The sequence below is a fragment of the Camelina sativa genome, chromosome 3, assembly GCF_030686135.1.
Source record: "Camelina sativa cultivar CO46 ecotype springtype chromosome 3, ASM3068613v1".
Taxonomy (NCBI): domain Eukaryota; kingdom Viridiplantae; phylum Streptophyta; class Magnoliopsida; order Brassicales; family Brassicaceae; genus Camelina; species Camelina sativa.
Window position 1 is genome coordinate 14,205,903 of NC_141882.1, and position 128,226 is coordinate 14,334,128.

The 128,226-nt window shown below is 36.0% G+C and overlaps 12 protein-coding genes, 2 long non-coding RNA genes, 1 other non-coding gene and 6 pseudogenes across 29 annotated transcripts; 13 read left to right on the plus strand and 8 right to left on the minus strand.

The window, feature by feature from the left end:
* The window catches only part of LOC147946921 (uncharacterized), a 6,116-nt pseudogene extending 94 nt beyond the window's left edge, over positions 1–6,022 (plus strand).
* Positions 6,023–9,215: 3,193 nt separating this feature from the next.
* On the plus strand, positions 9,216–11,021 carry LOC147946922 (uncharacterized). The gene is made up of 4 exons (XM_087507297.1): positions 9,216–9,336; positions 9,432–9,565; positions 9,872–10,192; positions 10,281–11,021. The coding sequence occupies exons 1-4, from the start codon at positions 9,216–9,218 to the stop codon at positions 11,019–11,021; spliced, it is 1,317 nt and encodes a 438-aa protein (XP_087363423.1).
* A 21,083-nt stretch (positions 11,022–32,104) lies between these two features.
* LOC147946923 (amine oxidase [copper-containing] alpha 2, peroxisomal-like) lies at positions 32,105–36,510 on the plus strand. The gene is made up of 5 exons (XM_087504446.1): positions 32,105–33,569; positions 34,125–34,509; positions 34,619–34,732; positions 35,183–35,727; positions 36,131–36,510. The coding sequence occupies exons 1-5, from the start codon at positions 33,157–33,159 to the stop codon at positions 36,336–36,338; spliced, it is 1,665 nt and encodes a 554-aa protein (XP_087360572.1). The 5' UTR covers positions 32,105–33,156; the 3' UTR covers positions 36,339–36,510.
* LOC147946924 (amine oxidase [copper-containing] alpha 2, peroxisomal pseudogene) lies at positions 32,789–33,142 on the plus strand (annotated as a pseudogene).
* A 1,177-nt stretch (positions 36,511–37,687) lies between the features above and the next one.
* On the minus strand, positions 37,688–38,463 carry LOC147946925 (uncharacterized). Its single transcript, XM_087496510.1, has 2 exons — positions 37,750–38,463; positions 37,688–37,705 (listed from the first exon to the last, which is right to left on the minus strand). Exons 1-2 carry the CDS (start codon positions 38,461–38,463, stop codon positions 37,688–37,690), a joined length of 732 nt encoding a protein of 243 aa, XP_087352636.1.
* Positions 38,464–39,877: 1,414 nt separating this feature from the next.
* LOC104698961 (uncharacterized) lies at positions 39,878–42,776 on the plus strand. 3 transcript variants are annotated; one of them, XR_015587000.1, is made up of 3 exons: positions 39,878–40,121; positions 40,231–40,309; positions 42,375–42,776. It is a non-coding gene; the product is annotated as an uncharacterized LOC104698961 (long non-coding RNA). The 3 variants fall into 3 exon arrangements; XR_015586999.1 differs by lacking the exon at positions 42,375–42,776 and adding an exon at positions 40,861–41,092; XR_753353.2 differs by lacking the exon at positions 42,375–42,776 and adding an exon at positions 40,638–40,837.
* Positions 42,777–45,772: 2,996 nt separating this feature from the next.
* On the minus strand, positions 45,773–46,534 carry LOC147946926 (uncharacterized). The gene has a single exon (XM_087507298.1). It carries the CDS (start codon positions 46,532–46,534, stop codon positions 45,773–45,775), a length of 762 nt encoding a protein of 253 aa, XP_087363424.1.
* Positions 46,535–52,527: 5,993 nt separating this feature from the next.
* Positions 52,528–58,643, plus strand: LOC147946927 (uncharacterized; annotated as a pseudogene).
* A 1,560-nt stretch (positions 58,644–60,203) lies between these two features.
* Positions 60,204–68,949, minus strand: LOC104779014 (uncharacterized). Its single transcript, XM_087507299.1, has 2 exons — positions 67,842–68,949; positions 60,204–60,220 (listed from the first exon to the last, which is right to left on the minus strand). The coding sequence occupies exons 1-2, from the start codon at positions 68,947–68,949 to the stop codon at positions 60,204–60,206; spliced, it is 1,125 nt and encodes a 374-aa protein (XP_087363425.1).
* A 3,090-nt stretch (positions 68,950–72,039) lies between these two features.
* On the minus strand, positions 72,040–72,705 carry LOC104779015 (uncharacterized). The gene has a single exon (XM_010503416.1). It carries the CDS (start codon positions 72,703–72,705, stop codon positions 72,040–72,042), a length of 666 nt encoding a protein of 221 aa, XP_010501718.1.
* A 3,774-nt stretch (positions 72,706–76,479) lies between these two features.
* LOC104779016 (amine oxidase [copper-containing] alpha 3, peroxisomal-like) lies at positions 76,480–82,563 on the plus strand (annotated as a pseudogene). The gene is made up of 5 exons (XR_015592569.1): positions 76,480–77,285; positions 78,465–78,852; positions 78,946–79,059; positions 79,539–80,089; positions 82,199–82,563. The product of XR_015592569.1 is annotated as an amine oxidase [copper-containing] alpha 3, peroxisomal-like (transcript).
* Positions 82,564–83,698: 1,135 nt separating this feature from the next.
* On the plus strand, positions 83,699–84,888 carry LOC147946928 (uncharacterized; annotated as a pseudogene).
* A 4,755-nt stretch (positions 84,889–89,643) lies between these two features.
* On the plus strand, positions 89,644–90,908 carry LOC104777198 (protein MODIFYING WALL LIGNIN-1). 2 transcript variants are annotated; one of them, XM_010501410.2, is made up of 3 exons: positions 89,644–90,036; positions 90,142–90,332; positions 90,493–90,908. In XM_010501410.2, exons 1-3 carry the CDS (start codon positions 89,911–89,913, stop codon positions 90,728–90,730), a joined length of 555 nt encoding a protein of 184 aa, XP_010499712.1. In that variant the 5' UTR covers positions 89,644–89,910; the 3' UTR covers positions 90,731–90,908. The 2 variants fall into 2 exon arrangements, with proteins under 2 accessions (XP_010499712.1, XP_019097364.1); XM_019241819.2 differs by having other exon boundaries at positions 89,793–90,036; positions 90,123–90,332.
* A 2,702-nt stretch (positions 90,909–93,610) lies between these two features.
* LOC104777200 (AP-4 complex subunit epsilon) lies at positions 93,611–98,394 on the plus strand. The gene is made up of 10 exons (XM_010501411.2): positions 93,611–94,824; positions 94,913–95,128; positions 95,213–95,323; positions 95,426–95,623; positions 95,719–95,850; positions 96,079–96,135; positions 96,221–96,337; positions 96,700–96,777; positions 96,860–97,003; positions 97,074–98,394. Exons 1-10 carry the CDS (start codon positions 94,036–94,038, stop codon positions 98,040–98,042), a joined length of 2,811 nt encoding a protein of 936 aa, XP_010499713.2. The 5' UTR covers positions 93,611–94,035; the 3' UTR covers positions 98,043–98,394.
* A 600-nt stretch (positions 98,395–98,994) lies between these two features.
* LOC104777201 (beta-galactosidase 15-like) lies at positions 98,995–103,508 on the minus strand (annotated as a pseudogene). The gene is made up of 15 exons (XR_015592588.1): positions 103,321–103,508; positions 103,022–103,230; positions 102,509–102,575; positions 102,329–102,421; positions 101,972–102,115; positions 101,797–101,885; positions 101,494–101,599; positions 101,304–101,391; positions 101,086–101,204; positions 100,831–100,992; positions 100,449–100,749; positions 100,252–100,361; positions 99,929–100,150; positions 99,635–99,846; positions 98,995–99,534 (listed from the first exon to the last, which is right to left on the minus strand). The product of XR_015592588.1 is annotated as a beta-galactosidase 15-like (transcript).
* A 790-nt stretch (positions 103,509–104,298) lies between these two features.
* LOC104777202 (uncharacterized) lies at positions 104,299–105,685 on the minus strand. The gene is made up of 2 exons (XM_010501413.3): positions 105,300–105,685; positions 104,299–104,705 (listed from the first exon to the last, which is right to left on the minus strand). Exons 1-2 carry the CDS (start codon positions 105,535–105,537, stop codon positions 104,443–104,445), a joined length of 501 nt encoding a protein of 166 aa, XP_010499715.1. The 5' UTR covers positions 105,538–105,685; the 3' UTR covers positions 104,299–104,442.
* Positions 105,686–105,970: 285 nt separating this feature from the next.
* Positions 105,971–107,704, minus strand: LOC104777203 (upstream activation factor subunit UAF30-like). Its single transcript, XM_010501415.3, has 2 exons — positions 107,395–107,704; positions 105,971–106,325 (listed from the first exon to the last, which is right to left on the minus strand). The coding sequence occupies exons 1-2, from the start codon at positions 107,617–107,619 to the stop codon at positions 106,200–106,202; spliced, it is 351 nt and encodes a 116-aa protein (XP_010499717.1). The 5' UTR covers positions 107,620–107,704; the 3' UTR covers positions 105,971–106,199.
* A 160-nt stretch (positions 107,705–107,864) lies between these two features.
* Positions 107,865–114,043, plus strand: LOC109132268 (uncharacterized). 6 transcript variants are annotated; one of them, XR_015592596.1, is made up of 9 exons: positions 107,932–107,981; positions 108,990–109,063; positions 109,170–109,252; positions 109,516–111,772; positions 111,843–112,351; positions 112,650–112,747; positions 113,287–113,340; positions 113,440–113,525; positions 113,816–114,043. It is a non-coding gene; the product is annotated as an uncharacterized LOC109132268 (long non-coding RNA). The 6 variants fall into 6 exon arrangements; XR_002037517.2 differs by lacking the exon at positions 108,990–109,063 and having other exon boundaries at positions 107,915–107,981; XR_002037518.2 differs by lacking the exons at positions 113,287–113,340; positions 113,440–113,525.
* On the minus strand, positions 109,294–112,187 carry LOC104777204 (ABC transporter G family member 14). The gene is made up of 5 exons (XM_087504514.1): positions 111,856–112,187; positions 110,864–111,656; positions 110,620–110,775; positions 110,338–110,525; positions 109,294–110,198 (listed from the first exon to the last, which is right to left on the minus strand). The coding sequence occupies exons 1-5, from the start codon at positions 112,015–112,017 to the stop codon at positions 109,548–109,550; spliced, it is 1,950 nt and encodes a 649-aa protein (XP_087360640.1). The 5' UTR covers positions 112,018–112,187; the 3' UTR covers positions 109,294–109,547.
* Positions 114,044–115,186: 1,143 nt separating the features above from the next.
* LOC104777205 (uncharacterized) lies at positions 115,187–119,116 on the plus strand. 5 transcript variants are annotated; one of them, XM_087504491.1, is made up of 11 exons: positions 115,187–115,600; positions 115,704–115,799; positions 115,898–115,944; positions 116,022–116,145; positions 116,233–116,295; positions 116,556–116,655; positions 116,757–116,809; positions 116,910–117,064; positions 117,452–117,691; positions 117,764–118,056; positions 118,155–119,116. In XM_087504491.1, exons 1-6 carry the CDS (start codon positions 115,514–115,516, stop codon positions 116,583–116,585), a joined length of 447 nt encoding a protein of 148 aa, XP_087360617.1. In that variant the 5' UTR covers positions 115,187–115,513; the 3' UTR covers positions 116,586–116,655; positions 116,757–116,809; positions 116,910–117,064; positions 117,452–117,691; positions 117,764–118,056; positions 118,155–119,116. The 5 variants fall into 5 exon arrangements, with proteins under 5 accessions (XP_087360617.1, XP_010499719.1, XP_087360623.1 ...); XM_010501417.3 differs by lacking the exons at positions 117,452–117,691; positions 117,764–118,056; positions 118,155–119,116 and having other exon boundaries at positions 116,910–117,188; XM_087504497.1 differs by lacking the exons at positions 117,452–117,691; positions 117,764–118,056; positions 118,155–119,116 and having other exon boundaries at positions 115,187–115,396; positions 116,910–117,188.
* Positions 118,015–120,819, plus strand: LOC109132269 (uncharacterized). The gene is made up of 5 exons (XR_015592571.1): positions 118,015–119,233; positions 119,466–119,932; positions 120,022–120,195; positions 120,442–120,572; positions 120,653–120,819. It is a non-coding gene; the product is annotated as an uncharacterized LOC109132269 (transcript).
* The last annotated feature ends 7,407 nt before the right edge of the window (positions 120,820–128,226 follow it).

Genomic DNA, 128,226 nt, shown 5'->3' on the forward strand with positions numbered 1-128,226 from the left:
ATGATATTCTTAAGTATGTGACAAGAACTAAACCTCCACAAACTGATGAGACGGCTAGAAGTGAGATAAACAAGGAAGTTGATGAGCATGTTACTATTGAAGAAGCTGCAGATGAAAAGATTGTAGAAGAACTTGTAAGAGAAAGAGATGATGAAGAGAACTTTGAGAATGAACACGCTGAAGAACATAATAAAGGTAATAAGATTAAGGGTCTGTATAAGAATGTGGATATGGATGATCCTGGAAACTGGGAGAAAATTGATAGGAGAATGAGAATTTTTTTGGTTGAGAAGGGTCCACCCGCAAGACCACCCGCTTGTTATCTTTTCCCAAGAGATGGTGGTAATAGATGTTTCACTTATGCCACTTATACAAGAAAAATGAGCAACGGAGAGAAGCAAGACAAAAATGGTTAGTTTACTCAAAAACTAAAGACAAGGTCTTTTGTTTTTGCTGTAAATTATTCACTCAAGAAGCAAATCCTACTGTTTTGGCAAGTACCGGTTTCAATGATTGGAGAAATATTTCACATAGGCTGAAAAGTCATGAAACTACTCATCATCATATCATTTGCATGACTCGTTGGACAGAGTTAGAAGTGAGATTGAAGAAAACTGAAACTATTGATAAGCATTTGCAGGAGGCAATTAACAAGGAGAGGAAGCATTGGAGAGATGTATTATTGAGAATAATTGTTGTAGTAAAAACTCTAGCGGAAAGAAATCTAGCATTTCGTGGTGGAAAGGAAAAGGTAATTGATCCAAACAGTAGGCATTTTCTAGATTTTATTAAGATGATTGGAGGCTTTGATGCAGTAATGAAGGAACACATTCGACGGATTGAAAAAGGTGAAACTCATTACCATTATCTCAGTCATAAGATTTAGAATGAGTTGATAGAACTGCTTGCTAATGAGGTAAAGATGATTATTGTAAAGAAGATTCAAGATGCAAAGTATTTTTCAGTCATTTTGGATTCACCTCCTGATGTTAGTCGTAAAGAGCAGCTGACATTTCTAATCCGATGTGTGGATGTTTCATTTTTTGGCATTGTTCAGCGTATATACACCCTATTTGCATCTTCAACCAACAATTGGGAAGTGTACCAAGAGATGGTGAATGGTACTTCACTTAAGCCATTGTCACAAACTCGTTGGGAAAGCCGCATTGATAGTGTTAAACCAATAAGGTTTCAAGCTTCAAAGATAAGAGATGCTTTGTTTTACTTAGCAGAGTTGAGTGATAATCCAGGACATCGTAGTGAAGCTGAGTCTCTTGCAGTGAGTGAAACACATGGAATCGGAAGATTTGAATTCTTGTTTGGAATGGTAATATGGTATGATTTGCTTTCTGCTTTCAAAATTATAAGCAAAACCTTACAGTCAGAGGACATGGACCTTGAAGTTTCTATTGCTCAGTTAGGAGGGCTTGTTGGTTATCTGAAAGATTATAGAGAAACTGGTTTTCAGAAAGCAAAAGGAGAAGCTACAGAAATTGCCATTCAAATGGATATTGAACCAGTTTTTTATAAAAAACCAAAACGCTTGATAAAAAAAAGAAAGGAGTTTAGTGAAGCCGCAGAACATGTTGATCAAAGTAACACGTTAAGTGCAGAGGAGAGTTTTAGGATCGAGTACTTCATCAACGTAGTGGATCAAGCTATAATGTCTCTTGAGGTCAGATTCGAACAATTTCAATATTATGAAGAAACTTTTGGATTTTTGTTTGGTTTAAAGAAACTAAAGTCAGCAGGAGATGATGAGTTAATGGTATCTTGTATGAAGCTTGAAGCTTCCCTCAAGCATGACGGGAATTCAGATATAGAAGGAAAGGATCTGTTTGTGGAACTTAAACTTTTAAGAGGAGTCTTGCCAAAGGAGATTACAAAAGCGGTTGATGTGTTAGAGTTTTTAAAAAGAATGGATGGTTGTTATCCAAACACATGGATTGCTTATCGTATTTTGCTCACTATTCCGATTTCAGTTGTTTGTGCAGAAAGAAGTTTCTCGAAGTTGAAGCTTATCAAAAATTATATACGTTCGATTATGTCTCAAGAGCGATTAAATGGATTGGCGTTGATATCAATAGAACAAGATTTGGTGGAAACGCTTGACAACTCAAAGTTGATCGATGATTTTGCAAGCACGAAAGCGAGGATTATTTTTGGTGACTCATGTACCGATGATGCTTTTTCTTTTGACAACATGTGATTTATGTTGATGGTTTATGTACGTTTTTAAAACAACTGAAATTTTTGGTGATCTTTTACATAGTTACTAGGTAACAACCCGCACGTAGTATGGGATAAATATAGGCAGATAAAATTAGAATTATGTTTAAATTTATTTTTTTTGGTATCTAATTATGTAAGAAAAATATATATAACCTGTGAAAATATATTTAAATCAAATTATTATATATCAATTAAATATATGTATAACCTCTTTCTTAATCTATGCAGTATTTTTTTATTTTTTAAAAAATTTCTTCTATTTTATGTAAGAATATGTTTCACCCGTGAAATATTATACCAAATGGTATTAAATAAGTCAATTCCCTATAATAATGATTATTGTGATAATTTTATTTTTGAAACTTTAAATATGTGAACAGTAATCATTTTTTTTAATAGGTGAATAAATTCCGGTTTTGAAAATATTTTAGATCTAATGATTTTATATTTTAATAATTAATTATGTTATAAAAATGATTAAAATTAATTTTAAATTGAATTTTTTTAATTAATTGTAAAATAATATTCCTTAATCATTCAATAGCAATTATGTGTAAATATCCATAAAAATGAAGATAATAAATTTATTGGTGTTCCGAGCTCTCTAACGACGACACATCAGCATTTTCTTGAGAATGTTTCTCTATTAATATATAGGAGATATATAAATATCCATAAAAATGAAGACAATAAATTCATTGGTGTTCCGAGCTCTCTAACGACGACACATCAGCATTTTCTTGAGAATGATTCTCTATTAATATACAGGGGATATCTTTTTGATAGAAGAAATTTTTTTTGGGGTTAAGGGGCATCATTTTCATATGTGCTTTAGGCGTCATACACCTCACGTATCTTAGACCTATTGAAGGAATGACAATAATAGTAAACCTTGAAAAAATGAAGGTAACGACGTTTAAGGACAGATTCACCAGTCCTCTGCCAAAGGCTAACGGGACGGAGTTCCGTTTCTCAAAGCTCAAGCCGCCGTTTGGCCTGGCGCTTCAGAACGCTGTCCTAATTTTCAACCCAACGGTCCAGGGTTCAAGATTGAAGGTCACATCGTGAGGTACTAGGATCTCTCTCTTTCTGTCTCTTTGGCCGCACACAGAATTATATATAAGATTTTGCTAACAATAACTATTCAGCGTGAATAATAGCAGATTTTTAGCCTTTTTCTCCCAAAATTTTATAAGTTGTTGTTCTCACTTACATCTACCGAGAGATATTTATAACTGAATTATTAAAAGTCGGTAAACTCTTATAATTTCTTTCTCTTAAATCAGCCAAGCAACTGAGAAAATATAAGAACTCCAAACTCTTAAGCCAACAACGTTTTAATGTTAGTGGTAAAGCTACGAACACTGATTACTTAGATGATTAGATTTATGGAAAGCCTTTAAAACAAAATAAGTAACTTATAGTACATATTAGAAAATATACATATTTATATATACCCGTGAGAAAAAGTTTTCTCTAAGTCGAACATTTTTTCGTACGTTTTCAAACTATTTTAAGATATAATTTTAGTGGCTTATATATACAGATTAAACTGTGTGATAATCACACATTGAATATTCTTGAAATAAATTTGAATTTGAATGGCAATAGAAGATGATTATTAAGAAAAACACAATGATTTGATATACTGTCATTGAATATTTAATTTTCTCTCTTTTTAGAACGTGAGAGAGAATTATAGTAAATAAGAAATTCTGGAAAGAATATGCGTAAACGCTTTCCAGAAAATTTGACAATGAAAACTTAATTATCAGTTCGTTTTATATGGTTGTGAAATAGATGGGCAAATTGGGAGTTTCACATGTCATTCGACGTTCGAGCTGGCCTCGTCATCTCCCTCGCGTCCATTTTCGACATGGACATGAACAAGTACCGGCAAGTCCTATACAAAGGCCATGTGTCGGAAATTTTACATTATCATGCAGATCACAGAGGTTAGATCGGACGTAAGTCTTGTAGCCCGTATGGTGACAGCCGTGGGAAACTACGACTACATTATTGATTACGAGTTCAAACCTAGTGCTTCCATCAAAATGGAGGTAATGTCAACGTCTTTCAAAAACGTAATTCTGATATACAACTCCTTTTCTACATTAAAACATTAAAAGAAACATAATATTTACAAGTATTCAATCAAACATATCAGTCAAAAGTTTAAATGCGAATCCGAGACACACACACACACACAGAAAATACCGGTTGTGACAATGATTTACAAAAACGATTTTGCATTAAATATATTTTAATAAAATAATTGATATTCTCAAATCGACCTGTTATAATATTACCGCTTTCATATGCCTAGGTTGGTTTAACCGGTGTTTTAGAAGTTAAACCGGTGGAATATGTTCACACATCAGAGATTAAAGAAGACGATATCCATGGGACACTTGTTGCTGACAACACTGTCGGAGTCAATCACGACCATTTTGTGACATTCCGTCTTGATCTTGACATCGATGGTACAAACAATTCTTTTGTACGTACCGAACTTGTGACCAAGGCTCCGAAATCTGTTAACACACCAAGAAAAAGCTACTGGGCTACTAAACGAAAGACGGCGAAAACCGAGGCAGAGGCTCGGGTGAAACTAGGGCTTAAAGTAGAAGAGTTTGTGGTAGTTAACGCTGATCGGAGAACGAAGCACGGTAATGAGGTTGGATACCGTTTATTTCCGGGGCCGGTTTCAGGCACACTTCTAACTCAAGATGATTACCCACAGATTCGAGCAGCATTCACCAACTATAATATGTGGAACACCCCTTATAACAAATCAGAGATTTGGACTAGCGGTTTGTATGCAGATCGGAGCCAAGGCGACGACACGTTAGCCGTATGGTCCCAAAGGTAATCTAAAATCTCTACTAAAATTTTATTCTTTTACGTCCGTCGCATGGTTTGAATAATAGTATAATCAAATTTAATTTAAGATTTCATTACAAAAAAAAAAAATTTAAGATTTTAGAGAATCAATCTTTAAATTAACTATATATTCCAAATTTCCACCCCTCGCTTAAAACATGAGCTGGTTAAAAAAAATTAAAATTGAAGTTGAATGTTTACGGAAATTGGGTATGTATCATATTATAATAATTAAATAACAAAAAAAAGTTACTGTTTTGATCTTCTATATATCCGTATAAAATAGTATTTTTGCTTTACGAAATGAATTTGACATAAGAATTATATTACTTTATGTAAAGGATATTATAGATTAATGAACAAAAACACTATACATCAAATTTTCTAAAACATACTATGCCAAATAATTCTCATTTCTTCTATTATGATTTTATTACTTATGTAATCACAAACGAGTTACATCGATAATTCTCTCCCTATTTAATATAATGATCAAGTTTGATGAAAAAAATAAAGTTTTCTAAAGCATTACAAACATATTAACACCTGAAATGTTTCTTAAAACAATTAAAATAATTTAAAAAAAATTAACAGCATTTATATCTTAAAATTTGATATTATATTGTCCTAATTACGATACATATTAAAGAAGATTCTTTTTGTGGGACTTAAACTATATGTATAAATTGTATACTACAGGAATAGAGAAATAGAGAAGAAAGATATAGTGATGTGGTATACCGTCGGATTCCACCACGTCCCATGCCAGGAAGATTTTCCGACTATGCCTACTCTATCCAGTAGCTTTGAACTTCGGCCGGCCAACTTTTGCGAGCAAAACCCTGTCCTCAAAGTCAAACCTATCAAACTCACCACCACTCCAAGTTGCACTTGTACGAATGGTTAATGACTCGCTTATCACTCATGATTTGATTTGTATGAGGAAATTTATAGATTTCCAAAGAGATAATCATGCATTCATGTGTATCCAAACAAATTGGATAATATGAATAGGATTATAAACCCGAATTGCATGATTTTAGTTTAACGAGAGTCAATAAGGGTAAATTTATATATATATTTCCCTTATTTGGGAGTCAACAAAATGAATTATAGTAAATTCGACCCACGAAGACATATATTATCTTACTCCAAGGCCCAATATCCATTGATGCATACGTATATCCCAAGTTTTGTCAACATAAACCATAGAATAATTAGTTCTATATAATTGCAATCAACACCAAGACTTCAGTGATTTCTATATATAGGAATAAAAAAAGGAAATTTATATATGTATTCAAAAACATTTAAAAAATATATATCTACCTAATACCAATAGATCTATACTAATATTTTGGCTGCAGTTTTTGTCATTTAAATCTGATTTGGAAAGTCTGAGCATTAAATGCAATTGTATTAAATCGATCTCTACTCATTTTTATGGGCCTCTGACAACTCATCATGTGGACCCCACTAGCCCCCGCTAGCTTGCCCCCATAGGTCTCACGCTGTCACCATGGAAATGCAGTTCAATTGGTGACAGCTTGTCCTGTGGGAAGGTTGTTAAAGGGTGGGGACCAGAGTTCGAGGAACGTGTGGCGCACCAACAACGTACTAGTGGATTTGGATGATTAGTTCCATTTCCACGATGAAGGGTTAGGGGTCACAATAAATAAACCATTTTATACGTACACTCATAGAACATTTTTTATATAATTAGACAACAAACTTAGACACAAATTATACTTTAATAGTCTATAGATTATATTTATAAAAAAATAAAATAAAAATTTATGGGCTGCAAGTCTAATTGTTGTTATAGCTACTTTTTTAAAAAAAATAAAATGGTTGAAAAACTAGGGAATAGGGGGCTGGGAATCGAACTAGGGTGCAGACCACTAAAAACCTACTACTTTAACCAGCGGACCAAGACAACTTTTCAAAAAAGGCCGGTTAATTACTATATTATCTTACTGCCGCAAGCACCTGCTTGTCCTGCTTGTACTCATTGCCGGCTCTGCTCGCGGTATACCGCGGGTCCTGATCTAGTGTCTATATTAGAAAGATATCCCATCAAAAATTAGTATCTTATAGTAAGCATATGTAAAGTTACAAATAGTTTTAAAACAATGGTACTACAAAAAGAGACGTTCCAAATATGTTTTTTTTAACAACATATGATTAGATTGTTCCAAATAAGTTGTTTTGAATATTTTGCTGAATTCATTTTTCTTTTCTTCGCTAATTTTTTTATTTATCAAGGTAAGTCTAGATTTAAAGATTTATTTTAGATAGTTATGAGAGCAAAGTAAATAAACAAAAAGGAAACCAAAATGCCTTGACAATAGAAAACCTGCTAGAATATATATATATATAGATTTGACAATATCTTCGCAAAATGATGGCAAAGTGAAAAATAAAAATCATCCTTATAATAATAGTAAACTGTAAGTTTTATTTGTTCAAACTAGGAGATATCCTGTGTAGTAAAGCACGAGTTAACAATTTTTCAAAAATTATAATATTTTTAAAAATATATTTTAATATTTCTTTTAAAAAGTTATTTTGTTTGAGACAATATTTATTCTTAATATTACGACTGTTTGGTAAATATATATATATGTTTTTAAATACTAATTAATTACCAAAAAATATTATAGTACTTTAATTTGTTTGATGTATATTACAGTTTTATATTCTTTCTTTATTGTATTTGCATCATTATTTTGTCAAATATCTTACAGTACGTAATAATATTGTAATTGTGATTAAATAAAATTAATTAATTTATCAACCGCATAAATATAGTTTTACTAACCTGCCAATGTAGAACATTGAAACATATTTTTTTTTCGTAAATTTATTAATATACCATATTTTTAAATATTCAAATCACAACATATGCAGTAAAAATTCTACATATTTATTAACCATATATATTTATTTTATTATAGAATAATTCAAAATAATTAGTAAATGAAATAAAAGAAAGATGATAGGATAATCAGAATTTAAAATCTTAATAAAATCTTCCGAATATTGTTATTAAAAATAATCATATTGTAAAGTTAAAAAATAAAATCTTAGTTTTTAAAATTCTGATTGGTTTACAATTTTTAAAAATTAATTAGTAATTTTCATCCATAATTAATTGTAGAGAAAAAAAAGATTGTGTTTTAGAAACTAATAATTATTTAAAAGATTTGATTAGTCTAATATTAAAATAACAGTTTTATCCTTACTGAAAACTTAAACATTTAATTTAAGATCAATGACATGAAAATGTAATTTTTTACACTTTATAAGTTTAGTTTGATATTTTTAGCTCTCAATTAATATAGGAAGATATATATAATATAATATATATTGTAACACATCTTAGCCAAAAAGGGATTTTGGGGGTGGGTGTCGAGTGACACCAATGGGATGCCGGTCAACACCAACAATTTTCTGAGTTCAGCGGTTAAGTTTTAATCGTCAGTTTGAAGCGGTATGGTTTAAGAAATCCTAGGGGCTTAAATATATAAGTGGTATCTTGACGCCATGGTAAGGGCAACCGTCTCCTGCCGTAAAAGGGAGAAGAGAGTTGTGGGTTCTCTCTTTGAAGGGAAGAGAAAGGAGATGGTTTAACGAAGGATGGAAAAATGAAGGAGGTCCTGGTGTAAGGGAGAAGAGGAGATCAAGCAGTGGGGTTGAGGGGAGCTTTTTCTCCGTCATGCATCGACGATGCTAGAGGAAGAGACCTTGTGTTTGGGGCATAAGAGGAGGAGAAGGGAGTTTCATCTTCAACATGTGTGAGGGGAAGGATAGGAGCTTGGTGGTGGATTGGGAAAGAAAAGGAGGCTCTCTCATGGTTGTTATCCAGGTAAGTCGTGTTGTTTGATGTTTAATTGATTAGGGAATAGATGGTTGTGAATGATTAGGGTTTTGCGGCGAGAAGGAGCTTAAAGGGTGGCTTTGTAACGCCCCCAAACCGTCCTATGGCAGAACTAACCATAGACCGGTCCGGTGGTCGTCACAATCAGACATTTGCCTGCGATCCGGCCGAGGTTCCACCAACGAATTAGGCTTTGCAACCCTCGGACCGTACGCGGCCAATGGTCGAGAGTGCGGGGAAAGTTACGGATCCTAGCTCTGTTACATCTTCTGTTCCATTGGCTACTGAACAGGTGGTTTTGGGAATTGCAGAGGAGTGGACAGAAGTTACTACTTTGGGTGGTAAAAACACGCAAGCAATGCAAAAAAAACTAGTTTATGGTGCTGTTCAAATTGCTTCTCCTCCCGGTTTGATGCTTTGCGGGATGCTGAGGAAGGGGAGATTGAACCTGATGCCGATCTTGCTACGGTTGAGAAGTTTGGAGCTCCTCCTGTCTCTGTAACAGGAACTGAGTCTGTCTTGGCGTCAGCTCATCAGCCATCAGCGCCTAAAGATCATGTTGCTCTTCGTGTGAAATAGCCGAGGAATTCGAAGGATGCTCATAAGTTTTTGTCTAGCTCATCTCAGAAAAATAAGGACGTTGGTCCTAGAAAGTTTTACAAAAAGAACTCCTCTCGCAACCGTTAATGTCGTGTTTTTTTGGGAATATTCGGGGTTTTAACAAGTCAAATAAACAGGATGTTGTTAGAAGTGGGTCAGGAAACATGGTTTTCAGTTTGGTTGTCTTTTGGAAACGAAGGTTCAAGAAAAAAATGTGGATCGTGTAATGAAAAAGGTTTTTGGTGATTGGCACCTTGTGTCTAACTATGCTTTCAGTCGGTTGGGACGAATCTGTTTTGTGTCAAGCCCGCAAACAAAGGTTCAGTTGTTTTCAAGAGTGGGGAGATGATTACTTGTTCTGTTCAGATGAGTGGTGGTGTGGATGAGATTTGGTGCTCTTTTATCTATGCTTATAATACTGCAGAGGAGAGGAAATCGCTTTGGGCTGATATTAAGAGGCAGCATGATTTAGCTTCATTTCGAGGTAAGCCGTGGGCTCTGTTTGGAGATTTCAACGAGACTCTGGACATTGAGGAGCATTCAAATGCTGGCTCCACTCCGTTGTTAACCTCTGGGATGCGTGATTTTCAAGACGTGGTACGTTACTGCTCTATTGGAATTGCGAGCTTTGGGTCCGTTGTTTACCTGGAGCAATAATCAAGAAAATGGTCTTATTTGTAAGAAGTTGGACAGAGTTCTTCATAATGTAGACTGGTCCCAATCTTTTCCACAATCATACTATTTGGTGGAGGCTGGGGGATGTTCTGATCATCTTCGTGGCAAGATTTACTTTGATTCTGAAGTACAACAGAAGAAGGGACCGGTTAAGTTTACGAATCTTATGGCTTCGCAACCAGAGTTCTTACGGAGTGTTGTAGACTATTGGCAGGATACTCCAGCTCTCTATCTTTCTACTTCTTCTTTGTTCTTTTTAAGCAAGAAACTCAAGCAGTTAAAACCTGTTTTACGGGAGCAAAGTCTCAACACGCTGGCTGATATTTCTCGACGAGCAACGGTTGCTTATGAGGATCTTTGTGCAAAACAGCTAGCGTCCCACTTGCATCCTACCCCTCAAGATGTGGTGGAGGAAGCAGCGACTCATGCTCGTTGGGAGCGGGTTGCAGGTTTGGAGGAGAGATTTCTCAAGCAACGCTCTAAACTTCACTGGTTGAATGTGGGGGACAAGAATAACCGAGTTTTTTACAATGCCATTACGGAAAGACAGTCTCAGAACTCGATTCATGAGATTGTTGATCCTAGTGGTAATTGTCTTACTGCTATGGATGATATTAAGGCTGAAGGGATTCAGTTCTTTTCACACTTGCTAACGCACAAAACGGCTGAGTTCACTGGTATCTCTGTTGAAGATTTAAGGGTTCTGTTGCCTTTTCGGTGTTCTGTGGACCAGCAACGTCGACTTCTTTAAGAGGTTTCAGCAATGGAGGTGAAACGAGTTCTCTTCTTTATGCCTTTAAACAAGTCTCCGGGTCCAGATGGTTTCACGGTGGAGTTTTTCAAAAGTACTTGGTCTATCCTTTGTTCGGATCTCACTAAGGCTGTCCAATCCTTTTTTGCGTTTGGTTTTTTGCCAAAAGGTGTTAATGCTACAATCCTGGCTCTTATACCAAAAACCACTTCGGCTAGTGCAATGAAGGACTACAGACCCATCTCTTGCTGTAATATCTTATATAAGATTATCTCGAAGCTTTTGGCGAACCGTCTCAAGACTATCTTGCCTGCTTTCATTGCACCAAACCAATCTGCATTCATAAAGGATCGGTTACTCATGGAGAACCTATTGCTTGCTACAGAACTTGTAAAGGACTATCATAAGGAGGGAGTGTCCTCCAGATGTGCGATGAAGATAGATATCTCAAAGGCTTTTGACTCGGTGTAGTGGCCATTTCTCTTAAATATATTTTCTGCTCTTGGTTTGCCGGAGGAGTTCATTCATTGGATTCATCTCTGTGTGTCTACAGCCACTTTCTCGGTTCAAGTGAATGGGGAGTTGGCGGGTTTTTTAAAAGTGAGCGAGGTCTGCGTCAAGGCTGTTCGTTGTCTCCCTATCTTTTTGCCATTTGTATGAACGTGTTGTCTGCTATGCTTGACCGTGATGCGGCTGCGCGCAAGTTTGGCTATCACCCTCGTTGTCGTAGCTTAAGCCTTACCCACCTCTGTTTTGCGGACGATATTATGGTGTTCTCTGATGGGAAAGCTTCTTCAATGGAAGGAATTTTAGAGGTCTTTAGGGACTTTGCTGCAATATTGGGCTTGTCAATCAGTTTGGAGAAATCAACTCTGTTTTTTGCAGGAGTTACTAGTCGCACTAGGGAGGACATCCTTCTTGTGGGTTCTGCAGTGCCCCGCTCGAGACTGTTCCTCATCTGTTTTTGATTGTGGATATACTTCATGTGTTTGGCAGGCTATGGCTCGATCCCTCTGCCCTCAATTTTACTCCACTCAACTCTCTCAACTCCTGATCCTCCTCTCGGGTACGAATGTCAAAGGCACAACTTGTTTTCTATTACGTCTTGCTCTTCAGGCCATAGTCCATACCATTTGGCTGGAGCGTAACCGTCGACGACATGGAGGCAATCCTAGTACAACAGCTCAACTCATTAAGTTTCTCGACTGATTGCTCCGAAACAAACTTCTTGCCTTGCAGCAGCATACCACAAAGTTTGCAGATGGACTTCAGCTCTGGCTCGCTTCTGATCCCTAATCTGAAATTTCTAAATACATTTACACTCTTTGAATAACGTTTAGAACAAGACTGCATCTTTTGTAATTACAAAAAGACTTTTTTTGGTTTGAATATATTTTTACATTCATTATAAAAAAAATAAAAAAAAAACAGTGGAAAAATAGTAAACCAGATTTTTTTGGCATAAAAAAATCGTATAGTAGATAAATTCCATCAAGTTTAAGGTAATCATGATCATTCAGAAGCATATTAAGGGATACCACTCGTGTAGTCGTGTTATATATGATGATATCTCACACACACAAGGCTTCTCGGAATATATTTGCTCCACACAAAACATTTTGAAAATGGGTTCAAAATTTACTTGCTATGTTAGTGACATATATCCCTGTTTTAAAAATCTCCGCCTAGCACCGATTACGCCCTGCAAAATCGCTAAGCCCACCCTCTCCACCTCGATTAATGACTAATCCCCGCCTAGCATTAATTATCTAACTATACCTGTCTAATTTGATTATAACCGTCTAATCTGATTAGTTTCCGCTTAATTTTGTATATAATGATTATTTTTAGAGTCAAATATAAATCAAATATGTATTTTTTTGTTATTTAGACATTTAAATTAAGAGTTTAGGATGTTTTACAATAAACAGAATTATACATATATTTAATACTATATATTTTTATTTTATTAATAATTTAATAAAATAATTCTAAAACTAGTCCTCGATTAATTTCCGTTTAATCTCCGATTTTCTCGCTAGGCGCTAGGTCCACCTCGACCGCCCGACTAGCGCCTAGCGATTTCTAAAACAGGGCATATATCTATGTAAGTTATACATGCACCCTATTACATGGATACAAAAGTACAAATTAAATGTACAATCTCATTAACCATTGTATTGTACTATTGTACAATCTTCTCTTCTTCTTTTTTTACAATCTTATTTGCTTACTTTCTCGGATTACGTATTCAAGTTGGGATTATTCAAGTCGGGAATAATTAGTGGGAGACAAAAAGGAAATAGGCGTGACCAAGAGTTGGATCAATGATATGATTAATTAGGTTATCACTTTAATCAAATTAATGAAAACAATGTCAGGTTTTATTTATATGAAATTAGGAACTTACATGAGGAAAATCGTCAAAATCTTAGTATTTGATTTTTCTGTGTATATTTTTCAAAGTCTTGACGAAATAAAAACAGTTGACTCATGTTCCCAATTATTTCGCATGCATAGTCATTAACATCACTATCAGTAAAGACACTACCTTGATGGTCTTATAATAGAAAAACAAAATAGTTTTCAGTTATACAAACTAATATGGAACCTTTTTTTTTGTTAACTAAGTAATGTAAAAAAAAAATGATCGGGTTGCTCTATTGCAATAAATGTTTTTGGTTATTGTTATCATTTCATTTTAGTGCGTCTAATCTTTTTTAAAAAAAAAAATCTTTGGAACATACTTTTATTATTTGATGAGAAGGTTATTATATTTTTATGCTTTTAACAATAATATTCTCTTTTTAATTATTATTAAGTATTTACTACTCGTCATTTCATAAATTAATTATAATATAAATTAAATTATGATTTTTTAAATAAAAACTACTAAGTCACTAGATTATTTTGGTCTTTATTTATATATTTATTTGTGTGAAAAATCATTTCTATAGCTATATATCATGAATTATCTTGACTATAGATACCAAAGTAAAAAAACTATTTGGAGATATTTTTGTAAATTTTAAAATATTTTGATTCTAATTGATGGCTATGAGTGAAATTTAAATATATACATTAATATTATTTAGTATATTTTGTTAATATGAAGGTTCTAATCTAGTTTTGTATATACAAGTAAAACTACGAAAGTTTGATACAGAGTAACGACAGAAAATACAAATATGCATTTAGTAAATTTTTTAATAAGTCGATCATATATCAGTAGTGATCGTTGGACTCCATCTTAATTAATATTGAATTATTGATTGATATACGATTCGATGGGTTCTAATCATAGATGGGGTCGAAGTCCACTATTGACAAAATTGAATCATAAATTAATCATGATTGTGATTTGAATACTAATAATATCCTCAAACTCACTTTTTCTATTAAGTGTGAACTAATAAAGAAATACTAGGAAAAACAAAGTAATGCATGTTATTCAAAATTTCAATCACCCTATTTGTTCCACCACTATTTGTATATCAGATCTCTGTACTAATCACTATGTAATAAATGATTATGGATGTTTTTGTACAACATTACGGACTTGTAAACTATTAGATCGAGGATATAAATTCTTACTTACTATAGTCAGGTCTTACTTTACTATATTCATATGACTAGTTTCATACGCAGCATGAAATATATACACTTTTATTACTTACAAGTTAATTCCAACTTCCTGACATAAAATATAGTGTGGACGGATTAAATTAAAGTAACTTGTAAGTAATAAAAGTGTATATTTATTTCAGGAAGTTGGAATTAATCCTCACTTTGTTGCGCACAAAGGCAATGTTAATGTGTGTGTTTAACGTTAGGCTACTTTTTTCATCATTTAATTTAATGTTAAGCTTCGTGACCCTTTTCGTTATTGAATTACATTCTTTTAGCTTAATTTCATTGTTATTTGATTAGATCAAAAACTATTAATCTTAATATTAGATCAAAAACTATTTGGCCTTTGTAGCTCGTCTGGTCTGCGAAGGCGTACGTGCCTGACGTGTTTGAAGAGAAAAACGTTGATGTGCATGTAATTTATTCAATATTCTAACTGTAAACTGTAGAACATCATATGTGGAATATGGGTTGTAACTTGTAAGAAATAGTTCATTGTGTATATCTAACTTAAGCAATTGGTGCGTTTTATATCTACATGACCAAGACCTTATAAACCAACAAGGAATAATTTCATATATACCCTCTTGTTATTTGGTAATTGTTATTACCTGATTAAATAACTTGTTCTTTTCCTATTTGAAAATCAACCATTCATTTCTCTTACTATTTTACTACTTTGAAATGCATCACTTGTGTTTGAATGGTGGCTTTAATATACGAGTAGCTGTTGGAATTTGTTCTCATCTTTATGTGAGGATTCCTCGAATAGGCCAGTTTAAGGTGGACGTTTCCTTTAATGAAAAAGAATATGTAACTGATAGTGACTTGGTGCGTTTTTATTAATCCATTGTTTAATGTTCCCGCTTCATCTTCATATTTTAATTTAGATATGTGAACATGCCCCTAAAGTTTTGGCCAATAGCTAGGGAGAAGTACACATATAAAGGGGAGCGTAACAAAAATATCTGGCAGGTTAAGTGGGCAAAGCATTTTTCGATTAAAGATTAATATACATATAACTCATGACTTCCTAAAAGAAGAAATCATTAGTGTTATCATATCGAGACCGATACCATTTTTGGCAAGTATTAGTGGGAACATGCTCTTTTCTTATACTATCAGAATATCATCAAATTGACAAGGCCATGTTCGCACAGCTACTACTTTTAATGGAATCATAGTTTTAAACGAAACAAGAGGAAATATAAAAATAAAACATAGGACTTGCGGGATCCACCCATGGAGCCTTATTAAGTAGCATCCTCTCGGTAGTGTTGAAGAAAAGAAACTCAACTATTTACTTTAACATTCTATAAGTATTTTGTTATAAGTTTTAAGATTTAAATTGTTTCTACGTTCTAAGTTATTGATTATTATGGTGAGCCGTGATAGTTCTATTGCGTCTTTCTCCTTATTTGTGCTCTTTCTGCTTGTGTTACATCTGCATTTTGAAACTACAACAGCTGCGTGAAAACCAATTAGAGTGTATAGTCCGCCAAGTTCGATCAAGTACTGGTCACCACTAGCACCCCCAAAGGATGATTTTGAAAGGTGCAAGATCAATATATACAAGAACATTGAACAAACCGCCTTCCGACCCACTGGTCAGGGTCCTAGCCAAGGCATCGGACACAAGGATCCACCTGGTGCTCCATGAAAAAAAAAGACTCGTTGCCATTTATGGTCTGAGAATATGCTGTTCTTGGTACTGATCCTTCTTATGTTTTTCTCTTTATGGAAACAGTTTTTTTTATGGAGTGGATGTGAATACGAATAAATTAAAGGAAGGATGGTTCTATTTTTGTTCATAAATAAATACCAACCATATATTGTTTGGGACGCTTATATTTATTGTTAGTAAATAATACAAAAACAGTATATATGATCACAGAACTGTTAACTACATGGAAGAGTATATATGTAGATAGTTTAATTTTTACAAGTTTTTAGGAGGGACTTCCGTTAGTTTGCGAATAGCAGTGATGGTGAGATGACTATTGTAACCTAAACTACTACAACGCCAGTCTAAACTATAAATTGAGAATTTGTACGAGATTCTAATAAATCAAAAGGTTTCCTTAGTATTTGTCTCAATGTCATCATTAACCAGTTCTCTGCAAACACCACATAATTCAAACTTGAAACTAAACATCCATGCATCACATTCATGCCTCTTTAGATGCGTGTAATATAGTTATATAGAAAAATTCATCTTAAAGCTCGAGTGAGAGTTGGTAAAGCTTGAAAGAGAAAATGGATGGACACTTGTTATATGGTCGCAATAGGGAAGTCAAGCTTGATCGCATCCATGGCCAATCATCTCTCAGCTTCGATATCTATGTCTTAGATTTTATTGTGTTTTGCGATCATTCCAAGCTCCGCCATTTGCTGATTCACATTGCTAATCGTTCAATTCTTTTTAAGGATTGAATGTCAAGACGATGAAGAACGAATATTTTGCCCTTCCCTTTTTATCCAAACGTCCAACCTCTTCTATCACCATTGCATAATGCACCCCAGCCAACCCCTATGAAGTCTAGATAATAGCAAAGCATAGTATCTATTGGAACTGAATTTAAGAAATAAAGTTCTGAAAATTGCAGGTTATGGGATAATGACTTTCCGGCGACTTTCGGGCCAAATGGATGAACATAATTTCGGGTTGATAGTGCAATGGAAATCTGGTAATGAGAACTACAAGATGGTTTACTCATACGTCCAAAACGGAGTTGATTTGAATGAGAAATAAGAGTGTGAAGTGAGGTAATTGGGGTGTTTGGGAAAAAGTCCCACATCAGAAATGAGAGTGTTTTTCACACATTTATATATGTTTTCACATCAGAAGGAAGAGGGAAGGTTCCCAAACGCGCGCCGAACCGGGCCAGGCTTGGAGCGGGTCTTTGGGCCTTGGGCTCTTGGGCTCTCCGAGTAATTTTTGGAAAGACTTGGCGTGAACTCCAAGCAACTTGGGAAATACTCCAAGGAACTTGCGGAATACTCTAAGAATATTCTCTCGAGACCCTACCTCTTTCCACTATATATACAGCTGCAACCTCTTATTATTTCTCACGCTAAAAACACACAAAAACTCCTAGTTATAAAATCACCGCCGCTCCCTCTCTCTCTCTCTCTCTCTCTTGCTTCGTCCAAAGTAAGTTCGTAGTTGGTAGTAGTCTCAGGAGTAGAACGTAGATCTATTCGCTTGAGTTCTATTACTCTTGTACTAGAGTAATAGTTCGTGATCAATTGTATCTTCGGATTCATAAATTGTGATTGTCTGAAAGCACTTACGGCTGATCTATTGAATTAAGGAAAAATATATCATATCTCACCTCTGTGATTTATATTATGTTAATTGTAATTCGTTTTTGATTTCGTTATCTCAATATAATTCGCATATTTTCTCATAGGCTTGGACATTCAGGTATCCGATCGGGTTCGGGTTCAGATTTTTGGATGTTCGGATGTACACATATAAAACCTGATCGGGTATTTTATAGAATCAGGTCGGGTTTGGGTCGGATGTTTTCGGATTCAGATATTTTCGGATTTACCCAAAATCCGAACTTGGCGTTGGATATCCGATACGTTTCGGGTTTTTTGTATCCGAAATTGATAAAAATACCCGAAATTCACTGAAACTGATCGAAATTAAGTAAAAAACCCGAAATCAAAAGTCTTATCTGAATTGAAATACTGAACTGAGAGTTGAAGTTTTAAAGAGATAGAAGAGTAAAACCAAATGTAAGTTCAAAGTCTTAAAGAGATGAGTAAGTACAGAAGTAAAAAAACAATCATAACATATCATCTTCTTCATTCAAACAAATGATGCGGACCTACTTCTGCTCCAAAACATCGAACCCCTCTTCTTCTTTCAAACACGTCGGGACCAAAACCACTTAGAGAGTTAGAGTTTCAAACTCTAAAAAGAAAATGACAAATAAAAAAAGTCTTAGAGATTGTACCTTAAAAATCAACATCAAATAGATAGACAAAAAAAAAAAAAAACAATACCTCTTTCAAGCTCATCTTGAAACTCAACTTCTGCAAGAATCCGTGCATTTGTAAGCACCTTTTCTTCAAAATGAGTATATTGTTTTAACCACTGTTTAGTACACATAAAAACCTCCACCATGTAGTGTGTAAGACAACTTCTATATGGTTCTATTATTCTTCCACTAGTGCTAAAAGCACTTTCAGAAGCAACAGAAGACACCTGCGTAGCAAATAAATCTCTAGCCATCTTAGATTAATGGGATACCCTGCACTGTTGAATTTCCACCAAGAGAGAATATCATACTCAATGCCCACAATCAATTCAGGATTCTCAACTTCTTCTCTCAAATAAATTTCCAATTCATTAGTATCTCTAACAACAATATTTCTAAGCAATGTATCATACTTCTGCTCCATTGGGTTATAACCATCAAATTCATCATCCATTGAGTCAAATAACCCATCTGTTTGCCTCACTTCAGTATACTGAGATGATGATTGAGACTGATCGGATGCATGAGATGTTGATTCAGCATATCTTTCACTATACTCCTAATAAATGTCACGTATGACAATCAAAACTGAATCATTCAACCCCTTAGCAGTTGTACTACCTTACCCATACAGCTCCGCAAAACACAAATTAGCAAACTCAATCTTCTTTCTCGGATCAAAAACACTAGCAATTACCAACATAACGTTTATGTTCTTAATGCCATCCCAATATTTATCAAATTTCTTATACATTTTCTCGGCATTAACCTTCACATCGACATTGCTATTAAGACAGAGTAACTGAAGCTTCACTATAATGATAACTATCTCACTATAGCACTTATGTGCATTCAAAGTAGTGGAGGCAGAAACTACCAATGTAGCTTGATAGAAAACATTAAAAAACTTCATAAACCTTTCTATTTTACGCCAATCATTCATCAATGGAGGTCCTATCCTTTTTTCTCCATTCTCATACTCTAAGAAATAATCATTGTAAAGCTTATCTTCGAACTCCATCCTATCAAAAGCTCCTTTGAACTTAATTGTTTTGTCAACATCAAATATGTCGAATTCCATCTAGTGGTTACATCTACAGGAAAACTACCCTTTTTTAATCTACCAGTTTCCACTCGCATCTCAAAAGCCTTTTTCCTATTTGGTTCTGATCTGACATAAGATATGGCATTGCGGACTGAAGTAACACTACTATCCATTTCAGCCATACCGTCCTTAACTATCAAGTTTATAATATTCCCAACACATATCATATGCATGTAATCTTCATTCAACACTAGAGAATCTTTCCTAATTAGAGAGAAGGTAGACTGAAAATCACTCAGAGCATTGCTATTAGCAGTTGCATTATCCACAGTCACAGTAAACACCTTCTCTATCCCCCAGTCAGCAAGACATTGTAGAAGAGTATTGGCGATTGTATTACCTTTGTGATCCGACACATACTTGAATCCAATGATTAACTTCTTCAATCGTTAGTGTTTATCAACGCAGTGTGCTGTTATAACCATATAACTTGAACCTGTGGATGGAAAAAAAGAAGAAGCTCAGATTAGAGAAGATAACATGATCGAGAATAAGAATGTAATGATCAGAATATGGTGGAAAAAAACATACATGTTACCAAGGATATCCAAATATCAGTGATGAGTGATACTCTTTGCTTACTCTCAATAAACCATTTTATAAGTGTGGCCTTCCTCTCATGATACATTTTAACTATCTCTCTTGTTGCTGTCCTTCTTGAGTGAGGCTTATAATAGTTTACCTAAACAGATTATACAAGATAAATTTTGATTAGTAAAAACATATCGAATAAAAAAAGTTGCTAAGACAATGTTAACCATGTTAAGAGAAGACTAACCTTGTTGTAAAAGAATCTTAATGCCATGGATTCTACAAACGACAACGGTAGCTCTCCTATCACCACCATTTGATTAAGTGCCTATCTGAAAACATGCTCAGGCACTTTTGCACTCTGTAGGTTTCCTTCTTGATTAATAACTTGCTGTCCTTGTGTAGCATCTTGACCTTCTTCCCACGCCTTGAATGCCTTACATATATCTTTATGATTCCACAAGTTTACTGTCCCTGACTTTGTTGCACATCCTAACCCCTTTCCACAATAGTTGTAGGTTACATCTGTCACGGCTTCCAGGTACTCTTGTGAAATGGCACCATACACCGGATCTTGGCGGAAGTATCCTTGGGCTCTTATTTTGCTCAGAAGCAGTTCCTCCACCACCTATCCTATCATTAAGAGAACTAAACCCAATTGGGTATTATACACCATCTGTATCCGAACCGAACTGCCTACTTCGGGTTTCAGAACCGGTTAATTTGCTCAGGGCTATTTTCTCACTTCAATTTTTGCGCTCCTAACAGTCTTAATTCAATAAATCCGCTTTCTGCTTATCGTTCTTAACAGATTGAGAATTTTTCGAATTTTTAATTTTTAAAAACGATTTCAAAATCTTCTTAAAACTGTTTTTGTTCTCAACTTTTGGTGCTTACGCGGAAAGGTTTAGAAAAAAGCTTTTACTTCTTTTTTCCCTACTCTCTCTGGTTTCCACAAACGCTCTTAATTGAGTGAGTTTGTGAAACGTGAAACGAATTTCTGCGAACGCTTCTTAAGCGAGTTTGCAAAATTAATTCAGTGTAATTTAGTTACTTGAATTATTTGATTGATATACTAATCAGATCTATTTATTGTTAAACATAATGTCTGGAAACAATACCAACAACGTTGACGGTGATAGAGTTCCTGAGACCCATGCTGAGACTCTTGAAGAGTTGGCTTTTCGTCTTGCAAATGAACTTGAAAACATGAAGCTTACCGATTATGGTATGGAAAATGTGCGCTGAAATCTGTTCGATAATAGATCAACCCACATGGAGATACCACTTTCGGCTTCCTAAGCGATGATGCCAGATAAGTTTGATGGCAAAGTTGAGTTCATAACGTGGCAAAACAAGATGCGCTACTACTTGGTCAGCATGAAAATGGAAAGATACCTCATTGACGATCCACCAACGCTTCCGCAAGATGCCACAGATGTGTTTGTGGTTAGAAGTATGGATAACTGGTAGGGATGTTATAAAGGGCTAGTCCGACTCGTTTTAATATGTTGGACCTGTAGCCCTGTATTTTTACTATACAAATTTTCAAGCTTATTTAGGGTCGAGTATACAGATTTTGAAGCCCTGTTTTTTTTTTTTTTTTCTAAACAGCCACAAATATTTTTTTCTTTTTCTTCTTCCATTCATCTGAAACCGCAAAGACGATTCTTCGCCGTCGTAAAATCAATTCACTAACTCACATATTCATATTTCACAATATCTTCAAGCTCTATTTGGATTAAAGTAGTAAGGTTCAATCGAAGTAAAAACCCAATGATTTAAACTCGATGTAAAACCCAATGATTTAATGAATCAACCAAAATTCAAAAACCCAATTCGTAGAAGCTTAGATTGAAAAGCGATTAAAGCTCTAGTTTTTACGAGTTCAAATCCAAAAGTCAAAAGGCTTTCAGCGAAAAGATTGACTTCTTCTTCTTCTTCAGCGAAAGGATTTGGATCAAAACAATTATCCATGGTTAAGGAAAATTAAAGCTTCATAAGATTCAACGAGTTAGATATCTGAAGAAGAAGACGACTTTAGAAATCGATCTAAGATCTTGAGCACGGACCAAGGGATAGCTAAACAACGTTAAAAAAAAGGCCCACGAGGGCTAGGGCTGAAGAGGGTTCGGCTCTTTAATATTAAGTTTACATGGTCCTTTTCATATCCAAGGTTTTAAAGGGCTGAGTTTATACACGGTCAGGGCTGGACATGACTTAAAAACCCTTTTTAACATCCCTAATAACTGGGCCCAAGAGAACTATTGTTGCAAATGTCAGATTTTGAACCGTTTGGTCAATGATCTATACGACCTCTACAGCATGTACAAGACTTCAAAAAGCATTGTGGTTGGCTTTGGAGAATAAGTACAAGATTGATGAGTCTTGGATGCATAAATTTTCAACTACGAAGTTTCTGAACTTCAAGATGGTGGATTCCAAACCAATTATGGAACAAGTGGAGGCTCTTCAACCCATCTTTTAGGAGATAGAGTTGGAAGTGATGTCGATCTACAATGTCTTTAAAATGAATTGCTTGATCGAAAAGCTACCACTAGGCTAGTTGGATTTCAAGAATTACTGTAATTTCAAATGTAAGGCAATACCTCTTAATGATCTCATCCGAAGGTTGAGGGTTGAGGACAACAATCGTGGAGCTCATTTAGATGCTTAAAACCAGGGGCATGATGTCCATGTAGTTGAGCATAAGGCCAAGCTGGTAAGAACGTAAGGCTTTGAAGGTGTCATCTGCAACAACCTTCAAGAAAAATAACCTTGAGAGGAAGTTCGAAGGGAAGTGTCATCATTGTGGCAAGATTGAGAACAAGGCTGAAGTTTTGCAAAAGCAAAGCCAAAGATCTCAAGAGCCAGACAAACCTAACTGAAGAAGACATGGTTGCGGTGGTTACTGAATGTAACATGGTGAAAGACAATCCAGTGGAGTGGTACTACGACACTGGAGCTACCACACACATATACTCTGATAGGACCATGTTCACCACCTATATGAAGAACAAGTCAAATGAGCAGATTGTCATGGGCAACACGGCAGTGTCCATGATTGAAGGTCAGGGCAAAAAAAATCTAAAGCTAACTTCTGATCGTGGGCTCACCTTGTAAAACGTGAAGCACATACCGGACATGCGAAAGAATCTCATCTCCAGAACAGTGTTAAGCAAGCATGGTTTTTCCTTTAATTTTGATTATGATCAGTTAGTTTTTAAGAAAAATGGGATTAACTTCTTCTTCTGTTGCTGAAATCAAAGAAAACCCTATTGCTTACTTGGTTGAGTCGTTTACTACTTAACATGAACATTTAGGTTATAAAACAATGCGAAAAATGCAAAACTTGAATTTAATTCCAAAATTCAAAACTAACCATGAAAAATGTGGAGTGTGCGTACAAGCGAAACTCACTAAAACTCCATCACCACGCGTTAAAAGAACAACTGAACCTCTAGGTTTAAATCACACAGAATTATGTCATTTTTAAATATGTGCAAACTAGAGGCAGTAAGAAATACTTTGATACCTTCATTGATGATTTAAAGAGTTCACACTCGAAGTAGAAAACCAGCTTTAGAGAACTATAAAAGTTGTTCGAAGTGATAGAGGAGGAAAATATAATGAGTCGTTCAATGCATTTTGAAGAGAAAAAAGCATTATTCATTAGAAAACCGCTCCCTAATCACCAGAATCTAACGGAGTAGCGGAACGAAAGAATCGAACTCTAAAAGAGATGATGAATGCGTTGTTGCAGGAATATGGGTTCGCCCAGAAAATGTGGGGGAAGCGTTGCTTACCACTAATTACATCCTCAACAGGAAACTGCATTCTACTAGCAAGTCACCACATGAACTTTGGAAAGATACAGTACCTTCGTATAAATACGTCAAAGTGTGGGGGTGCCTAGCAAAAATGGCTGTACACCTCCTAAAAAGGTCACAATTGGGTCTAAGACAGTAGGCTGTATTTTAATCGAATATGCCAATAACAGTAGTGCGTATCGATTTCTGTTTCATAAATCAGATTTTCCAGATATCCATGTGAATACAGTTATAAAATCAAAAAATGCTTCATTTTTTGAAGACATTTTTCCCTGCAGGAAAAATCATAAACGGACTCGTGAACAACGAGGTGCAACGACCTCGGACGCTGGCAATACTTTGAGTACTATAGATGTGGAAACAGAGCTGGAACCTAAAGAAGAACCTAGACGAATCAAAAGAGCTCGCAAAAGTAAATAGTTTGGTGAAGACTTTCTGATGATGGCATTTCTAGCTGAAAATCTACCTAGAACATATGCAGAAGCCATGTCTACACCTGATGCACCTTATTGGAAGGAAGCAGTCAAAACCGAAATAGACTCTATCTTGCAACATCATTCTTACGAGATAGCAGATCTACCACAAGGATTTAAACCTTTGGGGTTTAAATGGATTTTCATGATAAAGCGAAAAACCAATTGCGATATTGAGCGGTACAAGGCTAGGCTTGTAGTGCAAGGATTTCGGCAAAAAGAAGGATTAGACTTCTTTGATGCCTATTCACCGGTATCAAGACTATCTTCAATCAGGATGATTATAGGCATTGCAGCCTTGAGAAATCTTGAAATCCATTTCTCCATGTAGATTTGGAAGAGGAAATTTACATGAAACAACCTGAAGGGTTTGTTATCCCAATACAAGAACACAAAGTTTGTAAACTTGTGAAGTCATTATATGGACTCAAACAGGCTCCTAAGCAGTGACATGAGAAGTTTGATAGTATGATGTTGTCTAATGGTTTTAGCATTACTGAATGCGACAAATGCATATACTACAAAACTATTCCAACATGGTACATTTTGTTATGCTTATATGTATACGATATGCACATCATTGGAATCAACAAAGACATCATAAATCAAACGAAAAACATGCTCAAAAGAAATTTTGACATGAAAGATTTTGGTTTAGTAGATGTAGTTTTTGAGATAAAAATCATTAGAACTGATGAGGGTCTTATCTTGTCTCAAACCCACAATGCTGAAAAGATACTTGATTGATTCAAGCATTACTCAAATGGGACTCCAAAAACTCCAGAGGATCCTCAACTTCACTTTACCAAAAATTCTGGTGAACCTGTGCAACAGGTGGAGTATGCAAGGGTATTTGGCAGTCTAATGTACTTGACAAACTGTATAAGACCAGATTTACCGCACTCTGTATATATACTTAATCGCTACACAAGTAATCCAGGATATAAGTATTGGATGGCTATAACTAGGGTTTTGGACTATCTATGTTATACCAAAGATCATGGCTTGCATTATGGTAGAGAATCCACAGTTTTGGAAGGTTACAGTGAAACCAACTGGATCTCAAACTTGAGGAACTCAAAATCCACGAGTGGATACGTTTTTACACTTGGAGGTGTAGCAGTGTCCTGGTAGTCTTCCAAACAAACCTTGGCGGCTAAATCAATCATGGAATCTTAATTCATAGCTTTGGAGATAGCTATATCGGAAGGTGAATCACTTCATAATTTCTTGGAAGACATCCCAATGTGGAGGAAACCTGTGCCTGCAATACGTGTACACTGTGATAGCCAATCTACTATATGCAGGGCAAGGAGTACTCATTATAATGGTAAATCTCGTCACATCAGACAAAGACATAAAACTATTAGACAACTTATCTCAACTGGTGTAGTTACGATTGATTACATCTCGACGCAAGACAACATAGTGGATCCATTGACAAAAAGTTTGGCGCGAGATCAAGTTACATAGTCATAAAGAGGAATAGGTTTAAAGCCTACAACTTAAGAGGAGGTTTGATGGTAACCCCACCTACTAAGATTGGAGACCCCATGACCTAGGTTCAAAGGGACAACTAAATTAAGCTGAATCTGCTACAAGCACTAAGAGAGTGTTGTCTTTTCCCCGTTCTTAAAGTGATGTAAACTGCATCATGTATGTGTAGAGGTTAAGCATATGCTCTTAATGATTTGAAGTCTAGCTTCGTAAAATATTTGAAATACTTACAGGATATTTTTTTAAATACAAGGAGCTATTAAAATCACTTGAGTGTGGAATGGGGCTGTTTCTAGGAGAATATTTGAGGTTAGACTCTCCAAATTTACTCATGATTAACCAGGCATGTTCAAGGCCATAATGAGCACAATATAGAACCTCGTTCTACGAGTAAACGAAGCTGTGTTATCCATGCTGTCTAAGCCTATCTACAGCTCCATATTGGTCAAGACATCATGTTCACCATCTGGCGGAGTAAACTCTACAGATATTAACAATGAGTAGGTTCAACTATTTCTATTCATGTGGGGGATTGTTGGTACTGAATTAAAGAAATAAAGTTTCTGAAAATTGCATGTTTTGGAACAATGACTTTCCGGCAACTTTCCGGCCAAATTCTAGCCAAATGGATGAACGGAATTTTTGGTTCGATAGTGCAATGGAAAGCTGGTAACGAGTACTACAAGATTTTCTACTCATACGTACAAAACGGAGTTGATTTGAATGAGAAATAAGAGTGTGAAGTGAAATACTTGTGGGGTTTGGGAAAATGTCCCACATCAGAAATGGGAGTGTTTCATCACTCTTTATATATATTTTAATACTTTTATAGTTTCAAAATTGTGTAGAAGGAATAGGGAAGGTTCCCACAAGCGCGCCAAACTGAACCAGGCTGGGCCGGACACGGACGCGGGGCCATGGGCCTTGGGCCTTGGGCTCTTGGGAATTCTTGCCTCGCTGAGTATTTATTGGACCGCATTTAGGTCCATTTAATTTTTTGGAAAGACTTGGCGAGAACTCCAAGGAACTTTGGAAATACTCCAAGAATCTTGCGGAATACTTTGAGAATATTCTCTCGAGACCCTACCTCTTTCCACTATATATAGAGCCATGGCCTCTTATTATTTCTCACGCTCAAAAACACAAAAACTCCTAATTCTAAAATTGCTATTGCTCTCTCTTTCTTAAGTAAGTTCTTAGGTTAGTAGTAGTCTCGGGAGTATAATGTATATATGTTCCCTTGAGTTATATTACTCGTGTGCTAGAGTAATAGTTCGTAATCGGTTGTATCTTGAAATTCATACATCGTGATTGTCCGAATGCACTTACGGCCGATTTATTGAATTAAGGAAAAAAATATCATATATTGCCTACGTGATTTATGTTATGTTTTATTATGTTATTGTAATTTGTTCGACTTCGTTACTTCAATATAATTCACATTTTTTCTCAATTCAATTTTTGCGCTCCTAAAAGTATCATCTAGGCTTAGACTTAAAACACGAGTACCGAATCGAAAAATCCAAGCAAACCAAATTGATTCTAAATGTTTTTACCCGATGGAACTGAACCGAATAATCATAAGACCCAGATAGATTTTAATTATAAATGTTTCAGGCAGCATTCACCGACTATAATGTGTGGATAACGATAGCCTAGTGGTCCCAAATGTAGTTTAAATCTCTATTAAATTTGATTCTTTTTCATCTGTTGCATTGCATAATTTGAGTAATCGCGTAAAATCCATAAAACTGTAACCAGAGTAAAACCCACATGAAATGACTTGGTCAAAAATTGACGGGAGGGATATAGTATCGTGTTTATTGTATATCTCCCTTCTATACGGAGCAGTAAAAATAGTAAATTTTCTTACCACGTCTTTCGTTGTGGCAGAATCATTTCATTAACACAATGCTATGAATTTCCTAAAATGATAATTTGAATAACTTTTCCTCTGGTTGGATGTTCAGCGTCTTTTTACATCAAAGATATGAAAATCGCCAAATACATTAACCAAAATGTCTAATATATTATTTACAGTTTTAACGTATGAGTAAGAGGTAACGATAGACTGCTCCAAAGAACTCTAATTAAATAGAACATGCATGAACAAATTTATTGATACCTCTTGAGAGCTAGCAATGTGCTCCCACATGGCCACAATTATTAGGTAGAGCAGTAGTGCAGTACTTGTGGTTCTTTTTTTTTTTTGAATGAAAGTAAAATTTTATTCATCAAAAAAACCTGTTCTTTACAACAAGTGTAACATGTTTGATTCTATTTTTGTTAAGAACAAGACGACAGCTTTACGTTCTGGTAGAAAACCAGATTGCGAGGATGTCTTCATTACGGTGGTGACCAGAGTTCAAAAGGAGGAGTAGCTTATTATGAATGGTCTTATCAATCCAATTCCCAAGTCGAGATGCATAGGTCGGGTCTTCACCATGCCTACGATTGTTGCGCTCTCGCCACAGTGAATATACCGTGGTCTGAAACGTGTATCGCAAGTACAATAAAGTGTGCTTACCAAGTGTAGTATCAATAATGAGTGTCTGAATTGTGTCCCAGTCCGATGTGGAGTAGGTTTCAAGGAACCCAGTTGTGAGTTTGCTCCAAATCTGATGTGAGAAGGGACACTGGAAGAAGAGATGATTTCTTGTTTCCAGTGAAGATTTGCAGAAAGAGCATAAAGAATCAGCATTCCTGTTCTACTGCAACATGCGGTCACCTGTGGAGAGTCTGTTCAGCATACCAAGCCATGTTATAAAAGCAAATTTTGGGGTAGCCTAGGGAAACCATACACCCGTTACACAAGCACATTTTGGTGTCTCTATACGTATATGTTTCCAAGTATCTCAGGTCGAGAACCGAGGTTTGAAACGAGTTCTCCTCTTCCAAAGATGCAAATCCTCTGTTTCCTCTTTGCTCTGACTATTGCAATTTCTGACTCAACATTGTTTTAAACTGTCGTGCTCTATGGTTTGACATTACAGTTGCCACAGTCGTATGCTTAGGGATCCCCAAATCAATACAACCCCTGTCACCTAACAGGTCATATAACGTGCCCAATGAAGACCATCTATCATACCAGAAGGAGGTGGACTCACCGTTTTGTATGTCCTTGCGGTGGAAGTCCGTTGCCAATCCTCGAAGTTTGAGCAGTTTACACCACATCCAGGATCCCTGAGAAGGCGTTTCTCGTATGTCCTAGAAGGAACTTTGACGAATGAGATAGGTGTGGATCCACTTACCCCACAATGATTCTTTAGATAGCAGCCTCCAAATCAGCTTTAGTCCACAAACGATGTTTGTCTCTTTTAAAGATCGTAGTCCTAACCCACCCTCACAATGCGGTGAGCAAACATCTTGCCAAGCAACCTTTGCCTTATGAGTCTTAAGTTCTGGACCACTCCAGAGGAAAGTAGAGCAAAGCTTTTCGATCTCTTTCATGCATTTTCCAGGTAGTCGAAATGCAGAGGACCAAAAATTTGTAATGCTCATAAGAACTGACTTGATAAGCTGTAACCTTCCCCCGTAGGACAAGAATCTGCATGTACAAGTACGGATTTGATGTCGAATTTTAGCGAGCAGCGGTGCGTAGTCATGACTGGTCATAGACTGGGTTAGGAGTGGGAGACCAACCAAGGTAACAGACTGGTAGTGTTCCAACTTCAAACAGGAATGTGGATTTGATCGCCTCTTGAGTATTTTGAGATATCCCAGCCATATAGAGGGTCGATTTCTCAAGACTAATCTTCAGACCCGAGATTGTCGCAAACTCATCAAAAATTTGGATCACACCCTCTACTGATCGCGTAGTGCCCACTACGAAATCCATAAGATCATCCGCAAAGCATAGATGCGTGAGGAATAGGTTGTGACATCGAGGATGATAGCCAAACCTATTCTCTGCAGCTGCTTTATTTATCAAATGTGAGAGTACATTCATATAGATGAAGAACAAGTACGAAGAGAGGGAGCAGCCCTGTCGCAGTCCGCAGGCACTACCAAAGAAGAAACCTGCGAGCTTGCCGTTGACCTGCACTGAGAAGGTAGCTGTGGAAATGCATAACCGGATCCAATGAATGAATTGTTCAAGGAAGCGTAAGGCGTGTAGCGTATTGAGCAGGAAAGACCACTGAACATAGTCAAAAGCTTTAGATATATCGATCTTCATAGCACAACGAGGGGAGATGTCTTCTTTATGGTAGTCTTTGACCAGTTATGATGCTAAGAGGACATTCTCCATGAGTTGCCTGTCCTTTACAAACCGATTGGTTAGGAGAGATAAGCTCAGGGAGTAGACCTTTAAGACGATTAGCAAGGATTTTTGAAATCACTTTGTAAATAACATTACAACATGATATTGGCTTGTACTCTTTCATAACTCTAGCAACATGATATTGGTTCTTTACCACAAGAAATACTGTTTGCCCCTTGAAAACAACCGGTCGAATTATCTGTTTTTGTTTTTTCCACTTCAAAATCTAAAGAGACATGGAGAAGATTTATGGATTTGAAAATTTCGATGGACTACCTACTCTAATACCACATAAGAGTATGAGATAAATAAAAAAATTGAAGAAAGATTGATGCCAAGTATCGTTTGTTTTCATTTTTAAAAAGATTTACCTTCAAAACTACAGCAGTATATTTATATACAAATCGATCATTGGCATGTATGCGATATTCTATATTAAATTGATCGTATAAGGGACCCAAAAAAATTCACTGCATTGGTTGGAAGAGACCTACCAGAGAGGACCATTTTGGATTTGCGCATTTCTTCGTAGCCCCCTTGAGTCTTGACATAACATTACATTGGGATTTTTGTTATTATGATGTAAAGGACCACATTACAAATGATGAAATAAACAAAAATGTTACTGTAATAGATACTTAATTTATGTAACATCCTAATTACGTTAAAACAATAACTCAAAATATGATTGAATTGTTCTTCTTAAAATTTAGGTTAGAAATAAATACTAATAACTAAGTGAAAATTAAACTGATATTCAAAATATTAGTTTCATAGTAACAATAGAAATGGACTGGAAAGAAGACGAATTTTATTTTCTCTATTTTCGATTGAAATTGAAAACATGGTTTTAGATGGATTACAAAAGAGAATTTGTTACAAGTAACCTTTTTGATATAACCTTTTTTTAAAAATGCCCTCTTTTTTTGCTAATTTCATTTTTTCCCTCATTTAATTTTTAACGACCATTTTATACTTACATTAAAAATATTTTAATCAATAAAATGAAAAAGAAAAATTTTCCGCTAAAAAAATTTCCAACACATTTTTCCTCCACAAAACTTTCGAAAAAAGTTTACCACCAAAAATTTTTTGTCAAAAAATTTCGACAAGAAAAAATTTCCCGTCAAAAGAAATTTACAAGGCTTTTGTAAGATTTTAAACGATTTAAATTTTTTATAAAAGTCTTATAAAACCTTGTAAAAATCTTTTAAAATCTTTTTAAACACCTTTTAAAAACCTTGTAAACGCTTTTACAAGGTTTTTAAAAAGTTTAATTCAAAGCGTTTATATAAGTTTTTATAAGGTTTTTTAAAAGTGTAAATTTCAAAAAATTTGGCGCAAACATACGGCAGCTGGTCCTCTATTAGATCATGTTTACCGAAGGTAAAAAATATATATACTGATCTTTTTAAACAAATGTAAAACAAGTTTTTTAACTTTAAAAGAAAACTGTGGTGTTTGAAAAGATCAATTGGTAAGCAATTGGTCACAAACATAGAATAAGAAGAGAAGAAGAAGAATACAAGAAGAAGAAGACAAGAGGAATGAAAAGCCAGCCACAAGTTTTGTGAGTTATCACATGGTCACAGAGGTAGAAGAAGAAGACAAGATGAAGAAAAATCCAGCGACAAGTTTTTGTACCATATGTACTTTGTATGCTAGGAACCACATGTGTAGCAAGCAATGTACACCATAAAATTCTTATAGATTTGTATCACCACAAGCTCTTCTATATAACTCACATGAATTGTGAAACAATATACGTTCTCCTTTAACCAAAATTTTTCTCTTCTTAAACCAAAAAATTCAAGATCCAACATTTAACTAAAGCATCTTCTTCTCCTTTCTTTAACCACACAAACACGTTCAAAATAAATTATGCTCCTTACTTTAGAACCCTCTTGATAAGTAACGAGAAAATTTATGACTAGGACCAAAAACGTTTACAATGTGTCTTTCAAAGGTTCAAAAGAAGAAGAATAATTTGAAGTTTTATGAATAAAAGAGAAAGTTACATTTGTTAAACTGAAGTATGAAAAGTACATTTTCCCCCTTAGGGATCAGCCAACCACCTGAGAAACTCCGAACTTTAATTAAGACTACACTTTCTTTCTGTTTGTACTGTCAAGAAAAAAAAATGACATTGTAAATTTTGTGTATATAATCCCTATTAATTTGTGTGCATAACAAATTTCTACTAATTGGAAATATATATTAACTGTAATATTCCTTTCATGTGTGGTTCTAAATCTAGGGTTCAAGATCCATGGACACAGGGTCAAAATAAAATACTTATCCATATATTTTGTGAAACAACTTAATGTTGAGGACCACAAAACCCTAACTTACATGTTTTCCTTATGTGTTCAAGTGCAAAAGAGAAGGAAAATTTTGGCTATATATAGTATACACTATACATAACCAAGACAATCAAATTACAAAGCAATGGCTCAACTTCACTTCACCATCTTGATATTTTCTTCCATTTTCGTAATCTCATCCTCGAGCTTCATTCCGCCGCCTCACCCCTTCGACCCCTTGTCCGAGACTGAACTCAACCTTGTGCGTACTATCGTCAACAAGTCGTACCCTATTGGTCATAACCATAAGTTCACTTTCCAATACGTGGGTCTCAACGAGCCAGACAAGTCCCTAGTATTGTCATGGCACTCATCACCAGACCACAACGTCAAACTACCACCACGTCAAGCGTTTGTCATCGCCCGAGATAAGGGCAAGAACCGAGAGATGGTTGTTGACTTTCCACTCGAGCCATTGTCTCGGACAAGATCCACGTAGGAAATGGTAACCCTATGCTCACTCTTGACGAGCAGCATGCAGCCACCGCGCTTGTTCTCAAGTTTAAGCCGTTTTGTGACTCGATAATGAAACGCGGCTTGAACTTGTCGGAAGTAGTGGTCACATCCTCGACGATGGGATGGTTTGGTGAGGCGCAGACGAAGAGGTTTATAAGAACGATTCCATTTTATCTAAACGGATCGGTGAACACGTATCTTAGACCAATTGAAGGAATGACGATAATCGTTGACCTTGACAAGATGAAAGTAGCGGAGTTCAAGGACAGGTTCACAGGTCCTATGCCGAAGCCTAACGGGAGAGAGTACCGTATCTCCAATCTCAAGCCGCCGTTTGGCCCTTCACTTCGAGACGCCGTCGTTTTTCAGCCGGACGGTCCCGGGTTTAAGATCGATGGACATGTCGTGAGGTAAAAAATGGTACCAGTTGTGAGTTAAAATAACAAAATAAGAGCAACTATGCCACATACATCTTATAAATCAATTTTGCCAAACAATAATTAATTAAACTAAATATGAAAAGAAACTTTTTATGTCGGTAACTGTAAAAATAGGACAGTTCTTTTTTTTTTTCTGCTCAAATTTTCTGATTTCGAAATAATTGCAATTAGTTGTTGTTGGTCATATTTAGATTTGAAGAATTTCTTTTTTGAATTTAAAATGAAATATCAGACGACAGAATACATTTGTTAAATACATTTTATGCAGATTTAAGTTCAAGTTAGATATAAAAGTAAAGAATTTATACTATTATGGAGTATGTGGTCATGTACAATACCGTAAAACCCAATGTTTTCAGATCTAACATGCATTTGCAGTCGATAGGGTAAATCCGGTGACCTCAATCACTAATCTGGTTCAAGTTTATTGCTAAAATCTGCTAATTGTAAATCTGGTAAAAATTCTGAATTTAAAAATTGCACATAATTTTTTTTAAACTGATATTATGATTTGATTGTGTATAGATGGGCAAATTGGGAGTTTCACATGTCCTTCAACGTTCGAGCTGGTCTTGTCATCTCTCTTGCATCCATTTTCGACATGGACGTGAACAAGTACCGGCAAGTCCTATACAAAGGCCATTTATCAGAGATGTTTGTCCCTTACATGGACCCACATGATGACTGGTACTTCATCAGTTACCTAGACTGTGGTGAATTTGGTTGCGGCCAATCTGCCGTGTCCCTTGAGCCATATACCGATTGTCCCCCAAATGCTGCCTTCATGGATGGCATCTTTGCGGGGCAAGATGGAACTCCTACAAAAGTATCAAATGTTATGTGCATTTTCGAAAAATATGCCGGAGATATTATGTGGCGACATACCGAATCTGAAGTACCCGGCATGAAAGTAATAAATTATAATATCTTATCATGAAATCTATCTTCGTATATAACATATTTATAGGGGTTTTTTTGTTGATAAACAATATATGTATCTACACAAACTTTTGTTGCAGATCACAGAGGTTAGACCAGATGTAAGTCTTGTGGCCCGGATGGTGACGACAGTGGGAAACTACGACTACATCATTGAGTACGAGTTCAAACCTAGCGGTTCCATCAAAATGGGGGTAATGTCTATCCAAAACTTTTCCTAGCTTTATGCATGCATTTTAATTTATATATTGATTTTAGGAGCTTAGTTGTTTATAACTTCCATATTCGGCTACAGCTAGCTCTCTTTGTACATTAAATATGCTTACATAGTTACATTTAAAAGAAACACTATATTTTGGTCTATTTATGATACAATAGTTGAAAATTCTAAATGTAAATACAAAGACCGCAACACTTTTATCATAAATAAAAAAGACTGCAAACCGAAAAGTAACAGATATATATATAATAAATATTTAGCCGTAAACAGCAAATAAATGTAAGAAAAAAAAACATTTCAACTCTAGCATGAATAAACAATAAGATTTGACCATGTATGTAAAAAGATCGATATTCCCAAATTTGTTTTTTAATGTTAATTACCACTCTAATTTGTTTTAGTGTTACCACTTAAATGTGCATAGGTTGGTTTAACCGGTGTTTTAGAAGTTAAACCCGTGGAATATGTTCACACATCAGAGATCAAAGAAGACGACATTTACGGGACAATTGTTGCTGACAACACCGTTGGAGTAATCCACGATCACTACGTAACATTCCGTCTTGATCTTGATATCGATGGTACGGATAATTCATTTGTTCGTACTGAACTTGTGACCAAGAGGACTCCAAAATCTGTTAACACACCGAGAAAAAGCTATTGGACAACAAAACGAAACACAGCAAAAACCGAGACAGAGGCTCGGGTGAAGCTAGGGCTGAAACCGGAGGAGTTGGTGGTGGTTAACCCTACTAAAACAACTAAGCATGGCAATGAGATTGGATACCGTCTGATTCCTGGGCCGGCTACAAGCTCACTTCTTGCCCAAGATGACTACCCACAGATTCGAGCAGCATTCACCAACTATAACGTGTGGATCACGCCGTATAACAGATCGGAAGTTTGGACTAGTGGTTCGTATGCTGATCGGAGCCAAGGTGACGACGCGTTAGCTGTATGGTGTAAAAGGTACTTTACCTCGCTATTACTATTTCATTCTTTTTACATACGTAGCCATTAGTTTGCTTCCTTCTTCGTGAGAATTTTGTATAGGTACGTTTCTTTGAATAATTGAATTACTTGACGTAAGATTATATAAACCTTTTTCACAAAGAATTTTAGGGGATTACTGCAAGTAAACGTATATATACATATAGACTTATCTCAAATTTATGGTGCCAAAGGTACTCTACCTCTATTAAAAATGTAAACAGCTATACTACAAGTACATTCAATCCAGAAAAAAATGTAAACACCTGAAATGCTTTGAACAATAATTCTTTTATGAATATAACAGTTTTATGTAAAAAAATTGTACTTTATGTTTATTTTTTGTTGGATTAATTAAAAATTATGCAAATGAATGTAACAGGAATAGGAAAATAGAGAAGAAAGATATAGTGATGTGGTACACCGTTGGATTCCACCATGTCCCATGCCAAGAAGATTTTCCGACAATGCCTACTATGTCTGGCGGCTTTGAACTTCGGCCAACAAACTTTTTCGAGCAAAATCCTGTCCTCAAGGCTAAACCTATGAACCTCACCACCGTTCCAAAGTGTATTCCAAAGAACAATTAATAACCAGCTCATCATATAATGAAACCAGCTCATCACATAATAAATGCAATTCATGATTTTATATGTATGAGGAATTGTTAAGAGATTCCAAAAGATAATTATGTATTCGGGTGTATCCATATACATATGATAATATGAATAAATAATATAAAGAAATTGATTTTTATACCAAGTTGGTGTAGTATTTATGTGTGTTTAAAAATGTTGTTGCTGGTCTTGGCATTTTTGTGCCTAGAGTAAACTGATAGCTATGTGATCCCATATATTTCAATTCCATTTTTTTTATAGTACATGAAAAGGAGAGTACATTAAGATTTGCTCCCACCTACATGTGTTTCACTTTAAGAAAAATACATTTAAGATTTTTTGAAAAGTAACAATAAAATGGTAAATATATACTCTGTTGATTTAGCTCTTATGATTTACCGTCTTATGCCAACTTTGAAAATTTAAACCTACGTCGAGTTTTAACATTAAGACAATAAACTGTTAAAAAACAACTAGGTAGCTAGATAACGGGCCGACGGCCGATTTCCCTATGAGAACTATCGTATCGAGCCAGATAGAGTCCGTTCTTTACCCTCGGTCTATATGTCCCTGAGAAAAAAGTTTAAAACCAATTTTCCCCCAAATACAAAGTTCGAAAGCTATATCTCCCCGATTCGGGATTATAGCGGTATAATGTCTAAACCCGAGACCAAACCATATATCTTCCAAAATTAATCCAATTGTTGAACCAAATTCTTCCACCAACCCGACCCGTTTACATAAAACCCAGAATCCCCAATTAAAACCTAAAATCAATTTTCACTTCTTACATTATCGAATCTTCTTCTTGAGTTTGCTTCTTCTTCTCTCTTTGGCTTCTTCTTTCACGAGTTCGAGTATCACAATGAGTGGCTTCATCCGGGTTTTATTTCCATGATGCTTCTTTAAGTTACCGTAGATGTGTTGTACACACATCCGATGCTCCATCTTCGGTAATTCCAGCTGAACAGCTTTGATCAATCCCTACAAAATAAGACTAATCATTTAAAGGTACCATAAACAACTGAACAATCAAAATCAGTTACAAACCATGAACAATACAAGTTACCTTTTGCCTATCAGAGATCATGATGAAGCTGTCACCATCATTTAGTCCAAGGTCAATCTTCAAATTCTTCATAAACCAAATCCAATTGTCGGTATTCTCAACTTTTACAACCTCCCATGCTATTGGATAAATACCATTGTTAGCATCCCTACCTAAAGCTACCAAAAGCTGTCCCTTGACCTTATTCTTTAGGAAGCAACCATCCATTCCTATTAGAGGCCTACAAGTCTCTTTCCATGTTCTTCCTATGTTGTCAAAACAAACATAGAACCTATTGAACATGTCTTTTCCATCATCAGTCGTCACACATTCAACCTCTACATGTGAATCCTTGTTTGATTCTAATATCTCAGCAGCATAATCTCTTAATCTAGCAAACTGTTCATCATATTCCTTCTCAATCCAGATAAGTGCCTTCTTTCTAGCCGCCTGACACTGATGCCTAGTGACACTGATCTTCCATCGTTCCTTTATGATTTCTTCCATTTTCATTGGCATGAAGTACTCAGGATTATCTCTAATCTTATCAAGAAACAACCTAGCTATATGATTCACCTTAAACATCTCGCATTCTCCATTAGGGATACAACTATGCTTATCATTAAATTTCCTAATCCTCCACATGTTATCCTTTGGCAGAATCGCGGCATAAACATTCCACTCACACTTTGATCCATCTTCTCCATTACAACCAACACATATAAAGCCAATTTTATCTTTATCATACCTGTATTGCTTCAAGTTGTTTCCGGTTCGAAGAACATAGTCAGTCACTGCTTCTTTGAAAGTGACTCCACTGAAGAAGGTCTGCTTGTCGTACATATACCCATCACCGCGCCTGATATGTGTATGAATTGGCTCTGGACCGTCACCGTTTTCCTCTGTATCACTCTCCGGATACACATCATGGTGGACTGGTGGTTCATCCACGAACTCATTTACCAATTGCTCGATGTGAAATTCATCTCTATCATTGGCTTCTTCATCGAAATCTCCTCCAAACTCTCCATCTCGTATGACAATCGCCATTAAAGCTGTCTTCCCTCAAGAATTTTAACTTCGACTTTGGGTTTCACTCTAGGGTTCTTCACAATATGGGTTTTTTTAGTTTTAGGGATTTTGAGGTTAATGGATACTAAAATCAAAGTTTATCGGGTCAAAATCGGGTTTGCTTTGGTATAATTTGGGTTTATTAATCTCTTAATCTGTTAAGAAAATAGTAAACCGATATAATCCACGAGTATGGGTTAACTGATGTAGAAGAATATAATCAGGGAGATATAGCTTTCGAACTTTGTATTCGGGGGGAAATTGGTTTTAAACTTTTTTCTCAGGGACATATAGACCGAGGGTAAAGAACGGGCTCTATCTGGCTTGATACGATAGTTCTCGTGGGGAAATCGGCCGTCGGCCCGCTAAATAACAATAGCGATTAGAGATACTTTAGTAAATGATGGTTTTGGATATGAGAAAGAACCGTAGTACCGTCAATGTAAAATGCATAGTTTATCAAGGATGGGGAATATTTCACTCAATCATATTCTTCTCTGCCTCAATTCCTGAAGTGAAGGAAAAGCCAACTCAACTGCTCTTCTAGCGCTGGTGGTTAATGTAGTTGTTCATGACGTGTTGCGGCTAATCCTTGAGTCCCTCGCCTTATTGTAAGGACAAATCAGTGGAGGTTCTAGAACAAGACCCAAGGAATGGGAGACCCAATTTTTCTCTCTTTTTCATGTTCATCTTTTTTTTGGTCTTGCCGCGTTCGTCCTGTGCCTTTCGGCTGAGTTTCAGAAGGCTAAGGTATATGAATTCTCAAATGACTTGTTTCTCAAGTCATCCTTTTTCTGTTCTAAGAACATGACTTCGGGTTAAAAACTTTCCTAAAAGGGTGACGTATTTTTTTAAGGGGACGGAGAATCTTGTTATTTACCCAAAAATCATGCTTTCGGGTTAGAATCGCTGCTTTGGTCTGTCTTTCCGTTGCTCAGATCGTTGGAAACGTTGTGGTCTGTAGAGGTTTCTTGAAAACGGACAAAACCGGAACTACACCACTTTGTATAATTCTTCTATTGTTTTCTTGGTAGGACGATACTTATTACATCATAGTTTACCAACAAGAAACAAATATGTTGAAATATCTAGCATTTTAGTGATCTAGTTTAGTAGCCGTGTCATAATCATGATTAAATTCGCAATTACGTAATTGTGTAATACATAGATTACTTGCAGGGTCAATTTTGCGGTTGCGGTTACGTTGATAAGCGTTGGTGCAAGCATGAATGCCCATTAATAGGCATCACACATTCAAGTGAAATGATGAAAATATGGGGGCATATTAATTTTTCTTTTTATGTTGTTATCGCCAAAAAATTATATATATATATATATATATATATATATATATATATATATATTCTTTATACTATAAAACACAAGTCACCGGTCCAATAGAATTAAGGCACATGATCTTAATTAACAGAAAAAATACAAAAGATCGTGTAAAAAATAGGTTTACGCTTCAACTGATTCTTTCCCATGATCTCAAATGCTCCACTCCGCTTCTTTCTTTAACAATAGAACAGCAACATGATTTTCTACAAGAAGCCTCTGCTTCTCTTCCTTCTATCAAGTAAAAAAAAATTGAAGTTGTCGTTTCATGTTCTACTTTTAGATTCACATCATTACATGTACTTACCTTCTTCTTTGCAATTCACAATTTGTTTCATATTTCTCATCGTCGTTTTTAAATGATCATCAAATTCTTTATTTCTCAATTTTTTCCTTTTGGATTTGCAGGTTTCAGATTCCAGTTTCTAATTAGCCGTCGTCTCTTCATTCGAAATCTCTGACCCCAAACAGATGTTCTTATCTGCAGGTACCTAATCTCAATTAGTAGCAAATAATGTGAAGCTTATTTATGATCCAAAGGGAATTGCTTTGCTCTAACCAGACATCAGTTCTTATAGATAGCAGATCGTCTTTTTGATTTATGATCTATTTAGTTTCATCCAATTATATTTCCTTTTATTTGTCAAACCAATCGTTAGTTGGTTCAACTCCATAAGGATATATTTACTGTTACCATCCCATCTATTAGTCTGATGCTATATATATGATGCAAAGCTTTTAAGACTTGAGAAACTTCGCAAAGTAACAAACAACATAAATATTTATTCTCGACGTTTTTTTTTGGTTGTGTTCAGATAAATTGCAAGTTTTAATTGTGGTGTTTCAAGTAGTAATATGAAGGTTGAAAAACGTTAATAGGAACGTATTTCTTGTAAGACTTTGTTTAAAACATAACTTTTGTCTTTATTTTTATATCTTGCTTTGTTTTGCTTACAAGTGATGTTCTCTTGGAAAAAACTGATTTATAATAACTCATCCATCTTTATTTTCATTGCTATTTTGTTTCACGATCACAAGAGACACGACTCAAAACATACATCTAGCTTCAGAGCTTCAAAGTTCAAACTCAAGAAGCGTACAACACCATGACCACAACCACGAACTATACTCTTCCTGCTCAAAGCTCCTTGGTTATATTGAAACAAAAGATATCTCTCTTTGTCTCTTACCGTACGTGGGATCACCACGAATAATATACCAACTTTAATTATAGTAGAGATTCATATAATTTATCATTTTACTTTTCAAATAATTTCAATTGATTGCTCTTCGATCTTTTCTCATTGCACGATTTGATGACTTGGTTTACGGCGCAACATGGACGTTTCCAGTTTTTTTTTTTTTTTTTTGTGTGCGTTTTATTGAGTTAACCAGAGTCTTTAATTTCTTTGCAACAGAATTTACGCACTTACACCCATAATCATATACTACATATAAAATACACATCTCCCTAAACTTAATTATTAGTTTATTAGAATGGCACTAACACATGGATCACAAAGTTTACATTACATATTCACATGTAAGCTACTCTCTTCTAATAGATAACCAATTTTTTTTTGTAAATGTATTTCAAAGGTTTGAATTAGAGAATTTGTTAAGAGCATTATTTTGATAATACTACACAATATTTTATTCTAATTCATTTGTTATATGTGTTACAAAGGTTTGAATTAGAGAATTTGTTAAAAGCATTATTTTGATAATATTACAAAAAAAAATTCTAATTTATTTTTCCGCGTATAGCGCGGGCCATTACACTAGTATATATATATATTCAACAGCTTTCATTCATTAAATTTAAATGGAGTCCTTAGAGAGGATGTTTACAGTGTGGTCCTCATGAAAGATGTTTACAAGGCAAGCAGGAACATAATTAGAATAAGATACAAAAGGAGAAAGATTATCCATAGCTTCTTTTACTAAACGATCTGGCCCAATAAAATTCCACTGATTCAAAATTAAAATCAATTAACGCAAATGATACAGTTATTAAAATCAGTTTAGAAAATTGACACTACTTTTTATTTTAGTTATATATAACTGATTCTAATATTTGAATCGGTTATTAATATTGTCAATGATATAACAATTAAAATCACTTCAAAAAATTGACACCAAGATAACATCAATTACACACAAGTGATATTAATAGTAGAATCGGTACATCACTTAAATAAAATTATATATATAAATGTTGACATCAATTTAAATAAATGATATATATTGACATTGATTATAATGATCAATGTAAATATTTGAATATTACTATATCCATCCACCAAAATGTAGAGAAAATACATAACATAGACATTACAGAATTGGTTCTTTACTAGATGTTAGTTCTTTAGATATGGTGTTCGAGTTTTTTTATAGATTGAATCCTTAATTTGAGTGAAAATGTCCCTAGCTAAATTATTTGTGTTTAATTAAAGATTTGTGGATTTGTTATGATCTAGTTGCATTATATAAATTGCTTGGTTGCTTATGGACCAAGAAACCATTACTAACCGTTGATATTTTGTCCACAGTACTACGCTGAGATGGGTTTCTGAAATATTGGCCTAACGTAACGAAGTCGTTTCGTAAACACAAAGAGTGTGCATGGTGTGGAGTGACGTCGCGTTTACGTTTAATAAGTTTTCTGAGAATGACTTAGATTATCAATCTCCACCAACTAGCAACACTGTCACCATCACACTCTATCTCACTATACTCGCCAAACACGTTTAGGCAGACCTTAAAATTTGATAAACCGCGGTTTTTCTTTCTCAACGCTACATGAGTACGTAGCTGTAGTTTGATTATTATTTTTAAAATAACACATTTCCAACAATATTATTGATCAAATAGCATGTGTTATAATTTTTTTAACGTAAAATACGAATTAGAATGTTAAATGCAAATAATGGTGTTCGTCTTTGATTATAAAATTACTTCATCTTCATATATTTGAATATTTCTAAATGTCTACATATTTAATATATCCAAAACAAGTATAATGTATATTTTTACCCAAAAAAAAAAGTATAATATATATATATATATATATATATATATTATCACATTTATTTCTTTCTTTCTCACACAGCCTCTCGTCTTTTGTAACAATCTCCGATAAGTTTTTTTTTTTTTTTTAACACTAGAACTTCATTTATTAGTTGGAAAATGTTGATATAAGATTGAATAATGAACGAATACATGTAGGAATAGTTAAATGAAAATGATAATCTAATGTTTCAAGATATTGAGCTTTTGCCAGCTTGTCAGCATGGAAGTTTGCTTCCCGGGAGATCAATTTGAATTCGACGGAATCAAATCGTGTTGCCCATCCCTTGATCTCTTGAATCCAGTTGTACATGTCAAACCTTGGACTATTATCATTAAGTATGTTAACTAGAACTTGACTATCCCCTTCAAAGATCACCTTTTTAAACCCACTTAGCCAGGTTTGTTTCATAGCAAAACAAAGGTTTCGGCATTCGGCTTCAAGTGCTGTTGATACTGGAATTCCAGTTACCTGTCCTGCTTCTCTAAAGTGGTTGTGTTCATCGCGGAGTAGCCAGGATGCAGTGGCTCTTCTGTCTCTGGTTATGAAGCTTCCGTCATAATTACATTTAAACCAGCCATTCGGGGTTATCTCCAAGTGCTGTTTGGTGTTCTTTAGAGCCTGCTACTATTTTGAACAGTGGGATGAGGCTGTGCACGTACGGTGGGTATTGTTAACCATTCATCCGTTTCTTGTGTGGCTTCTCTGAGATCACGTTGCCAACTGTTGTTTAGGTTCTGAAAAGTAAGCTTGTTTCGGCTTGTCCATAGCTTCCATAAGATCCAGAAGGGTAGATGAGATAGTCTATCATAAATTCTCTGATGTTTATGATAATCAAAAATCACTTTAATCTTGGATTCGACGGTGACTGCAGGATCAAGCAGGCATCTGATGGGAATATCTGAGCCACGCCAGACTTGTTGGGCATGAGGGCAAGAGAAGAAAAGGTGTTATGTCGTCTCAACTTCTGTAGTACATCGTTTGCAGTAGGCGTTTACGGAGATATGTCTTCTATCCAGAGCCGGCCAAGAGGCCAAGTAAGCCAAGCATTGGCTTGCGGCCGTGCATAATAAAAATAAATATTTCAGCCGTTTTCTTCAAGAGTTTTCCTTAGGCCAGTGGTTTAGAAGTCCTGATATTGGCACCACTACTCATTTTCGACCCCTAGGAGCTGCAATTAGTTTTTTTTTGGGCTTGTAGCCCTAGAAAGTTCAGCGCCAGCTCTGCTTCTATCAAGTTCAGCACCTGTTGCTAAAGCATTTGAAAGTTAACGCCATAAAAAGTGTTTAAATTTCGGAGGTTTTTTTGTTTTCCATAATTCATTCTTGAGTAGTGGGTCTCCATCTGGGGGTCTAGCATGGAAAATCTGATTTCACAAGGTATAAACCATGCTTGGTATAGTGCCAACCAAGGTAATTATGGTGCTGCCATATGCTGATCTTGGTGGAGATAACAAAGGCTACATCATCTGTATGGAATCTATCTCGTACTAAATGTTCATTCTAACCGCTTTTGTCTAGGAGTAGTAAGTTGTCTACAATAGGAATATCATCTGACTGGTAAGTAGGGGCTTTCCGTGGTGGTCTAGGAGGGTGTATGTGTAGCCAAGGGTCTGTCCAAGTGTGGATTTGATGTCCATCCCGAACGGTATAACGTATACCTTTCCGTAATAAATCTCTACCAATAAGGATTGATTGTCAGCAAAAAGATGGTTGTGTGCCCCTGGTAGCATCAAGAATACACGATCCTGAGAAATACCTCCCCCTAAGAGTACATCACAGTAGGCAGTTGGGGTTTGAAGAATTCACCATGCCTGTTTTGCTAACAACGCTTCATTGAATTTTTCAATATCTCTGAAACCAAGCCCTTTTTCCTTCTTCATATATTTCATACGGTCCCATGCTACCCAGTGAGTCCCAGCTCCTTGTTGTTGAGAGTTCCACCAATAATGTGCGATTATCCTTTTTATATCCTCACAAATACCTTTTGGCAGTTTAAAACAGTTCATGGTATAGACCGGCATAGCCATAACTATTGCTTTCAATAAAATCTCTTTTCCTCCTTGAGAGAGAAATTTGTTGTTCCAACCCTTTGTTTTACCTTGAACATTTTCAACGATGTATTAGAATAGTTCGGTCTTCTTACGTCCGAACTGTTCTGGAAGCCCCAAGTATTTGCTGCAACCACCTTCATTATGAATTTGGAGAAACCTTCTGATCTGAGTTTTGGTTGGCTCACTTACTCTTTTTCCAAAGGTTAAAGCCGATATTCTTGTATTGACTTGTTGTCCCGAGGCTTGTTCATATTGTGTGAGAATCTCCTTGACAACCGCACATGAGCTCATGTTAGCCTGACAGAAGAACAATGAGTCATTTGCAAAGAGGAGGTGAGTGATTGGGGGGCTTGCATTACTGATCTTGATTCCTTTGATGTCTCCCTTTCTCTCTGCTCTTTTCATTAAATGGCTTAAGACTTCAGCACAAAGGATGAACAAATATGGGGAAAGTGGATCACCTTGACTTATTCACCTTGCTGGTTGTATGAAGCCTTGGGGGTTGCCATTGATATTAACCGAGAAGGTTGGAGTTCGGACAAAGGTACCACTGTTGAAAAAATTTTGAACTTCTAGAGTAATTGCTTCTTTGGTCGTTTCCCAGAAATGTTGAGAGAAAACACCAGTGAAACCATCTGGTCCGGGAGCCTTTGTAGCGCCAATGGAGAAGATCACACTTTTAATTTCCTATTCTGTAACTGGTTTGGTTAAATCTTCGTTAATCTCCGGGGTTACTGTGGTCTGGAAATCATGGAAGACGTGATAGTGGTTGTTCTGAGGAGACAATTCACTCTTGAAGAGGTTGGTGAAGTACGTTTGTGCCACACTCAGCCAATGTGTGAATCTCCTCGGTGCTCATTGCCCTCATCATCAAGTATTGAATATAGCTTATTTCTGGCTGTATGGCTCTTAGCGGTGGCAAAGAAATATTTTGTGTTACGATCAACAAAGGATATCCACTCTTTGCGGCTCTTTACACGCCAAAATTCCTCCTCATTAGCGTAAGTGCAGCTCAATTTGTGACGGAGACACTGTATCTGTTGTCTAGAGGATCTATCCGAATGTGCCTTATCAATCAACTTCAGAAAATTAATTTCCTCTCGAGAATTAGATGGATTGCTTCGTTTCCAGTGAGAGATTGCTTTTCGACATTCCTTCAGTCGGGTGCTCAAGTTTGTAATGTTACCCAGTGTTCTGCGGTTCCATCCACGGTTTATTGCTACAATGAAACCATCTCTATTTGATAGCCTATTGTCATAATAAAACTGTCCTTGCCGAGGGTTGACGTCATTAGAAATAGTGGTTATGACTGGTTTATGGTCTGATTCTATAAGCTCCAAAAACTCAACATGAGAAGTTGGGTACTGATCAAGCCATTCATTATTATCCATGGTTCTATCTAAGCGACAAGCTACGTCATGCGAGTGGCGTTTTCCAGTCCAAGTGAAAGGGTCACCATGGTGTTTCATGTCATGAAAGTCGCAGACCTGGATCATATTTTGAAAATCAGCAAAGGAAATTTCAGGGCGTGGAGGACCTCTTCTCTTTTCATGGTTGCCTTTGATCTCATTAAAATCACCTATAGCCATCCATGGTCCAGTTCTATCTACTACAATTCTTTCCAATCTTTCCCAAATCAAGTGTCTAAGAGATGGATTTGGATTGCCATATACACATGAAAAAGAGAAACCAAATCCATTAATTTGAACATAAGTGTCTACAAGATTTGGGGATTGATAAAGAACATAAACAAAAATATTACTATTCCATAAAAGAGCAATGCCACCACTTAAAACTACGGGGAACTGTTACTACACGATCATAACCTAATTCAGCACTCACTGATCTAACAGCGTCGTCTCCTTGTTTTGTTTCCATTAGGCAAATGATGTCTTGAGAATAAATTTTCTTAATCTCCTTAAGACGTCGAACTGCGAGATCATTGCCTAGTCCTCTACAGTTCCAAACAGTTGTCCTTATGGGGGAAGTGTTGGTTCAGGGTCCACCGCGCCTCTTTCACGTCCTTGGGGAGACAAGCTTCCTCCTGAGATGTTATCATTACCGTCTCTACGGCCCATCACCTTTGAACATTCAGCTCTGTCTGATTGCTCCGACAGATCTTCTCTCTTCGGTTTACCACGAGCCTTCATGTCTGCATTGTTAAGTGCATCCGGCTCCTGATCAGTGTAAACTTCAGCAGGCAGTTCCATTTCATCATGAAATTCATCAGGGAGAGCTAAGGCATCATGGTGAGGATCTTCATCATGAACAACTTCCTCTTGAATCTGATCATCAGGTAGCGGGTCTTCTCTATGTTCTGCTTCTATTTGGTCTTTAGTAACAATCTCTCGAATGATCACACCCCTATTTTGTTGTCCAGCAAGTGATGGCAATCCTTCATCATCACCAGGTTCTTCAAATTGTTCTTCGCCTCCATTTTGTAAAATACAAGCGCCAGTATCATGTGTTAGCATACCACAGACCTCACAAAAGCCCCAGAGCCTTTCAAAGCAAAATCGCAGGAGGGTATTAACTCCATCTTGAAATTGTATATGTCGCTGGAAGCGTAAAGGAAGGTCAATGTCCCAGTGGATCTGTACACGTACAAATTCCACTCGAGCAACCACTTCTACATCATAGTCGACATCCAAAAGGTTGCCAATTGAGCGTCCAATCTAGGAGATGACTTCTCTACTGAGAAACTGGAATGGGATCCCTCGAATTTGCACCCAGAAGAGGATGAAATCAATGAGTGGTGGGTTCTCATTCGGGTACCAGCGTTGGAGCACCAACATACAGTCATTGAAAGCCCAGGGGCCACGACGAAGGACCAATTCCATTTCTCCTTCAGTAGGGAAGATGAATTGAAGTTGGTTACCACCCACGATACAGCCATGAATCAATCCGGCTTGACCCCAAATTTGTGGCATCGAAGCAATGATAGAACAGAGGTTTTGGCGGCGGGGCATGACTAGACGGCCCATGAGAATGAAACAATATTCCGCTGCTGCATTGGCCACTACGTCTACCGGAATTGCAATAGGGGCATCATCCGCCCCCAAGTTGATGTCTTGGACCGTTCTTCGCAAATTATCAGCATTTTGGACAAGAACACTGTAAAAACGGAATGGAAAGAGGATAGTAGTTGATATTGGTGGTGGAGTATAGAGCATATGAAGATCTTTCAATCGGCTTTTATAGAGGTAGCCTGTAATGCCCCCGAACCAGTCCTATGCCCTGGACAAGAGCACGGACGGCCACGGAACGCCACGTATGGGAACCGCACCCTGGTGGTCCGGTCGAGGGACGGAAGCTGCAGCTTCCCGACCAGTCCTCCTGGACGCGAGCCCGCCCGCAGCCGAGGTTCGCTTAGGCTTTGCAACCCTCGCGGTCCTGGTGCGTTGTGTTGGCCCGGACAAGGCCAATGTATCAAATGCAACTTGCCATGTTTTCCCCCAAAAACCGAATTATATTACTTTAATAAAATATTACATTGAAAATAAGTTATCAAATCAATACACATAATAGTCGGATATTTCCGTAGAATACATTTTAGGAAAATATAGGATTTTACAAAAACACAGAAATCAATCCTATTTGGCACCCTAAGTTCGCTCCGGCTCTAACTCTTCCTAAACTCCTGCAAGACAATAATATTATCATGAGTAATCTAAGATTACTCAGTGAGCCTGGGTACCCCTTTCCTAAACATGCTTCTACTTTCCCCACCCCGACTACCCCAACAAGGAAGGAAAACAAGCAAGGCAAGCAATCAAAGCTACGCAACAGAAACGATAGCGGAAGCAAACAACAAACAAGCAAGCAAAGAGGGTTAGTTCAAGCAAGACTCGAATCGACTCGACACACTAGACTCTTCACTCCTACGTGATGAACAAGACGACTAGAACGGAACAAGGGTAACTTGAATATTCTAGACTCTTTCACCTAACAACACAAAGACGACTAGAATAATTAAGGGTTACTCAACTATCCTAGACTCTTTCACCTAACAACACAAAGACGACTAGAATAATTAAGGGTTACTCAACTATCCTAGACTCTTTCACCTATGGGCCCTCGATAATCTGTTCCGCTCCTCACCTCTCTGTCCATGCTGATACCACAAAGGTAACCTGCATGACCCATCCCATGCTACGACATCAAGTAGCTGTCGCGCTAGTGGCTAGCTAGCCGCCGACATTGTCCCGCGTAAGTGGTCGTTGAGAACTTCCACGAGACAATAAACAATAGGAGGAACAGAAGATCGACTACTCTATCCTAGCTACGACTCGAGAAAAATAACAAATATAATTCAAGAGACTAGCTAAGATAAGTACTAAACTTCTAAGAGTAAAAACGCAAAGAATTTAGTACTAAACAACCAATTCAAGCAAGATAAATCAAGCAAAACAAGCAAGAAAAATCAAGCAAGAAACACACAACAATCAACAGGAATCAAGAATAAAAATTCAAGCAATCCTAGATTGGTCTACATGCATGCAACCAATTTAAACCGATTTTTAAGCAATAAAAATTGCAAATAAAAATCTACTCATTCAACTACGCATGCAAGTCCTTTATCCAAATTTTAAGCAAGCCGAATTGCTAAAAATGCATCAAATTCTTCATGAAAATATGCAGCTCAATTCTCATCAATTTCTCAACATGCATGGTGATTCCTAGCATAATTCTATGTGATTAAACATGAATTATAGCATGAATCCTACCAATTTAATGCATGCAACATTTAACTAGTTCTAACATGAACCTAGACTAAATGCATCACACAGTAGGTACGTACATGGTCCATAGGAACCATGCAGCACCCCACGCAAAACTACCACAGAACTCACCATAGGACTCGCGAAGAGTCAGCAGATTGTTGATTGGACTTCACGGCACCGCGGATCAGACAACTCCTTCTTCGCGTCCAACTGCATCCAACAGCGTCCGCGTACTGCGTCTCCAAACAGCGTCTACGTACCGCGTCTCCGAACAGCGACCACGTACCGCGTCTCTCCTCGACCCCGAACAGCGTCCCGACAGTGCTTCGCTCCGGTCTTCCTCTCTGTCAACAATGAGAGAGTAAAACTTAGAAAATTTTTAAGTTTTCTTTGTGTTTTGGGTGAATGAAGAAAATGAGAAGGGTGAGCTCCCATTTATAGAGATTTTTGGGCGGTGCATTCCCCCAATGCATGTCAAACACACGGTTAGATTCTCCTCCACTCATTTTGGCGACTTGGTGAGCAAGCTAAGAGATTCTCTTCTTCTTCTTGCATGTGTGCGGATTGGTTGATGGAGAAAGGAGAATCTCCCTTTGTCTCCCATCTTTTTGGTGCATGAATCCCCATTGGCCAATTCCTTAAGACATAATGATTATGTCTTTTATTTGTGTCAACAACACAATGATTAATCCTCTAAGTTGCATGAAATCCTATTGGTTGATTTCATGTGGAAAAATCTCTTTAATCGCTAAACAATCGCTCCTTAAATTTAGGATCGCTATATGGTCGGTACAGCGTTTCTGCGCAAAACCGTGTTTACCGCACACTTCGTCTGATGCATTCCGCAAGTTCTCGGTCCGTCTGCTATGTCTCTGTCCGTAACGCATCTCCGATCATCAGTACCGCAACTTCCTGGTCGTACCGCATACTGCCGACTGTACTGCGTACTTCCTGACTGTACCGCGTACTTCCTGATTGTACCGCGTACTTCCCGACTGTACCACGTACTTCTTGACTGTACCGCGTACTTCCTAACTATACCGCGTACTTCCTGACTGTACCACGTACTTCTTGACTGTACCGCAACCTTTCGGTCTTCACCGGCTGTACTGGTCCTTGACCATCTGTACTCGGCATGCGTTCGTCCTTCCCAGTCCGTACTGTCTCTACTCCCCATGCGTCCGTCCTTTCCCGTCCTTACTCGGTCTGTACCATCTTTGTCCATGTACGTCCGACCTGTGCGTACCATCTCTGTCCGCGTACGTCCAAAGTGTCCGTATCGTGCCCGACCTTGTACGTCTGTCCGTACCGCCTCCGACCATGTACATCCGTCCGTACCGTCCCTGTCCGTGTACGTCTGTCCTGACCGTACCATGACCTTTTCGTGATTTTTGACTTGGCCATTCTTCTTCTTCAACTTCTTTTTGGTCTTGGCCTTTTGACTTCAACCATTGGCCATCTTTCGACTGGTTGATTTTTCTTCGGACTTTTCTTCAGTCATTCTTCTTATTCTTCTTTTCTCCACCTTGCTAAGTCTTCTCCGGGTCCTTTTCTCCAAAATTTTAGTTTGGATTTTTACTCTTGGTGAGGGTCATTACATAGCCTCTATTGATAACCGTCTCATGAACATCATGAAGTGGAAAGCACTTCGTGGAGATAACCGCCACGCAATCGTGGAGTGGAAACTGCTCCACGACGCCGGCGCAACTGACATCAACCATCCCCAAGAAGACATGCTTGAGGATCCAGAACCAAAAACTAACCGTCTGGACAATCGCCTTTTCAATCGTATTCTTCATTGAGAGTTCTCAGTAAGTTTTTATCTTTTACTTTCTTTCCTTTAAGTAAAAATACTTTTTTAATATATATATATATATATATATATATATATATATATATTCTTTCTTTTCTGGCTCTAACTATCTAGTGAAAATATTTAATCTCATAGGGATTACACTACTCTAAACTATTTCGGTCTATGAGGAAATAAACTAATTTAGAAATGATCTCAAGTTAGAAGAGAGATTATGAGAAAGTTTTGGAACTTCTAAGGTTACACACAAAAAAGAAATGAAATAATATCTATGAGTATTAATTTGATCAAGTTTCTTTGCTTTCTAATTAATTTGGGAAGGGTTGAAAAGAAAACTACAACACATTGTGGGTGTGACGTTTATCTTGAGTCTCAACCTGTACACTACAAAAAAGTGTGGTATTACATCATATATTTTCTATATTAGTATCAGTTTTAAATGATGCAAAAATAATCTGCATCACTTTAAAAAATGATTTACATTTTATCGATGCAAGTAATTTGTATCGATTTATATCAAATCGATGCTAATATTCAGTGTCGGCCCTGACCTAAAGCCCATAAAGCAAGGGCTTTAGGCGCCAAATATTATAAGTATTTTAGGGGCATCAATTTGTAGAAGTTTATTTGGTGTGGTGGTTTTTTTGTTTTAGCTCGAGTTCTCTCCAGTAGAGGTTCAAATCCCAAGTTTATTGTATTCACGATTTTTTTTTCTTATTTTTCTAAACCATAATATTCTCTTTTATCTTATATATTACATAAAAAATTCTACGATTAAAAATAGCAACTGAATTAAAAAGAAAAACTCCAAACTTTTTTATTTGATGGTTCCATTGATCTTCCGTCTCCGCCAAAACACACACTGCCCATCATCAATCACCAGTGGTAATTGAGACTTGAGATTAATTATAATTTTTTACACCTTATGTTTAAGCTAATTTCTGTACATGGAGTCTCCACTAAAAGTAAAAGCTAATTTTTTGTTTTATGTGTTCTCAGTGACAATTCTCATCAAATAAACTCATCTTATTCTGATTTGTAGAAAATGCTGCCAGGCAATAGAATTCGGAACCAGCCAAGTGGATGTGCGAATAGGAAGAGAAAAGAGAGACAAGATGAATTGGTGAAATCTCAAACCAATGATATTCTTAAGTATGTGACAAGAACTAAACCTCCACAAACTGATGAGACGGCTAGAAGTGAGATAAACAAGGAAGTTGATGAGCATGTTACTATTGAAGAAGCTGCAGATGAAAAGATTGTAGAAGAACTTGTAAGAGAAAGAGATGATGAAGAGAACTTTGAGAATGAACACGCTGAAGAACATAATAAAGGTAATAAGATTAAGGGTCTGTATAAGAATGTGGATATGGATGATCCTGGAAACTGGGAGAAAATTGATAGGAGAATGAGAATTTTTTTGGTTGAGAAGGGTCCACCCGCAAGACCACCCGCTTGTTATCTTTTCCCAAGAGATGGTGGTAATAGATGTTTCACTTATGCCACTTATACAAGAAAAATGAGCAACGGAGAGAAGCAAGACAAAAATGGTTAGTTTACTCAAAAACTAAAGACAAGGTCTTTTGTTTTTGCTGTAAATTATTCACTCAAGAAGCAAATCCTACTGTTTTGGCAAGTACCGGTTTCAATGATTGGAGAAATATTTCACATAGGCTGAAAAGTCATGAAACTACTCATCATCATATCATTTGCATGACTCGTTGGACAGAGTTAGAAGTGAGATTGAAGAAAACTGAAACTATTGATAAGCATTTGCAGGAGGCAATTAACAAGGAGAGGAAGCATTGGAGAGATGTATTATTGAGAATAATTGTTGTAGTAAAAACTCTAGCGGAAAGAAATCTAGCATTTCGTGGTGGAAAGGAAAAGGTAATTGATCCAAACAGTAGGCATTTTCTAGATTTTATTAAGATGATTGGAGGCTTTGATGCAGTAATGAAGGAACACATTCGACGGATTGAAAAAGGTGAAACTCATTACCATTATCTCAGTCATAAGATTTAGAATGAGTTGATAGAACTGCTTGCTAATGAGGTAAAGATGATTATTGTAAAGAAGATTCAAGATGCAAAGTATTTTTCAGTCATTTTGGATTCACCTCCTGATGTTAGTCGTAAAGAGCAGCTGACATTTCTAATCCGATGTGTGGATGTTTCATTTTTTGGCATTGTTCAGCGTATATACACCCTATTTGCATCTTCAACCAACAATTGGGAAGTGTACCAAGAGATGGTGAATGGTACTTCACTTAAGCCATTGTCACAAACTCGTTGGGAAAGCCGCATTGATAGTGTTAAACCAATAAGGTTTCAAGCTTCAAAGATAAGAGATGCTTTGTTTTACTTAGCAGAGTTGAGTGATAATCCAGGACATCGTAGTGAAGCTGAGTCTCTTGCAGTGAGTGAAACACATGGAATCGGAAGATTTGAATTCTTGTTTGGAATGGTAATATGGTATGATTTGCTTTCTGCTTTCAAAATTATAAGCAAAACCTTACAGTCAGAGGACATGGACCTTGAAGTTTCTATTGCTCAGTTAGGAGGGCTTGTTGGTTATCTGAAAGATTATAGAGAAACTGGTTTTCAGAAAGCAAAAGGAGAAGCTACAGAAATTGCCATTCAAATGGATATTGAACCAGTTTTTTATAAAAAACCAAAACGCTTGATAAAAAAAAGAAAGGAGTTTAGTGAAGCCGCAGAACATGTTGATCAAAGTAACACGTTAAGTGCAGAGGAGAGTTTTAGGATCGAGTACTTCATCAACGTAGTGGATCAAGCTATAATGTCTCTTGAGGTCAGATTCGAACAATTTCAATATTATGAAGAAACTTTTGGATTTTTGTTTGGTTTAAAGAAACTAAAGTCAGCAGGAGATGATGAGTTAATGGTATCTTGTATGAAGCTTGAAGCTTCCCTCAAGCATGACGGGAATTCAGATATAGAAGGAAAGGATCTGTTTGTGGAACTTAAACTTTTAAGAGGAGTCTTGCCAAAGGAGATTACAAAAGCGGTTGATGTGTTAGAGTTTTTAAAAAGAATGGATGGTTGTTATCCAAACACATGGATTGCTTATCGTATTTTGCTCACTATTCCGATTTCAGTTGTTTGTGCAGAAAGAAGTTTCTCGAAGTTGAAGCTTATCAAAAATTATATACGTTCGATTATGTCTCAAGAGCGATTAAATGGATTGGCGTTGATATCAATAGAACAAGATTTGGTGGAAACGCTTGACAACTCAAAGTTGATCGATGATTTTGCAAGCACGAAAGCGAGGATTATTTTTGGTGACTCATGTACCGATGATGCTTTTTCTTTTGACAACATGTGATTTATGTTGATGGTTTATGTACGTTTTTAAAACAACTGAAATTTTTGGTGATCTTTTACATAGTTACTAGGTAACAACCCGCACGTAGTATGGGATAAATATAGGCAGATAAAATTAGAATTATGTTTAAATTTATTTTTTTTGGTATCTAATTATGTAAGAAAAATATATATAACCTGTGAAAATATATTTAAATCAAATTATTATATATCAATTAAATATATGTATAACCTCTTTCTTAATCTATGCAGTATTTTTTTATTTTTTAAAAAATTTCTTCTATTTTATGTAAGAATATGTTTCACCCGTGAAATATTATACCAAATGGTATTAAATAAGTCAATTCCCTATAATAATGATTATTGTGATAATTTTATTTTTGAAACTTTAAATATGTGAACAGTAATCATTTTTTTTAATAGGTGAATAAATTCCGGTTTTGAAAATATTTTAGATCTAATGATTTTATATTTTAATAATTAATTATGTTATAAAAATGATTAAAATTAATTTTAAATTGAATTTTTTTAATTAATTGTAAAATAATATTCCTTAATCATTCAATAGCAATTATGTGTAAATATCCATAAAAATGAAGATAATAAATTTATTGGTGTTCCGAGCTCTCTAACGACGACACATCAGCATTTTCTTGAGAATGTTTCTCTATTAATATATAGGAGATATATAAATATCCATAAAAATGAAGACAATAAATTCATTGGTGTTCCGAGCTCTCTAACGACGACACATCAGCATTTTCTTGAGAATGATTCTCTATTAATATACAGGGGATATCTTTTTGATAGAAGAAATTTTTTTTGGGGTTAAGGGGCATCATTTTCATATGTGCTTTAGGCGTCATACACCTCACGTATCTTAGACCTATTGAAGGAATGACAATAATAGTAAACCTTGAAAAAATGAAGGTAACGACGTTTAAGGACAGATTCACCAGTCCTCTGCCAAAGGCTAACGGGACGGAGTTCCGTTTCTCAAAGCTCAAGCCGCCGTTTGGCCTGGCGCTTCAGAACGCTGTCCTAATTTTCAACCCAACGGTCCAGGGTTCAAGATTGAAGGTCACATCGTGAGGTACTAGGATCTCTCTCTTTCTGTCTCTTTGGCCGCACACAGAATTATATATAAGATTTTGCTAACAATAACTATTCAGCGTGAATAATAGCAGATTTTTAGCCTTTTTCTCCCAAAATTTTATAAGTTGTTGTTCTCACTTACATCTACCGAGAGATATTTATAACTGAATTATTAAAAGTCGGTAAACTCTTATAATTTCTTTCTCTTAAATCAGCCAAGCAACTGAGAAAATATAAGAACTCCAAACTCTTAAGCCAACAACGTTTTAATGTTAGTGGTAAAGCTACGAACACTGATTACTTAGATGATTAGATTTATGGAAAGCCTTTAAAACAAAATAAGTAACTTATAGTACATATTAGAAAATATACATATTTATATATACCCGTGAGAAAAAGTTTTCTCTAAGTCGAACATTTTTTCGTACGTTTTCAAACTATTTTAAGATATAATTTTAGTGGCTTATATATACAGATTAAACTGTGTGATAATCACACATTGAATATTCTTGAAATAAATTTGAATTTGAATGGCAATAGAAGATGATTATTAAGAAAAACACAATGATTTGATATACTGTCATTGAATATTTAATTTTCTCTCTTTTTAGAACGTGAGAGAGAATTATAGTAAATAAGAAATTCTGGAAAGAATATGCGTAAACGCTTTCCAGAAAATTTGACAATGAAAACTTAATTATCAGTTCGTTTTATATGGTTGTGAAATAGATGGGCAAATTGGGAGTTTCACATGTCATTCGACGTTCGAGCTGGCCTCGTCATCTCCCTCGCGTCCATTTTCGACATGGACATGAACAAGTACCGGCAAGTCCTATACAAAGGCCATGTGTCGGAAATTTTACATTATCATGCAGATCACAGAGGTTAGATCGGACGTAAGTCTTGTAGCCCGTATGGTGACAGCCGTGGGAAACTACGACTACATTATTGATTACGAGTTCAAACCTAGTGCTTCCATCAAAATGGAGGTAATGTCAACGTCTTTCAAAAACGTAATTCTGATATACAACTCCTTTTCTACATTAAAACATTAAAAGAAACATAATATTTACAAGTATTCAATCAAACATATCAGTCAAAAGTTTAAATGCGAATCCGAGACACACACACACACACAGAAAATACCGGTTGTGACAATGATTTACAAAAACGATTTTGCATTAAATATATTTTAATAAAATAATTGATATTCTCAAATCGACCTGTTATAATATTACCGCTTTCATATGCCTAGGTTGGTTTAACCGGTGTTTTAGAAGTTAAACCGGTGGAATATGTTCACACATCAGAGATTAAAGAAGACGATATCCATGGGACACTTGTTGCTGACAACACTGTCGGAGTCAATCACGACCATTTTGTGACATTCCGTCTTGATCTTGACATCGATGGTACAAACAATTCTTTTGTACGTACCGAACTTGTGACCAAGGCTCCGAAATCTGTTAACACACCAAGAAAAAGCTACTGGGCTACTAAACGAAAGACGGCGAAAACCGAGGCAGAGGCTCGGGTGAAACTAGGGCTTAAAGTAGAAGAGTTTGTGGTAGTTAACGCTGATCGGAGAACGAAGCACGGTAATGAGGTTGGATACCGTTTATTTCCGGGGCCGGTTTCAGGCACACTTCTAACTCAAGATGATTACCCACAGATTCGAGCAGCATTCACCAACTATAATATGTGGAACACCCCTTATAACAAATCAGAGATTTGGACTAGCGGTTTGTATGCAGATCGGAGCCAAGGCGACGACACGTTAGCCGTATGGTCCCAAAGGTAATCTAAAATCTCTACTAAAATTTTATTCTTTTACGTCCGTCGCATGGTTTGAATAATAGTATAATCAAATTTAATTTAAGATTTCATTACAAAAAAAAAAAATTTAAGATTTTAGAGAATCAATCTTTAAATTAACTATATATTCCAAATTTCCACCCCTCGCTTAAAACATGAGCTGGTTAAAAAAAATTAAAATTGAAGTTGAATGTTTACGGAAATTGGGTATGTATCATATTATAATAATTAAATAACAAAAAAAAGTTACTGTTTTGATCTTCTATATATCCGTATAAAATAGTATTTTTGCTTTACGAAATGAATTTGACATAAGAATTATATTACTTTATGTAAAGGATATTATAGATTAATGAACAAAAACACTATACATCAAATTTTCTAAAACATACTATGCCAAATAATTCTCATTTCTTCTATTATGATTTTATTACTTATGTAATCACAAACGAGTTACATCGATAATTCTCTCCCTATTTAATATAATGATCAAGTTTGATGAAAAAAATAAAGTTTTCTAAAGCATTACAAACATATTAACACCTGAAATGTTTCTTAAAACAATTAAAATAATTTAAAAAAAATTAACAGCATTTATATCTTAAAATTTGATATTATATTGTCCTAATTACGATACATATTAAAGAAGATTCTTTTTGTGGGACTTAAACTATATGTATAAATTGTATACTACAGGAATAGAGAAATAGAGAAGAAAGATATAGTGATGTGGTATACCGTCGGATTCCACCACGTCCCATGCCAGGAAGATTTTCCGACTATGCCTACTCTATCCAGTAGCTTTGAACTTCGGCCGGCCAACTTTTGCGAGCAAAACCCTGTCCTCAAAGTCAAACCTATCAAACTCACCACCACTCCAAGTTGCACTTGTACGAATGGTTAATGACTCGCTTATCACTCATGATTTGATTTGTATGAGGAAATTTATAGATTTCCAAAGAGATAATCATGCATTCATGTGTATCCAAACAAATTGGATAATATGAATAGGATTATAAACCCGAATTGCATGATTTTAGTTTAACGAGAGTCAATAAGGGTAAATTTATATATATATTTCCCTTATTTGGGAGTCAACAAAATGAATTATAGTAAATTCGACCCACGAAGACATATATTATCTTACTCCAAGGCCCAATATCCATTGATGCATACGTATATCCCAAGTTTTGTCAACATAAACCATAGAATAATTAGTTCTATATAATTGCAATCAACACCAAGACTTCAGTGATTTCTATATATAGGAATAAAAAAAGGAAATTTATATATGTATTCAAAAACATTTAAAAAATATATATCTACCTAATACCAATAGATCTATACTAATATTTTGGCTGCAGTTTTTGTCATTTAAATCTGATTTGGAAAGTCTGAGCATTAAATGCAATTGTATTAAATCGATCTCTACTCATTTTTATGGGCCTCTGACAACTCATCATGTGGACCCCACTAGCCCCCGCTAGCTTGCCCCCATAGGTCTCACGCTGTCACCATGGAAATGCAGTTCAATTGGTGACAGCTTGTCCTGTGGGAAGGTTGTTAAAGGGTGGGGACCAGAGTTCGAGGAACGTGTGGCGCACCAACAACGTACTAGTGGATTTGGATGATTAGTTCCATTTCCACGATGAAGGGTTAGGGGTCACAATAAATAAACCATTTTATACGTACACTCATAGAACATTTTTTATATAATTAGACAACAAACTTAGACACAAATTATACTTTAATAGTCTATAGATTATATTTATAAAAAAATAAAATAAAAATTTATGGGCTGCAAGTCTAATTGTTGTTATAGCTACTTTTTTTAAAAAAATAAAATGGTTGAAAAACTAGGGAATAGGGGGCTGGGAATCGAACTAGGGTGCAGACCACTAAAAACCTACTACTTTAACCAGCGGACCAAGACAACTTTTCAAAAAAGGCCGGTTAATTACTATATTATCTTACTGCCGCAAGCACCTGCTTGTCCTGCTTGTACTCATTGCCGGCTCTGCTCGCGGTATACCGCGGGTCCTGATCTAGTGTCTATATTAGAAAGATATCCCATCAAAAATTAGTATCTTATAGTAAGCATATGTAAAGTTACAAATAGTTTTAAAACAATGGTACTACAAAAAGAGACGTTCCAAATATGTTTTTTTTAACAACATATGATTAGATTGTTCCAAATAAGTTGTTTTGAATATTTTGCTGAATTCATTTTTCTTTTCTTCGCTAATTTTTTTATTTATCAAGGTAAGTCTAGATTTAAAGATTTATTTTAGATAGTTATGAGAGCAAAGTAAATAAACAAAAAGGAAACCAAAATGCCTTGACAATAGAAAACCTGCTAGAATATATATATATATATAGATTTGACAATATCTTCGCAAAATGATGGCAAAGTGAAAAATAAAAATCATCCTTATAATAATAGTAAACTGTAAGTTTTATTTGTTCAAACTAGGAGATATCCTGTGTAGTAAAGCACGAGTTAACAATTTTTCAAAAATTATAATATTTTTAAAAATATATTTTAATATTTCTTTTAAAAAGTTATTTTGTTTGAGACAATATTTATTCTTAATATTACGACTGTTTGGTAAATATATATATATGTTTTTAAATACTAATTAATTACCAAAAAAATATTATAGTACTTTAATTTGTTTGATGTATATTACAGTTTTATATTCTTTCTTTATTGTATTTGCATCATTATTTTGTCAAATATCTTACAGTACGTAATAATATTGTAATTGTGATTAAATAAAATTAATTAATTTATCAACCGCATAAATATAGTTTTACTAACCTGCCAATGTAGAACATTGAAACATATTTTTTTTTCGTAAATTTATTAATATACCATATTTTTAAATATTCAAATCACAACATATGCAGTAAAAATTCTACATATTTATTAACCATATATATTTATTTTATTATAGAATAATTCAAAATAATTAGTAAATGAAATAAAAGAAAGATGATAGGATAATCAGAATTTAAAATCTTAATAAAATCTTCCGAATATTGTTATTAAAAATAATCATATTGTAAAGTTAAAAAATAAAATCTTAGTTTTTAAAATTCTGATTGGTTTACAATTTTTAAAAATTAATTAGTAATTTTCATCCATAATTAATTGTAGAGAAAAAAAAGATTGTGTTTTAGAAACTAATAATTATTTAAAAGATTTGATTAGTCTAATATTAAAATAACAGTTTTATCCTTACTGAAAACTTAAACATTTAATTTAAGATCAATGACATGAAAATGTAATTTTTTACACTTTATAAGTTTAGTTTGATATTTTTAGCTCTCAATTAATATAGGAAGATATATATAATATAATATATATTGTAACACATCTTAGCCAAAAAGGGATTTTGGGGGTGGGTGTCGAGTGACACCAATGGGATGCCGGTCAACACCAACAATTTTCTGAGTTCAGCGGTTAAGTTTTAATCGTCGGTTTGAAGCGGTATGGTTTAAGAAATCCTAGGGGCTTAAATATATAAGTGGTATCTTGACGCCATGGTAAGGGCAACCGTCTCCTGCCGTAAAAGGGAGAAGAGAGTTGTGGGTTCTCTCTTTGAAGGGAAGAGAAAGGAGATGGTTTAACGAAGGATGGAAAAATGAAGGAGGTCCTGGTGTAAGGGAGAAGAGGAGATCAAGCAGTGGGGTTGAGGGGAGCTTTTTCTCCGTCATGCATCGACGATGCTAGAGGAAGAGACCTTGTGTTTGGGGCATAAGAGGAGGAGAAGGGAGTTTCATCTTCAACATGTGTGAGGGGAAGGATAGGAGCTTGGTGGTGGATTGGGAAAGAAAAGGAGGCTCTCTCATGGTTGTTATCCAGGTAAGTCGTGTTGTTTGATGTTTAATTGATTAGGGAATAGATGGTTGTGAATGATTAGGGTTTTGCGGCGAGAAGGAGCTTAAAGGGTGGCTTTGTAACGCCCCCAAACCGTCCTATGGCAGAACTAACCATAGACCGGTCCGGTGGTCGTCACAATCAGACATTTGCCTGCGATCCGGCCGAGGTTCCACCAACGAATTAGGCTTTGCAACCCTCGGACCGTACGCGGCGTTGCTGGACCCGGAATATCTCTGAAAACAGCTCCACTTGTCCGAATTATATATGAAAATAAACGATTTATTATATACAGAATTAAGTTTACAAAATCCATGCAAACACAAATAAAAAATGTTGGATCCAACTTAACAAAGAAACAAAGAATTAAAAAGATCAACAAGAAACAAGGACTTTGCAACACAGCACGGAAACATCCTATCCGATCCATAACACTCGATACTACCCACCTAACTTTCCCTGCAAGAAAAACAATTGTGGAGAGGGGTGAGTAATCTAGTATTACTCAGTGAGCTCGGTAATCCTTCTAACATGCTAACCCCTTAACATGCTAACTTCCAATAACATGCTATCTTCCTATAACATGCTATCTTCCCATAACATGATATCTCCCTATAACATGCTATCTTGAATCAACCAACTACCCCACAACTACCCCACAATCAAAGCACGCAATGCGGAAGCATAACAAGCAACAAACACACAATCAAACAATCAAGCAAGGATAAACAAGACCCGACTCGTCTAGACCTTGACTCTAACTTGGCCTCCACGCCACTTCACCTTGCAATCACTGCCAAAGTGGAAAGAGCTATCCATGCATCAAGATAACTTGAACATGCTTGACTCCAAAGTCAGGTAACCACACCATGACTAACACTACCAGACTTCACCCAGGGATATCACAATCAACCTAGGGAACTCATCCCAGACACTTCACCATTACATAGGGAACTTATCCCAGACACTCCACAACCTAGGGAACTCATCCCAGACACTCCACAACCTAGGGCCCATCGATGCACAGTCCTGTCCCAACACTCATCCGCGTTGATACCACAAAGGCAACCAACCGGACACACCCCAACTCATCCGAATTTTCACCCATCCCAGGTACACAATCGGGTAAACTGTGCCGCATCATCATCCGGTTTAGGCTAGTAGCTAGCTAGACCCGAATCCGTCCTGCCATGAGATCCCTCTGGATTAGCTCTTCGGACTTCCACACACACGTTAGGAACAAAGTACGATCTCTAGCTAAGGACCGAGACATTTAACTCGCGAACTAGCTAGGACAACACTTAACTCTAGGACTCAAGACTCCAAGAATTAAGCACAACAACAACACACAAGTTGCAAGCAACACATGCTCACAACAACAATCAATCAACACACAAGGCTTAAGCCACAAGAAAACAATTCATGCAACTTAAGAAAATTTTACATGCATGCATCCTATATGCTCCCAACCCCAAAGTTTTAAGTCTTTTAGTTATTAAATTTTACATGCATTTTAATTCCGAAATTCCTCTTATACATGCGGCTCTTTCCCTTCCTGGAGATTCTCGCATGTCCTTAGGAAACAACACTCAATGGTCTGATTTCCCATCAACACTATGAGGTTTAATTCTTTGGCTTTGGGTTCACATGCGGCACACTTCCTCGCATGGCCTCCCCAACAACCCATCTTCCCAATTTTCAGAGGTTAACTCACACATTAAATATTTGGGTACATCATACGGCTCTTTCCACCCTTAGAGATTCTCATATGGACTCACCAAAACCAACCCCTTTTTTCCTAGACTAATCTCCCATCAGATCTAAGGTTAACCTCCCTAAAAAATTATGCAAAATTAAATTATAATTTTTAACATGCATTTCTCAACCCCAAAATTCTCAAAATCGATCATGCAAGGCATTCCACACTTGCATGAGATTTTTAAAATTATTTCCATCCTTGGAAAAATTATTAAAAATTTAGAAATCCATCAAGCAAGGCATTTCACACTTGCATGAGGTTCTAAAAATTATTTTTCACCCTATTCAAGTTTTAAAATCATTAGATCTAGCATGCAAGGCATTTCACACTTGCATCTAGTCTAAGATCAAGCCATTCTCCTCCAAGAATGTATAAAATCCCCCTTAGTCTACATGCAATCTACAGATCTACATGCAAACACTACATGCAACAACAACAACAAGGGCCGATGCAAGAGCTAGAGAGCTCACACACCTCACATCCTCTTAAAACCACAACTCACCTTAGCTTTGAAGATCTTTGGCTTGATTAGCACTCCACCTCACCACGCCGATCTGACAGCACCTCCCCTTGATCTTTAGCTCTTCTCACCGCCGAGATCTTCCCTTCTTCTTCCTCAATCGAAATCAAGAGATTTTCTCTTCAAAAGAGTTGAGAGAAAAATTTGGCAAAGCTTTGGTATTTTGAGAGAGTGAATATCGAAAATGAGAAGCCAAAGAGGAGTATTTATAGCCCCTTCACTCGACTTCAAGCTCTAGCAAGTGCCAATTTTGTTTTGACAAGTGTCACATTTTTTGCATGCACTCTCCCCAACTCACGCGTGCATCTCACTCGCTGGCGGAGGAGGCTTAATCCGTCGACATGTGGCATCTCTCCCCCCCCCCATGCAGAGACTCTTCCACTTCCTCGACTTCCCTTGTCTCTCTTGCGTCCCAAGTACGTCTGCACCCGTCCACAAAGACAACTCACTTGTCCGCAAGTTTACTTCCTCGGTATTCCTCGATCCTCCTGTCTGTGACTCTGGTATCTCTCAGCTCTATTCGGACCTCTCGTCCATGCCATCGGTATTTCTCGGCTCTCTTCGGACCTCCCGCACAGTTCGTCCAAACCGTTCGTCGTCCGCGGTACATCGTCCGTCCGACTGGTACACGGCCATTCTGTTCCCATGGTCCGTCTTACGTCCCACGCACCATTTTTTCCACGGCCATTACTTTATTTCTCCTTCCTTTGGTCCTATCACCAATTTTCTCGATCATGCCTTCACCATTGGTCCGGATGTCCCAACGATTCCCATCCGTTCTTCGGTTCTGGGCCTTCTGTGTCTTGGTTACTATAGGTACAAGTTACTTAGGCCATTCTCCGAAATTTCCTTTTCTCTGTCTCTCCGAGACATCTCCACATCCTTCGTACACGTCCATCACGTTCGGTACGTACTTCGTGATACGGGTCACTACAGGCTCGGATCGTGATTTCTGGGTTGGTGTCGTTCAACACCATTGTGATGTCGGTCGAAACCAACAACTGCAGGTAGGCTGCACGGACTAGTTCGAGATGGCTAATTTGGAGCAACGTTTAGAGGATGAAATGGAGTCCAATTTGGCTGAAATTTGGTGGGTAGTTTCGTGGTGCTATAGGCTTCTTATCCAATTGTGGGTTTATGTAATGAATGGTTGGTTTTTATTACGGTATGGCATAGACAGTTTTGTGGTAAGGTTGGGGTGTCAAGCGACACCAGCATGTTGTTGTGGGTTTGGTTCGTAGAAGAACGGCTAGAGATTGATTTTAATGAGGAAATATTGACGGAAGTGATGTCGTGGGTGTCGGTGTCGAAGGGACACTAGGAGAGTGTCGATCGACACCATTTCTGTTGACTCGCAAGTGGTGCAATGGGGTTGACGATCGACACCAGATGGAGGTGCCGATCGAGACTGGAAGAGTTGATAGTGAATCAGAGTATTCGTGGGGAAGTGTTGTATGTGGCTGGACAGAACCAAATATTCCAGCCCACCTCTCTTGTTACTCAGTCGCTAGGGGTGGTTGGTTGTGCCTGTGCGACTCAATAACTAGATGAGGTGGGGTTTGGTGTATTTGTGGGAGTTTTTGTAAGGAGTGATTTCTACACCGGTTGTCTCGTCAGAATTATGGGGTTCCGGTGAGATCGTTTCCCGTGGATCCTGTGTGAGGATTAGTAATCCGAGTGTGATCGTTTCAGTTTGGTATCAGAGCGTATACGGTTCTAAGAAATGTTGGAACTCAACTTGTCTAGGTCGTTTAGATGTGGTAAGTGTTGAGGAAAAGCATGAAAATTTTGTACAGTTGAATGGTTATGCGATATTGTAAACAGAAAGTTTTATGAATAGTTAAAACTTGTCTATTTGTAGACATGGTATTTATTGATTGTGTGATTCTGAGATCAGTATGGCAGTGGATGAGTTGAGAGCAAACGATGTCTAAAACGTGAGTATAAGTAGTGACTAGATGGAGACCATGGAGGTTGATGGTGGTTCAATCTTGGGTTTTGGTTGTGCTGGTTTGTGGGGCTAGGGTTATGTTGACTGATGGAGTCAGGAATATGTGGCTAGTGGGGCCATGGTGGTGTTGACTAGTGGGGTCAAAATGGTGCTGTTCCATGGAGTCAGGGTTGTGTTGGCCGGTTGAGCCAGAAGTGTGAACCGTGGTGACGGTTGCAAGAGTTGATAGTGTATAACTGGAGATTAGTTGTGTGCACCGTTGCGACAGTGGTAGGATGCGTCTTGTGGATATACGTGTTTTCAGATTCGAGGACGAATCTATTGTTAAATGGGGAGAATTGTAACACACGTGAACCAAAAAGGGATTTTTGGGGTGGGTGTCAGGCGACACCAAAAATTTTCCGAGTTCAACGGTTAAGTTTTAATTGTCAGTTTGATGCGGTTTGATTTAAGAAACCCTAGGGGCTCGAGTATATAAGTGGTATCTCGACGCCATGTTAAGGGCAACCGTCTCCTGCCGTAAAAGGGGAGAAGATAGTTGTGGGTTCTCTCTTTGAAGGGATGAGAAAGGAGATGGATGGTTTGACGATGGATGGAAAAAGGAAAGAGGTCATGGTTTGAGGGAGAAGAGGAGATCAAGCAGTGGAGTTGAGGGGAACTTCTTCTTCTTCAAGCATCAACGATGCTAGAGGAAGAGACCTTGTGTTTGGGGCATAAGAGGAGGAGAAGGGAGTTTCATCTTCTACATGTGTGAGGAGAAGGATGGGATTTGGTTGTGGATTGAGATAGACAAGGAGTCTCTCTCATGATTGTTTTCCAGGTAAGTCGTGTTGTTTGATGTTTAATCGATTTGGGAATAGATGGTTGTGAAGGATTAGGGTTTTGCGGCTAGAATGAGCTTGAAGGGAGGCTATAATCGTGATTTTTGGGTTGGTGTAGTTCAACACCATTGTGATGTCGGTCGAAACCAACAACTGCATATGGGCTGCACGGACTAGGTCGAGATGGCTAATTTGGAGCAACGTTTAGAGAATGAAACGGAGTCCAATTTGGCTAAAATTTGGTGGGGAGCTTCGTGGTGCTATAGGCTTTTTATTCACTGGTGGTTTTGTGAAATGAACGATTGGTTTATGATTTCCTCAAGTGTTTGTAGTTTGGTTTGGCATAGACAGTTTTGTGGTAATTTTGGGGTGTCGAGCGACACCAAGGTGGTGTCTGTCGACACCATCATGTTGTTGTGGGTTTCGTTCATAGGAGAACGGCTGGAGATAGGTTTTGATGAGGAAAGATTGAAGGAAGTGATGTCGTGGGCGTCGATGTTGACCGACACTAGGAGAGTGTCGATCGACACCATGTCTGGTTATTCGCAAGTGGTGCGATGGGTGACGATCGACACCAGATGGAGGTGCCGATCGAGACTGGAAGAGTTGATAGTGAATCAGAGTATTCGTGGGGAAGTGTTGTATGTGGCTGGACAGAACCAAATATTCCAGCCCACCTCTCTTGTTACTCAGTCGCTAAGGATGGTTGGTTGTGCGACTCAGTAACTAGATGAGGTGGGGTTTGGTGTATTTGTGGAAGTTTTTGTAAGGAGTGATTTCTACACCGGTTGTCTCGTCAGAATTATGGGGTTCCGGTGAAATCGTTTCCCGTGGATCATGTGTGAAGATTGGGAATACGGGTGCGGTCGTTTTATATATATATATATATAATCAATTATTTTTGAGCTGGTTTCCTCATTTGTTTTTGAGCTATTTAGGATGATGAGATTCATTTTTTTCTCAATACCTACTAAAAAATCTAAGTTTGGATAGACATATGAATTCATTTTATATATAAAAAAAAAACTCAATCCATTTTATAAAAACTCAATTTCTGAGATCTCTTAATATCTTTTTTTTTTTTTTTTTGACAACAAAAGAAGATCAACTCATGTGAGCCAATGCGAGGGAAAACCGTTTACAAACAAAACATGATGCGGTGATATACGCGCTTGGCGTGCCAAATAGTCCGCAATTACATTAGCATTTCTGGAAATAAGAGATAAAGAGAAAGAAGAAAACTCCTTCTTGTCCATCTTGATGTCATCGAGATAGGTCTTGAAAGCCGGCCAGTCCTGAGGGGAAGACACCATCTTCACCAAGTCTGAGCAGTCAGTATAAAAAGCCACTTCTCGATGATCATGACCAATCATGCACCTCATAGCATAAACAAAGGCTTCGACTTCTGCATGCAATGGGGAAAGACTCTGACGGAAGTTGGCGGCTCCCTTCATCGGTGAAACCTCTGTAGCGGCTGAACACACCCAACCCGCACCCGCAAATGTCTCTCCCGCTTTCCACGATCCATCGACAAAACACCTATAACCAGAGAAGTCATTAGGCAGGGACCCTACGCGCCCTGTTCCTCGAGTGCTAGGTGCACTAGGATTCGGTGATATATCTGCACCATCCTCCTCTGCCTGAGCCTGTAACCATGTAGAAGCCTCCCCTATCGCTAATCGTACAACATTCTCAGGGTTATCCATAATATTCTCAAAAACACGAGCATTCCTCGCCTTCCATATATACCACATAATCCATGGGAAAGCCGCAACCTGAGCACCCGGATTAGCTGAACCCAAGAAATGATCCACATTAGCATACAGAGAATCTGTAGGAAATGAAACCGGTCCGACCGGCACCTGAGCTAAAGCCCATGCCTGTCGAGCTGGCAGACACCGGAAAATAGCGTGATTTACCGTTTCCTCGTCAGCCCTACATCGAGCACAACCTGAATCACAGCCAATGCCCCGCCTATTCAGGTTTGCCGAAACTGATATACACCCAGATAAGACTTGCCACATAAAATGCTTTATTTTTGGTGGAAACGCCACTCGCCAAACACCCGCTAGGAGCGGATAAATGTCCAGCCCAAAACGAGACACTTGACACCTCTGTTTTGCCGAACGTTCCGCATCATACCCTGATTTGACCGAATACTTTCCGGACTTTGTAAAGTGCCAACCTAGAGAGTCAGTCATCCGAGAACTACCCAAAGGTAATCCCCTGATCAAAACAGCATGCTCCGGAGTAAAATGCTCAAGGAGCATGTGCATTCGCCATGAATTAGTTTGGTGATCAATAAGATGTGAAATTTTTAACAAAGTCGGGAAAAGAGCTACGCATTAGCTCAGACAAGGAGGGAAACAAGCCAAGCATGGGACAAAGATCGGTCAGCTTCGGAAAACTCTCGGCCAGCTGCAGACAGTTCTCGGCCAGCTACGGCAGCTCTCGGCCAGCTGTGGATAGTTTGGCCAGCTACGTCCAGCTCGACCAGCTGCCAATCAGCTCGATCCAGCTCGGCCAGCTGTACGGTAAAGGACAGAGTTCAGGTCAGCTGGGGAGCTCGAGACCGAACGGGCATGGCCGAACGGACATGGATGAACGGGCATGGCTGAATGGACATGGCCGAATATGTGTGATCGGACGGATGTGTCCGATAGGTGTCTTTTGGGGCCAAACCGCGGCTTGTACCTTATAAATAGAGGGTGTGGCTCTCATTTCGAAGACACCATCAGAAACAGGAAAATACAGTAAAACTCGAGAGTTGGAGTATAAGATAGGGAAGAAAGTTCCGAGAGAAAGAGATTTCGGTGATAAAGCTTAAGGGCCGGAGGTACGGTTCAGTACCGACCTTATGGTTCTGGGAAATGGGGTAGCTGCATCCACATAAGCATTTCTAATACTTCAGTTGGTCCGATTGGTCGAAGGAAAGGGGGTGCGGCTCGGCCGAGATACGGCCGAACTGATGCGCATGCTACCTCCCTACCGACCAACGTACCATCCGGAGTGTCTGAGTACGGATGGTACGGACGGAGAAAAGTAAACGCAGCTCGACGGTGGGATGGGGATCTGTACAGATTCCTCGGTACACCGTTCGAACTAATACGCAGGATAACTCACTACCGGCCGACCGCTGTACTGGACGAATGTTAGAACTTAGTGTGCTTTGCATGACATTGTACGGCTAAGGGGAAGGTTATTGATGGTTACTTGGATTTCAGGAAAGGATAATGATCGCGGGAAAGGAAGTGCTTAGGTGTGAGACTCATGGCCGGGAGGATGAGTGGTGGTGATATGGGTAGCTAGGATCGATTATACAGCTTGTACTAGCTTATTATGCAAACTCATAAGTTGTATCGAATCCTTTGGTTATTTAATACAATGTTCGAATGTTTGTTTTACTCTAAGTTATATCATATAGACTCTAGATATTGAATCACAGAATGCACGAATGAACCTTGTTAAAAGAATGGACCGTATAATATGACTAAGTAGCGAGTAAAGGACGAGAGAACCTCACCGGCCATCGGATGGCCGGGGTCGGGGTCTTTCAATATCCAAGGATCCATCCATATAGAAATGGAATCTCCATAGCCAACCCGTATAATAAGTCCTTTGTTTACCAAAGATCTAGCTGATACGATACTCCGCCACCCATAGGATGGAGAATAAGAACGTTTAGGATCCATAGGGTTTGAATTCCTATAATATCTGCCCTTAAAAACATGAGTAAAAAGGGAATCAGGTGCCTCAATTAGTCTCCACAATTGTTTAGCCAATAAAGCAATGTTAAAGTCATCTACATTTCTAAAACCCAAGCCACCCAACTGCTTGCTCCCACATAACTTCTCCCAGGCTAACCAATGCATCCCTCCAGACTGTCTCGAACTCCACCAAAAATTTTCCACAGCACTTGTCAATTTAGACGTGACTGTTTTTGGTAAACAAAAACAGGACATGACAAAAGTCGGTACAGCAATGGCCATTGATTTTATCATGACTTCCTTCCCTCCTCTGGAAAGTTGCTTCGCTGTCCAACCATTTGTACGACTCTGTAAGTGATCCCGAACAAAAGAGAAAACTTTCGTTTTAGACCCTCCTAAACTCTCAGGTGTCCCTAAATACGAACCCATCCCGCCCAAATTTGATATTCCTAGCACCTCCTGCACCTCACGTTTTACGTCCTCATCAACCTTGTGTCCAAATTGAATTGAAGACTTATCAAAATTAATTTGTTGCCCAGAGGCCGCCTCATATTGCTTTAAAATGTCCAAGATAACCCCACATTGATCCTTAGTAACCTTACAGAAAAAGAGGCGATCATCCGCAAACAATAGATGTGTAATTGGCGGACATTTATTAGCGACCTTGATCCCTGTTATCCTTTTTTCACTCTCCGCCTTCCGAATATTGGCAATGAGGACTTCTGTACAGAGAATAAACAGATAGGGAGATAAAGGATCACCCTGACGCAGTCCTCGCTCAGGAATAATCAAACCATTAGGTTGACCATTCAGTAGAACCTTGTACTCAACCGAAGATACACAAAACAAAATCCAGGAAACCCATTTTTCCGAAAAGCCCATTTTACGTAGCAAGGCCTTGACGAAACCCCACTCGACCCTATCATATGCTTTGCTCATGTCTATTTTAATTGCCATATACTTCCCTTTACAAGACGGGTTGGTCCTTAGACCATGAAACATCTCTTGAGCAATCATAATGTTATCCGAGATCAGCCGACCTCGCACAAAGGCAGACTGAGTCTCCGAGACGAGATTAGGTAACACCAACTTGAGTCGTTGACACAAAATCTTGGAGATGATCTTGTACCCCACATTACAAAAACTAATCGGACGTAACTCCGCCATCCGGGTCGGCTTGGCCACCTTGGGAATAAGGCAGATATGCGTTCGATTTAACCTCTTATCAAAAACCCCCTCCTCAAAAAACCGATTAACCATGGAAACAAGGTCAGCTTTGACAACTGCCCAAGCCTTCTGAAAAAAGAAGGCGGTCATCCCATCCGGGCCCGGCGCCTTATTCGGATGCATCATAAACAAAACCTCACGAACCTCCGCCTCCGTCACTGGAGCTGTTAAAAGCTCATTGACATCATCTGTTATTACCATTTTGACCTCCCTTAACGCCTCCTCAAAGGAATCGAGAGAGATCGAAGTAAACATGTCTTCAAAATAAGATACATCAGTATTACAAATAGCGTCCTCCTTCGTAGACCATTTATTATTCCTATCAAACAGACCAATTATTCGATTCCGCGCCCTCCGCTGCTTTGTTTGTGCGTGAAAATACCTTGTATTTTTATCCCCCACTCGCATCCACCGATTCCGACTTTTTTGATACTAATAAATCTCTTCCTCCCTGTAAGCCTCGCGCAATCGGGAAGTTAATTCCGAAAGCACTTCCGGACCCACCGCATCATCCGCCTGGGCCACCTCCAACTGTCGTTTAAGATCCTCTATCGTCTCCCTCCCAAAAGGAACATGTGCCTTCCTCCACTGAGAGATTGCTCGTCTACAATTTCCTATTTTGGCCACCAAAGTAGGAGTATCCTGATCGCCATCAGCTCCCCAACCCTCGGAAATAGCTCCCATCAAACCCGGTTTACCAATCCAACGCCTATCGAACATAAAGCACCGACGACCACACAGCCGTTTAACCCCAATACTAACCACCAGAGGTTTATGATCTGAAGCGATCATAGGCAAATATTCTGTTACCGTATCCGGAAACTGATCATGCCAATCCTCCGTACCTAAGGCCCGATCCAACCTACACCGAATTGGTTTCTTATCACGCCAGCCCCGCCATGACAAGTAATCACCAAGATAAGGAAATTCCAAGAGACCGCAGTCCTGGATCATCCCGTTAAATGAACGGAAAGATGCCGCGTGTCTAACTTTACCCCCTCGTTTTTCATGATTCCCTGTTAGCTCATTAAAATCGCCAACAACCAGCCAAGGTGTTGATCTCAAAATACTTATCCTCAATAACCTTTCCCAAACCATATCCCGATTTTTGGGTACTGGGTCTCCGTAGATAAATGTTATATTAAAAACTTTGCCATTATGTACCGCTTCATATCAATGATTCGGTTTGTGGCCAATAAAATTGAAATATTAAAATCATCTTTATTATAAAATAATGTCAAACCACCACTACAACCAACAGGTTCCACTGTTTTTAAATTTTTATAGCCAAAATGGCCTACAAATTGTTCCAAATAAAAAAAAGATTGTTTTGTTTCCATAAGAAATAAAAAATATGGCATATGTGTCTTCCATAAATCTCTAAGATGACCAATGGTGGCCTTATTACCAAGACCTTGACAATTCCAACTTAGGATATTCATTTACCGATATTTGGTTTTGGTGGCTTGGCCCCACCAGGACCGACTTTTATCCCTTCCTGGGTCTTAGTAGCAACACCGCTTACCCCAGCCTCCAGACCATATGGCAGAGGACGTCGACGTGGAGACAAAAGCATGTTATCATTCCTCTTTTTCGTAGAGACCCCTCTAAGCACCAAAAACCCCTTCCCCTTCTTTCCTTTATCACCTATATCCCCTATGTTTGGAACCCCTGTCTCATCATTGGGAGGGATAATGCCCTCACTCACAATCTTTGCACCATCGGTCTCCATTAGCAACTGATCACTCTCAGTTTCCTCCAAAACAGAGCCCTCTTCTGACACACCAGATGTCTCCCCATCAGCATCTTCTATGGTCTTGACCACCTTACCACCCCCACTAACAGTATCTGGATCCTGTAAAACCGCATCAGCAGTGTCCGATTCCAAAGAGTTCCCAGCCAAACCTACTTGTTCCAAGCTTTCGGAATCCTCAGCGATCTTATCCTCCACCAACGAGGCCTCCCCCATTTCCTCTCGCAAATCAAAGACAGAGCTCTCGTCTTGGACCCTATCCGCCTCAACTGTGTCCAAAGAAATTCCCCCCAATGCCCCAGCAGTTTCTGTCGTCCCAACAGTGGAAACAGCATTCTCCTCAAAAACCTTTGTACCATCGAGAATCTGACCCTCTTCAAGGGGACCAGAAACTTGAACATCCTGCTCCATCGGAACCTGTACCTGAGCAGCCTGAACGACCCAAACCGTTGGGTCCTCAGTCTCCTGGAATAGAGACTTCTTGATATCTATGTAAAGTATATAAATTGAGATAATAATTTAGAACATTAAACTTATTATATAGTATATGTATTGTTATATATAATTTCTTTAATATTTTTTTATTGAAGTATATAAATATAATTATGGTTTGGTCTTTCGTTTGTGTTATCCTCAGTCCTATACTATACATAAAAGAATCCTTAACCCAATTCCAGCAGGTTAGTAATCATAAAAACAAAATTTTAAGTTTGTAGTTAAAATTTTATGGATGTTTAACGTAAATATAAGTCATATGTGACATTAATTACAATATGTTAACTTTTAGTGATTATTGGTTATTTTTATTAAAAGAAAAACAAACACACACTAAATTTAAACTTTTCTTTCTTTATAACCAACTCAATCCTTAAACAAAAATATCATTATTTTTAAGTGGATATTTCAAAGCATATTTTGAGATTTCAAAGCTAAACCTTTTATACATTTATGGTTGGTTCGATTATTTAACATACTGTATGTCCATACAATTACAATAAAATCTACTAAATTTGTGAAAATATGTATTGATTAACCAGTGTATCACAAAGATTTTAATGTATGAATAATTTAGTACAAAATTGTTGGACCATTCAATATAAATCTGTAGGTTCAAATATATTCAATGTAATTTCATTCAAAGAGGAATTAAAAAACTATAAATATTTGGAAATATATGAAGAACCTACAGTATTGTAATTGGAAATTAATTAATAGATAAGACAGTCAGAATAATTAAGTCTAGATTATTATTTTCCACAAATCTAATGTCTAATTTTGTTTTCTACTTTTTTTTTTTAATTTTGTCAACTAATTTTTACTCTCTTGCTTTTGGTTTCTTTTACATAGTTATAAATTCTTAAATTATAAACGCAAATATACGCATGTGCTAATCTAATCTAATCTATTCTATTAAAGCTGAAGTACTCACTAAACTCAAATTGGACCATGACTTTGTTTTGGTACGTTTTTCATTAAAAATGATTAGAGAATCACTTAATTTAATTAAATTAACCTATAGTTTCGATTTATCTAAATGACAATTATACCCTTGCGTCGATCACTTAAAACTAACCGGGTCGGGACGTGGATCCTCTCTGACCCAAAAATAGAAGAAAAAAAATTTGTGTATCTGTTTGTTCTCCAGATTAATAATTTTCGGATCTTGTATATTATTTGATTCAATAATAGTTAAACACACAACCAAACAGAGGTATAATCCCTATAAATAAGGAAACTGGTATCAGAGTATTTAATGGCTTCAGTAATATCAAATATTAACTACTACCATACTTAATCCCTATAATTATTACGAATATTAATAATAATGAGAAATCTTTAATACTTATCAATTGTGACTTTGTTGCTTCCAAAATAATCAATAGATTAAATACGAAATTATATATATATGTAAACTAATTTGACTTGCTTTTATATTGTGAGATATTTACGGAAACAACAAATCAACTTAATACAATTAAATAAAACAAATCATCATTTAGTTTAGATTTTCAATATTTCCTTAACGAAATTATAGTAATTAATTATGATTAGTATAGATGGAAAGAATAAAAAATATAGCAATTATATATATGTAAAGTTGTAAACTAATTTACAGAAAAGGTGTATTGTATATCCCACATCGACTAAATATTTTGGAATATGGTTGATAATCACTACAAATATATGACTAATATGTTTTGAGTACAAATGAGCAGGAAGCTTGATTTATCAGGTATCCAAATTTAACAGATTAATTTGGTTCTATATTTGAGCATATTTGAACTTTTAAAAGTAAACATAAAATAATATATTTATGTTTTTTTAAAAAAAAATTAAGATATTACAAATATTTAAATTTTTATAGAATGTTTAAATTATTATAAATATTTGAACTCCGTCGAAAGTTTAAAATATTATAATATATTGAAAGTCTATAAAATATTTAAGTAATATTAATATTTTTACTCTTAAAAATTTTAAAATATGTAAAAAGTTTGAGTTAAACCCGTTAAAACAGGTATTTTTATCAAATTATAAATTAAATTGGGTTTTTTACAATTTTGCTGAGATTTGATATCTCAAATATTAACTTCTAAATAATAACCTAAATATACATAATCTCAATATAAATACAATGGTTTCTTAACCATTGAAATATCTCAGACTAAAATTTAACAAACAACTTATTCTCTTTTGACGACAAACCAAAATAAAGAAAAATTCATTCTATTACAAAACTACTATCTCATATTGCGGTGTGTCTATCCTTTTACAAAACTACTATCCGATATTGCGGAGTGTCTATTTTCTTACAAAACTACTATCTAATATTGCGGTGTGTCTGTTTTCGTGAAAAGCTGCATTCTACAAACTACATTCTACAAACTACTTACTCTATTAGGATTTCCAATTTACTGTATAACCCCAAATATGCAAATAAACACTATATAAACAAAGAAAATAAGTCAAAATAAAAAACTACATTACAAAAATGCAAATTACAAAAAAAAACTAACTAACAAAATATATAATCTCGTGTTGTAGCACGGGGTATCACCTAGTACTAATTTAATATCATCACGAAAGTATTTTTGCCTATAAAGTTGAAACATAAACCAAGTCCATGAAATCAAACAAAAACACATCACAAAGCCAAAGAACAATATGGCTCTACTTTACTTCACAATTCTCATTTTTTTCTCTTTCATTCTCGTAATCTCATCCTCAGCCTTTACTCCACCGCGTCACCCATTTGATCCCTTAACCGAGACTGAACTCAAACTCGTCCGGACCATCATCAACAAGTCGTATCCCGTTGGTCCGAACCACAAATTCACTTTCCAATACGTTGGTCTCAACGAACCTGACAAGTCTCTAGTCTTGTCTTGGTACTCATCACGGAACCACACCATCAAACCACCGTCACGACAAGCGTTCGTCATCGCTCGAGACAATGGCAAGACGCGAGAGATAGTCGTCGAATTTTCCTCTCAAGCCATCGTCTCTGACAAGATCCACGTAGGAAATGGTTACCCTACGCTCTCAAACGACGAGCAAGAAGCATCCTCCGAAGTCGTTGTCAAGTTCAAACCGTTTCTTGACTCGGTTACGAGACGAGGCTTAAACGTTTCGAAGATCGTGTTCACCACGTCAACGATTGGATGGTACGGTGAAACTAAGGCCGAGACGGAGAGAGTTATTAGACTGATGCCGTTTTATCTTGACGGCACCGTTAATATGTATCTAAAACCTATAGAAGGAATGACGATAATCGTTAATCTTGACAAGATGAAGGTAACGGAGTTTAAAGATAGGTTAACAGTTACTATGCCGAAGGCTAACGAAACTGAGTACCGTATCTCCAAGCTTAACCCTCCGTTTGGGCCGACGCTTCGAAACGCCGTCCTTTTGCAGCCGGAGGTCCAGCCGTCCTCTTTTTTTTCAAAGATCAAATTTTTGCAAGTTAAAATATTACAGTGTGTCCGCTATACTGTATACATAGTAATAATAGCTTTTTATTTTTATTTTATTTTACCTTTCGGCTACAATTCTCTGATTTTTGTTTTCTTTTTTTTCTTTTACAATAATATGGCACATTGTATTTGATAGATTCTTAAAAATATATTCAAAACCAGACCCAAACTTGATATAGATGGCTAGATCATAAACGAAATTACTATTAACATCTTACTGGCTGTATAACCAGGATTTATGTGAATCTTGTGAACTAGTTTGAATTTCGGTCTATCATTTTTTTGGTTAATCCAATAAAAACTTTGGAATCGAATTCGTATCTAAATTCTTTTTCGTTACTTTAACTTTGGATATTTTCCTAGCTCTAATATAATTAATATTCTTAATTAGGTTTTTTTTAATAAAAGGAAAATCATCAATATTGTGCTTCACCAATAAATTAACCCAGTTAATCGTCAATATTAGTTTAAGTTATCGACTTGTTTTTTTTTTTTTTGATAAAGAGTTATCGACTAGTTTTCTCGTTGTGTATGCTAGCTTTTTCCATCCATCCTTTATGATAACCATTAGAATACAAAATTTAAATTAAAAAATGAAAAACTTAATTTTGCTAGCTTTCACTATCTCCACTGTAACCATTTTAAACATGGCATTTTTATTGTAAAGAACAAATATTTATACTTGAATGTCTGTGCGGAGGACCCATATATGCACAAGAAGATTGTCCAAATCTTTTTTTATTTGGAAATTTATAAGAACTCCATTATTTCCTTTCGTGTGTGGGTCGGACCAACGGGGTATGACTTGTTGATGATATCATTTGGCATCATATTCAGTAATTCCATAATGAATTTCTTAATACTTTCTTCTCATTCCTTTTTTTTACTAAAACTAATTTAAGGTGGAGACATTATTTCAGTCTATGATGTGTATGTGAAATAGATTTATCGGAGTCTTATCTTTGAAATACTTTGTTCAAATTAGGCGTTCATGTAAACATTGTGAAAGAAAGATTGCATGCATATTGATGATACCTTTTGTATCCCACTTACATTTTTCAATAAATACATATGCATATGAGGATGAACATGCATGCAAATTGATGATACCTGTATATACATCCCGCTTACTAATTTCATACATATGAATATGATGGATAGATGGGCAAATTGGGAATTTCACTTATCTCCCTAGCTTCCATTTTCGACATGGACGTAAACAAATATCGGCAAGTCCTATACAAAGGTCATTTGTCGGAGATGTTCATACCTTACATGGATCCAACTGATGATTAGTATTTCATTACTTATCTTGACTGTGGCGATTTCGGCTGTGGTCAATGTGCCGTGTCTCTTGAGCCATACACTGATTGTCCAGCTGGTGCAGTTTTTATGGACGGGATTATTGCAGGTCAAGACGGACCACCCGCAAAAATTCCAAATGCAATATGCATTTTTGAAAAATATGCTGGAGATATCATGTGGCGACATACAGAAGCTGAAATCCCAAATTTAGAAGTAACAAAACTTTATGGTGTTATGTTATCAATAATTATTTATATAATATGATAAATTACATGATTTATATTTGTTTATAATATGATGATGCAGATTACGGAGGTTAGACCGGACGTAAGTCTTGTAGCCCGGATTGTGACCACCGTGGGAAACTATGACTACATAGTTGATTATGAGTTCAAGCCTAGTGGTTCCATCAAAATGGGGGTAATTAAAACAGTCTCTTCTTAACTTTATCTATAATATAGTGTACGTTTCCTTTATTAATTTGAAATAAACACCAACATGAATCACGTGAATCATGATTGAACGATGCCAGAAAAAAAGCAGTTAGAAAAAGGAACAATGACATCAAATCAAATCGTAATTGAATCATTAGGTTGTATTTTCATGATTCATGTTTTCTTTATGTGGGTTCATACGGTATGATAATTTTCAGTTGGTTTGATTTAATTAATCTTGTTTGCATAGAAAAAAATATAATACGAGTATGAATTTATAATTTGATAATATTAAATTTATGTACATGTCAACTAAATATTGGTACATACTCTCGATTGGGTTCTGTTTCTTTCTAGATGTGAAGAAAATAAAATAGCGATTGATACAAAGCTAAGTTCTGTTTCAGTAAGTCGGTTCAATCAATATGTTTAAACCCTAATGCTAATTTGTATATATACCAACAGGTTGGCTTAACCGGTGTTCTAGAAATTAAACCGGTAGAATACTTTCACACATCAGAAATCAAAGAAGGAGAGGACATACACGGGACAATTGTCGCCGACAACACCGTCGGTGTTAACCATGATCATTTCGTGACATTTCGTCTTGATCTTGACATTGATCATGGTTCGGAGAATTCATTTGTCCGTAACGAGCTTGTGACCAAGAGGGCTCCAAAATCTGTTAACACACCAAGGCGAAGCTATTGGACATCGAGGCCAAAGACGGCCAAGACCGAGGCAGAGGCTCGGGTGAAACTAGGGTTGAAAGCGGAAGAGCTGGTGGTGGTTAACCCTAACCGGAAAACGAAGCATGGCAATGAGGTTGGATACCGTTTACTTCATGGATCCGCTGCAGGCCCTCTTTTGGCTTAAGATGATTACCCACAGATTCGGGCTGCATTCACCAACTATAACGTGTGGATCACGCCATATAACAGGTCGGAGGTTTGGGCAGGTGGTGTGTACGCTGACAGGAGCCAAGGTGACGATACGTTAGCCGTGTGGTCTGAAAGGTAATTGACATCTTCCTATCATTTTTTTAGTAAATAATAAAAATAATAACTATATAAAAATGAATTAAGTAAAATAAATGAAAATTTTAAAATATTAAAAGTAATACTATGAATTTGTTATAGTAATAGTGTTATTATTCAAATTATAACCAAAAAATGATCTATCAATGGGTTAATGAGTTTTAGAATGGAAGTAAGATTTTAATGTATGGTGGAGTAAAAAAACAAATTATGTAATTGTATTTATAAAAATCTAAATAAAAATAAAATTGAAGTGGAACATTAGTTTCTAAGAAACATATACTATAAAAATTTATTATTAAATTTTACTTATAAAAAATAAAAAAATAGAGAAATATCTTTAGTCAAGTGGTTACAGCACCGCCAGAGTTCGACTCCACTAAGTCGTTTCACCATCTGATGTTGCAACGCATACCATTCAATTTCTCCACTCCTCTAAACTTTCACACATCCACCTAAGCAATTTTTTTTTACTTTAAAATATTCTTTTAGTGCATATTTATGTTAATTATAATTAATAGAAATTTTAAATAAAAAATAATTATGTAAAATAAATAATATGTTAAAATAGAAAAACAATACTATAAGTTTTCATTAGTGGTAATAATATAATAAAAAAATTCTATTAAACTGATCATAATTTAAATTTTAAATGTATTATTGATTTTTGGAATGGAAGTAAATTTTAAATTTATGGTAGAATAAAAAAAATTATGTAATTGCGTATTATTGAGTTTTAGAATGTAATTAAAATTTAAATTTATGGTAGAATAATGTTTTTAATGTAATTCTGTATTATTGAGTTTTAGAATGGAAGTAAAATTTAAAATTATGGTAGAATAAAAAAAAATTAACAGGAAAAATAAAATTAAAAGTGAAATATTATTTTATAACATGATCAAAAAGGAAAAAAATTTTTGATATTTCATAAATTGAATCAAATTCTTCTAATCCAAATTTAAGTATTGAAAGATAGTAATTAAAGAGAAAATAGTTATAATATATCTTGAAAATCATTTGGGCCAATAGAAGGTGGAAAAAAGTAGATGTCAAAAGGAGTACATCATCAATAATGACAAAGGAATTATAGTTAAAAGTGTTTAAAAATAAATTAGTAAAATTTGAAGAGATAATAATACACAATTAGACATGACTAAATAAAAATATCTGACATCTCATTCATTGTGTAAAACGAATGAGTTTGTAGAAAAATAAATGATATACATTATTAAATAGATTATTAGATTTCAAGTCGGGTTTAACAGTTTGGTCATATAATCATGGAAAGTGGGATAAGATAGGCACATTCATGAATTGGTCGTTTATGGTATGTTGTAATTGCTTTGATGGCTAAAGCAAGCTCAGTAAAGATGTTATGACGATATGATATTTTATTTTACTTTTACACTAAGCAATATTCATGAGATTCCGTATATTCAAATTTATACGGAATAATGTTATGTTAGTATTAACATCTAATCATAAATAATATATACAATTAGATCAACAATCGATCAACATCAAAACCTTTAAAAAATGTTTTAATGAAATATGAATAAGAAATAAACTTTTTTAAGAATAAAAGATCTTGAAGTAGTCATTAATATTATTTATTTTTCCGAATATTACCACATAACATATATATATATAAAGATTTACCCACAAAACTTTAAATGATTATATTCGAACTCAATAATTTAGATTAATAGAAAAAGTTTTAAATTAAAATCTCGCGCTTGTGCAGGTACAAATTCTAGTATATTCTAAAGTTACCTAAAACATGAGCCAATAAAAAAAAATTGAAGTTTCGTGTTTACAACAATTGATAAAGTATTTAAACAATAGTAAAAAATACATTAATAAATTATTTTTTTGTACCGAGATGACTTTGGAGTTTGGAGTATTGGACAATATAATTATGATATATTTTTGGCTAAAATATAAATAATTTGATGACAAAGATTATACCTATGTAAGGTTTTTGTAATGTTTTGAGTTTAAGAGAATATGTTTTTCTTTTTCTTTTTTTTGTCAAAAGATTTTCTAGATCGGAGAGACTAAAATTATGTATTTGTATGAATATGACAGGAATAGGAAAATAGAGAATAAAGATATAGTGATGTGGTACACCATCGGTTTCCACCATGTTCCTAGCCAGGAAGATTACCCAACGATGCCTACTTTATCTGGTGGCTTTGAGCTCCGACCGACCAACTTCTTCGAGCGAAACCCTGTCCTCAAGACCAAACCCGTGAAGCTCACGACCGCTCGAAAGTGCATTCCTAAAGACGATTAAAAAACAACTTAATAATAATGATGAATTTGTTCCACTTGGTGATGGAGTGTTTAACGATTCGAGAAATAATAACGTGGTTTCAAATATCTTGGTCTTATATAATTATCGTGTCTTTGTTGACCAACTAATCTTCTCTATATCAAAGTTTTGAATTTAATTGGTAACCGGAAAAAAAACTGGTATTACGAGAAGTTGGATACGTTTTAACTGTAGAAGTTCGTAAAATAGAATCTCACACTTTTTCCGCTCACAATTTTCCAGTATTTTAACATCTATGCATTTTTTGGTCTATAGAAATTCTTGATTTTTAAACTTGAATCCCTATTGTTTATCTTCAATATTTGTTCATTCTTATGTTTTTATTCTCACTCAAAAAAATTTCTATTACTACAATTGTTCTTATTAGACAAAAAAAAAATCGTTACGTAGTGTATAAGTATTAACTACAGTAAAATATCCATTCATTATTTTGAGAATACGTTATCATACGGTGAAAATATATAAATAATCATTATTTTAAATAAAAATAATTAAAAGCACCCATTATGCAACAATTTCATATATTCACTCGCAGTATCAGATTAATATGATGTTAAATGATTTGTTGATTGATAATCATAAATAGTTAAATACAGAGAAAAAAAAAAGTTCAGAGGAGAAAAGAGTCCAACCGCCTGAGTCCCACAAAAGTTTCTTCTATTGAGAGGGTTCGGACTAATATGTAATTAGTATATTCTTATGTATTATTTAGGTAATTAACATCTTTGTATCAGGGCATACCAGTATTGTATATACAAGGCTATGCCTTACAATCTTAATAGCACAGACACCTTTATACAACTCTAGGTTTTATCATGGTATGAGAGCATAACCTATACTCTTAGGTCTACAATTCATTGCCTCTATTTCTTATCGCTATACTCTGTTTTTCGTTTCTTCTTCTTCTTGACCTTAGTATTATCGATCATTCTGTCGAAATACTCTCTCTCTCTCACTGAACTATGGCTGACGGAGATTCTGCTGTAAAGCAATCTGGTTCTCTCATCACTTCAGGTTCAACCACACGAATTGAGATGACACGTCGAAGGATTGATCTGTATGATCTCTCTTCCGGTGATAATCCAAGTTCGGTTATCTCGCAACCTCAGTTGTGTGGATCTAATTATGATGAATGGGCAATGAATCTTCGACTTGCGTTGAGAGCTAGGAAGAAATTTGATTTTGCTGACGGTATCATCCCAAAGCCTGACGAAGGATCTAATGATCTTGAGGATTGGTGGGCTAATAACGCCATGGTGGTGTCTTGGATCCGACTTACTGTCGCTCCCGATTTGAGTAGCTCACTTTCTCATCATGAAGTCGCTTGTGACTTGTGGACGTACATACAAAAGCGTTTCTCAGTCAAGAATGGACAACGTGTTCAACGACTTAAGACAGAGCTGGCGAACTGTCAGCAAAAAGGATTTGATGTGGAGGCTTACTATGGGAAACTTACAAAGTTGTGGACTAGTCTGGCTGATTTTCAACGAGCAAAGACGGTGGAAGAGATTGCACGTGAAAGAGAAGAAGACAAGCTACACCAATTTTTGATGGGACTTGATGAAGCTGTTTTTGGTGCCGTCAAGTCCTTTCTATTATCACGTGATCTTCTTCCATTTCTTGATGAAGCTTACCAAGTCGTTACTCAAGACGAACAGTCCAAGCGGGCGAGTCGTCTATTGGAGGAACGAAATGAAGGTGTTAGTTTTGCTGTTCAAGCTTCTTCTCGGCCTAAACCACCAACGAAATTACGAGATCCATCTGCTGTATGCACCGCTTGTGGTCGAACAGGTCACTTAGCTGCAAACTGTTTCCGAAAACTTGGTTACCCATATTGGTGGGGTGATCGACCATGTTCTAAGCTTCTAAACACAAAGATTGGACCTTCAAGTGGATCCCCTAGTGATCGTCGTCAACCCTCTGCTCCTTCTCCTCAACCTAACCATGTTGTGACTACACAAGCTAACCAGATGGTTACCTCGACACCTGTTTTTACTGCAAACTCGGTGGTTACGGATGCTGATCGGATTGGTATTAGCGGACTGAGTGAGTTGGAGTAGACCAGTTTGAAGCGTATGCTCAATGAACGAAACACCAGTGTTAGTGATCGTCTTTCCGGTACGTTTTTTCTTGAATCTTGGGTTATTGATACAGGAGCTTCAAATCATATGACTGGTAGCATTGAGTTTCTTCAAGATATTTGTGACATGGCTCCCGTGTTTATCAAGTTATCGGATGGTCGGTTTACAATGGCAAATAAACAAGGGAAAGTTTATCTTGGTTCACATGTTCAGTTGCAAAATGTGTTCTTTGTGGATGGTTTACATTGTCACCTTATATCAGTTTCTCAGTTGGCTAGAGATAGGGGATGTATCTTCCAGGTTTCTGATAAGCTTTGTGTTGTTCAGGACCGCATCACATAGACGCTGATTGGGGCCGGTGAACTGGTGAATGGACTCTATTTCTTTAGTGGATTGGCAACAGCGGCATTGGCTCAAACATTGGACAAGCAACCTCTGGATGTTTGGCATTGCCGATTGGGACACCCTTCATCGAAAGTTATGGAGAAGCTGAAGTTCTCGGATTCTGTTAGTAGTAGTAGTTTTGATTTCAAGTTGGGTGACGTTTGTATTCGTTCCAAGCAAACACGAGATCATTTTCCTCTAAGCATTAATAAAACTTCAGCAGTTTTTGAGTTAGTCCATTGTGATTTGTGGGGTCCTTATCGTACAACTTCGATTTGAGGTTCTCGATTTTACTTAACGATTGTTGATGATTATTCTCGGGCTGTGTGGATTTATTTGCTGCCAAATAAATCACAAACTGCTATTATACTTCGAAAATTTATTTCTTTGGTTGAAAGACAATTCGAAAGCAAAGTCAAGCCGATTCGAAGTGATAATGGTTCTGAATTTTTAAGCCTTGGTGCTTTCTTCTGGGAAAAAGGTATCATTCATGAGACCTCATGCGTTTGTACTCCGCAACATAACAAACGTGTTGAACGGAAACATCGACATATCCTCAACGTCGCATGTGCACTTCGTTTTCAAGCTAACTTGCCCGTTGAATTTTGGAGTTTTTTTGCTCTTACCGTAGGCTATTTGATTAATAGGACTCCTACTACGATTCTTGGTGGTAAGACACCATTTGAAGTTCTCTATCATCGACCTCCTCCTTTGAATCATTTGCGGATATTTGGTTGCTTGTGTTATGTACATAACCAACGCCGCGATGGGGATAAATTTGCTTCTCACAGTAATCGATCTGTTTTTATCGGTTATCCATATGGTAAGAAGGGTTGGAGAGTCTATGATATCGACAGTGGTGTTATTTCCACTTCTCGTGATGTTGTGTTCGTGGAAACAGAATTTCCTTTTACTAAGGAAACCATGAGTTCCGTTTCTCCATCTCTGGACTCTGTTTTTCCTCCGATATGTTCTCATGATGATGATGATGAGTTTATTCTTCCACCACAACTTACCACTGCTCCACTTGCTTATATGTTACCTATGGTGTCTTCGCAACAACATGTTGAGGTTACACCTACTCTTCCGCAAACCACCTCTTCTAACGTTTCCTTGCCATCATTACCCACTCTAGTTTCGCCTACTGCCCCAGATATGGTTACTGGTTCGCCTCCTGTGTCTGGATTATCGGATGATGAGTCAACATCCTCTTCTGTATCGGACTCTGCCGATAATGGTGGTGATGAGCCTGATAGTCCAAAGGGTAAGGGTTGTCGACAAAAATTCCGATCCACAAGACACTGACTATGTTACTAATACTACTCACGTTGAGTCAGATGGTGATTTCGTTGATTCCTCTTGGTATCCGATTAAAGATTATGTTGATTGCTCTCAATTCTCGGATCACCATCGAGCTTTTCTGGCTGTTATAACTACGGGTACGATTCCTCGCACATATGATGAGGTTGTTCTTGATGAGAACTGGCGAGGTGCTGTTGGTGGAGAGATTGATGCTCTTGAGGAGGTTGGCACATGGACTACTGGTACTTTGCCAGAAGGTAAGAAAGCTCTTAGTTGTAAATGGGTATTTACTTTGAAATACCGTCTGATGGTTACTTGGAGCGTTATAAGGCAAGACTTGTTGTCCTTGGGAATAAACAAACTGAAGGACTTGATTACAAGGAAACATTTGCTCCGGTGTGTAAAATGGTCATTGTCCGGTCGTTCTTACAAGTTTATGTGTCTCGTGACTAGGAAGTCCATCAAATGGACGTTCATAACGCCTTCCTTCATGGAGATTTAGAGGAAGAGGTTTACATGCAGTTACCACCCATGTTTCGAACAGATGATAAGACTCTCGTTTGTCGTCTACATAAGTCCTTGTACGGTCTAAAACAAGCCCCGAGATGTTGGTTTGCAAAGCTTAATACTGCTCTCCAAGACTATGGTTTTACTCAGTCTCGCTCGAATTATTCTTTGTTTACTCTCACGGATGCTAATGGTGATCTTCGTATTCATGTTCTCGTTTACGTCGATGATCTTATTATCTCCGGGAATACTCTAGCGCTCATTCAAGAATTTAAGGACTATTTGAGTTCTTGTTTTCGCATGAAGGATCTTGGCATATTAAAATATTTTTTGGGTATCGAAGTGGCTCGCAGTCCGTCTGGCATGTATTTGTGTCAAAGGAAATATGTACTGGATATCATTTCAGAAACGGGTCTTCTTGGTGCTAAGCCGGTCTCCCATCCTCTTGAACAGAACCATCGTACAGCCTTGGCTACGGGTGAGTTTCTCTCAAATCCTTCTCGATACCGGCGGTTGGTCTCATCTACCTCGGCGTTACACGCCCTGAACTCTCCTATGCCATACACATTCTATCTCAGTTTATGCATGCTCCGAGGACGGATCATTGGGACGCTGCTGTTCGGGTTGTTCATTACCTCAAAGGCAACCCTGGTCAGGGTATACTTCTTCGAGCTAACTTTGAATTGCGTCTTACTGCTTGGTGTAATGCTGATTATGCTGGTTGTCCTCTTTCGCGTTGTTCTCTTACAGCTTGGTTTATCCAACTTGGCGGTTCCCCCGTTTCTTGGAAAACACGCAAACAAGAAGTGGTGTCTCGTTCCTCGACTGAGTCTGAATATAGGGCTATGGCTGACACAGTGAGTGAACTCTTGTGGTTGCGCGGGTTACTTACGACTCTTGGTGTTGATTGTTCAGCTGCGATTCCTCTTCATTGTGACAATCAATCGGCGATATACATCAGTGTCAATCCAGTCTTCTACGAACGGACTAAACATATTGTAACAGATTGTCATTTCATTCGGGATGAGATTGTCCGAGGTGTCATTGCTCCTGCTCATGTTCCTACGGGTTTGCAACTTGTGGTTATCTTCATGAAGGCTCTTGGACAGAAGGAGTTTGAAGTTTTCATTGGCAATTTGGATATTTGTGACCTCCATACTTCAGATTGAGGGGGGTATTGAAAGGTTCGGACTAATATGTAATTAGTATATTCTTATGTATTATTTAGGTAACTAGTATTTGGACCGTGCATACGCACGAAATAATTATTTATGATCAAATAATATGTAACTAATTAATAATTATACATTGTTTGCACTATAATCAGTTTAATTTGGCAAAAGTTTTCCAATCCAATTTTGCTGTAATGGTTTTTGAAGAGTTATTATTTTTCAATATGTTACGTGTTATGTATTGTCTTCATCTATTAATTTATTTTTTTGTAAATTGGTGTCTTTTTTCTTGGTTCGTCTCCTCTTTGTTCCAAAGGAAACATAAAAATCATTTAATTAAAATATTTAAGAGCAATCCATACATCCAGATTAAATAAATGAATATAAATGATATAAAGCAAGTAAGCTATGTATTTATATTTTGTTAGTGCCTAATATTTCGTTTTTATCTCTCAACTAATTTGTCAAACTTGTTATGCTTATAAAATATGCCTTAGAGAGTAGAATTGAATTTACCTGTGTGTGAAATAGAAGACTAACCTTGTGAATGTTGTTGTTTCATTTGGTCTTGTTCTTTTCATGCATAACAAATGACGAAATCAAAGTCCTACCCGTGCTACAAAATCCCATAAAACAAACAAAGATTTGAGGATGAGTTACTTACTATACCTAAATCATTTCATATGCATGAACCCAAAAGTGATACAGCGAAATAGATATCATATGACCACTCAATTGTTCCTAGAATCTGTAAGAAAATGGATTGGCATGTTAGTAAGGAAAAAATGACAGAGAAGTGAGCCACAAAAACTGAATTGTAAAGGTTTCTCTTTGGCATGATTAGAGAAACTAACAATGACATGGATTCGTAACTAAAGATAATAAAACTTTTGATATTGAGATCGATTAAAGAGTTGGATCTCACCGATGGAATGTGCAAGAATCGTTGATTGGAGAAATGTTTTTTTTTGTTTCATGGGCCTCCCATCCATCTTCCTATGTTACCATATCAAAACGAAAACATAAATGAGATTAAAGAAAAAAATAAACAGATTTAAAAAAAAAAAAGAATACTCACTGATGATGAATTATCCTTTTAGCTGAAAGTTTTTCAAGTTCATTGATGAAAAACATAGATATTTTTATCGATGATGTAGTATAATATCCCTCAAGCTAGTGGTGGAGATGCAATGTGTCTTCAGATCATATTAAGAAGAAAGAGAGAAAGTTGTAAGAAATTTGGGGATAATAGAAACAAATGATAAATTTGAGGATCATACCAAGTCAACAGTTTCTTATCCTTCGTTTTCTTTTGACTCAATCTCATCTCCTTGGCTTTCTCCCTTTTCCATTGATCTAAATTTTGGAATATCTGAGTTTTGAACGGAGGACGAAGCAATTAGAGGAAAGTATGAATGTGAATTTTTGATTAACTGAGAATTATATTAGTGACGCTTTGTTAAAACTCAGAGATCGTGGAGAAAAATAGAGATAATGGGGAGATGCAGTTGAAGAAGATATTTTATTTTCTGTCGTGTTAAATGGAAAAGATTTAATTTTTTTTTAATCTTTTTTTTTTCACACGATCTGTTGTAACTATTTTTGTTTGATTTTTAAAAAATAGAAAATAAATCTGATGTGGCTTAATTTGGTTGGAGATGTGACTTGTGATTTATAGGATAAAGGATTAACATCTTTGTATTAGGGCATGCCAGTATTGTGTATATAAGGCTATGCCTTACAATATTAATAGCACAGACACCTTTATACAACTCTAGGTTTTATCATCTTCTTCTCTTCACCCTCTTAAGTCTTAAGATTCACACCCAAAAAAAAAAAAGTTTATTAATTAACACAAAAGCAAAGCAAAGAACCCAACAACCCAACCATAACAACAAAGAACAAATCCACTCTTTACAAACATATATACGTCAGCAAACACAAATAGTTATTCTCTATAATAGTGGAGTAAGTCTCAAGTAATCTCCTCTTCTCTCTTTGTGATGTAAGGACAAATCAATGGAGGTTCAAGAACAAGATACCCGGAATGGGCGACCCAATTTTTCTTTCTTTTTCATGTTCATCATTCTCTTTGGTCTTGCCACGTTCGTCCTGTGCCTTTCGGCTGAGTTTCAGAAGGCTAAGGTAAATGAATTCTCAAATGACTTGTTGCTCAAGTCATCCTTTTGTGTTCTAAGAACATGATTTCGGGTTAAAAACTTTGCTAAAAGTTTGACGTTTTTTTTTAAGGGGAAAGATCTGAAATGGGACGGAGAATCTTGTTATTTACCCGAAAATCATGCTTTCGGGTTAGGAATCGCTGCTTTGGTCTGTGTTTCCGTTGCTCAGATCGTAGGAAACGTTGTGGTATGTAGAGGTTTCTTGAAAACGGACAAAACCGGAACTACACCGCTTTGTATAATTCTTCTGTTGATTTCTTGGTAAGACGATCGATGCTTTTTACATCATAGTTTATACCAACAAGAAACAAATATGTTGAAATATCTAGCAGTTTAGTGATCTAGTTTTCGTAGCCGTACGTGTCATAATCTTGATTAAATTTGCAGTTACGTAATTGTATAACACACGAACTAATTGCAGGGTTATTTTTGCGGTTGCGGTTACGTTGATAAGCGTTGGTGCAAGCATGAACATAGAGCAGAGATACGGCAAAGGGTGGCTAAACCGTGAGTGTTACCTTGTAAAAGACGGAGTGTTCGCAGGGTCTGGCGTTTTGTGCGTTACAACGCTGGTTGCTATTCTCGGAGCGTTTGCGTCTAAAGCCAAGCCATCAGTACAGGGTGAGACTCAAGACAAACGTCACACCCAGAATGTGTAGTAGTTTTCTTTTTAACCCCTCTCAAAATTAATTAGAAAGCAAAGAAACTTGATCAAATTGATAAACAAACTCAAAGATATTATTTCATTTTTTTTTTTTTTGTTTTGTGTAACCTTAGAAGTTAAAACTTTCTCAATTCTCATCAATCTCTTCCAACGTGAGATCACTTCTTGTTAAATTAGTTTATTTACTCATAGAACAAAATAGTTTAGAGTAGTGTAATATTCCCCATGATAAATTGTTGTAGATTAAATATTTTTATTAAATAGTTAGAGCCAAAAAAGAAAAAATAATAATATATTAAAAATTATTTTTACTTAAGAGGAAAGAAAGAAAGTAAAAGATAAAATTTTACTTTATTGTTACAAAAGACGAGAGGCTGTGTGAGAAAAAAAAAGTGATATTAATATACAGTATATACATTAATAATTATACTTGTTTTGGGTATACTAAATATGTAGAAATTTAGAAATATTTAAAAATATGAAGACGTAGTTATTTTATAATTAAAGACATTCAAACATGCTATTAACATTCTAATCCGTAGTTTACGTTATAAATTCTCACACATGCTATTTGATCAATAATATTTTTGGAAATGTTGTCATTTCTAAAATAATAATCAAACTACAGCTACTGTTCTCAAAGTTTAGAAAGAAAACAGCGTTTTATCAAATTTTGAGGCCTGCCTAAACGTGTTTGGCGAGAATAGTGAGATAAAGGTTGATCGATGGTGATAGTGTTGCTAGTTGATGGAGATTGATCATCTAAAAGTAATTCTCAGAAAACTTATTAAACGTAAACACGACGTCACTCCACACACCACACTCTTTGTGTTTACGAAACGACTTCGTTAGGCCAATATTTCAAAAACCCATCTCCAAGATGTAGAAAAAAATATCAACGGTTGGTTAGTATGGTTTCTTGGTCCATAATTAAACAACCTCGAAATATGATGCATCTAGATCATAACAAATCCACAAATCTTTAATGAAACACAGATAACCAATAAGTGTCTTCATCAACGAGAGCGATGTTAATCAGAAATTTTAGGGACATTTTCACTCAAATTAAGGATTCAACCCTATGTAAACTCTAACACCAACATCTAAGGAACTAAGATCTAGTAAAGAACCAATTCTGTAATGTCTATGTTATGTATTTTCTCTACATTTTGGTGGATGGATCATGTATGTATGTTTTGTATATGATATAACATGACTCATACGTAAAAGCATTTGTACATCATCCTGGTAAAAACGTATGCATTATAACTCCATTTATGTTGTTGTTCTAATCTTATCAATGCACCATATTCTGTAGAGGTTTCGATTTACATGAGTGTTTGTATAGAATCCCAGTTACTAAAAGATCCTCTCTGGCCATCAAAAGAAGGAAGATGATGCATCACTAACAATAGAGTTCTGATCATTCTGAGAAAAGGATTTTAAAAAATCTCTTATCTCTTTGGTTTATGCATCCATCTCATAATGCCATATATATTTAATATTAGTCTAAGTTTTAGTCCAGTTAAGCCGATTTTTAGCTGAGTTTCTGAAGTTTTGTTCAGCTTAAAGCACGTGCAAGACGTCCTGGGTAACTCTTTTCTTTTGTTGTTGTTGTTTGTATAAAAACTAGGAAAATACGATCGAGCTGAATAAACTTTTTAAAAAAAATTTGGAAAAAATGAACATGATTTGAAAATTTATGAACCCATCTATTATCGGATCATTTGGGCCCTAGCTATATAATAAGTAGGACTTTTTAAATGGACTGCTTTGAAGTAAGACCATTGTAGGAGGCGATCTTGATGATGTACATTCCGTGAGATCCTCTTCAAAACACTGTATAAAACTTGAGACCAGTGTTGTCTTAATCAAAATTAAATTGTTCACTCCAAATCTTATCATTATACATAGAATGAAGTCAGATTAGTCGAAAGGAAACAAATAGACATGATATACCGAAGGGGGTTTATCGAGTGGCATCGATCGATGCATCGTCCATCATCCCATCAAATCCCTAGATGCACTCCTTGCATCGATCGATCTAGTCGCGCGACACAACGCCGCACGCGAGCTCCTCCGTCTCCTCTCGGCTCCAGTACACCAAAATCGACCTTCAAAGACCACAAAACTCACAAAGAATTTTCACAAGCAATCAAAACAACCAATAGCAAACAAAATCACATAAAATAACCATCAATTCACTTAGATCAGTCATGATCCCGCACTCACCTTTGAGAATGATGAAAACTGGATTTAAACTCACGAAAAAGCCTCCTAGCAAGCTCCTAACACGATCTCAGCCACAAATATCCACTCCACAGGAACATATCTTGCAAACAATGGCCAAAACTCTCAAAAAATCTTAGAACTTTTCTCTCCTTTTCTAACTTTCTAGAAAACAACCAAAAAATGCCAAACTCGTCGAGCTTCCCTTTACATACTCGACTATAGGGTTTTCCCAAACCAAAACCAAACCAAAATGCAAGCAAACGAACGTTTAACTTAAATCGTTCTGCAGAAACCGATTTTGCATAGACCGATACAACCTCTACATTGAGCATCGAGCGATGCACATTCCAAACCGAGATTTTGGTTCACAGATGTTACAAAGACAGTTTCGTTAACTGAGACAAAACTAACTAAAATTAGCAATTAAACTAAAAGAATCAACAAAAACTAGCTGTTTGTTTTAATCAAAAGACAAAGAGTAAGCTCTTTTTTTTTAAGCTGAGAGGCTTTTTTTTTTGTTGTTGACATTTTTCAATTTAGTAACTTTGACAATTCCAAACCGAACCAAAACTTTGAACAAATTGAAGCGAACCAATACAAAATCGGATCCCGGTTAAACCACCTCTAAATTTTACTGTAACACGCGTGTTGGTTTTTAGCGATTGGGGGACCGCCTGGTGTGGCTGTGGCTCTCTCTATTGAACGCTAAAAAGCAAACAAAAAAAAAAAAAAAAAAAACTCAGACAAAACTCTTTTTTCTCGTTACTAAACTCTCTTCTTCTTCTTCTCTTCACGTTTTTCTCATCTCCAATTTCACACTCTCTTCAGATCTGAGAACTCCACCGGACCAGACTCATCAACCACCGCTCTCGGGAAACAATCATCGGAAACAATCAAATCTCATTTCGCATGGTCAAATTCCCGATTTCTCATCGGATTTAGCCCTAAATCCTACCCAATTCCATCGTTTAAATCAATCAGTCGTCGTCGGAGAAATCACCGGTCAAAATATCCGGTGCGTTTGGTGCTAGTGATTTGATCGACTGAGAGAGAGAGAGAGAGACGAAGATGGAGCAGTTGAAGACAATCGGAAGAGAGCTAGCGATGGGATCACAAGGAGGATTTGGTCAGTCGAAAGAGTTTCTCGATCTGGTCAAATCAATCGGTGAAGCAAGATCCAAAGCCGAGGAAGATCGGATCGTGTTAAGCGAGATCGATATACTGAAACGAAAACTGTTGGAACCAGATGTTCCAAAGAGGAAGATGAAAGAGTACATCATACGGCTCGTTTACATCGAGATGCTAGGCCACGACGCTTCCTTCGGTTACATTCACGCCGTGAAGATGACTCACGATGATAACCTTCTTCTCAAGCGTACTGGTTACTTAGCTGTGACGCTGTTCCTCAACGAGGATCATGATCTTATCATCCTTATTGTTAACACGATTCAGAAAGATCTCAGATCCGATAACTACCTCGTTGTTTGCGCTGCGCTTAATGCGATTTGTAGGTTGATTAATGAGGAGACGATTCCGGCGGTTTTGCCTCAGGTTGTTGAGTTGCTTAATCACCAGAAGGAAGCTGTGAGGAAGAAAGCTATTATGGCTTTGCATAGGTTTCATCGCAAGTCTCCTTCTTCGGTTTCGCATTTGATTTCTAATTTCAGAAAGAGGTTATGTGATAATGATCCTGGTGTTATGGGTGCCACTCTTTGCCCGTTGTTTGATCTCATTAGTGAAGATGTTACTTCCTATAAGGATTTGGTTAGCAGTTTCGTCAGTATTCTCAAACAGGTCACTGAGAGAAGATTGCCAAAGAGTTACGATTACCATCAGATGCCTGCACCTTTCATCCAGGTTTCTTGTCTTAGCTTTTTTATAAGTCTTTCACTTGTTGAACTCAATTTCTTGCAATTGGTGATTTTTTATGTTTTGGTATTTTTAGATCAAATTGCTGAAGATAATGGCGTTACTTGGTAGCGGTGATAAGAATGCGAGTGAAATCATGTCTATGGTGCTTGGAGATTTGTTCAGAAAGTGTGACTCCTCTACCAATATAGGAAATGCAATCCTTTACGAGTGCATTCGATGTATTTCTTGTATACTTCCAAATCCTAAGCTGTTAGAAGCTGCTGCTGATGCTATCTCCAAGTTTTTGAAGGTTCTTTTTTGTCTTCCTGACATGTATGCAGATACTCTTGTTTACCTTATGATTGTATCTAAATTCCTGGAAAATTATTTGCAGAGTGATAGTCACAATCTGAAGTACATGGGCATTGATGGTCTTGGTCGATTGATAAAAATAAGCCCAGACATTGCTGAGCAGCATCAACTTGCCGTGATAGATTGTTTGGAGGTGAGCAGAAACAGGGAAAACCTTTTTAGTTGTTTTTTTTCATGTGAGCTCATTGTTTGTTTGTTTTTGCCTGATGTTCGTTTCATTGCTACTGTCTAACAGGATCCAGATGATACACTAAAGAGGAAAACATTTGAATTGTTGTACAAAATGACCAAGTCCTCTAATGTAGAAGTGATTGTTGACCGAATGATTGATTACATGATTAGTATCAATGACAATCATTACAAAACTGAGATAGCATCTCGTTGTGTTGAGTTGGCTGAACAATTTGCTCCAAGCAATCAATGGTTCATCCAGGTAGCAAGCCAATCTCCCTCGTAACTGTGGCCGCACAATATAATTACAAAATCTTGGTTTCAGTTGATAGAATTATTACTGTGGCTGTACTGCAGACCATGAATAAAGTCTTCGAGCATGCAGGAGATCTGGTAAATATTAAGGTGGCACATAATCTGATGCGTTTGATTGCTGAAGGATTTGGAGAGGACGATGATGATGCAGACAGCAAGCTCAGATTATCAGCTGTATGTTGTTCATTTCCTTTTCTGTTCGTTCTGCATTTATGTGCAAAGAAATTAGTAGTTTGTGTTTCTGTGATATGAACCATTTTTTAACAGAGGAAAGAGTGATACCTGAAATTGCTATCTTAAATCTAGCATTGAGTAACTCCAGTCACGTTCTGACTTCTTGTTTTGTTGGTTTTAGTGTGATTTTTTTGTATTGTGCTTATGAGTGTGTTTTTCTTGATGCAGGTGGAATCGTATTTGCAGCTTATTAGTGAGCCAAAGCTTCCATCCCTGTTTCTTCAGGTTGATTTTTTTCTCTGATCTCTCCACTTAACATTTTTTTATTCACATTGAGTTTATGCTTCTTACTTTTGGATTTAAACTTCAGGTCATCTCTTGGGTCTTGGGAGAGTACGGCACAGCTGATGGGAAATATTCTGCGTCCTATATTAGTGGAAAGCTGTGCGATGTGGCAGACGCTTACTCAAGTGATGAAACTGTAAAGGTAGCTCCACAGTTTTCAAATACTATGCACCGAAAAACCTTTGCCTTCTTAGGTGTCCTCGCCTTTTAATTATCTGTATGGTGTAGCTTCTTCAAACAGTCGACTTGTTTCTTAGATCAGCAAACTTAAGTTGCATAGGACACCCTGGTAGATACTGAATTCCTTGAAAATGTGACTATACCCATTGCGTGCTAACTCCTCTTCCTAAAATGTATTCTTACACAGTAGATTTATTATCAGGATTATTTGCTCGTACATGTACATGAGAGCGGTGATGTTTCCACTTATGCAAACTTAGTCCAGTTGTTAGTTGTTACCTGTATACTGCCTGAAATAGTAATGGTTTCCTCTTCTTACTGAAGGGTTATGCTGTCTCTGCACTGATGAAGATCTATGCATTTGAAATTGCATCTGGGAGAAAGGTGGATGTTTTGCCAGAGGTCTGTATCTTTAGATGGTTCTGAAATTAATAACCTAATATATAGCCTGCTTTGTCACAGACTGACTGGTTCTATTATACAGTGCCAATCTTTGATCGAAGAGCTACTGGCTTCACATTCAACAGATCTTCAGCAACGTGCATATGAGCTTCAGGCTCTCCTTGGTCTAGATGCCCGTGCTGTTGAGACTATAATCCCTTTAGATGCTAGTTGTGAAGACATCGAGGTACGTTCTCTCTTCATACGTTCCCTTCGAATGTGGATTTCTTGAATCTTATGGTCCATTTATGAATTAGGTTGATAAGGAACTTTCATTTCTCAATGGCTACATCCAACAAGCTATCGAGAGTGGAGCGCAGCCTTATATTTCTGAGAGAGAGCGCTCGGGGATGTTTGAAACAACCGACTACCATCCCCAAGACCATCACGAAGTTCCATCTCATACCCTTCGATTCGAAGCCTATGAACTTCCAAAGCCATCAGTGCCACCACAAGCTTCGACCGAGCTTGTTCCAGTACCTGAGCCTTATTACAGCGAGTCAAACCAGCCAATTTCAACATCTTTGGTGTCTGAACGAGAGTCATCAGAGATCAAGCTGCGACTCGATGGAGTAAAGCAAAAATGGGGTAGACCGAGCTATCAACCAACCACAGCAGCTTCTTCCACTACTCAGCAAGCAGCAAATGGTATCACTTCACACTCGGATGGAGGAGTTGGTTCATCTAGTTCAAAGCCTCGAAGCAGTTACGAACCAAAGAAACCAGAAATCGATCCCGAGAAACAGAGACTCGCTGCATCCTTGTTTGGTGGATCATCATCGTCAAGAACTGATAAAAAGTCTTCTGGTGGTCACAAGCCCACAAAAGGAACAGTTAACAAACCGGCAACTGTCCCCAAGGAAAATCCAACCCCTGTTCAACCGCCACCAGACTTACTCGACTTAGGCGAGCCAACGGCTACAATTTCAGCAATGGATCCTTTTAAAGAGTTGGAAGGGCTTATGGATTCTTCGAGCCAAGATGGGGGTTCGAACGATGTGATGGGACTATACTCAGATGCAGCACCTGTGACCACAACCACAAGTGTCGACTCTCTCTTATCCGAACTGTCTGATAGCTCCAAAGGAAACTCACGCACGTATCAATCTCAAACCTCAAAAGGACCAAACACAAAGGAAGCTCTCGAGAAAGATGCTCTTGTTAGACAGATGGGTGTAAACCCAACAAGTCAGAACCCTACACTGTTCAAAGATCTCCTCGGCTAGACGAACCATTCTCCATCCAAGCCGTCCATTCATTAGCTCACAACCATCATCATCATCATTCCGTATTTGGTAAAGTGTTGTGGGGTTTGGGGATTACTATGTTTCCAATTCAAGAACAGCTTTTTGTTGTACCTAAGTTTCTTATCGATAGGAGCTTCATAGTTTACGAAACACAAAGAGAGAAGTAAGTCACGCATCGAGATTTTACATCATCTTTTCATTTTTTTTGGTTTCTCGTTTAATTTTGGAGTCATCATCAGTTAATGGTTTTGAGTTCGTCTTGTTGTGTCTATAGAACATTTGTATCATCTTTTATTTCTTAGAGGTATTTAATTTTTCTTTTTGTCAAAAATAGTTTATATATGTTCGGGACTATGACCATCACCGCTATTTTATTCGTGGGTCTTTCTTCTCTCACAAATGTCAATGCCACCGCTTGAAACCTTTAAAATGACGAATTGGAAAAGAGAGCAAATGACGATGTCATGATAGACCTTTGGGAACTATGCTTTTATGGATTTTTTATCTTGACATCCGACTTACTGTGTGACACTGGCATATTATTTTTCTGCACAACTTTCTTTTATAGCCAAAACAAGGAGTCATGTATTGATGTTCAGATTTGCGAGGGATGATCATTGTGAAGCTTCAAACAAAACTAGATTTCTTTCCTTGTTCCTAGACCAAAAGCAACGAAGACTATTCCTTTAGATTTCTTTGTTTTTGCCATCATCAAGTTTTTAACATCAATCCATGACTCCTCCTTGGATTAAAGCGATGTCCTCTTCCTTCAAGGATTTTTAACATCATCAAGTTTTCTTCCATAGAATGCTATTATTTGACGTTCTAACAAAGCAAGCTTTAATTGGACATAGGTAGAAAAGATGCAATCCAAGAGAAAATCCGATGTTTGAACTTTGTTTCCGACAACGAGGGAGAAGACAGAAGAGAGTTTCATAACAACCAAATCATTTTATTAGAAGTCGGTCTCTTATTTAATAACATCTCCATATAACTAATAATGGAGAAATAATTCCTAGGATCAAAAGCACCTACGTCCTTCGGAAAAAACCCATAGTAATACCTAAAATCTCTAAAAAAACAAACTAGCAAACAGCTTCGACGGCAAGCCTCTTAACAGCACCACCACACTTTGGTGCTCCAAACTTCTCTTCGGAGACATCAATGGAACATTTTTCCTTTCCAACACATTCCTTAGTGAGAATAGCAGCAGCGTCGTTGCTTGCTTCACAAGTTCCTTTTTCAAAGTATCCACAGTTGCCTCCTGGGTTACCAAACGAAGCGAATTTGATGGCGGAAATGGGTTTTCCATCGCACGAAAGCTCAAGAACGTTCTTCTCATAGACATTTGCACACACTTCCGACTCCAATTGTCTGAAAATTGACAAGTGATGGGTTTCCTCCAATCTCTTCAAACAAAACCAACATGTTGTCTCCTTCTGAGTTCAAGAAAGAACGAGGAACATGGTACCTGATAAAAATAAAATAAAAACATATTTCCATGTTGAAACAAACTCAACCAAAAAAAAGATATGATTTTGGACCATGAAAAAAACAAAAAAAAACAGTACCATCTTTGAGTAGGTTCTCCACAATTTGTTTGACACTTTTCAGCATAGTAAGTGCCTATGTAGTTGCATTCGGCAGAACAACCATCAATATCTGCAAGAAAACTTGGCCAATAACGTCCAATGTTGTTTCCATTGATCCAAGCCGTTCCTTTTCCAAGACCCAAAAGATCAACCACAACTGGTTCACTTCCCAAAGGAGCCTTGAAAGCAGTCTGCAAGAAACATTGGAATGATAACGATTTAAAAATTGCATTCAGAGTTTCGTTAGCTATTGGATTTTAATATTTACTTTACCTTATACCAAGTCATGGTACGGTTGAATGGTACACTTTCACCTGACCATGTAGAAGGTGATTCTGTACTAAAAAGTTGGTTCTCAAACCCGCTTAAACCGGTTTTATAACTCCATTTATGAGCTGACAAGTCTTTTACTATGGTTTCATCACCGTTTCTTCCAATGATAAAAACTGGTCCGGTGATTCCAGCAGGTACATTTTCGAAAAAGGCACCATAGTTCTAAAATAAATAAAAAAATAAAAAAATAAAAAAATTTGGTTAAGGATGAGAGACCTAAAGAGAATGGTTTATAACCTAAGAGCAATATAATTCATACTCACCGGAAGGCCTACGGTTATGCTAAGGAGGGTAATGACATTGGCACCAGGGTTGAATTTCGCGTCTTGCTCGAAAACATAGTGAAATTTTCCATCTTCTACTCGATAATTTCCTAAAATGAAAAGAAACAAAAATGTAAAAAATAATTTTCTTTATATACTGAGAATTGTTGAGAAGCATATATATAAAATTTAATTACCAATATGTTGCCCATTGACAAAAGCGTGAAGCACATGAGCAGTACTGTTAATACGGAGAGACATGTTTTTGCACCAAACCGGATCTTGTTCTTTGAGATTAACTGTAGTCATGTACCAAAGATAATCGCTTTCGTCGTTGCTTACTACTTTCTGATCAAACAATTTGCTCATTGTGGACTCTCCTTTTCCTTTCAAAAGGACATTATCTATGTTCTCTGGTCTCCATGACCATTTCAGAGTCGAAGGCTCATCCTCAGCCTCATTAGGTTTCTTAACCATCACTGAAGTCTGAGTGTTAATCTGAAAATTAAAAGTTAAATGAGTTAAAAGTAACTTCAATAGTGCATAAATTTTTAAAATTTGAATGGAAGGAAAATAAACCTTGGCAGTATTGTAAGTCACAGTTTTGCAATCTGGTAAAATGCTAACAGACCAAGGCGGGACGTCGTAAGATGTTCCTTGGAAATTGATTCTTGCATCTGAGGTTTCATTTACGTTTCCAATGAAGCAGCTTGAACCTTCTTCCGTTTTATAAATTGTTGCCTATATAATATAGGATGTTCATAAATATACTATAGAAAAACATTTAAATATATTAATTTCTAGAAAAGAGGTAAGCTAAGGAAGGATAATTACCGTGACTAGGTTTCCAAAATCAATAGTGGTAACGTTTCCATGTGTCAGAGTCTTCTCCATGGCATGAAGAACATCATGAAGTTGCTTCAAATGTCCGTACTTTGGTTGGCTCAGATGACCTAATCAATTTTCACCATGTTTATACAATTTTTTTTTAATGATGGAAAAAAACCAAAAAATTTTAAATAAATTTGAATGTGAGTATATATTATATTTACCATATTCATCAAGAGGAGCATCATAATCATATGTAGTTGTGATGTACGGTCCACCAGATGTTCTATCAAAGTTGGTGCCTCCATGGTACTACAAAAGTAACATAAACATTTGGTTATTGTTATAGTTAATGATAATTCATTTGTGTGCTTAATCAAATAAACTAAATTTATATCAATACAAATATTTTACCATGTAGTAGTTTTGGAATGTTCCTCCTCTTTGGAAGAATCTTGCAACGGCAAAAGCAACATCTTCGCTTGTTCGGTGAGGGTTTTTGCTTCCCCAATTTTTATACCTACAAATAAAAATATATTAATTTGGGGTCAATGAAATTTAACTCTGTTTAAATATTATAGATATTAAGTAAAAGAAAGTTTCCTAAAAAACGTACAAAAATACTTTTTGTCAAAAAAAAAAGTTTTTCTTGTTCTTTTAAGAAAATAAATAATAATTACTTAATTACAATAATGATGCAAATAAATAAAAACTAACCATCCGGTCCAATTCTCAGTCCACATTTTAGGAGTGTTGGGGTTGTTTGGTTCAAAATTGTCGCAATAATACCCATTGCATGTGTTCAACTGCAAATTTAAATGATTGACAAATAATTAGTCTTTTTAGTATAAATTAATATAATAAAAAATTCACTAAACTTTAGCTTAATTACCATAGGTTGAGGAGCATCATCCTGTTGACACATGATCCATGGAATACCAATATCAAGAGAATTGGCCATGTTTGCACACCACTGAATGTATGCCTTACCGGCGGCTCCATATGATCCAATTACATTTCCATACTCATTTTCAATCTGCATATTTATTATTAAAAACAATATCAGAATTGTTGCCAGCTTATTCTAGCTGTGTAGGAACGTTAGAAACAAAAACTATGAGTGCATGAGATATGCAATAACAGTCTTTTCGAGATATAAATAAAATATTGTATATAGAAAATATTGTATATATATATATATATATATATATATATATAGTGAGTAACATAGTGTTAAAGAACTAGTTACCTGAGCAAGGATAATTGGACCTCCTTGTGATGCAAATAGCTTCTCTTTCTTGACCATTTCTACTATCATAGTTGTAAAATTTTGCATCTCATTCTGCATACAAATCATCCATATATTAATAATTAAAACTTATATAGTATTAATTATAATTAATACTTATATAGTATGAATGTAGATTACCATAAACGCGTTATTAGTGGTTCTGAATTCCATGTCGGGAAGGTTGTGCAGCCACACTGGAAACCCCCTATTTCAAACAATTAGATGATAAAAATATCAAAGTTAGTCCACAGATATATAAATTAACATAAATAAAACAAAAACTAACTGATATCATCATAAACTAAGTAATGGAGAAGGAGTAAACAGAGAAATGCGTATATTATAAGAATATAGCTAACTCAATTTTTGATCCTCAAAAATCTTATTGGTTTCTCCTAAATCGTTTATATTAAGTTGTAACCACCAGTATTGGTCAAAAAAAAAAAAAAAAAAAAATTGAAACCACCAGTACTTTGCATTAGTCAGTACTTTGACCACTAATGACTTACATAACAAAAATAATAAAGACAGCCTACTCTAGAAATAAAGAGCACATAGCGACTCAAAATGAACCGAAATGAAGTTAATTTAAACGTACATGGAATTAAATCATGATATTATTAGTAAAATCAAGCTAGTTTAGTTTATTACCCGTAGTTCCACTCTGCGCAAACATATGGTCCAATACGGAGAACTCCATACAATCCTTGATCTTGAATGGTTTTTAAGAATCGAATAAGATCTAGATTTCCAGAGAAATCATATTGACGACGAGTAGGTTCATGTGCATTCCAGAAAACATAAGTCTCGATCGCATCAAGACCTCCTTCTTTACCCTTCTTTATAAGGTCTGGCCACATCTAACAACAAAAAAAAAGAAATGTAATTAATTAAAATATTACTAAAATCTCAATAGATTCACCACTAACACATGTTGATATGTAAATTACTTCAGGGGTGCTTCTAGGATAGTGGATAGAACCAGAAAGAAGAATTCGACGATGACCATCAATGGTGATGGCTCGGCCATCGTGAGAGACTATTGTGGCAGCACAACCACTTATGAAGAAGAGAAAACACAAAAGAAATGTTAAAGAAACCATGATTGTAGATTTTTTTTTTTACTATTTGAGTAGAAGAAGAGTTAAGAGATCAATGGTATATGCATGGGAAAAAAAATCTTGACGTAAAGATGAATTTAGATTTTGTTGAAATATAATAATTTTTAGTTGTTTGGATATTAAGAAATGGATAAGACTTTAAGTATTAAATTTAAATTATAAAAAAAAAATCATGCCATAATCCGATAATGCCCCATTTTAGTAGATCGTTCGTAAATCCAACTCTCTATTTATTTTTTTAGTTTTTTGTTTTTAATGATATTCATTTATAACGAAACAAACATTTTCATCGACAAGTTTAGGGGACTCAATTATCCGTTTATATTTATTGACTACAAAATATTCAAATTTGAAATCAATTTATTGTTTCTTTATTCAAGTTGTTTTTTATATATACACATTAATTATCCGAACTCCAAACGATTTTATAGGGCTTGATTATCTTTTCTTTATCTTACATTCTTTATTTACCTTTTATGTTAAATAAAATTATACTGTCAATTTAAATTTACCCTATGAGGGAAGAATTTATCTTTTTTCGACAGTATTAGATAAGATCAAATTGTTTTGTTTTTTTCGAAAAGGATAGAATCAGTTTCAGTTGTTCAGGTTCCGAAAATCCTAGTGTTGATTTTATCATGTAATTTGAATTCGTCTCCTCTTCGGGAAAAAAACAATCTTCCAAACTCTATTACATAATTTATAAAGTCTCCAAATCCAAAAAAAAAATTGTATGAAACTAAAATTTATTCCAAAAATATTAGAGGCATGTCTTTCATCATGTAAATTCTTAACACAAAATTCAACTAAATTAAAGAGTTTCAATGTTTTATAGATGATACATGTAAAATACAAACAGTACACACATGTGTATATACATACTTATATTAAGCTTAATATTATTAAGTTGTTATATACGATATAATATATGTAGAGATGGATGATGAATAATCATTTCCACTTCCTTCGTCCGAACATGCCATGCTTGCCTCGTTTGCCACCGAACATGCCGTGCTTGCCACGCTTGTACTTCCCTCCTCCGAACATACTATGCTTCCCTCGCTTGTACTTTCCTCCTCCAAAAAACCCTCTTTTGTATTTTCCGTGGCCGTGGTGCCCGTAGCCTCCGTGATGACCTGCGTGTTGACCTCCCATTACAGCCGCGGCCGCTGTTGCCGCTCCTGCTATCAATCCCCCGACTCCTCCTCCAAGACCTATTCACATGATAAAAGCATTCATGTGAACTAAAAGATAATAAGAGGTTAACTTGCATGTGAACACAACGCTAAACTGAGCTAAAACTAGACCAAAGTATCGGACCAAAGCCATGTTTTGAACCAAAAAAATATCGGACCAAACCCATATTTATTCGAAGTTTCTAACTAATATGATGAACGAGAAAAAAATAAAAATAAAAAACAAGTTGTAGAAAAAAATAGAATCTAAATAGCCAACTTACAGAGAAATAATTAATTAAACATTGATTTTACTTTGATTTATATTCGGGTATATAACCAACTCGAAAATCTTGTTAAGAATTTTAAAAGCTTAAGAGACAAAATCAAGCATAAATCAACGTGGTACCCAAGCAATACTTTTGGAATTTTGACGTCGCATAATGCTATATTTGGTTTAGGAACCTATATGGCTTTGAATTGGATTAGTTCAAAACATTTTGTCTTTTCATCATATTTTGAAGATGCTATATAACACTCCAACCAAAATATATACACCGGTCCGACTAATTTGTTAATTCCAAAGGGAAGTTAACTAATAGACATAAGGCAACATTTCGGTTAAATAAAAACCTGGACGAGGACCGGAGGGTCCGGGATAACCGGCAGGAGGATAAGCGCCGGGAGGTGGTGGATAAGCGGCCGGTGGATAGCCGTGAGGTGGCGGAGGATAACCTTGTGGAGGGTAAGCCCCCGGTGGAGGATAAGCTCCAGGTGGTGGAGGATAAGCTCCCGGAGGATACCCATGTCCGTGATGGTTATGATGTGAGAAGAATCCTTTGTCTTGTTCGTGGTGCTTGTCTTTACCCATCTTTAATTACTTAAAAGATTCAAAATCAAGAACTTGAGAGATAAGATGATGATATGAATAGAGAGAGAAATTGATCATCCAAGATTTGGTATAATAAACTATATACTATGTGATGTTTAGATACACATTTGTGCGTACGTATTGGTATGTGTAGCGAAAAAGGCTCTAGACTATTGATATAAAGCGAAATGGACGCGTTGGTGCATGCTCGTTTCAACAACACATTATTCTTCCTCCACTGATCATGACACGTTTCATCTCCATCAAATAATAAAATACTTGTTGTGACCCATTCGTTCATTTGCAATAAACAATAAACGAAATCTACACGTTTAAGCGAATTGGTTGCTCACACGATAAATAATGCATTTAGTGATAGATATCCCAATAAATGAGCAAGGAAGCCTCAAAGACATCGAGATCAAAACCAAGATTAAGAGATAAACGTTTCACAAAATACGACATTACGATAAACTTGTCAAACTACATCATAGTATTCTCCAGAATATAGGGATCAAAAGAGAGTTTTGTTTCTTGGTTTGTTAACATACCAAAAGCTCAAACGGGTCTAGAGAGTTTTTCATATACAACCCGAATTGAACCACAAAAAGCCAAACCATTTTTTTCAGATAGGATAACTACGTTAGATAAACCTCACCAAATCAAACAGATTTGGGAAAATGTGGTGACAGGAGCTTCATGACCTCTGTGATTCCAACTTTGTCTTTTCCATCGAAAATCGTCTTCAACTTAGCATCGCAGTGTATCTCCCTCTTGTTCGCCGGATTCTACAACGAAACAAAATGCTTTAGCAATGAATCAAGCTTAAGATCAGACACTTACTTAATCCAATCAACACAATGTTGCACCATTCAAACAAACTCAAGCTCCATGACAATAGAGAACTCCAACACTCAAACAGACCAATACCTTTCAAGTTCTCCAAGATAATAACCAACACAACGATCAAAGTACTAATCTTCACAACAAACTCACATCATTAATAGTATCTATACACAAACAACAAAACAATCCATTCTCAACCACAAGATAACAGAGCTATGAATCCCCAAAAAAAAAACAGAGAAGTCTATGGTCAAAACCTGCCTTATTTTTTGCATTTAACAGATCAAATCCAGCTAAATCGAAGCATCAGAACGTATGCTATTCCAATGAGTATACAAACACTTACAGCTTATGATTAATTACACTCAACCTCAATACATTGTTCTACCAGTCAATAGAACTCAAGTTACATGAACACCAAGACTCAAAGACCAAAAACCTTTCGAGTTCTCCAACATTTCGAGGATAAGATCAGATACTTAACCCAAATAACACATTGTTCCACCATTCAAACGAACTCAACCTAACCCCAACACTTAAAAAAGACCAATACCGTCCAAATTCTCCAAGATACTCTTCACAACCAAAGACTCAAAGACCAAAAACCTTTCAAGTTCTCCAACATTTCAAGCTTACAATCAGATACTTAAACCCAACCAACACATTGTTTCCACCATTCAAACGAACTCAACCTAATTCCAACACTCAAAAACACCAAAACCTTCCAAGATTATCTTCACAACCAAACCCACAAAATGCTTAATCGTATACAACAAAACAATCCATTCTCAACCACAAGACAACATGCATACACTCAAAATCTGTGTTCTACACAACAATCAAACTCATCTACAAAGCAATCAAATTTGTCTACATGCAACAATCATCTGTTCTCTACCATTACTGAAGTCTCTACTAAAGTAACACCAAATCCCTAAGTTCATAAACAAGCAACAGAGATCTAAGGAAACTTTATAAAAAAAACCCTAGAAATCTCCGAAATCAACGAACCTGGAGATTGTGAAGCTTAACATACTCCCAAACCTTCTTCACGGCGGTACCACGAGTGAGTTGGCTTTCTCCGGCGAAACTAGCCAACGGCTGCGAGACTGTGAACACCTTGAACACCCCTTTTCCTTCTTTACCAGCAGCTCCAGCGACAGTAACGGCCTCAGCAGTCGCCGCCTTCGCCATCAGTGTCCTGAACCCTCCAAAAACCCTAGAAATTGCCGCCATTTTTTTTTCTGAGAAGAGACAAGAGAGAAAGCTAAAACCCTAAGAAGTAAGAACTGACAATAATGAGGAAATAAAAACTCTTGAGGGGGAGAGAGACAGGCTCTTGTCGTTTTAATAACAGGCCTAAATGGGCCTCAATGGGCTTTGATCAAAATTTGGATCATTAAGGATGTTTTTATGGAAAATAATGTAAAATGCAAGGGGTTAACATGCAATTAAAGATGATTTATTTTTAATTCGGTGGTAAACGACATCGTTTTAGAGGATGTAGAGGATGATATTACTGTGCTACATCGCCGCAATAGGCTCTTCGTCTCCGCTTGCGTCACCGTCCTCACATCTTGCTTACCGGAAACGATGCGGTGAGTGGAAACCGTAATTAATATCATTTGTGTTAACTTATGCTGATGGTTCTACAATTTTTTCTCTTGATCATTCTCTGAAGTAATTGAGTATAGTTATGTCTCTGAAACTAGCTGGACTTGTTCCTTTAGGTGGATATGTGTATATGACATTTTCATCATTACTTAGATAACACATTTGGCTCTCTTCTTCATCTAATGAGCATATATTACCACTAGATTGATATGGTGAGTCACATCTTGTTCAATAAAATGGTGAATGACAAGGAGTTTAATAACAACTTTGGTTGATGTGAATGAGTTAAGAGATTGCATTTTGTTTCTCATCCTCTCTCTGGTTAGTTTATGTTATCTTTGCTATGGTAAAGACTAAGATGGCTTATGTTCAGTTTCTTTAAATGTTAGTAGTACACTAAAAACAGCAACTAGTGTGTGTACTTATTAATATATATGGTAATAAAGGTGGGGAAAGAGCATGATTAGATCACTTGCTTTCGTATGTATGTCAGTCACTCACTAGAAAATGATGATGTATTTAGGTCTGAGAAAGCAACAAGAAGTTAGTGAATGACGACGTTTCGAGTTTTTACTTGGGGGTTTTTTTTTTTATAAGATGGTTCTTTCTTGGTGATGACATTGACACTTGCCAAAGTAGAGAGTGACATGGATTTCTCTTGTGATGTTCTTTTTTTTTGCATCAGCTTCCACTTGACTAAAGTGAATCACGTTTTATTGTGTAAGCATATCTTGTGGGCCTTTGTCATCCCAATGATTTGTTTGATTTTTTTTTTTTTTGCTCTCCTCTATGTTGTTGTTCTGCACACACTGTAGAAGCCTCCCCACTTCTTTCTTTTGTGTTTAATTATTGTGTAGCTAAAACGATGTGAAACTATAACAGCCATTTAAAGTTTCAATTATTCGTTTCGTATTTCTATGAAAGCGAAAGCACATTCCTGTAGCTGTGTTGACATACATAATCCTGCAGTTTAAAAAGTCTGCTTTTTTTAGTTTAATGTGTGGTAAGCAAACATCAAATTTGTACCAGTAAAGATGTTTTAGATGACAATGAGAGCCACAGTCAGGTGTGTTTGCTTATGTCCTGTCGTTGTTATTATCAGCAGCAACTTGTTTTAATTCTTATCTGATACATTCCCATTTGATTTATTTCACCAGTTGATGCACTTGCAGGTGACTAGTGTAAGGTGTAAAAGAGATAGAGTAGACCTTTTCTTTTAAGGAACCCCACAAAAGATACAACAATCATCTCCATGGTAAGAGTGGACCGGGAAGTTCAGTCACTTTCGTCACACTATTTTGCAAATGGGTACTTAGTATATACTTGGCTTCCCTTTCTTATCTTATACATTATCTCACTGTTTTATTCTCAAACTTAGGAGTATTATCATCATCTAAGCCTAAAATGTAAAAAACAAAGTCGTCGGATATATATATCTCGGATACGCAAGTAAAATCGACCAAAATTCGACGACGTTTTTTATCTTTTCTAATACTAATATTATTCAATTGGTTGCAGTGGTGTTGGAGCTTCTTGGTGTTACCTTGTTGTTACCTCAACTTCACTCGATGCAGTGCCATGTAGGCTATGAGTCGATAACCAACCAACATCACTCCCATAACAAACACGTCGATCCACAAATTGTTCAGTCCCATTGACTTGATTGCTGGGAAATCTCCAACTCTGCACCAGACTCCCTTTGAACACTCATAGTAGTCGTCATCAGTGTATTGAATACCCAAAAGCAGCTTGTAGCAGTAGTAGCTATAGCTTAGGTACTTGAGCCATACGATAAAGGGTGGGATTTGCTGCACGTAATACCCTCCAGCTATGAGAAACACGAGTGTAGTAACAGATGCTAACGTTGTGGCTTGCTTGATATTCATAAGCAGAGCACCAAAGGCTAAGCCAAGACCTTGAGCAACAAGGACGGAATAGAGAACAACCAGTAGTGATAGGATAAACGTTGTTGGGTCTGGTTTAAGTCCACCCATCCAGTAAATTATGAACACAAAAGCAGTTGGAAGGGCAAGTTCCAAGGGCAGGTCCCCAACGTTTCTAGCCATGAAATAGGAGGAAAGACGGTACATTCCTGAAGAACGTTCCTTGATCAGCATTCTTTTCTCTTGAGGAAATGTGAAAACCGCGTTGTACAGCGGGTAGAATCCCCAAAAGACTGAGAAGAAGAAGAGCAAGGCAGTCTGCATTCAGAGTAAATATAGAATGATGGTTAGAATTCTGATGTGAAGGTTCAAAAAATGCGTGTTAGCTTGACTGTGATGGGAAGAAGAGTAGTGATTAATTCATGATGATCATTAGCATAAAGAAGAAGAGCCTTACTCTATCTTGGATGTGAGATTTTGGAGTATGCCACCATAGAAGACCACCAAGAAAAGCTACACTGATGACTTGGAATATCCTGAGCTTGTTGAAAGATTCGAATCTCCTCTCTCTGACTCCTCTTTGGAGCAATACAGTGAACTGGTACCACCAAGTTGTGCACCACTGTTCTGACTTGAGATTTTTGGCTGCTCCATTTAAAGGACGGATAAGTCAGACTATGATTGATGTAGAGGCGTAGAAACAGAATAAAAAGAGACTACTTTAAAAAGCAAAAATTACCAGCAGCTTTGGTGTACTCATAGCTATGAGATTCCGCATTGCAGAGTTCAGCTTTCAGTTTAGCAGAAATGTTCTTCTCATAAGCTGAAACAAGGGTTTCTTTTACTGTCTTCTGTTCTTGTTCCGTGGTCTCCTTCTGAGAATCAGGTGGGATTCCTGATGTTTGCCAAGTTTTGATGAATTAAGAAGGCTTTCTTATTTTCAATTTTCAGAATCTAGAAGCTTAAAGAGAAAGGTCGCTTACCGTTTGCAAGGTCAAGTAAAAGGTCAGCTGGGTTAACTGTCATGGAAGTGGAGAAGCCAAGAGAACTGAAATATTCCATAGCAGAAGATGCAGAGCCATAGTAGATGGGACTTCCTTCAGAGAGCAAAACCACCTTGTCAAACATATGGTATATGCGGCTTGATGGCTGATGAATAGTGGTGACGACTGTTCTTCCTCCAGAAGCCAGCCGTTTGATTGTGGTTATAATGCGGTGAGCAGTGGTCGAATCAAGACCTGAAGTTGGTTCATCAAGAAGGAGCAAGCTGGGATTTATCAACATTTCTTGACCAATGCTAACCCTTTTCATCTCACCTCCTGATATTCCTCTGAACAGTGGTCCTCCTATCATGCTGTTTGTACACCGAGTCAATCCGAGTTCAGCGATAACTCTGTCCACATGCTCAGCCTTCTCGTCTCTGGTCAAGCTACTTGGTAGCCGTAGAAGTGCAGTAAAGAAGAGAGTCTCCCAAACCGTGAGGTGAGGGTACAGGACATCATCCTGAGCAACAAAACCTGTTCTGCGTTTGATGCACCCGGAGAAAGGCTGACCGTTGTACATGACTTTACCTGAGAAAGTTTTGGAGAGGCGGCCCCCGAGAGCTGAGAGAAGAGTGGTTTTGCCACTGCCTGAGGGACCTAACATGGCTAAAATCTCTCCTGGACAAACCATTCCTGTTATCCCATTCAGAATCGTCTTCTCTTTGCTTTTCCATGATCCCAAGCACTGACTACTTGTCTGCTCTATCTTAACTTTGTACACAACCTCCTCAAACTGTACAACCACAAAGAAACCAATGGAAATATCATTAGAATGATGTCCTGTTTTGTGATCAACTACCAAGCTAGAGGAAGAAGGGAAAGTAATACTTCTGATGAGATTTGTTGCAGGTAAAACTCAAAAGCTCCGCATAATATTAAAACAAGAAGTGAACAAGTTTTTTTTTTTTTTTTTTTTCAGGAGAGAGAGACACCTTGAGAGTTATGGGGTACATGGACATCTGGAGACCAGGTTGTGAAGTGACGATGGGGAAGGCTAGTACAGATTTGCTCTGCGTTTCTGACATGTCTGGCAAACCTTGTACCATGCCTCCACCATCTTCTTCAGGCCTTGGTGCTATGCAGTTCTGAGGCATGATGACTCCTAAACCAGTTTCGCTACTCGTTGTCCTCGTCCTTGTAGTTGTAACTGTTGCAGCCGTCGTGAGGCTCTTATGAAAAGGTCCTAATGGTGTTAGAGTAAACAAACAAAGGTAAGAAAGCTTAAAAGCAAGTGAGTTTGGTTACTTTCTTCTTGATCTCCCTCAAAGGGAAACCATGTGAGCACATGTATATATAGTAGTATGGGAATGGGAAAGCACCCTCACACACTTAGAATGACTCCTCTGTATTGCAAGAACAGAAAGAGGAAGAGAGAGACAGATAAAAAAAGGCTTTCTTTACGATGTTGGCCGATCAATCGTCTATATGGTGGGTTACCACCTTCTCTCTCTCTTGCTCTCTCTCTATCTCTCACCTCCCTTTTGGTTAATTTATTCTAAAGCTAACTCCTTTACCAAATATTTATACCTATCTCTTCCTTTGTTCCAATTATCAGAATCTTACCTCTAATTCCAAATAGATTAAATAAAGGAGGTACTCTCTTGAGTCTTGACTCCTGTGGATTCTAATATTTGAACTGTCGCTTTAGAACAAAGTTGTTTCTATTGTTAATTCATCAGCTGTTGTTAGGTACTCGGAAGCTCTTAACCGTTTGATGTGATTGCAGATTATCAGAGTGACACGGTCGTTAGCAAGATTTGTAAAAAAGGTGCCCAAAGCATAAGTACTAGATGCTTACTTACACGCTTCAAACTATTCGACTTGGTAACTTCTTGAACTTGTTTCTTTCACACAAGATGGTTTACATTTTACATACAACCAAAAAGTGGAAATGAAAAGGAAGAGACTTTGCGGCTTTTGCATTATACATGACCAATAATTATGCTCTCCACCATTTCAGAACTCTAAACTGCCTATATCACAACCGATCCAAGTGGGAAGATCCTCTAAATCTTTAAAAAGAGTAAAATATCTTATAATCCTTTGGCAATATTATTTTTTAGGTAGATCTCACATGGCATCTCATACCGTTTTCTATATTTCTGCATTATCAAGCTTTCATGTGCTGGTGTAGCCTGCATGTGGAACACTTCGTTTTCTCAAGAAATTATTTCTACCTAAAAAAAAAACAGCTAGCACACCATATAAATAGTAAATAGATCTGGTGATCTGGTCATAGATACTCTTCCTTTTACTGTCCATATGAAAAAAGAAAAACTCAAAATTGCGCATCACAACGACAGTTTTATGATTCTATCTACATAGTGAATGTCTCATGTCTGTCGGTTCGTCATATCTTGTAGGCGTTCATATGACACATTAAAAAAGTTACAGCATGCCCGCGACAAAAACTGAAGGTCATATTCTTGTGATAGCCTGAGAATTTTTTCTTTTTTTTTTTTTTTTGAACAACCTAGCCTGAGAATCTTACACCACTATTCTTGTCTAACCACCAGGGATTTAGATATATGTGATTGCTCGAATTCGAAAACATAAATATTCTGTCTTATCCGGCGACAACTAGTCTAAAATCCAGTAGAGGGTAAGTTCGTTTGATAGAGAAATTCTGTAATGTCTGGTTAAAATGTATGGATAGAGACATCATTAGAATGATCAGGCTTAACCTCTAGTGAATTCTCCATCATCCGTATAAAAAAGACAAAGTATCTTCGCACGTTGTTCTTGTTGTTATTTGAACAGAATGGGATACATTTTCAGACAGAAGTTGACACTATAGGCATCTCTTTTCCAACGTCACATTACTAAATCAGTTCTCTGTGTTTTTTTTTTTTTTTTTGTTAATTTTCCTCCTTTTTTTCATTATGTTTACAGAAAACTCTAAGGTCTTTGGTGCATTTAATTACTGGATCCGTATGTAGTCCTTAGTAAACAGCTAAAGGGGACGAACCCGGATCGGCGGATCCAGAAAGATAAGACTCTTGGGTATTTTTTTTTTTGGATAGAGTATAGTAGTAATTAATAATTGACATTTTTTCTCCAATTTTATCATGTAATTAAGAATCGAAATTTAATGTCAATTCTTAATTAAACATTTTTACGTAGCTAAGACTATTTAAATATTTTAGAAGTTTTTTTCTGGTCATTGAAATGGAACATGTGTAAATAACCTTAATTATGTAAGATATTAGTAGGTAAATTGTTATTCAATTATTCTTTAAATTAATATTTTGTAAAATAAAACAATGTAGTCAGGGTTACGTGATCTCTTAATTTCATATTGAAAAATAATAATAATTATGAGTTGTGATGAAAATAAGAGTCGTTTTGGAAGTTTTTTGTTTTGCTTGTTCATTCAAATAGAAATGTAGAAACAAAAAAATGAGGTTAAATGTCATTCACTAATTCTTTAAATTAAACATTTTGAAGAAAAAGAAAACAAGTACAAATTTTATATAATCTAGGTTAGAATTGAATTTTTTGGATCCTCTAGTCTTGACTGTTAAGTTTGTTCGTCGTAGGAAGGCATCGTTTATTTGAAAATAACGGCGGCAAGCATAGGATAACTGATTCAAGTACTTGAGAGCAAACCAAGCTGGATCTTTGTAGATGTTTGGTGGAGGATCGATGTAGCCTCAAACCAACTAAATTAAAAAAAAAAAACTAGTGCGTCCTCTTGAAGAATTTTCATTCTTAGACGCTTAGGGAATCACATATTCACATGTGTTAACTCTATATCTCTTCACAATTCTTTAATTTTTTTTTAACAAAAAAAACTTTATATCTCTAATTTTTAGGAAACACCCTTACCATTCCCCCCACTCGTTGCTATCCCACGCTGAAACAAACCTCTAGTTTGTTCAGACTCAGACAAATATCATGCTAAATGTCTTTGACTCCGTTAAGTGCGAGTTTACAAAAGTTGCGGTGTTGCCATAACCCATAAAACGTTACCAGATCTTTACTAAAGCAAGCACGTAAGCTAACCGATAGCCCTCCCGTCCGTCTGTTTGATTCCCAAACTTGGATCTTGCGAATTAATGTGACCGCAAGGAGTCACATAATTTTATAATCACTTCACATAATTTAAGTATTACTCCCTCCGATCCTAAATAATTGTGGTTCTAGACAAAATCTCTTAGATTAAGAAAGTATACAATTTGACTGTTTTGACCTCAGAATTAAAACTAATTTACAATTTTATTTTTTGTTTCTTTTATTCAATAAATTAATTTCAGCTTCTCTGCTTATCTCATTCCAATTATCTCCTCAATCTCCGATTACTTCCGTCACAGACTCATTTTTTCCGATTTTTTTTCTTTTAAAAATAAACTTCTCTGATCGATTTCTTTCGCCTAGGACATGGAGAAACGAAGCTTCCTCTTTCCCTATCACAAAATCAAAACCAAAATCTGGTGCGAAGCTTCCTCTTTTGTTTTGTAATTGACTTTTACGGTGAGCTTCTTCTTTTCCTCTCCTCCGCCTCCTCTGATTTTCCAGCGAGCTCAACCAATTTTCTGATGAGGTTCCACCTTCATCATAAGAACCTCATAACCATGCTTGGTTATTGCAATGAAGACAAAAAACACCCTGAAAATTCCCGTTAGTAGGATAGTTATGTGGTTCTTTGCTATTGAAGAGCTGAATTCATATTTAGCAGTTGAGTTTTTTTTGTCTGAATTGAAGATCATACTTTGCTATTGGTTCTTGATTCTTGACTCTCGATTTCTTGATTTCTTAAGTCTTGTGTTTTGTCTCTTAGGGTATGACACAAGCGGATTTAGGACTTGCAGATGCTTTTATCAATGGAGATTTTTCTTTCGTCGATAAAGACTCAGGACTTTTGAATCTGATTATGGTACATATCATAAGCTTGTAGTAGAATAAATAATTAAATACATTATTTTTCTAGTTATTTCTAATGCTTATCTGCCAAATTAATTAAACTTCTTGCAGATTCTCGTTGCTAACAGAGATACAAAATCAAATCTTACTAAGAAAAGGTAAAAGCTTTGAATTTTGATTTGCCTGCAAGCTTTATCTCCTAAGCTTTCACTCCTAAGCTTTCACACTCTTGCAGGGGATGGTTTACACCGATGTTTCAAACTGCCAGTGTAGCTTCAACAAAGTATTTTTTAAAGCATGTCTCTAGACAGAACACATTAACACAAACTCATAGCAACATTTCTCTTCACTATGACCTTGTATGTAGTCTGAACCATCTCCATGAACGTTTCTTCCTTTTTTGGCTTTGAGTTTATTACTAAATTCTCTGTTGGGTTGTTTCACAGAGCAATGAGCTTTTTGGTTTCTTCTTGGATGATACAATGACTTACTCCTCTGCAGTATTCAAGGTGACTTATTAAAGAACTTTAGTTTTTTTTTGGTTTCTTTTTGGGAACGATCATGCTCTTATTGTATTTAGGATTATTGGATAGATTTTAGAGAATCTAGACTCACAAAGTATATGATGCTTAGTTAAGAATGAGATGTTGTTGTTGTTGTGTCTTACTTATATTTGATTGTATTAGTCTTCTTAATCAGACACTTCTGTGTGTGTTTACTTTACTGCTTTTTGATTGTCTGATTTTGGTGATTACTCATCATATGATAGGTCTCTATCAAGGAGGTGTGTGGAAGATAAGAGTTGAGCTTCCAAATGTTTATCCTTACAAATCTCCTTCTGTTGGTTTCATTACTAATGTTGATGAACTGTGAGTTTTTTTAATCAGTGGTTTTTTTGTTTTGCATAAATTGTTGGAACCTTTAGTGTCTTGTTGTATTTTTTTATCTTTAGTGTCTTTTGTTATCGCAGGTCGGGCTCTGTTTGTTTAGATGTGATTAACCAAACTTGGAGTCCTATGTTCGGTAAGGGTGATATCATTTGTGGTTTATTTTGAAATCAAATGATTGTTGTTGTTTTGAAGATTTGATTTAAATTATTTTTTTGTTCTTTTTTTTTATTCAGACCTTGTGAATGTGTTTGAGACATTTCTTCCTCAGCTTCTGTTATATCCAAACCCATCAGATCCATTGAACAGAGATGCTTCCCCATTGATGATGCCTGATCGTCCTGCTTATGAACAGCGAGTTTATCTAAATACCCTCCTCCTTTGGATTCATGTACTGTTATTGAGATCCTTTTTGTTTTCTCCGATCAATTTCTTAAAACTTTGGTCTTTTAGTATTCTTCCCAATTTCAATTACTAACAACTTTTACTAAATTAAATACTACCCCAATTCAATAGAGTATACACGTTTTTGACTACTAGTATGATGTGAATAGAAGTGAAGGGAAAGAAAAAAAATTCATGGGGAAAGGAAAAGAATAGAAGTAGAAGAAGATATCTAATGGAGGGAAAAATTAAAATTCAAATATTTTCATGGAATTCACGTTTCTTTATATTTGGAGTAACATGGAATTTGATTGATTATCTTCCATGGCTAACTTCGATCTAAACTTTCCACCTTCAGAAAATACTAAACATTCATTTTTGAATACCATTCCAGCGAATAGTGATGATCATGACTCTGAATGTGGAGGTTTAAGAGATAATGGTGAATCTGTTCATGTGGGTGAGGAATCAATGGAAGAAGATGTAGAACCAGTTGTAAGGATTCTTTCATCATCTGAAAGTACCATCGTAATCCATCTCAATGTCAATCCAAGAGAAGAATCAATTTCTGATGTTTTGGAGCTACATGCCGATGAGTTGTATGAAGAAAGTGAAGATAACATTGGAGACCAAGGTAAGTTGAATCATTTTTTTTTGTCCCATGTACTGTTATTGAGATCAATCTGTGTTCTCTATTTTGGACCAGGAGCAAACGGAAATGAAAAAACTCAAGATCACTTTGTTGGAGAACAAGGTTAGTCTTCTTGTTAACTTGGTCAGATTGTGATTGTGATTTAAAACTAGTCTGTAGCGTGGCACGTATTACAATTGTTGATCTATGTTTCTACAATTTGGAGTACGAGATAATGGATCGAACGCAAATGGTAATGCCACAACTGGAAAAAAAAGAACTACATTAATGGTCAAAGGTGGGCAGTCTATAACGTTTTACTTGAAATGAGTGTGAGAGGAAATCTGAGCAAACGTACGACACAAGAGGTATCAGATTTACTTTCAGTACATATTCGGACAGTTCAAAGGATATGGAAACAAGCTAAAGACACTCTTACTGGTGAATTTGTCGATGTGTCTCAAAGAAGGAAAAAAAGATGTGGGCGTAAGAAAATTCCACTAGACATACAACAGATCATCAATACACCTCTACATCGACAGACCATTTTAAGGACATTGGCTGAAGCCCTTGGAATTAGTTATTCATCACTATACAGACGTGTGAAAGAAGGTCTTCTGCGATGTCATTCAAACGCATTAAAACCACATCTTAGAGAAGAAAATAAGGTATCAAGGTTACAGTTTTGCCTTAAAATGTTGGATCCTGAGAGTTTGAGTCATGAACCACAATTTATTGATATGTACAACATTGTACATATTGATGAAAATGGTTCTATATGACCAAAAGAACTGAGAATTACTATCTACTTCGTGAAGAAGATGATCCCATACGGACATGCCAAAGTAAGAACTTCATTGGCAAAGTGATGGTGTTAGTTGCAATGGCTCGTCCGAGATTCGATGCTGATGGAAACGAAACTTTCTCGGGAAAGATTGGGGTTTGGCCTTTTGTTACAATTCAACCTACAAGAAGACGGAGTAGAAATAGAGAAGCTCGGACAATGGAAATAAAACCAATTACATCGGTGAAGAGAGATGATGTGAGAAGAATGTTGATAGAAGAAGTTCTTCCCAATATTCGTGAGAAATGGCCTCATGAGGATGTAGATAAAGTCATCTACATTCAACAAGATAATGCAAGAACGCATGTGGATCCAAGCGATGTAGAATTCAAAGCAGTGGCTTCACAGAATGGATTTGATATCCGATTGATGTGTCAACCGCCAAACTCTCCAGACTTGAATGTTCTTGATCTTGGATTTTTTATTGCTATCCAAGCATTACAACATAAGGTATGTCCGAAGAATGTTGAAGAGCTTATTCACGCTGTCAAAATGGCTTATGAAGATTATCCAGCGAGAAAGATAAACCACATTTTCTTAACTCTGCATCTTTGCATGCAAGAAACAATGAAAATTGGAGGGTCTAATAATTATAAAATCCCACACATGAGGAAAGAAGCGTTGGAGCGAGAGGGTCAACTTCCTAAGCAAATAAAATGTAATTCTACTATAGTAGAAAATGTGAGAAATCAGCTAAGAGAGTAAGGTTTGCTTTCACTACTGGTTTCTACTCTAGTTTTTGTCTCATTGATATGGTGTCAAAGTTTTTTTGGATATAACTTGTCTTATGAGACAAATTAAGAGCCTCAAGCTGAATGCATAGATTTTCTTTAAGTCTCAACCAATTTACCGCAAGTTTATACTCTACAAATGTTATCTAGTTTACAAAGATTGTCTAAACCTGGAACATGAATTGAAAATTAAAATTTGCAGGTACTTGCAGATCTTAAAGATACATGTAGATATATGGAAAGTATGGTCTTATGGCAGCCGTGTCATTGATACTTGGGTAGCCTTGCCGACAATGCAGCAGCCAGCAGAGATACACATGAAGATGTTCAGGTTCATTCCCTAAGTGTAGGTAATAAAGAGAACATCATTGAGCCTGCATATGTGATATTGGTGTTGTTGTTTGCTCTGTTTTTGCTGCTTTGAGAAAATATTTGGATGTGTCTACAACAACCAACAGTGCTAAGAAAGATATTATCTCGGGTAGAACACAAAAGTATTAGAACAATGGTGCAGCAAAGAGGGTTCTGCCAGACAAAGTGACCAAGGAGACCCAACAAAACAACTCGACCATTGGAGAAATGGTGGAATTTGGCCTGAAAGTATAGGGTGTCATGGTTGGTGCTGTAACAGCTGCTTTGAGAGCATATGCGATGCTGGCTCAAGACGAGGTATTGTTTAACATTAGCATTCAGATAAATATCTAAGCAAAAGATCATAAATATATGTTCGTCATTGTAATTATTGTCTCCTTCACAAGATCCACAAAGAGGAAAGCACGATCTAGAGCAATATGGTGGTTTTATTTCAGGTCTTAAAGATACATGTAGACATATGCAAAGTACGGTGTCATTGATGCTCTATGTTCTCCAAGGAGATGGCTTGGATATCGATCATATCTAGACCAAATTGGTCAGATTTTACATGTACTAAGGTCAGATTATATTGCTTTAATTTCTCTGTTTTTCGTTGCTTGTTTCTGGTATGGAGATGTGAACCTCTAATATTTAGAAACTGGACTTATTTATTTTTATTAAATGGAGAAGAAACCATATAAAAACTTATTGGTGATCATATGAAGAAGAGACCACTAGTAGAAAATTCAACAGCAAAATCTAAAAACATTTTGGAAAAGAAATTTTACGAAACGTTAGTATCACTTCTTGAATCTCTTTTTCAGGATGAATGTCTCCTTCCCCATACAAGCGTTTGTTGAGATCATAGTCATGCACCATTTTTGGCTTCACATCAGTATTTTCCTTGCTCAACTGAAAGTCTTCTTTTTCTTTAGGGACTCTGTTGAGATCAAAGGTATGTACAACACTGACATTAATTTGCTTATTTTGATATTTTTCTACCTGTAGATGATTTTCCATTTTGCTGTTTTTCAGGTTTATGACTAACCCACTAACCCAATATATATTTATCGATGACTCTTCATATTATGTCTCTTGATATATCCAGTCGTGTTGTATTTTGAAGATTTGTTATTTTCAGTTTTAGTAATTTGTATTAATTTATTTAAGGTTATATTAGTAATTTAATTAGTATTATCACATTGATAAGTGAGAACGACACTTAATAAGAATATGAAAACTTTCCTAGAACGACAATTATTTAGGATAGGAGGGAGTATATTGGTAATAGTGCTTGTAGTAATATATGTAAAGACACGTATATACAATCACATAATTTTTTTAATATGCAGATTATTTTTTGTATAATTATTTTACTCCTATTATTACAAGCTTATTTTGGTTGAGTTTATTAATTAAGAAGGAAAACAAAACAATCTTGAGGTTTGGATCAAAGCTTTTTATTTCACTTAGGTATGTCTAATTACTCGCTGTCTCAATTTAACCTTTTTATTTAATTATTGAGATGCATGGTTCAAATACTCGAACAACTAGTATTTAACTATTTCTGATGTTCATTACATAATTTCGTCAAAGCAATCTTAGAAACGACGCAATTATTTTTGGATTAAATCGACTTGTAGAGGTCATATGTGAATTCAAAAAAGGATCTGATTCTTGCAAATAGTACCTTCTTGGCCATTGAATACAAGAGCCAACACACAGAACAATAGGGGCATGTGGAGCTATATGATAAGTTTTCTTTTTACTGATTGCAGAAAATGAGAATATTATAAAACACATTCCTTCTTGTTTCTTTATTAGTTTATTCTCTTGTTAATATAAAAATGTATGCCACTATTCTCTCTGTTTGTGCATTATTTATCTCTTGACCTTTTTATATATAGAAAGGGCCTTAAGAGACTATTAATTTTTCTTTTGCTTCGCCAATTTTATTCACACTTGTCATTATTTAAAAAGGATAACATAATAAATAAATAAAATGATCGCGACTGTTTTTAGAGGTTCATTGCATGATTATTTGGAACCGACCAGTTCAATTGAGAGACCTAATTGCATGTTTTATGTTTTGTTTATTCCCTTGTTACGTTTGATAAGGGTAATCTATAACAGTTAAAAGCAGACAGTTTTGAACAAAAGAAACTCCTAAATGAGTCGCATATTACAGCCATTAATGGAATTAAGCAGTAAAGAACAGTCTCTAGATAGCCTTGGACGAGCTTCAAGTTACCATCATACTTTCGAAGATGTGTTAGTAAATTTGCGGTGTTAGTTTGCATATTATGGATATCATGGTATTAGTATCATACAACACGGTTAGTTCATTATATATATCGACAGACAAATAGTCATTTATACAAATGTGATCATCTTTGCATGACTAGATTTTTAAAAAGTTACATTCATTCTGATACCTTTCGTTCTCCAAGTTATTCCAACTACATTATATGTTCAGTTAGTTACTTTTTCTGTAAATTTATTTTTCAATTATATAATTATAACCATCACTTTTATTTTGCATATTTTATGCTATATTCTGTATTGTCTTATCAGCTGAGGTTGCAGTCACTTTTTTTTTTTTTTTGTTAGGGCTATAATACTCATAAGGTCAAAGCTTTATGGAGAATCGACAACTACTGAAGATATATAGATGCACTGTACTAATTGTTTTGTTTAGAGATGTCGCGTTGTGTTTACGAGCATTGCGAATTTTGTTATTTTTCTTTTATGTTATCCCATAAGAATCATTCGGTTAGCAAATGTTTTCCCATATCATATATAATTATAATATCAAGGAAGATTGAGAATTAAGATGATTTGGCAAAGGAGATTTACTTATGGTATAAAATGATAGTTAGAATACGATCCTCCTCATCTTGATTCGGCTCGCGTGGAAAGTTCACCGATAAAAAAAAAATTCGGATTCTTTCGTTAGTTATGTAATTCAAATGTAATGTCATTCTTTGAATTATAATGCCCACTAGCTTGTAACTTTGCATGAATCCGAATATATTTTTTTTGTGCATGAATCCGAATATAAAGAGTAGATGATATTTGAATATTAGAGGATGCAGGAATTTTCATATTTTTTTATGGTCGTCAAAGATTAAAGCAACTAAGAAAATTAATGTTTAACTGGCTGAAACTTTTTTGTTTTGTTTTGCGTGGGTAATTGTTGAATACATATATAGACTCTGTCCAATAACAGTTGGAAGACTCTTGATTTAAATGGACTAAACAACCATTGAGATCTTAAAACTAGGAGATTATTGATTTGGGATTTGAATAAAATTTTAAAGACTTTAAATATTACGTAAAATCTGTTGTTATTAGATTAAGATTTTGTTAAACTCTCTTAAAGATTAGTGTTATTAGTTTGTGATTTGTAAAAACTCATTTAAAATCTTAACAAAATTATGTTATTGGATTATGACTTTTATAAAATCAATAAAAGTTTTGTCTTATTCAATTAAAACAAAAGAATATTCGATTTTTATACATTTTCTTTACAAAATAAAATCATGGAAAGTATCACAAAAATATGGAGATTGTTTGGAGTACTCCTTAAAAAATCTTTTACTTATTTACTTTTGGTGATGTTGAAGTTTTCAAAATTCTTTATAAATTAGAATCAAATAACACCTCCTAATTAACCATGTTTATGAATACAGGTATATTTTTAGAAAGTTATATAATTAAATGCAAATATAAACAGATTGGTCGGTTCAAATTTTTTGTTCTTTTGTTTAAGTCTCATCAATCTGTGCATCCCTCCTTTCACTGTCCAAGTACTACCCTAGAATCGTTTGCACAACATGTAAGTTTTAAATCAAATATAAATTATAAATAGTTTCCTTTGTCGTTTAACAAAATCTTAGTGAAAGGGACTTATCCTTTCACTTTCAACTTCAATCGTTTAACCCTTTTAACCCAAAAATATTAAAAAAAAAAAAAAAAAACAATAATATTTTTTCTGCCCTACCCCGGAATCCTCAAAATGAGATACCATTAATATATAAAAATCCCATATATGCAGTATAATTTATTATTTTAGCATATAGCATATTCGTGTATATATATTTCATATAGAGGAGACTCTCTATTACAGAATTTTTCACCTTATTTCATTATATTATAAAAATATTTACACACGCACGGCTAATTCCATGATTCCAAGTACCACACTACCACACCTATTTTTTTAGAGTTTGATTTTAAACGCATAACCCTGGATTTGCTTGATACGTTGATTTAAATTACAGATAACATAAAGAAAAGAGCATCTAATTATCTTCAGTGAATATTATATAATAAATATGCAGTACATATATTTTATATAAATAGAGTGTACTATTTCAGCATTTGATCTTTTTTAGTGTGGACTCCAAGTGGAGCCAGACAGACAGTCTTTGCCTTTTCTTTTTTCTCTTCTTTCAAAATTGTTTCTGATTATTAATTTAATTGTTTAAGATTTTTTTACTAATTTGATAATTTCTTTGTTAGAAATCTTTGGTGCGCATCCTCTCCGATGGCAACTCTTTTTGCCACCAACTTGCTTATATTATATATTATAGTATATATCAAAGATTCAAGAAAAGTAATAATTAATTGTATATAATGCATAGATCATATACATTATTCTGATATTATTATGTGTATATATAAAATATATTAGCGAATTTTGTTCACTGGTGTAGTCGTATTTGATTTCAAAATGAAATATACAGTACAGAAACAAAAACTATTGAATTAGGGAGAATGGTCTAGTACGGTAGTAATATCAGTTTGATTATTACTACAAAACAGTAACTATTAGTTCGATATGTGTCGTAGACTCGTAGTGGTGGAGAAAATGTCATTTAGTGAGTTTGAATATTAGTTCAGAATCCGACACGTGTCACGCACTCTGACACTCTAGTGGTGGGTGCCTGTTCTCATGTCAGGTTCCTGACTCCTGATTACGTTTAAATTAATTAAGAACTGATTTAAGAAATTAATATTGTTTAAACGAGGGGTAGATGTGTGACCCAGCCACTAATTATATTTTGATTCTTAATCTACAAAATTAAAAAGCAAAAGCAAGTACTTAGTTATACGAAGTGTATGTAGGTTAAAGCATAGTTAGGTTAGTGGTTATATTATATCTTCGTAGTTTCTACACCTAAGCTAGGTTTGATCCATGGTTCTTCTACTACTTTTTTTGTTTTCTACTTTAGTCATGGTTCTTATTCTATAAGAAAGAGTCTAAGAGACCTCTGACCAAAAAAAATAACCATTTCACAATTTATTGTTGAAAAAATGTCACAGTATCCAGTATATAAATATATACACATGACATGTATAGAGTGTACACGAATCATAGTAATCATGGTATACATATATACTATATATACATAATCTTGTAAATCTTAATACTGAATCTTGTAATTAAATATGTTACATTCAAGATTCAAGATTTGCCGTTATTAAAGTTGTCTCATACAAAATAAAATGGTGTCGCCTAAGAATGAGTTTTTGATCCATTGTTTTAGGATCGGAACTAATTTTTTTATTAGTGTATATATATATATATATATATATATGTTAGATTTTAATTCGCTCCAGTAAGACTGTAAGAGAATTGGTGTGGTCGTACACCTTTCCTAGGTTTAGTGTTGGCGACGTATCCATGTGTTGTTAACTTGTTATTAGTTATTGCATGAACTTCTGGTTCGCTATAATTATATGGTTTGCCCTTTCTCTCAATAACTTGGTAGGTCAATTATATTGCTCTCTCTTAAAAAACATAATAAATTGCTGTAAAAAATATTTATCTTAATACTTTAACTGTGTTGGATTATCATCAAGATTTTCTTACAATACTACAATAATTTAATACTTTTAATATATATATTTTTTGGACAAATTTAATACTTTTAATATATACACTATTTTTAGGTAATAATAGTTTATTTGGAGTTAAAAACTAAAATTTACGTTTATTTCATAGATTATATTTAATTTATGTAACTAAAAGATATAATTTATTTTTCAAAAGAAAAAAAAATTATAATATAAAAATTAAAAGAAATGGTAAGCGTTAATCTGCGCGAAGTTGATTTAATTTTACATTTTCTTTAAAAGATTTAAACATAAAATAATTATTTATGCTATAGATATTTAGTCGGGATTATTACAGAAAAGAGGTTTTGTTGGCCCAAAACTTTGAAAAAGGTATGATCATCGGAACTCTCAAATATAGGCATTTTTGTTTTAGATAAAATTTCAGTTTTGTCCCTCTTTATCTTCTCTTTCCTCTCTTCACAATGCAACAACCAAAATTTTTTTTTCTGCCGCCGATCAACACAAAACCTAACCAAAACTATGGCTTTTATGATCCAATAAATCCAAAATCATAGCTTTTCTAATCCATTAAACTCAAAACTTCTCTCAATTTCTATTTTGTTTTGTGTGAAGAAATCTAAATCCTAAGGGGATATTATATAGTAAACTCAAGAGTTTCAAATCATAAACACTAAACCAATCAAAATTCCTTTCGATTTTCATGAATAAAATGAAGAAACTACTGAGAAGGGGAGATAATCGGATCTGACCATTCACGGCGATTGGTGGGCGAGAGAAAAAGAATCGAAATAGAAAGAATTGTTTACAAGGGCAATTTCGTCTTTTTGAATGTTTAAATGCTTAATTCTGAGAGTCCGGACTATTAGTGCTAAACCCATAAGAATCTGAGAAAAAAAACCTCAATTCTGTAATTGTAATTGATCCATATTTAGTCACATAATCTTCTTTAATTTTTTCGAATATACAATTATCTTCCTAATTAAAAACTGGGATGTAGAGAAAATCACAAAATAAAAATGTTACGCAATAGAATTAATAAATTCTACATTTCAACTATGTCAAGTTCATAAAATAAATTATATATATAAAAAACTATGTCAAGTTCATTTCATCTTTCTAGAGCTCTTCTCGACCGGCCAAATTAATTATTCAAATGCGGCGATGTTTGGGGACTGAGTTCTATATACAATTATACATCATATCCTATGAACCAGTATTTATCGTGATGAACATGTGAAAGAATTCACTTAAATGTTCGGTTGATGCAACTTCGGGTCATTCTCACTGATTCTTATATAATTTTAACTAACTCAAACTCACTATTTCGTGTGGCTTATGATATTTTGATCTAGCTATATTTAAAGTTCTATTTTAAAAGTGATTAGAGTTCTATTTTAAAGATGAGTTAGATTAAAATTCACATATTTTATAAAGTTTTTCTATTATAAAAGAAAAAATAGACAAAACCATTAGAGATGGTCAGACATGTTAAAACAAAACTAAGCAAAATTATAATTATCCTTTATTAAAAATGAATGACGAATTAGTAACTAAACAAACTAGTCATTATTTAAATAATCCACTCTCTAACAAAGTCTTTTGTTTGTTTTGTCACTATTTAATAATTAAAAAGAAAATTCACTCATCCATTTTGATCTTTAGTATGTGAATCTGCTCACTATACTGCATTAACTCCGGTATCACATTGTATTATCATATATTGATCTGTATAATGTTTGTCATTGAGGTCATTGTTATTGATCCGTAAAAAATTCACTCATCAATTTATCATATAATGATCTGTATAATGTTTTTCATTGAGGTCATTATGATTGAAAGAAATAATGTGATGATGTAGATCTAAATTACGGGTTTTTTTCCTAAAAGAATAATAACTTTGGAGTTTTATATAAACAAAGATATGATGTGAAATAAGATGGAAAGAGAAAACAAAAAAAACACACACACGCGTGGAAAGTGGGAGTAACGGTGGGATGCAATCTTCGGTGTTAGCTAAGAAAGCACTCAAAATGAGATCAGAAGTTTTTTGTGAACACTCTCACCAATCATCGTCTCCTCTTATCTTTTTTATAACTCACTTTATTTATATTATCTTCTTCATTTCACATCAGCTTTTTTTATTGTTTATTGGTTTTTTTTCCTATCGTAAATAATTGTATCATGATGAATATCAAGAACAGCTTACTTACTATTACATATTTTACCTTAAGTTGGTTGTGAGATATGCTACAGAAAAGCTATTGTTCACATGCTATTAGAGAGTGCTAAGATAATCCTATTGCCGATTTATTTTGAGATTTAAGATTAGTGAAAACTTAAGATTTTTTTTTTGTTTCCTTTATTAAAAAAAAGAATTTTACATGTATATAAAACCAACTAATTAATTGAGAAAAAAATCTAATTCTAAAACAAAAAGTAATTCAAACAAGAATGAGTTAAGTCTTAAATGAAAATAGTATTAAATCTACTATATATACGCATATATTACAGATTAATTCTGATATGTTTTTAAGTCATGTTTTCACCAAAAATAAAATAATAAATATCTTTTAAGACGCGAATACTTGAAAAAATTATATACCATTTATCACTAATAATTCAAATAGTTGCAAGTCTAAAAATTTTACCAAATAAACTTTGCTAGAATGATACGAAATGGGAGAAAAGTACATGAGCCAAAATAACATGACATGCTATGTGTATTCGAAAGACAAGATGGGAAG

Bases quoted from the DNA above. Each gene is read 5' to 3' on its own strand.
- LOC104777200 (XM_010501411.2), top strand. From the start codon at position 94,036: ATGGAGCAGTTGAAGACAATCGGAAGAGAGCTAGCGATGGGATCACAA. The intron at 94,825-94,912 runs GTTTCTTGTCTT...TGGTATTTTTAG, and splicing joins TGCCTGCACCTTTCATCCAG to ATCAAATTGCTGAAGATAAT. The intron at 95,624-95,718 runs GTAGCAAGCCAA...GCTGTACTGCAG, and splicing joins GCAATCAATGGTTCATCCAG to ACCATGAATAAAGTCTTCGA.
- LOC104777198 (XM_010501410.2), top strand. From the start codon at position 89,911: ATGGAGGTTCAAGAACAAGATACCCGGAATGGGCGACCCAATTTTTCT. The intron at 90,037-90,141 runs GTAAATGAATTC...TTTTTTTTTAAG, and splicing joins CTGAGTTTCAGAAGGCTAAG to GGGAAAGATCTGAAATGGGA. The intron at 90,333-90,492 runs GTAAGACGATCG...AACTAATTGCAG, and splicing joins ATTCTTCTGTTGATTTCTTG to GGTTATTTTTGCGGTTGCGG.
- LOC104777204 (XM_087504514.1), bottom strand. From the start codon at position 112,017: ATGCCTCAGAACTGCATAGCACCAAGGCCTGAAGAAGATGGTGGAGGC. The intron at 111,657-111,855 runs GTGTCTCTCTCT...GTGGTTGTACAG, and splicing joins TGTACCCCATAACTCTCAAG to TTTGAGGAGGTTGTGTACAA. The intron at 110,776-110,863 runs GTAAGCGACCTT...GGCAAACATCAG, and splicing joins TTTACTTGACCTTGCAAACG to GAATCCCACCTGATTCTCAG.
- LOC104777205 (XM_087504491.1), top strand. From the start codon at position 115,514: ATGAAGACAAAAAACACCCTGAAAATTCCCGTTAGTAGGATAGTTATG. The intron at 115,601-115,703 runs GTTGAGTTTTTT...TTTGTCTCTTAG, and splicing joins AGCTGAATTCATATTTAGCA to GGTATGACACAAGCGGATTT. The intron at 115,945-116,021 runs GTAAAAGCTTTG...ACACTCTTGCAG, and splicing joins TCAAATCTTACTAAGAAAAG to GGGATGGTTTACACCGATGT.
- LOC104777202 (XM_010501413.3), bottom strand. From the start codon at position 105,537: ATGGGTAAAGACAAGCACCACGAACAAGACAAAGGATTCTTCTCACAT. The intron at 104,706-105,299 runs GTTTTTATTTAA...TCATGTGAATAG, and splicing joins ACCCTCCGGTCCTCGTCCAG to GTCTTGGAGGAGGAGTCGGG.
- LOC104779015 (XM_010503416.1), bottom strand. From the start codon at position 72,705: ATGGTTTGGGAAAGGTTATTGAGGATAAGTATTTTGAGATCAACACCT.
- LOC147946925 (XM_087496510.1), bottom strand. From the start codon at position 38,463: ATGGCGATTGTCATACGAGATGGAGAGTTTGGAGGAGATTTCGATGAA.
- LOC104779014 (XM_087507299.1), bottom strand. From the start codon at position 68,949: ATGCACATGCTCCTTGAGCATTTTACTCCGGAGCATGCTGTTTTGATC.
- LOC147946923 (XM_087504446.1), top strand. From the start codon at position 33,157: ATGCTCACTCTTGACGAGCAGCATGCAGCCACCGCGCTTGTTCTCAAG. The intron at 33,570-34,124 runs GTAAAAAATGGT...GATTGTGTATAG, and splicing joins ATCGATGGACATGTCGTGAG to ATGGGCAAATTGGGAGTTTC. The intron at 35,728-36,130 runs GTACTTTACCTC...TGAATGTAACAG, and splicing joins TTAGCTGTATGGTGTAAAAG to GAATAGGAAAATAGAGAAGA.
- LOC104777203 (XM_010501415.3), bottom strand. From the start codon at position 107,619: ATGGCGGCAATTTCTAGGGTTTTTGGAGGGTTCAGGACACTGATGGCG. The intron at 106,326-107,394 runs GTTCGTTGATTT...GTTTCGTTGTAG, and splicing joins TTAAGCTTCACAATCTCCAG to AATCCGGCGAACAAGAGGGA.
- LOC147946926 (XM_087507298.1), bottom strand. From the start codon at position 46,534: ATGGCTATAGGTGATTTTAATGAGATCAAAGGCAACCATGAAAAGAGA.
- LOC147946922 (XM_087507297.1), top strand. From the start codon at position 9,216: ATGGTCGAGAGTGCGGGGAAAGTTACGGATCCTAGCTCTGTTACATCT. The intron at 9,337-9,431 runs GTAAAAACACGC...ATGCTGAGGAAG, and splicing joins AGAAGTTACTACTTTGGGTG to GGGAGATTGAACCTGATGCC. The intron at 10,193-10,280 runs GTACGTTACTGC...ATTTGTAAGAAG, and splicing joins TGCGTGATTTTCAAGACGTG to TTGGACAGAGTTCTTCATAA.